Source organism: Harpia harpyja, chromosome 6 (assembly GCF_026419915.1).
Source record: "Harpia harpyja isolate bHarHar1 chromosome 6, bHarHar1 primary haplotype, whole genome shotgun sequence".
Classification (NCBI taxonomy): Eukaryota; Metazoa; Chordata; class Aves; order Accipitriformes; family Accipitridae; genus Harpia; species Harpia harpyja.
Genome location: NC_068945.1, coordinates 2075709 through 2219887, shown reverse-complemented (window position 1 = coordinate 2219887; position 144179 = coordinate 2075709). Strand labels below are relative to the sequence as shown.

At 43.6% G+C, this 144179-nt stretch overlaps 1 protein-coding gene across 10 annotated transcripts; it reads right to left on the bottom strand.

Annotated features, from left to right (window-relative positions):
• Positions 1–37075: 37075 nt before the first annotated feature.
• PRR5 (proline rich 5) lies at positions 37076–131815 on the bottom strand. 10 transcript variants are annotated; one of them, XM_052789869.1, is made up of 13 exons: positions 131673–131802; positions 131157–131239; positions 130219–130299; positions 129063–129244; positions 108033–108205; positions 92286–92551; positions 81636–81716; positions 75006–75054; positions 74256–74313; positions 69428–69519; positions 67077–67217; positions 41063–41201; positions 37076–38217 (listed from the first exon to the last, which is right to left on the bottom strand). In XM_052789869.1, exons 6-13 carry the CDS (start codon positions 92414–92416, stop codon positions 37667–37669), a joined length of 1242 nt encoding a protein of 413 aa, XP_052645829.1. In that variant the 5' UTR covers positions 92417–92551; positions 108033–108205; positions 129063–129244; positions 130219–130299; positions 131157–131239; positions 131673–131802; the 3' UTR covers positions 37076–37666. The 10 variants fall into 10 exon arrangements, with proteins under 10 accessions (XP_052645829.1, XP_052645831.1, XP_052645828.1 ...); XM_052789871.1 differs by lacking the exon at positions 129063–129244; XM_052789868.1 differs by lacking the exons at positions 129063–129244; positions 130219–130299.
• Between the last annotated feature and the right edge of the window lie 12364 nt (positions 131816–144179).

Here is a 144179-nt window from a genome sequence, read left to right as displayed (position 1 = left end):
TTTTAACAACTGGGGAACAATCTCAAAATCAAGTTCTTTCCATCGTTTTCATCAGTCCTTGTCCAGAAACTTGTTCATGGGTTTCCTTCTACCTCACCTTCCACCTACCTGAATTACACTTAAGGTGATGACTTAAACTTTGCTTTCTGACGTGAGTTCATTAATCAGAATTTGTTCCCAAGTTACAGACCGAGAAGAACTGGCTTGTTTCAGGTCATGAACTACTTCGATCTGAATTTCTACCAAAGCTCTGCATCAGTTCGCATCAAGAGCTCCCTCTCAACAAGCACAACTTAGCAGTGCGACTGTGAGTGCAGTTTCTGTATAAAAGGACATTATTATTATCAGAACAGAATTGAGAACAGAGTTCTTCTCAAGTCAGTTTCCAATGCAAGTAGAACAGCGAACTGTAGAATCAGCACATATGGCAGTAGATTTTTATTAATTGGTTAACAGCTCCAATAACATAGATGCCTACACATCAAAGTCATGTAAACAGAGCTCAATCACCATATGGAACTAGACCAAGACAATAATGGGCAACAAAGCAAGACAATCCTATTCATGTTCCATATGGCCTCTGTTGACTTCTATCTATTATGTTGAAACTTCTCTGTATGCTATTATGGAGTATCGTGTTTTGCTTTTCAAAATAGATGTGTGAAATTAGGAATCCAAGTGTACTATCAATGGCCCAAAAATACAGAAGGTATGTAAAAAGAACTTAAACTGGATGTTTTTAATATGATTTTTTTTCTAGATCAGTGTCATACTTGCTTGAACCTGACTTAATTTTTTTTCTATTTGATGAAGATGGTTACACTAAATCTTACTCCACTACCAGGAGAGCCCCTTCTACACCAGTGAAACAGGTCCTTTTGTTATAGCACAACTATTGCAATATAGAACCTTAGGAGAGAAACACAAAGGCTGCTCCAGGAAATACAAGCAAAGCTGTCTATTTACACATTCCTTTATCTGCACCATTCCAAGTGTATAGTACAATGTAGCTTATTTTCTTCTCTAGCAAGATAAATGGGCATAGATTCTTATTCCACAGTGAAAGGGATAGAAAGATATAGATACTTTGAGGAACTCACTTGGGAGAAACAAATCACTATTGTGAAAAGCCTGATGCTTTTCCTGCTTTCAGCCTGAACATATATATCATTCGGAGCTAATAATTAACAGCTTGGATTTTTCAGATGGGTGTGCTAAGTACACCTTTTGAAAATCAGACATAGAAGATGGCCCTTGCGGAGTGAATTGCCAATGCAAGGAAAGTGCTTTTCCAAATGACATGGGGGTACAATCAAAGCACAGTGGCTTTCAGGTCTGAGACTTAGTAAGTAGAGGGAAGAGATGAGGAGAAAGCAGAATGAAGAGCCTTCCATCTAGTGGAAGCTTTTTATTTAACAGCTGATTCAGAACTGTCTGCAATTTTAACGGCGAGTTTAGTAACCACCACTTGCAGAGCCCTGCGCTTCTGTATATCACAGCATATAACTACAGATTGGAATCCTCCACTGATACATGGTAGAGCCTCGAACCACTTTCTCACTTTCCCTGGCATGCTCAAAACTCCTATTAAGCAGTCAGTGTTCAAGTCTAAATTATTTCAGAAACGAGGTGTGGGGAGCTTGGTATTGCCTTTATTTTTCTTCCTAAAATAGGAAAGTGATTTGAGCTGCAATACCTGTTTGAACTTGGAGCTTTCCTTCAGAAATCGAGAAAGGCTTAGAGGCTGGCTGTTGAACCACATCTTTGTATGCTACAAGACACGTCTCATGGATGGTTTAAGTGCTACTGCCCACCCTTTCTGTCATTTTGACTGGAGCGTTACTGATTTTTTAGCTGGATCGAAGCGAGTTTGATGTCTGCTGTCCAAAGTATGGGAAAGAGTAAGTGAAAACAGGGCAGCTGCTGTTTGGGATCCACTGACTATCAAGCAAATGGGTTTTCTGTTCTCCTACCGCTGAAAAATGAAGAGAGACAATGAAACTCTGGCAGCGGGAACGGCCTGCAGTGCAGAATGAAGGAGGCATCGCATGTGACTAGCACAGCTAGCACCGTTTCCCCGTAAATAATTACCTGCTTGAACAGTTAACATCAGTGCCCCTCACATAATTAATTTTGACTCAAATCTGGTGCCTCTCCTATGGTCAAGTCAAAAGAAGGTAGTGCTGCTTCTTTCCTTGGTGATCTTGTAAACCTGAAGTGTGTATCGGCAAAGGATCACCTCCACGTGGCAAGGCACAAAAAAGAAACCTGGTCTACACCGTAAAACACACACCACTGGGCTTTTTTCTCTCTCCCATCAATGATAGTCTTCTGAACAAGAGGCAGCAGAGGACTCGCATGCTTCATTTCCCTAAACAGATTTATAAACCGCAGCAGCACCCTAGCAGGTGCTGAGGTTTGAAGTCTCCCATTTGCCTTTTTTTTTTTCTTTTTTTTGCTTGAGCAAAGGCAGCTGGTGAACTATAGGGAAATTGCAAACTTTTAAAGAAAGGGCTTAATCCACCATCTGAAATTCACAGAAGCATTAAGTCATTATTCAAATGAAAAGCTGCTTTTAGCCATTAACATATTTTCGTCAACAACAAAAAAAGCAAGATGCTGACATGAGGGGAGATATGCACATTCTTATTTATATGGTAATTGAATGGTCAGGGAGTTTGCCTGTTATTTTCCTAAGACATGGTATGCGTCAATTAAAACTATGTTGCGCTACTCTTCTAATGGAACCTGGCACCATTAAGAAATCTTTTCTTCTTCCTAAGATGTGATGGGGAAAGAGGCATTGAAAGTCAACCAATTTATGCAACCTACTTTGTAACATGATTGCTGGCTTTTGCCTTTCTACAGACAAAGCAAAATTAATAATTCTTCTCTGTAACAAGTGACAAGAGAATTATTTCTGTCTATCAAACCCATCCTAAATAGGAGTAAGAATATTGCTTCCCCTCCCATAAATTTGCATATTTAGAGTGTTCTGAGTAAAATCTGGCGCGTTATAATTCAATGGCTCATATTCTTTGTCAATCAGGCTTCTTTCAAAAGTGAAAATATTTTTAAAAGCCAGTGTACAACTGCAATTCTCTTTCGTCCAAGCAGCACATTGTAAATCACGGTGCAAAAAACTCCAGCTTTGTTTAGATGGGCAGAGTTCCACTGACGCTGGTGGTGCTGTGGTTGGCCTGAGCTGGGTCCAAGAAGTCCAGCAAGCTCCACTGCAAACGCATCATTAACAGAGCTAATTGTCAGTGCTGAAGAAGCACCCTGAGAAGACATCTCTTACTGTTGTATAAGTATCATTTTAGTACCCTTGTTTCATCATGCAAGCTGGAGCTGCTGCTTAGCGTTCAAGCCAAGGGAGCCATTCGTCACCGTTTTATGCCTACCTGTCTCCCGATTTATGCAAATTCCCCGGGGCCTCACCAAAAAGAAACCAAAAAGACAAATCACTATCCAGTGGTGTGAGATTATTAGCATTTTTTGCTGAACGTGCTTACACATATGGTACTAGTTTTCCTACCTCTGCAGCCTCAGCCCGAAAAGGGAAAAGTTGAGGTGCAGAAAGGTAAATATCTAAGTGCTATCAGGAAATACAGAGGTCAAACCCATCATTTAGAAAGGGGTTTGAAGAGCTTGTTGTAGAGAAAATGTGAACCACTCGTCAGAAATTTCTAAAAGGTGAATGGCCTAAATCTCAAAGTAGCATGTCTAGATAACAAAGTTAATACAAAAGGACAAAGCTCATACTCACAGGCTGTCCAACGCCCCTCTGCTCTGGATGAGTTTCCAGCATCCCATGAAAAGGACACGTCAGAGCACGAGCATGGAAGACAAATTGCGTAAACACTTAGCATGCTAAGCACAAGACTGGTCCCTAAACACAGACTCTGTAATCCTGAAGGGGGGAATAAAATATCTTCCCAAACAAATTTGCGCTAAATCTGTATGATGCCTTTATCCTATCACACATTTTGGCCATGGAACATCTTTCTGCAAATGTAATCTGGAGACGATATTAGATTTGGGAACAATTGGGGTGTTTTGGCAGTTCTCCTTTTCTGGCATGCATGAAAAATAATGCCGTATTTACAAAACCCAATGATGCTGTCGTACAAGTTCTCAAATTTGTATCCCATCTGCAGTACCCTAAAACATAAAAATTTTTATTTAAAAAAGAGTTAGGGGATTCAGAGGACAAGAAGCATTCATAAGCCAGTGGAATAGATGTACTTAAAGCTAAACAACATGAGCTGGCCAAAGCAATGCTAGACAGTCTAACGATCTTGTAACTGTGCAACTGAGATAACGGGGAACTTGAGAGTGTGACTGATAAGCAGCTAGACTTACAGGGATGATATCTATAATCCATCAGTGAAGTAAAAAAGGACCAAGAAAAAGCTATGCTGGATGCTGTGGTTTCGTAGGATGGGGAGGTGCAGTGGAAGAAGTCTCTCTGTGTATTTGCAGGTTGATTTAAAGCGTCCGGAGTGGTTAAAGAACTCTCGTCTTAGTTGAACACGTGATGAATGGAGTTAGGACTTCACATGCAGATGAGGTAAGCAGCCAATTAACGAGTGCATACAGAAGATGGTGGTACTACTACTGCTCTTTGTATTAACAATAGCAAGTACATGCCCCAGGTAAGTTCAAAGGCTTATGGTATTTGACACTTTTTATATACCTAACTGGCAAAAATGCATCCCAGGAAAATGACACGTAACATCTTACCAACACTAAAAATTTGTACTGCTTTAGCTGTATTGATACACTTATTGCAGGACAACTACCTCTAGAATAGATTCTGATACAAATAGGAATAAGGTGTTCTGCCCATGCACTACCATTTTCATCAAAGACCAGGATTTCCACAACAGTATTTAGGGCTGTCAAAAAAAAACCACAAAAGCTTAGACCAGATTCATTATGTTCACAAGTCCACAGAGCCTGATGGGATTCATCCCAGAGTTCTGAAGGAGCTAGCAGATGTTATGGCAGGAACCCTCTCTATCATCTACTACAGGTCTTGGGAATCCGGGGAGGCTGCTTCTGCCTGGAAGCTAGCCGATGTTATTCCAATCTACAAAAAGGGCGTGAGGGAAGACCCAGGGAACTACAGACCTGTTGGTCTAACCTCAGTTCCTGGAAAAAAAATAAGAAGACTATACTGGGTACTATTGAAAGGCATTTAAAGAATAATGCAATCATCAGGCAGAGTCAACATGGGTTCACAAAAGGAAAGTCCTGTTTTAACTAATTTGATATCCTTCTATGATAAGGTCACCCACCTAGCGGGTGAAAGGAAGGTGGTGGATGCAATTTTTCTGGATTTTAGTAAGGCTTTTGACACTGTCCCTCACAGCATCCTTCTGGACAAGTTGTCCAGCTGTGGGATGAGCGGGTTCATGGTGCGCTGGGTGAAGAACGGGCTGAAAGGCAGGGCTCGAAGGGTTGTAGTGAATGGAGCTACTTCTGGCTGGCGAGCGGTGTTCCTCGGGATTCAATTCTGGGGCCAGTCCTGTTCAATATATTTATCAATGATCTGGATGCAGGAGTTGAATGCACTATTAGCAAGTTTGCTGACGATACCAAACTGGGAGGTGCTGTTGATCTCTTGAGGGACAAGAGGCCTTGCAGAGGGATCTGGACAGATTGGAGCATTGGGCTATGATTAATGGGATGAAATTTAACGAGTCAAAATGCCGGATTCTGCACCTAGGATGGAGTAATGCTTGGCACAAGTATAAACTGGGAGAGGAGCGGCTGGAGAGCAGCCCTGCAGAAAGGGATCTGGGGGTGCTGGTTAACAGCAGGCTCAGTATGAGCCGGCAGCGTGCCCTGGCAGCCAAGAGGGCAAATCCCATTCTGATCTCTTCTCCCTGGTATCCAGTGATAGGACGCGTGGGAATGTTTCAAAGCTGTGCCAGGGGAGGTTTAGACTGGACATTAGGAAGCCTTTCTTTACCGAGAGGGTGGTCAAACACTGGAACAGGCTTCCTAGAGAGGTGGTCGATGCCCCAAGCCTGTCAGTGTTTAAGAGGCATTTGGACAACGCCCTTAACGACATGCTTTAGCTTTTGGTCAGCCCTGAAGTGGTCAGGCAGTTGGGACTAGGTGGTTGTTGTAGGTCCCTTCTGACTGAAATATTCTATTCTATTCTATTCTATTCTATTCTATTCTATTCTATTTTCTATTCTATTCCATTCCATTCCCTTCTATTCTATTCTATTCTTGTATTGTCCCTCTACATATTCAAGAACCCGATTGGTAGTTACATGTACCAAAAGGAGAAAGTGCAGATTTAAGCTAGGTGAGTTAAAAAAAAAAAAAAAGAAGAAGAAGAAAGAAATGTTGCACAGATTTGCACTGGGATTTGAACTCTCCCAAATTACAGGACTGTAAAAGTTTGTAACTTTTACATTTTAAAATCATAATTCATTCAAACGCAAATGAACATTATGCATTATTCTTGAAAACATTAATTCCAAGTTGCACACTATTACAGAAATATCCCACTTTCCAATACCAGTTTTTAATAAAAAAAAAAAAAAAAGCAAAGCATTTCATTTCATCCATTTAATCATGATCTAAAGATACTGCTGTGGAAAAAAGAATAAGGAAAACCCAAATGCAGGAGAAAAAATATGAGCACATTTTGCTTACTGAAATAATAATATTTTTGATCAGGAAGAATAGGAAATGCTAGCTGAGGGGATGCAAGCCTGCCTCCCCTTCAGTTCCTGAGGGAAATATGTTTGTTATATACCTCCTCAAACAGGTAGAGGCCATACGCAAAGACAATGTGGGGCTTAGAGCAGAGCTAGATATTAGAGCCGATGTACTGGAAAGAAGCCTGCTGACAGCTAACGCTCATCAATGTCTGCAAGTGGGGCGAGGAGGCGGCAGGAAGACAGTGATAGAGATTGTGGGTGCCCACTGAAGTTTTCTGTGGCTGAAAATCATTTTCTATAACCAAAGAGCTCGTGGGGAGGAAGGGGCTTCTGGGCCAGAAAAATGATTGCAGCTACAAAGCCTGGCAGAGTAGTGTGGGGGTTACACTTTATTCATCGGAAGGTTTGAGAAATCACTGGAAAATAACAGGGAGTCAGAGAAGACAAAATAATGCCGTAAAAGAACTGAATGTTGGAAACAAGGAGTTTATGTTTTTTCATGGCCTTTTGCATTTTTCATGCATATTTTCACTCTAAGCCCTTGCATGCACTCCCAGAAACCTGCCAAGACAGAAGAAAATGAAACCAAGCCCATTTTCCCACCTCACCCCTGTGCGAGAGATTTTTTTTTTTGTCCCTTCTGTTTTACCCCAGGCTTTCCTAATGGCTTATTTTTCTCATTCATCATGTATGCTGTTCTGCCTGCCTCTTGTTTGTTTATACGTCTCATTGCGCTGCACACCTTCCAGGATACAGAGGTTGCCAGAGTGACGATGCATATTTCAAGGGTGACAAAAGAAGTCATTCATTTAAATAACACACCAAAACTTGTGCTGAATATTCCCAAACACATCAGTACTTGGCAGATAATCATTCTCCTTGACACTCTCTGAGTAAGGATGTACCAAGTGAAGATTATTCAGAATAGGCTGTAAATGCAAACTGAGTTGTGTTTGAAAACCAGCAAAGTCAACGCAGCTTGATAACATATAGTTTGGAGCTCCTGTAGTTATAAGACCCCGTGGATCAATTTTTGGAATCCCTGGTCCCATTATAAATTCCACAAACAATATTCCGCTCCTGGATGTTAACATGCTGAGTGTAGCAAGGAATCAGTTTACAGAAGTCCCTGTAGAGAGGGCAATGATATTACAAGCATCTGTTGTATTTTCAGAAGCATTACGCTGCCTTTTCTCTTAGGGGTTATTACTACGAACAACCACTGCACATGAAAAAGCCAAAAGCCATTGGAAATAAAGCAGGAAAAATTAAAAGGAAGGTATATAGTGCTTAGAAATTCTTTGAAAATCTCTGTACTTACGCAGAAACATTCTTCAGAAAGTCCCAAAACTACAAGGGATATTCTACATATTCGATAGAGGGTATTCCTCAACCTCTGGGCTATAGCCTTTTATTTCTTTGTATGCATTGGAGGAAATCAAGCCTCGGGCTTCACTGTGCTAGGATCTTCACAAATGCAGAACAGAAAGGAACCAGGCCCACAAGAACTTAGAATTTAAGAAACAGTCAAAAATCAAGCAGCAAATAGGGGCAGCAATGAGTTAGACTATCTTACTAGAACGTCTTCCAAACAGTGCAGCCCAAGGACTATCTTCTAGCTCATCCTACCAAAAATCTCCAAACCAATACAATTACGACGAAGTAACTTAAAAATACCTTTTGGCCTAAAGGAAGGCTCATCATACTAATATTCCTTATCCTGTATGCGTGCCTGCATTTTAGTGTATGATAGCAGGTTTGGGTTTGTTTTTTTTAAGGTTGATTCTAGCGATAAAGATAGCTGGAGTTTCCAGTGATAGCAGATAACAACAAATAGCCTTAGCGGTAGTTGAATAGTATATCTGATGAAGATCTTTGCACAGAAGAGAAAGGATTTTGCAAATCTGCTTACTGGGATTAGAGGTAGTTTTAGAACCCCTCATACAGTTTCTTTAGAAGCTAAGCTAGATAAATTCCTTGGAACCCAAGAAAAAAGGCCAAAACAAAAAGCAAGACTCCAAACTTGTGCAAATAAACCTTTCATTTTGCACTAAAATCTCTAAGCCTATATATATAATCAAGCATTGCATGGTGAATTTCAATTAGATTTTCATTCAAGATCTGCCTAGTATGTTTTGATATATTTTCCTTGTGATACTTTACATTTGATCCATCTTTGCCAAAAAGAGAGGGGAATTTTTGGGCACAGCGTATACTTAGTAAACTTCTCTGTAAGCCCATCAATCAGTATCTATTGTGTCTCTTGCCAGTTGGGTATTACTGCTAAATAGTATATGCCCATTAAGTCCTCCGCTTGGGGAAGTCATTAAATCTCAAATGATCAAAAATCTCCAGATCTAGAAGTAGCGCTACAGCAGCTACTGCCCAGGAGCTTTATCAATAGAAGAGAACTGATACATTGGCTATCTTGCCATCTCAAATTGCCAAAGAGCCAGCACCATGTATGCTTCCACACAGAGCAGCTGAAACCTTTACAGAAGTAATTGGTAGCTTGCCAGTTGAAAGCTTAGGTCAAAATCAATGGTGCTGCTGGCTTTCTAGGAATTGCTGCTATCCATTGCTGTAAATTATGATCGGTCACCTTGAGAAAAGCACTGAAAGTTGAAGAACAGACCAAAAGCCTATTTAAGTAGGTCATCATCAATTATATTTAGACAAAAGCCCCTGTACTGAGTTAACCCATCTTTCAAGTAATTTAAGAAACTATGAACAGAATGGGGTCTGTAATTATTTAAAGCTGAAGTGCATCCATCCTTCATCTGTTACACAGATTCTAGTGAAATATTGGGTTTGTCCCATTCATTTATGTTAACACTTTGTCTCTCATTAATGCTTTAAATGGACAAGACTCCATGTCTCTGAATTTCCTTTTCCATGTTTAAGATGAAATGTGATTTGCTGAGGACTCCATAGCTTGTGGGAGAGGGCACACAGGGCTAGAAATGAGCATCTGGCAAGAGAGAAGAGTGCTATCATTTTCATACTATCAATTTCATTTAGCTTTGTTATTTTTTGGCAAGACACAGGCATAGTTGAAACGACTTGTCCCAGGATGTAAAACATTAATCTCTGTTCACATAATGCTGTGCCAGGGATATCTGTTTTGCGAAGTAATCTTTAAAAATAGGAAAGTGAGTACCATGAAAGGCAGCATTATTCTGAAACGTATTTAAGAAAAGCCAATTTCTTTGCTGGAACTCATACTGCATCATTACCATGATCAAAAGTTAGAGGAGGCTTTTTGATGACACTGCAAATGCATCTGGCAGATGTGAGAGGTTGTACAAAGATGTTGCATGAAGTGTAGTTACAAATAGAGTGACTCAAACATTGGAGACTATTGATTGCCTTCATGTCAAGTGAAGTAAGCTGAGTTACACCAATTAGTGCTAATAATAACATCTGCAGCTGGCATAAAGTTTTTAATGAACGTAAGGATAGCAATGCCTAGCAAGCACTCAGGGACAGATCCTTGCCTTGCAAAGTCCTCTGCAGATCACATTTATAACCCCGTGGGCTAAACAGACAAGTTGATGGCAAGCAGCAACTCTATGATTATTACTTTTTCCTCTCATCAGTTTTCTGTGGAGGTATATGTGGTATATGGAAATCAAAGCAAAAAAGAAAGGGAACACAGGAGAAATAAGTGTGAAGAGAATAGGAGATAGGGTTTGAGCAACAGCCGGGTAGCATGAAAAGAGAGAAAACTGAGCAAGAGCTGTTAGTTGTTTGTGGGCTCCTGCTTCCCGTATTTCTGTTGACTGCCGGCGCTGCCTGGCTCTTCCCTTTAGCGTTTCACCACCACCACACGGTTGAAGGAGAAACTGTTGCATCCAAATTGCTGCCGAGTGCTGCGAGGGAACCCCCTTTCCCCATTGCTGGATGGAGAGAGGTGGCACCCCTCGTTCTTTTAGAGCGGCTGCGGAAGACAGAAATAGAGGGAGTGCTGCAATGCTGCTGAAGTCTCACCCTCACGTTGGAGTCACAGCCTCCGAAAACGAGTACCCTCGTGTCATCCAGACCGCATTTCATTTTAGCACATGGCAGGTGGCCTCAGTATTGCAAGGTAGAAAGCTTCGCTCAAAATTAAATAGCTTTCCCTGGCAGGGGATGGCTCAGCATCTCTCTGGACTGAGCTCAATTTTGCTTTATACCAAACAAAGCCAGATGAAAGTAGAAGTCAAGCAGATCTTGGCCTCCGGGGTAATCAAATAAAATAGACTACACGCAGCTCATGCTACAATGGGCCAGTAAAAACAAAAGTGTCAATCAGCTGTTAAGGTAATACATGAGGAAGCAATCTCCAAAACTGAATTACGAAGCTAATGCATGCATTTCCAGGAATAGGAATTAAGGGTTTTACTGAGTAGTCTTGAACTTCCAGTTAAGCCCTGGAATTCAACCAGATCTCGATTTTCTAACTACTTTCCCCATAAAACCATATTGCATTAATAAAAAATAAAAACGTGATAACAACATCTGTACTGCAACTTACATCTCAAGATCTAAAATTCATCATCTAGAATTCTAAAATTCTAATAGTTTTTTAATGCCTCAAAAATGCAGTTTGTTTCATGTCATTATTATCTATTTCAGAATCCAAACTTGTGCATTAATTGAAGATTCTTTCTGTCAATTCATATGACATTGTCAATTTATGTCTGGTCTAAGATTATTTCAATACACAAAATTTTCTTTAGCATTTCGAGACAGATTTTTGTCTTCAGTAAATCTGCCTCTGATTGTGCAAGGTCCACTAGGTGAATGCAAAGTTATTACATTGAGCTGCTAACGACCAACAGCGTGCAGAGAGCATCACCGTGGCTGTGAATGTTGCTCAAAGTCCAACATACGAATTTAAAAATACCACACAGTTCTGTCCATATCAGGTGTCAAAGCAGCAAACTGGAAATCCAGACTCTGACATGCACTAAGAGCCTGTACTCTTGGGGTTTTTTTGGGGGTGTGTGTATGAACTGTAATCACAGCTATTTGCTTTGAGAAGAGCAAAAAATAATCTGCTGCTCTCAGCACTGCAGCTCATTGAATTTCCTCTCACGCACGTGCATTCACATACCCCAACCTGACAAAGCAGACTTAACACTGTGTATTTATTAAACAAAGAGATAAGGACAATTGAACTGATCTCCGTGTTTAAATACGCTGTAACGTTTCGATGTCTATAAATCTTGTAAAACAAAGCTGAAAAAATTTAACAGCACTGAATTCAGCTATTTACACTGAGGCTAAAAGAGGCTCAGCTGGTATTTCCTGAAGGCAAGGTCACAGGCACTGTGGCTTCGGAGGAGGAAAAAAAACTTGCAGGAGTGGGAAGGAAGCATTGCTTAGTTGCGAGGCAAGAATATATAGAAAACACTCTCTAGTAGGAAAAAACCCCAAACATTTTCATTAAACTACTACTAACTACTTAAACTACTTACTAATAATTACTTAAAATACTAGTTATTAGGTACGTAACCTGGATCTTTCTGTCTTAATTTTCTTCCCATTTTTGCTGTTGCATTTTTAGCTTTCCTGTCTGTAGTCAGGCCCTGATACTGCAATGAAATCCAGAGCCCACCTTAGGCCCAGGCCTTTCACTCGTAGGTATCTCATTTAAACAAGGTCTACCCAGATGATTTTATGATTTTAAACAGATCAGTCAAACCTGTGCAAAAGGCTGCCTCGGTGCTTATTTTGGTTGCAACCAAGTTTATTTTGGTTCAGCTGATAGGAGTTAGTGACAGCTTTGCACAGTTTGTCCTAGTCTGGCATAAACTAAAATAATAAAGTACAGCCAAAATCAGAATTTTAAGTGTTAGAAAAAAGTGTGCACTTTGAAACAGTAAAATTTTTCTTCTGGTCTACAAGACTTTGATGAAAAGATACTAAGAAAAGAGCTGGGTCTGTGTTACTTGTATAGCTAACCCTTACGTAGGGGACATAGGATAAACAACAGCAAACAGGAAAAAAACCTGAAAAACACAACCTATAGAAAAGCTGTTTAGATGTAGATAAAAAGTCACAAGAAGCCTGCATGAATAACAACAACAGGCTATTCCTTTTGCTATTTTTTCAGTGCTGTAGCATCTTTGAGATGCCCTTAGTGCTTCATAGTGACTAGGGAAATGTGCTGTTCTGGTTTCAGCTGGGGTAGAGTTAATTTTCTTTCTAGTAGCTGGTATAGTGTTATGTCTTGGATTTAGTATGAGAAGAATGTTGATAACACACTGATGTTTTCAGTTGTTGCTACGTGGCGTTTAGACTAAGTCAAGGATTTTTCAGGTTCTCATGCCCAGCCAGCAAGAAGGCTGGAGGGGCACAAGAAGTTGGGAGGGGGCACAGCCAGGACAGCTGACCCAAACTGGCCAAAGGGGTATTCCATACCATGGGACGTCATGCCCAGTATATAAACTGGGGGGAGTTGACCTGGGGGGATCACTGCTTGGGAACTAACTGGGCATCGGTCGGCGAGTGGTGAGCAATTGCATTGTGCACCACTTGTTTTGTATATTCCAATTCTTTTATTATTCTTATTATTGTTATTATTGTTGTGACTATTATTATTATTTTCTTCCTTTCTGTTCTATTAAACTTTCTTTATCTCAGCCCGCGAGTTTTACTTTTTTTTCCTGATTCTCTCCCCCATCCCACTGGGTGGGGGGCAGTGAGTGAGCGGCTGCGTGGTGCTTAGTTGCTGGCTGGGGTTAAACCACGACGTGCACATTCCTCACTTACCACCAGCCAAGTGTTATGTACCCCAGAGGAGGGTAAGGCAAATAGAAGAAGAGCATTTATGACCTTACTGAAATATAGTATTTAGGCCAAAGAAGTTGAACATCTGCACATGCCTTGACATTTTAAAAATTATTCTTTCAACATGTAAAAATGAAATCAGCAACATCCCCTTTGTTACAATACAAACAAGTGCGGCTGCCCTTGGTGCTGCGAAGGCGCTTTCAGATTCCCCAGCAAATCTGTGTAGCTGGTTTCTTTCTTTCTTTCTCTCTTGAGGGTAAAACAAAATAATTATCAAAGTTGTTAAGAGAATCTTTGCTACTTTCCTGTCTTGAGAGATTCCCTGCTTTGCGGTTTACATCCTCTATTCTGCAGTTGTTAGGTGGTGTACACCAATATTGCAGAGTATATATTTATCTTTGTGCTTCCCACAAGCTGAGCACAGATATTTTATCACATCCATTTCAAATTAGAGGGTTTACCCGTTTCCTTTCAGGAGGCAGAGAGATTACCAAGGGCAAAGAATTGTCCAACAAAGTTCTGAACAGCATTGCTACTAAAAGGGGATTTTTTTTTTTGCTTTTTTAAAGATGAAGTGAGAGAAGTATAACTAGAGATGGAAGATGAAAGCATCTTTCCTGCTTTGGTGATGAAAGGGAGATACAGCTTAAGAAGTTTTCTGGAGAGGAAGAAGCATATTAGAAGAGATAAATATTTCTTTACAAAAAAAACACAACCCAAAAATATCGCTGTGCTTCAAGGTAGAGATCAAAACCAGGCCTGCCATTTAGAAAATAACAGGAACGGGTCCATGCAGGCAGGGAGCACTGGAGCCTCCTCCTTTGAGCAGATTCCTGTATGCTCACATTAGTGCTGCATGTTATTAGTGCTACTTATGTGAAATTACTTAATGGAGTAAGGGATAGTTTTCCAAATTTCATCCCTGGCCTGGGCTTCTTGCGTACTTCTTTGCACAAACATCAAAGAGCGGGATTTTTTCCCTCTGTGTAGTGGCCATTTAAGTCTTGCTGGTTTCAAAAGAATCACCACAGGATGAAAGCCAAATTTTTTTGAAACTTCCATCATTATATGCCCTGGTTCATGATTGAGAAAATGCATAAAATATTCTTTTTTCTCATAGCTGATGTACCATCCATTTAGAGTCAAGGCAGGGACTTCATTCCGTAGTTTGCCAGAATTTTTGTGAAAATTCCTCTCAGCTAACTAAACATGTCAATTTACTTTTTACCCTTAACAGAGCAACATAGCCCAATACTAGTGAAAATTATTGTTTGACCCCATTTCTCTTTCTGCTCATGCTTTATCAAAGGCTAACCTTAGCCTATGAATGCCACATTTTCTGTATTGCTAATGATTCATCTGACCATCTGGAGGAGCCTAGCAGCTCTGGGTAGGAAAGCTCTGTTGGCTCATAAATCACTTTATTGTTTCCACACACAATAGTCACTTGCCTCACCTCCAAAAGTCAAGTCAGCTAGAGCATCTGAGAGCTTTGGCTGGGGACTATGTAAGGAATCAGTAGCGTGATATCAACTGGACAATTAAACCAGATTTAATATAATCTGGTTTGGCATCAATCCAGTTCTAGAAGGCTGTAATCTATACCAAGAGAACCACAACCACCAGCTACTGCAACCACCTCAGCAGGGAGACCAAAGGAAAAACAGGTCTCTTGCTCCATGTTAGACTGAGACAGTTAGGGCAATGGAAATGAGGTTGTCACTCTGCTCCTTTTCTCTGCACAAAAAGTTTAGTTCACTTCTTCCTCCCAAAGGACAGAATTCACACCGAGAAAAAAAAAAAACTAACACACAAATCCTCCAAGTGATGAATTGTCAGCAAGTTCTTTGTGGTTGTTATTTGACATATAGTGTAATACTGACAGAAAATAATTCCCCCTTCGCAGTCATTGTCAAAAGTCACTAAGCCATTTTTACGGTCTCTTCTACTGATTCAAAAAAGTCTGTACACAAGAGATGGCCTTACAGAAGGATAATCCCAACACATGGCACTTGGCTGCCAAATATTTAAAGGGCAGGAGGAAGAGCTGTGTAGCACATATCTAAAAGGAGCGAATCTAAAAGGGAATCAAGCTTTGATAATATCTCTCCCTCCCTGCTGTCTGTCTCCAACACTGTCCCTTCTTGACAGTGTTATTTTATCTTTATAGAGTGCTTTTTATTTTGTGGAGATGAATGCCCAGAGACAAGCACCAGTAAGCTCGGGGCACAAGGCACGAGGCATCATCATTTAACAGTCAGAAATACCGTGGCATCGCTCTGTAGCTGGAATTCAATGAGTCAGCACAGAGCCACGGGGCAGCGCGCATCTCAAAGCCGCGTCTCTGCAGCTAGAGCCTGAGAACAAGGGGAAAGTTCTCCAGAGAGCGTGGTATGCGTGGACGCTTGATATTACTCGCCCAAGTATAGTATGAGGCATAACATTCAAATGGGTAACACTTCTTTGCTTAACATGGTAGCTATTGAATGCCATATCCTCTCCATTCTGAAGCATCAGGAGATGCTTCTAGCAGGTAGGCTTCTGGTGAAACCCTAATAATTTTAATACTGCGGGGAGGGGGCGAACCAAACCCCCCAAAGTTAAAAAAGGAGTGAAGGCAATTGCAATTTGTTAGAAAGCTTGGAAGAGGGAAAAAGAGTCCTTGCAAGAGAAGGGAAGAAGAGAATGTTATTGGAGAGGATCTGAGCAGAAACATGCTACATGCAGTAGCCCTCATGCACAGGCATACTCTGTCCTAAAAGATCTCAAATTAGATTGAGAACAAGAGGCTAAAAGGAAGAAGTGATGAAAAGAAGAACCACGGAAGGAAATATAATCAAATGGTCTTGGACGTTAGCTGCTGTGTAACCCTCTTGTTCCAAAGGTGATTTCATTTTTGGTCTTCATGTGACTTTTTTAGGAAATATCTGCTCTCAGTAATTATGGCTCATTTTGGCTTGCTGATTTCTTAGAGATACTTCTGCAATAAAGTGGGTCGTGTAGAAAGATTTGGAGGAGAGATGTGTGGCTTTACAGAGGAGTGCCAAGAAGAAATCATGGTTCTCAAGGACATTCTGCTACTGCTCAAGGACACCACGCACAGGTGACCGCAAAGAGGCTCAAAGTGGAAGCAGCATTTGGGAAGAGGCTGTGGCATCACTTGAAACAGAGTGCAGCATTTTGACACCATGGCAATACTTGCCTCAGTTGTCCCTAAACTTCTTAAGCTGCCAAATCAGTTCCAGCATAATGATCTTAAGGACGGAGAATTTAAAATAAAACATAACTTCATCTTATTGCCAGCAACCCAATGCTCCCTTGTCCATGCTAGCAGATGACACTGCTGCCTAGGAAGTGTCTGGACCAGGGCAGGTGAGTACATACAGGTAGCATGTACTTTCCAATTGCTCTTTTTTGCATGGAGCACAGGATATAGTACAAGCAGGTGAGCAGAAAAAAATGTGAGGGGAGAGCAAATGTCCCCTGCCCTCGTCAATCCATGCCTAGGTATACAAATGTGCCGACAATTTAGTCTGTAATGAGGTAGCTTTGGTAAAAAAACAGCAGCAACAACCCTTTGTCCCACTTCTCAACAGCCACTAGCATTAAACAAATTGCTAAATGCATTCTGCTGCATGTTGAAGAAGGGACCAACTAAAGCAGTGCACAGCTTAGCTCCCTTTCAGCACCGTCTACTTTGGCACTGGTATAACCTGGCATGACTATAACTTGGGCATACTAATTGGGGAATACTGGCTGATTAATCTACAAGGGCACAGAGAAAGCAGTCTGAAGCCTTCGTGTCTTCCGTCCCTTAGATGCGAAGGGCTGCATTCGAATTACTGAAGACACCCCACTCATTCAAAAGGAACTGACTACATCAGACCTTTGTGGACAGCTAGTCACAAAATGGCCCTGAATTTGCCCCTCTCTTGCCAATTAAATTATTTTCCTTGATTTACTTTATTTCCCATGTACAGCAAAAATGAGACTGTGTACAACTACTACTCTTTTGGGTGTTTTAGGTCTTTCCTGGCTTCCTTCACGTTATCTTAGCGGTTTCATTTTTAATGCCATGTAAGAAGTACTTAGTACAAAGTTTCCAGTTAAGGGTGCATTAATTCTAGACAGCAGAATCAGTGCCAAGCTAGAGTAATGCAGACAGCTTGACCAGTTCATTTAAAAAGCAAGTGATCAGAGCACGATAGCTTTGTGAGAGAAAGCACGCATACAGCAAGGGTAAGAAATAGCTTGTACACTTGAGGGCAATCCTACTAAACAAATGCATCAGTAGATTCTCATTTTCAGCTGAGGCACAATCAGTTGCTTTATCTGACTTGTTGGTGCGGAATTGCTGGGAAAGTCTCAGGCTGGGTCTTACACTTTAAGGGACATACATTTTTATTTCTATTCAAGACAGACCTTTAAAGTGCTGTCTGTGACTTTCAGGGAAGTTGGTTAAACAGTACTAGGATCCACGAATCAAGCTGGGTTTCCTTTTCGTAGTTGTTACTGATGAGGAAGAACATGCAGGTAATGTGATCGTGGGATTCAGTCAGTTCACCCCTTGCCTATCCCCATCAGCACTGTTGCTCGTTTTCAGTAACAAGTGCCGACACACGATATGATTTAGGCCCCAAGTGTAGGGTATTGGCATTCTTCTCCCCTTCCTCTCAGTCACCATCCTACCCTGTTAATAGCTGCACTTCCACGTGACAGGGATGTCACCAGAAACAGTCTAAGGTCTTTCAGGGTCATTCTTGAAGGATAAGCTTTCTGTGGGGGAGCAACAAGGGGAAGGAGGGCAATAGGCACCCTCCGAGATTGTGGTGGGCTCCGTGGGATTCCCGTGCAGTTAGGAAGGGGATGCAGGATCCGCCACCTACGCTAGGCTGTGGCTCTGAATTGCTCCTTCTCTTCCACTGAGCACCCAAAACATCTGCAGAGAATAAGCATCTAACTTCCATGCTTTTGAGATACTTGTATGAGCTCCTGCCCCACCATGGGTTTGCTATAAAAAAAAAAAAAATACTAAAGGGGCTTTACTGTGTGTAAGTACAGTGTAACCAATACGAGTAGAAGACTAGATTCATACCTCAAATAAGTAGTTCCTAAGTACCATGGTCTCTATGGCCTTGATTGTTTGCATACAACTAACCACACAACTAAAACATATCTCTTCCTTTCTCTCTCCCCAAATTGTTACACCTTAAAATATGACTTAACTTAAAATGGAGGGGGAGAGGGGGGGAAGAAAGTAGATTTAATCCACTGACTTTCTTGAGTTGGGTTAGGAACATGCCCAGGCCATACAGTTTTATTTGGTGTTACTAATTAGCAAGGTACTGACATCTTTGCTCATTGGCTCTCAGATTCATGGGATGAGGGGGAACTTTTTTCTTTAAAGAAACTTCATTTCAAACCTTCTGTTTAACTGGGAGAATGTTTGCAGCCTGCAGCATTCATTTCTGTACAACTTCTTGCAGCTAGTCCCAGTGGGAGGGTGGAGAACTCAGTGATTTGCTCTGTTACTTCACCCTCTCTAGATCCCTTCGCACATCCCCACACCTCAGTGCCACTTAGCAAGTACTACAAGTGCATTTTAGTGAAAGGATTTCCTATTTTGAATCCAACAGACCCCCAGCATCTGGGGAAAGAAAAGCAGTGGCAAATACCAGAGGTTTTCTGCAGAGAGCTTTTGGCAGTAGCCTTATAGGGGTCCACACACCACCTGTGAAAGAGTAAGCTGGATGCTATCGAAGAAGAATACCTTCTAGTCCAGAGAAAGTTTTTCCTCAGAGAGCGTTTCTAGGCAGGATGAGAGGAGGATGCTTTGGGGAAACGTGGTTGGTGAAACTCTTCCCAGAGTCCACATCTGTCTGCAGCTGGTGTTCCTGCCTTGAACAAAATGCAGACAGATGTACATGCTTCTCCTAGTTTACAGCCAGTTTTGTTTTACAAAGCCTTTCATGTTACTACCCAGATAGGACACACACTGATACTACAACAAAAAAAGGCATTTCCTTCTCTTACTCCAGAACCAGGTAATGAGTCTGAAGAGTTTTGACACAGTACTGCTGAGAACTCGAATGATTTGTTAGTCAGATTCCTAGAGAGGGAAACAGAGCCAAGCCCTTCTTTAAAGCACACGACATTTCAGAAGGCTCTGAAGACAAAAGAAATGAGAAAACAAGTTCCACATCTTGTTCCTCCTCCATATTCAACCATCAGACACTGACCAGTTCCTGTGTCAAAACAGTGGTCACATTTGTAAAGAGAAAATAAAACATTCTGCCGGCTATACCCACACATGTCTCCTCTCTATTAATGCTCAGTGGAAGTAGAGAGATGAGACCAAACCCCTGCAGATTAGAAACCTTAGAGAAATCCCACCTGAGAGTCACTTGCTCTGCTCCAGATGAAAAAAAAAAAAACAAAACAAACCAATACTGCCACTCTGCTCTTTTTCGGTCTCTTTGAAAATCTCAACTTAAAGTCTGATCTTATGTGCATAGCTTTGAGTTCACAGCATGTTCCTACTCCAAGGCTTTCGGGGTGCCTTACTTCCATTTGATATTCTGTCCCTTTTTGCATTTCTGATGTCTGGCTGCACAAAGTCTATCAAAAGGAGTGCAATTTGATGCTCCTGCTATGCTTTCCTTGTAAGGTCATGGATTAAACACTGCTGTCCTTGTTTGTTACAAGCCCTTTTCTCTAGTTCACAAGGTTAAAGAAATTCCATCACATCGCTCATGCTGTTAATTGGTCCGGTGTAGAGCAAGTGCTTGTAATTACAAGTATTTTTCCAAGTGCATTCTAGAAAAACCCTGTTGCAAATTCCCTTGGAAGTACAAAGCAAAGTGGCTTTTGTGGGACCACGTGATTCCATGCAGCCTAATGCCAGACCTTCATACGAGCAGATCACTTGACCACAAAAATACAGTCTGTGTCAAGCATTGATCACATTTCTATCAGGTTTCCCAGCACACATGATGCAGAGCTTATGCTAGGTGTAAAAGGACCAACAACCCCTGCTCCACCTTGCTATCGTCCAGTTGGTTTGTAATTACTTTGAAAACAAATGTGACCAGTGGAATGAGTTTATGTTAGTTCAGCACTTTGCATCCCGTGGCTGTGGCAGTTTTCATCTGGCCCTACAAACCTCACAGCTGGATATGCTGCCCTGTTGAACCACAGAGGGCTGAAAACTGATAAAGCAAGCCCGAAAAACCCTGCTATGATTATTTTAGGAAGTTTTTAGACAGCTGTCTGGTTTTCCCCCATTCCACCTCATTCTCCTCATGCCTGTGCTTTTTTACCAGGGAATATATTCACATCTCAGTTGCTTGAGCCTATTTAATTTAAAACAATCTGTGAACTGACTACAACAAAAGCATACGTTCCTTTATAGCACTGACTACAGACCCAAAAAAGAAGAACAGGAGAGACCAGTATTGCCTTTGCTGGATGCCCTGGAGGGTTCTGAGATCAGCAGAGAGGTAAGGAGGAGAGCAGGATGTGGCAATGCCTTAAGCTGCCATACAGTGGCAACTCTAGGGGCTGGGGATCCCAACAGAAAATTTCCTAGTTTGTGTGTGTACAAACATAGGAAAAATACAATAAGAATTTAAAGAACAAATTCATGCAAAACAAGAAGGGTGGGCAACAAGAAATGGCCATTACCTTGGAAAGGACCTTATAACGTTCTCATATACAATTATTTTTGCTGAGATGGGAGGCTGCCCCATTCCTGTCTCTATAACTTTGTTAGTAACTGAGAAAGTCCCGACTCGGTGCGACTGTGCAGGCACAGTGAACTTCCTCTTCTGGTGGATTCCTCCTGGCCGATTTGCTTGCAGTGCTGGGCTTGAGGCAAGACAGGTACAAGGATGAGAAAACGGCTGTGGAGGGTTATGATGTTTTCATGGGGAGGGACCAAAACACCCCCAAGAGAAAAGCCAGCCTTATTTTATTAACTTTGTCTTCAGAGCACCTCTACCCAAGAACTGCGTGCATTTCCCAAACCACAGTCTGAAGGCACACAAAACAAACCAGGGATTTGGTTCTCTGGAAGAAAAAAACAGAAGTTCGATTAAAACAAAGCCATCTCTTTTGGAAGTGTAGGAAGTGCACCATTGTTTCACTTTCTTTTTAAGCACAGGTGGTGGGAAATTCCAGCCAAATGGACCATCCACCAGCCTCTTTGGCAACCCTTCTCCCAGGGATGGTCCTGCTCAAGGGCTTATCCGTAACAGAGGGTAGGCATATTGTTGCAGAGCTAAAGAACCTGCTTCTGAGAGCAACCTTTGAGGCATGTTTCCCAAAGAGAAATCTATTGACCGGAGACTCCCATTTATGCCTAAGAAGTGCTCAAGAGCCCTTTCTTACAACCACAAGCCTCAAACTGATGACACAGTGGAGAATCAATCAGTTCTTATGTCCTGACTTGTTCCTGCACCCATGCTGGAAGCCCCTGCTGCTTTTTTTGGCTTGGTGTATGCACAGATCTCTTTTCCTGCCAGGACATTGTCCCTGTTACCACCTTTCCATGGCCAGCACTGCCTTTGTGCCCATCCAGTCTGTGACCACGCTGAGCAAAGCTCTCTGGGTAGCCTGGCACAGGAGATGGACGATGCTGGAGCTTTGAAAGGAGCTGGGCAAAAGGTAATCTGGAGCCTGAGTTGGACTGTCTTCTCTGCACCTTGATTAGCCTGCGAAGGAAGCGGCAGGCAGAGGTCAAGGGGAAGCTGTGATTTGCCTATGTGCTTGGCAAGGACTGATTCCCTTTTTTGCAGCTTGGGTGCACCCACACAAGAGAGAGGCTTGCACCCACACCTGACTGAGTGGTCCTTCAAGGAAGTCAGGCGACTTCCAAGGCCACGTTGCAGAGGGCTCCTGAGCTGCACTGAGCCAAGAGCCCCAGCTGGGTGGCAGACATGGAGTGAACTGGACTGCTTTTGCTCTTTCAAGGAAAAGCAACCCCTGAGAAGGTCTTCTGTCAGCTGTGGTCCTTGCCATGGGCCTTGGCCAATAGCCAGAGTTGGGAAGGCATTTTGTTGCAGGGCACAAGGTCCTGCTTCCCATCTTCTTCTCCCTGACGCCCAGCAGGACTCCTCAGCATTGGCCTCGCTCACCTCTTCACCAGGCATCTTTCCAAGTGGTGATATCACTGCATCTCCTTGGGGAGTCCTCAAGGATGACTGGACTCCATCCTTTTCAAAAAGGGCTGTGTTCAGTCTCCCAGAGAAGCAAATACCTGCAGTTCCGTGCCCCAACTCTGATGCCTCTTCTCCAGGAGGACTCAGAGCCACCTCTGTCTCCTCCAAAGAGAGAGGAAACCTTGCCCTGAGATATCTTGGGGCGTTCTCACTTATGGTTGCAAGAGGTCAGTCTGTCCTCCTGGAAGAGGAAGGCCTTCACTGGGAAGAAGTATGATGTCACCTCCTGAACTGAGAGCAATGATGTTGAACACTGTCACTCCAGCCTGGTGAAAGCCATTTGTGAAAGGCTTCATCTTGTGCTCTTCCTAGCTGTCCTTATGTGGCAGAGGACAGAAAAGAGCCTGAAAAGGCTGTCTGCAAAGTGAACGTGCCACTTCAGGCTTGGACCGTCTCACTTGGCACCGAGAGCAGAAACTGTGCATGCAAGTAGGTTCTGTCAGCCAAAGTGCCCAGGCACTGCAAACATGTGGAGCTAGCAGAAGCATCTTCTGGCACTGTCTGATGCAGCTGCCTTGTGCTACCTTGATGTGAGCCTCCAGCACAGCTAGAATAAGGAAGGACTTCCGAAAGGGTAGAGGATCGGGATTTGGTTTTCTAGGAATTAGGCTCTCTCCACTGATGGGAGCTCCTTGCAATTGTCTCACAAGTGTCCTCAGGTTTTCACTTCTCCGGGTCTCATCTGTGTCTCCGAGCTCTCCGCTTCATGCCTGAGCCTGGAGGACTGTGTGTTCACTGGACTATGTAACGATCTGTTCAATCATGAATTTAGATAGAATCTTTTTATAGCCTTGGACAAGCCCTTGAACTTCTGGATCATTTTTGCTGGTTACTTAAGAGGAATAATAGAAATTCCCAAAGGACATGATTAATATTACAGTGTGCCTAGGCTGCAAGAATGCTGTCCCAGGTTACCTCTAGATACTGTAAAATGGCAGCAGAGATCTACACCTGCCCTTGCCTTTACCTACACCTTCCTTCCCCTCATGCCTAAAGATTTAAAAAACTGAGCACAATATTCACCTTCATAGTATATAAAAATGTTGATCCTACAACATCAGCAAGTTAACTGTAGTTTTGCTTTTTAAGCTAGGTGTGCAAAACAAAACAGCCACTATGCACTTTAATATATTACCACACTAATGGCACATAAATAAAAGCACGAAACCTATTATGTCATGCTCTAAGATATAGATTAAATTCAGTCATTCATCAGACAAATACTGTAGACCTTCCTTTGTATCATAGCCAGGAATCGCAGCATAGAGCTTTTATCAACAACAAACTGTTAAACCTTCTTGCAAGCCTAACTGAATCATCCAAAGCATCCCTGAAAATGACTGAACAGTCGTATCAAATAGTCTCAAACAATCACAGATACTTGGCAACTTGTAAAACTAGGTTACTTCCTACCTATGTTGAGGATATATTTTTAAGATACAGATTCTTTTTGAATTCAGCATTTCCTAAGGGCATCTTAAATTACAACTCAACAATGACTGCAAAGCTTAACTTTCATGTTTGCACAATGTATCTGGTTTTCAGTGAAATAAATACACATTCTACCCTTATTTCTTAAAATAACAGTGCTGGAGTGTATTGTACAGATAAACATTCTTGGATTCTCTGTACATAAAAGTATCCCACTGCCTTTCATCACAGCAAAGGTTTTTTTTAATTTAGTCAAGGTCTTGGGGCACAGTGATAAAGCAATGAATACGTCTTGCTAGACATGAGTTAAGCACCTCAGTCTGAACTTGTTTTGAAGTCTGCCTTGCCTTAAGACCAGCTATACATGAGCTAAACAACCAGATGCAATAATAATCACTCCCCTTCTTGTGTGCTCTGGGAATGGGTGTCCCTGAGATGTGTTAGCCCATTGCAGCACCTGAAGCAAAGCAAAGCTCTTCTCATATTTTCAGTGCCACCTCTTCTCCCACTCCCACAGCTGTCCTGATTCTGTGCAAGCAGCCTTATATGCTCCTCATCTCTCAGAAAAGCCACCAAGGCGGCTGATCAGTGCTAAGGTTTTCCTCATCATTAAGGTTTTGCTCAGCATAACGGAGTCTGATCTCATTGTCAGAAAGCTTCACGGAGTTAGTATCACAGATTTCAGACACAAGCAATCAAGTTAATACTCATGAGAGGAGCAGCGTCACCAGAGGAAAAGAGGTAATATTCTGCACTGAGGTGTGGGGCATAAGCAGGGCACAGATGAGATGGGAAGATACAAAAAGCCCAGCCTAGACATCCAGAAGCAGAGAGGGCACAGCTCTGGCACAGGCACACGGGAAGAAAGAGGACTAAGCACTTGGCTGAGATGCTGTGCCAGGCAGAAAGCACAATAAAGACCACTGGTCTCACATACACAGTTAGCAGATACAGAACTATGTGTTTCAAGTAAAGATGCTGTGAAATGGAAAAGTCAACCACCTGATGGCTGAAAGCCAAACCTACCTTTTGCTTTCATCATTTAGAGGAAAAGCGTGCCATTTGAACCCAAGGAAATAGTGGACGCTGCCTCGCAGAGGCAAGGTGTCTGTAAGCTTATTAGGAGCATTTTGCATGCTGAAAACCTCACGCATGGGAAGGAACAAGAGACTGCCTTGCTGGGGACACCCTGGCCCTCAGTTCTTGACCCCATGCCAGCCCCTTCTGTGCCTCTCTGTAACCTGCCCATTTGCTCTGCTTGGGACCCGTGGCAGAATCTGCAGGGTCTTCCCTGGACATCTTGCACGTGCCAGAGAAATGCCTAATTGGTGGCTTTAGGGTGGTGGGCAGGACACGAACCATAGCTGCAAGGCAGCCGATCGAAAGTCACAACAGAGAATCATGGTCCACTGGAGACTTACGACAACCGAATAGCACCAAGGCAAGACAAAGAAGGATCTGACTGGATGATCAGAGACCTCCAATATAAGTACAAGCTGCGGCAGCCCGGGTTTGGGGAAGCTCCCCCAAAGACCCCAGAGGCTACCCACTGGGGGACCTGCACACCGATGGTCGAGGTCCCTGCCTTGCAGAGTGCCTGAGGCAGAGGAGCTACATGTGGTCCAAATCTGTAGGAGGGTCATCCGACCTCTCTACAGAAATGAATCTTGTAGTTGCTGAGCTTCAGCAGCCCTGCAGCAGTGCCAGTGTCTCAGGCTGCTGGCTCCTGGGCTGGGCTACAGGGAGGACATCAGCAACTCCAGGCACACCTGGGGTTAGAGAGGTGACGTGCGGTGTGGAAGCAAGACAGCTATCGCAAGAACTATTTGCTCCAGTTCATTAAAAGGGCCTTCCACATCCCAGCTCTGCGCGTCTCAGCAGATGGCCCTGCTGTGATGGCTGTGTTGGGCAGCCTGGATTCTGCCTTTCTGCGCTGCCGCTCTGCTGTTTCTTCCTCTCACCAGGGTCTTTCAAAAGAGCAATTAGTTCTCCAAGTTGCTCAATCTTCTCACCTTCACCATGAGATGAGAGACCACAGGAGGGGTGTTCTTCCAAACCACCATGCAGCCGCTCTTGCCCAGCTCATCACCAGACTGCTGAGTATGCCACAGGAACCAGGGCCCAAGGAAACCCAAGGGTGCTAAGGTTGTCGTGTTTCTCAGTCCCCGACAGCTTACAAATGAAGACACAAGTTTGATCAGAGACTGATTTTCTTGTAGCAAGCTCAGCATGTTGCTGCTGTTCTCTGAGGGACTTCAGAAAGCGAGAACACAAAAGGCCTTTTATATACAGAGCTGGCTCCTCCGCTCTCGGATGCTGCACCGCTTTCAGATGCATTTATTTGGAGCAATGGTGCAATCCAGTGGCCAGTCTGGATAGTAGCACAGTAATACTGTACAAGCTCTCATCTGCTACAAAACCAGAAAGCACCTGAAGGGAGCTGCGGTACCACTGAGCCTGCAGAGAAGCAGTGATGTCTACCGACGAGCGATCTTAAGAGATGCACAGAAGATCCATGTTTCCTGACAAGAGAGGCTCAGGACCGAGCTGTTGGAATCAGTAAATGGGGCGGCTCTTCTTTGGGGGCAGTAGGGTCCATCCTCACAAAACTGTACAACTCTCACTAACATTTTTCTGAGTATTATTTCCCTGTGGTGCTAAGCGGAGGTGCTGTGCATGCTGGTACCAAGCTGTCCTGGTTTCGGCTGGAATAAAGTTAATTTTCTTCCTAGTAGCTGGTACAGTGCTGTGTTTTGGATTTAGGATGAGAAGAATGTTGATAACACACTGATGTTTTCAGTTAGTATAAACACTGCTTAGCAACAAATCAAGGACTTTTCAGCTTTTCATACTGCCCTGCCAGCGGAGGCTGGGGAAGCACAAGAAACTGGGAGGGGACACAGCCAGGACACCTGACCCAAACTGGCCAAAGGGGTATTCCAGACCACATTACATCATGCCCAGTATATAAACTGGGGGGAGTTGGCCAGGGGGCACCACGGCTCAGGGATTGGCTAGGCATCCATCAGCCGGTGGTGAGCAATTGTATTGTGCATCACTTGTTTTGTATATTCTATTATTATTTTCCCATCCTTTTCTGTCCTATTAAACTGTCGTTATCTCAGTCCATGAGTTCCCCCCCACCCCCCCGAATTGTCTCCCCCGTCCCACCAAGGTGGGGGAGTGACTGGGAGACTGTGTGGTACTTAATTGCTGGCTGGGGTTAAACCACACCACAAGCCCAGCACCACACCACTCTGGAGTGGAAAGCATGTCCCAGAAGAGGACCTGCGCCCCAGACCAGGGAACACACTACTTCCACAACAGCCCTCTAGCAAGGAAGGAGCCCACCGTCTAGAAGGCATTAGCACTGCCATTGTCACTAATAAACTAACATTTTAAATATGTTGATTTTCTGAGGGCCAGCATCTGGAGGCAGGAATGTGGATTTATTTGATCTGTTGATATAGACGAGGCATTTTGGCCGGAGACCACATGGAGAGAGGCGAAGAAGTGGACCTGCAGGTTCCTTTCATCCCAATAGGAAATGGTGTAGGCTTGATATCACTGCTTATCCAAGGAATCACAGAGGTGAGGCCACAGAACTCCTGCAGAAATAGACCGCTATCCAGCAGTCAGGGGGCTTCTACCCCTCCGAGAATTGCCTTTGGACTCCTGCACTGGGAAAATGTCCACTTGTGGCAGTGACTTGAGCAAACCTTGCACTGCGTTGCCCTCCCAAAGAGCCTCTGCTGGAAGGGGAAGCATTTATGCTGAGTGGGCTCCTTACTCTGTGTAGTTTTTACATATGCTTTAGTCTGGAGAAGAGAGAGGAGGAGGTGTTGGCTGAAGGAAGCTGTTCACCACTTTTGACCATATGAGATGAGAAATTGTCTTCTGCAAGCCAGGCTGCAACAGGAGTACCTCCCAGGAGACGCTCAGCTCTGGGTGCATCTCCTTGCCATCTTCACCTCCACCATCAACAGGCTTCTTGGCCATGCAAAAAGGAGCCCAAGAAACAGATCCTGAACCCCAACAAGATTATTGTGGTGTCTGTCTTTGTAGCTTGTAGGGTCAACAAGATTAGTCAGAAAGGCAACAGCAGCTAGATTAATGAGGGAAAAGAGAAATTCCAGTGGAAGGAGCAAACGGCATAGCCATTTTGAGTCAGTCCTATTGACAGTTACGTCTCCCTTCTCAAACATGCAGCCTGGCCACTGGCACACCGCTGAGGGAGCATCTCCTTACAGGAAGCCAGTGGTCAGCTTTTGTCACAGTGTCCCAGTGAGCTAGCTGGCAGGGTTACTGTGCAAAAGAAGAAATAAGAACAGTACAATCATCTGTATTAGAAAAGACAGAGAGATAATTCTTGGCCCAGTGTGTGCCAAGAACAGAAAAGCAGGACTTCAGGTTTGATTTAAAGCATCCTCTGGGAATAAAACAAACAAGTAAAAAAACCCCACCCACCACACACATAAATCCCTGAACTCTACTTAACTAGTAAGAGGAAAAATATATGACAGTTTCAAAAGCAGGGGAAAAAAATAACCATATCTTTGTATGCATGAGACTGTTTAGCAGTGACTTGGTGCTATATTTGAATATTCCTACAACCTGAACCAAGACTGATACATCTGCTGTGAGCTTTTAAAATGAAGCATTTGAACTGCACCATTACCAGCCAAGAACCACTGCCCACACACAACACTTAAGGAACAACTTTTGGAAGATGCAAAAGGTAGAATATCGAATTGGTTCTTCAGTATGAGCAAATCATTAAGCAATTCTTGCTGACAGAAAGTTGCACTCTCTTGAATCTGCACAGTAACCACGTATGTGGTCCTTCCAGACTGCACATGCAAACAGAGGCATCAGTGTGCAGGGGTTTTTTCCCTGCTAAGTGTGGCATCAGTTTTACTCCGTTTCTTCATCATTTGCTAATTCCAGACTGACAGGGCCAGATCCTGAGCTGCACTGGGTGCTTGCAGTCTCTGATGGCAGAAGGCTCCCCGATGCTCCATGGACGAGCTTAGTGGAAGTATCTGGGTGGATTCATATACTGTGGATGCATCTGTAGTACCTTCCAGGGCTTGACCCATGCAAGACCAATTTCAAAATATTAGAGCTGTTTGTCAGTAATCAGCAATTACTTGTTTATAGGAAGCCAAAGAAAAAGAGGAGGCAAGGGGACTAGCGCTGCCACTGATAGGTTTCGCTGTGTCTGGATCTGACAGAGTTAAACTTCAAATGCCACCTTGGGTCTTGGCACCCAAATGCCATTTTGTGCACGAACAGAGTCCTTGGTGTTTGACCCAAGGAGAGGAGAAGTGAATCTGGAGAATAACTAACATCCCAAGCTTGTTTTTCTCAGCAATGTTCATCATATCCCGGAGAGTGCAGCTGATCGCCTTCCCCCTCGCTGTGCACAGCAGCAGCTGGGGAGTTGCAGGAATGTTTGTGCAACAAAGCCCTTTCTTCCTCCTCTCAGTCAACACGCCCTGGAAATCTGGAGTTTTCTTCAGAAAGCTTTTATCCACTTAAGTACTGCTTGGTTTGCTAGTGGTATAATGTACTCGACTGCCACCACTCCTCCCTCCTGGAGTGGATGACACAAAAAGCAGTTAAAAATACTTTTAAAAGCCAATTTTGCCAAAGATTGGGAACATTTGTATGACAACTCAGGATTTAAATTGAACCAGTGAAACTGAAAATGTTTTCTACCCTTACCCCAGCAAATTCCTCCCCTCACAAGCCTTACAAAATTCTCCACTCAGAGCTGTGCACAATTTTTTCTTCAGAATAATTTCTGTTCACCCTCCTCCCCCAGGGAGGCTTGAACAAGGTTTAAGAATAGCGACATTACAAAGCTGCTGGCGCAGATGTGGGGTGAGATCTTAGCTGCATTTGAAGTCAGTTAAGTTTTGCTTTTAAATGGTTTGCATCTTTTGTCTGCTCTAGCACCCCCGTGCCATTCTGCTTCCAATTTTAGGTGCAGCATTTCCATTTCTACTTTTACTACCCTATTTTACCATGTAAAGAGATTGCCTGTGGATACCGCAAGAGGTTACCAACTTCTCCAGCTTCCTGTCGTGTGTTACCGTCCCAGACGATTGCATACCCATGAGGTTTAAGAATGAAGTGGCTCAATTCACAGCAAATGGAGTATTTATGAAAGACAAGACATTGCTGTAGAGAACTGGGGACCACAAGGACCATACCCGTATTTTAACAGAAGCCAGACGGTATGATCCAAACGCTTATAAACTAGCAAGCTTTACATCTGTATCTGGGAAAAACAGTTTGAGTGATTGTGAAGAACAGAACATTATGATCTCAATTTTCCACAGAACTGCTGCAAGTGGGAAGATAATTTTTCCTCTTTGGAAATCAAACCTAATGCCTTCCAGTTTTTTTATTGGAAGAGGTGGATGAAGCGTGACGCAGAGATATTTGCTCCTGGGGGTTACCGAGTATATTCAGGACAGAACATGAGGAATTTCAGAGGGACCTAAACTACTTAGAGTAATGGGCAATAAGAAGCTTGATGCTGGTAAGAACAAAGTAATGTGAACTGAAGGAAAAAAACCATGACGTACTCAAAGCTCACAGAGTACTAAAGAGGTAACATCAGCTAAAGAAACAGAGCCTAGCATCATTGTAAACGTGTCAGTGAAGATTGCTGTTGAGGAGGAAAGCCAAACAGGGTATGCAGATAGATAGGGAATGGATCATAAATATGAATTAATTAGCATGTATAGACCTAAATCAGAGATGCAGCTGCATTGAAAAAATGATGGCAACAAAGTTAAATACACAAAAGTTAGGGTTGCATTGCTAATTTACATTCAATCATTCTCCAATACACTGCCTCCTCTCCCCTTGTGCATGCTTTATCATGAAACCTTCAAGCAATGGACAATCCACTTGACAATTTAAAATGTAAGAAAGACAGATAAGAATATTATGCCCATGTTCTGAAGAGGTATAGAGCTATTAAGTGACTTAAATCTATGCAAAAAGCCCACAGAGGACACGGAATTAAGCCACCCCAGTCTGAGTTCCAGTCAAGCAGTCTGATCCCAAGACTAACCTTCATTGTAAAGACAACAACAGTGCTCTAAGAATTCCCTTCAAATCCATTTCCAAACCCCGAGTTCAGCGGGCTACAATTTATAAAGGGAATGCATTCTGTAATCTATCTAAAACTTGGCCTAAGACTAACTATTTGTTTTTGCAAAGGAAAAAAAAAAAATCATCCTAAAATAATTAGGAAATAAGTATGTTCTGGAGCAGTTAGCAATCTTAAGGTGAAAATGCTGATGCAGACCTTCAGTAATAGAAATACAAACTTAGCCCCTGCTACCTCATTTTACAAAGGCAACTAACTAACAATAAACTTCTGGCAGGTTTATTAGCCCAGCAGTTCCACGGCTGTTCACACACCCAGTTTTCCCTTCCCTCTGCTCTGGCTTTGGCAGAGCATGCTGGCAGTTCATCTCTCAGGTAGGCAATCCTGCTACAGGCAGGCAAACAGCCAACTTGCTAATCCAATTACGCAATACAAGACCTGAGGGGTGCACCATTTGTGAAAGAATAGGCTATTTTCATTATTTAATTACTAGTCAATTTACCTGCCTGAAGATTATTGAAATGCCAGTGTAATTATGACATTGAGATAGTAGGTTGAAGCTAAATCCTTTCTGCAGTTCTCCCCAAAAATGTGGCTTCTGAAGGTGATACAGGAGGAGTAAGCAGCAGCTTTAAGCCAGGTGAGTGCTTTCAGAAAGGCGACGTATTAGCCTAATTCTGAGTCTGATGAAACTGGTGGAGTTTAACCATCAGTCTTGATGGAGCAACGAGGCCAACACAGAGCACCTGGGAGAGCTCGTGTCCACTTGTTTGCAGTAGCCTGGGACCACACAAAATACTTGGACCACTTTCTGGCACATCTCTCAATAGCTTGGGGAGTTCAGTCATTTGGTATAGTCTCCATCCCTCAGAGATCCCTAACCTGTCAATAACATCAGAAAACAGGCAGGAGCCGGAGATCCTTCAGGCTATATGGAGTGACCAGGAGCCACCTTGGATGCCACCAGCAGCTATTCCCTGGCAGCTATTCTCTGGCAACTCCTGGGAAGGGTGGGCTGGCAGCTGACCTGCAGCAGCCCAACAAACATCGGGTGGTTTGTGGTTTTCTGAAGTCTGCTGCCAGTTAAGACAAATAAACTGCCTCAAGAAGCTCTAACCCGAGTTGGGTTTTAGAGGACACAATGGCACAGCTGCTTTCTTGGCACCTTTCACCCACATCATCTCGAGATGCTGGTCTGCTCTTCCAGCCCCAAGCACCGTCTCCTCCCTTTGCAAGGGAAGAGTCTAGAACTTGCAAACCACTGAGCACAGCAATCTGCTGCTGTTGCTACCACACCACGTGAAGAGAAAGGGATGTTAGAAGGCTCTTTGAGGCAAAATATATTTATTTCCCTTTTAGAAGTGTATTTTTTCCCTTGTGGAAAGGTGCAAACAATACTTCAACTGTAAACCAAGCATTTTATTCTCCTGGAGAGCATGGTCGCAAGGATTTACGTATTATTAAAATAGCTGCAGATGTTATTTGCAGCACTGCCAGCCTGATTGGTATCTGGGTTTCTGCTCCCCCCCCTCCAAATTTTGGTACTTTGGGAACGACAGTCACACCTCGGCAGACCAGAGCTCAAGAATAACACTAAGGGCTTTCTGACATCTTTATTTCCAAGATGTTCTTGCAGGATATTACCCTAATAAAGTGACAATCCACACATCTCTAACCAGAACTTTAGAGAGATATCAGATATTTTCATATACTCACATGTCTGTATGGTGGCCCTAGAAGAAGTGAGCCCATAGCTCTTCTGTTACCACAGCTTAGTGGTTCAGATGGTGTCAGCAAGCACATTTTAGTCAAAAGCACTATCAAAACCAGCTTGCCAGGAGCTAACTGAATAATGGAAAGTCATTTTCCCCATTTTTACAAAAAAAGGCCTCAATCTGGGCAGCATTATTTGCAGCCAATTATTCTGCTATTTCCAGTTGTGCTCCAGGGAGCTGTATTACTTCTCCACAGAGCTCAGCAGCTGTTCATTAGCTTAGTCTCCCAGTTCCTTTTGCTTACCTAATGTTCACCCTGCAGTGCCAGGTGACAGGAGCTTTCAGTGCTATCTGTTGCTCTGTATCTCCCTCGTAGGGTTTTGGAACATGTTCCAACCAGGGAAAGAGCAGAGAGCTTTTGAGTTTTGGATTAGGATACAAAATGCCACAGTTTATCATAACAAGGGAAGGGTGGAGAGGAAGAATTGGCATACTGAGAATGCCCCCTTAGGGACAAAACTTGAGTATCACTGCTGCACGGGGATGCTGCCATGTAGCAGCATTTGAAAGCTGAAAGCCATCGCTTCATAAATATATTTTGGCAAGAACCTGCACTATTCTCTTTGATACACATTTTTCCTTTGTAATGACTCCATGATTTGTCTCTAGAAAGACCACATCCCTGACTCGTCTGCATTGGGATTAGAAGGATCCCATATTAGGGTAGTCTCACATCTGTGCAGCATTTAACATCACTGAAGACTGGGCTTTGATTGCCTGTACACGCCTGGCTCAGCATCACTCACACGATCTGTCCTCCCAGGGCCACGTCTGACTCCATGCCCCTCCACACCTTGCACAGATCTTGTGACTACAAGCCAGACCTGCACAAAGGCTCAAAGCACAGAGCTAGAGCACAGCTCCACCTCCCTCTTTCTACAGAGTACACTGTGCCGCCAGTCATGCCACTTCTTGGGGAATAAGTTGATGAGAAACTTCATCTCTGAGGACAATGGATACGGTGGCTTTCAAAGGAATTCGCTAGACCATCACACACAGTTTTTCAGTTTACAGTCATAACTGCCTGCATATTTTAATATAAACTTGAAGGAGAGACAAAATGCCACCCTATCACCATTGCAGTAGGGAACTGAACTCCGACTTCAGATTTTCAGGCTCTTCATAGCAAGCCTGCCGAGTGACTTTATCATGTTTTCTTTAATTAAAAAGTAGCCCTGAAACTGCAGCTTTAACCCTTAGAGTCAGAATGCATTTGCTCCTTCTTTAGTCATTACCCCAGTAGAAGAACTTTAGCATAGCAGACAAAACCCTTTTGTAAATACCACGTTTGCTAGCAGAGAGGCAAGTTTAGTTCAGCAAGCTCTAAAGAACAACAGCAGAGCTCAGCTTGTTCCATTACAGCATCATCAGGTTAACTTACTTTAACTGAAGCCAATTGAGATCCTCTTCATCCTAAATAGGATCAATATAAGCCTTTTACTTCAGCTCAGCAGCACTCACGGATCATCCCAGTACCTAACAACAAGTAATGAATCCCAACAGGGCTGAACCCAACTTCCTTAAATACTCATTCAACCCTATCACAGCTGGTAATCACAGCTTTGGGGGCAGGGTGAGGTGGGACAGGCTTTTGCTTTGCTTTTCTGCCCTTCTCCAATGTGGTCCTGGCGAATGGGCCTTGGTCTGTATCTTCTGAAGTCTACGTGCTGCTCATGAAAGCCTACATTAGATCTTTCTGCTGCTAGAGCTTTGACCCTAAAGAACCCACTTCAAGTATAAAGAGTTAAAAACGTAAAAGCTAGATTGGAAGTGCTGGGCTGCAATGCTACGAGGCTCCAGGATAGCCGGTTCCCTCCGCAGCGCATTTGAGAAGGTGAAGCGTCCAAGAACCGGCTTTTATAACGGACGCCAGGCTGCCTGCCTTGGCCAGAGGAAATCCTGAAGACAAGACTATTTCCTAAATCCTGCTCCTCTCTGAGGTTTTCTGAGGTGGCTGTTAGGAATACTCCTCTTATGCAGTCACTGTCTTGAACCCAATTTTAAATAACCTTCTAAAACAGCTAGAAGAGGATTTTCATTCACTAGCTCCATGCGTGCAAGGTTGGAGAGGTCAGTTCATTGCCAGCATACCAGGGGATTCAGATTCAAGGTCCCCTATCACAGGGGACGGCACAAACCATGCTCAGGCAGGAAGGGTCCTAGCAGTCCCTTTCTCCTCTCAGTTACAACTGTGCTTAAATATTCCCCAGTAATTAAGTAAGCTTATGACTCTTACTTCATTTAGTATTCCCTAAAGGAAGAAGGTGTGCAGAACCCTTGGTCCACTTCATTTTTTTAAATTTTCTTGTAGGGATTTGAATCTATCTTCTCCTCCCCTGCACTGTGTCCTTAGAACAAGGCTGTGGATACTCTTTTTCTCCAACCTAAATAATAATTCAGGAAATAGAACAGTGTTTGCCAGAAGGAACGAGTGCGGGGGCTCAGGGCACCAGCACAGGGGCTTGTTACACTTTAGGACCCTTTCGGAAATCACTGATCCTGTCATATACTGAATGCAAGTTCAGTGAGACCTCCTCTCTCCCCTGTGGTTTGCACAGGGCCAAATGTGGCACCAAATGTGCCTTGAGACTGTGGGCTCCTCATGCCCCCCAGCTAGGAGAGGGTGGGCAAACACCCGTTGGCAGCACCAACCAGTTGGTAGGAACCTGATAAACCTCAGATGTGAGCAAGCTGCCAACATACTCAGCCCCATCAGGAGTGAAGTACTCTTTGCTGTGCTCCGGCGCAGAACGGCAGGATTGCACAGGCATCGCTGTGGCCAGGAAGCAGCCAAATGGGTGCAACTTTTAGTTGCGCATCCAGAGGGCTAGTTAGGTGCCTGCATCCTAAGCTGTTTTGTTTATTGGACCTCAAAGATCCCCCAGGCACCGGAGTTGCTCTCGCTGAGGGTATGTTCTCCCACACCTGCGTTTCTGCCGGTTGGTGTTAAGTCCCTCCGCACCGACTCTTCCCCACATCAGACGGTCCCATCCAGTTGTGTTCCTGGCCGTTAGGTTTGAGGCTGTTGGGACACAGAAGCAATTTTTTATCTCTGTATAAAAGGAACATTAAAGTATGACCTAACGTAAGTGCCTACCTCTAGGGGAGGATGCACAGCTGAACATGCCAAACACCAAGCAGCAAACCAGACACCAAACCCCTGCCTCATTTATGGCGCTCCTTCCTCAGCTGGCTTCTGAGGTTCTCAAATCTCTGTGTTATGGGGAGCCTGCAAATCTATCCAGAAGCTGAAATCTCCATCAGTGAAGCAGGACGGTAGCAAAAGATTGAGCTAACACTTTCCAAAAGATCAAGTAGTGAGGCCAAAGGAAATTAAGTATCAGAAGTGGGGCCTGGAGCCTAGAAACATAATCAAAGCCTGGGGAAGAGTTTGGCGAATGTTGGGGTCAGCAGTAAGCACAGAGTGAAGCCGTAGAGTCCTTGAGCATCTGAGCCAAGCACCGGGTGCTGCCAGACCAAACTGACGACGAATCTCTGCTGAGCACCTCAGGAGTTACCAACTGACTCCTCCAGCGGACAGGCCTAGAATGCAGTGAGCTGAAGCAGCTCTTTCTTCACTGTAAAACCATCTGCTCAAAAATCTATCACACATCAGGACTTCTACTTCACCTCGGTATCATGTGCATCAATCCTCTGTAAAACCACTCACACAGCTCTTACACCACCATGTTACTGCGAGGGAGAATCAAAGAGCTGGGAGTGCTCAGGATGAGACAAGCTGCAAGGTTCACACTCCCCAAGTATCAATACATAATTGACAGTACATGCATTATTGTATTTCCTTAAGAATATAAATATATAATGAGGATTTCCACTGAGAGGCCATATTTTTATTTATTTAGGAAACAAGTTGAATTCTGCTGGAATCTCTCCATACAACGGATGCTCCAGGAGTCAACAGTGCACAGATTTCTTGGAATTGCCACGTTCAGAGCAAATAAACATGGCCTTAAAAGCCAGTTTCAAGACAGCTCTCTCACAGACACAAGGTATTGGCTGTGAAACAGAACATGAGACACAAGGCATCGCATGACATCAGGTAGCACATTTCTGTTTATTTGCCTTTCTTCAAGAACTCTTAACTCACCATTAGGCAAAGGAGTGCATACAAGATGTACAAGAAAAAGATTAAAAGAGACTTCTTTATCACTGTATTCTGTGGCATGAAGGCCCACAGCCTCTGGGTTTTTTTGTTTTTTTAAAAGGATATGTTTTTACTCTGGCTGAGGTGTTACAGTTCAGAGAACAACCTGCTGTCTACAGGAAATCTCTTGAGAAAATTAAAAGTGAACACGGCCATTTGCTAGGCTGTTTTACTGAACAAACACTGCCAGCTGCACCAATAGCATTTTACCAGACACTTGTCAGCTTGTGAACCCCTAAGTTTATAAAGACAATAGGAAATCCAACTGCAGAGTGACAGGGACAAGGAGAAGTGGTTGGAGTTTCTTCCCCCTCACAGCAGATTCCTGCCTGCTGTAAACTTGTGTTTGTGTACTTTAGTACAGCTGTGATGACCTACAACAGAGGTTCTGCCCTAGACATATATAGCTTGCTCATAGTCCGACTCAGTGAGTTAGTAACTTTCATATATATTAAACCCCAAGGTTTGCCTCCCAATGTCCTTCACATGATGCTCTGTCTGTTCACGTCCACATTGTATGCTGATGAATTGGAACAGCCTCGGCCAAAATCGATAAAAATGCCTTCAGAATCAGAGTCAATCGACTCCAGAATCTGATCCACTATGTTCTCAGGGCTGGAAGAAGGAACTGGAATCAAGGAAGGGTCCCTGTCCAGCTCAAAAGACCGATGCGGGTCGTCCATTGAGTGGAAGAGTCCCTTCTGTTGCTCAACTGTGCTCAGTTTGCTAGAGCATTGCACTGACCCGGTGCTGGGCCTCTCCTGGTCTCCTGACAGCGAGCTTTTCGTGGCCGTCATGGAGCTCTTAGAACCGTTGTCCATGATAGTGGTGAGGTTGGAGTACCCCTGGAGCTCCAGGCAGGAGGTCATTTCCGAAACGGAGTGCCTTCGGATGCCTGTTCCATTGGCAGCCATGCCCTCGGTTTCATACTCAGCCACTGGTGTCAGCAGTGGATTGTTGTAGCTTTTCGATCGCACAACAGGGTTCTTGGCGAGGATGTCACCTGATTTTGAGCGCCTGAAGAACCTCTTCTCTGTAAATAGAGAAAGATCCAGAGTAATATCCACAAAGTCTCCTATTTTCATGGTACTAATAATTATGAGTATTCAAAAGAAAAGTCAAGGCCTGAATACTCATGAGCTTTTCCTGAATGACACAAACTTTTATAAAAGAATACATTTTGATAGTTTTGTAGATCCATAGGCTTCAGATTTCCTATATTTCTTTAGTGCATTGAAGACTCCAAACCTATGTTTACAAATAATAGCTGAGATTCCCTTATATTCATACAACTTCAGCAGCTGGAGTAAAACACTAAATATTGTGGGAGACCTGAATAAACAATTGCAAATACTTTCTTTAGACAAGAACAGAAACTGCAATTCTGTTCTTGTTCAGGCTATAAAGGTCATCACTAATTTCTAGTAGTTGAAATTTAACTTTTCCACCCACCCTGGGAAAATCAGGTCTCTTCAAATTTGGGGCACAAGGATTAAGACAGGCAGTCTTACTAATAATTCTGGAAAAACTTAGATTCAAAGCATCAGTCAGAGACCACACAAGGAGAGAGCACCAAGAGTGTTTGGAAACGTTAACCGGAGGGCAGTGCCCACAGCAACCTTTTTGGGGAACAAACCTGCACTCAATCCGGCAGTGATGGTATGAATGCTGCTGTTAACCAAGTGGGCTCTTTCCAAAGAATGAGCAGCAGGTGGCAGCAAGTCAGCACAGAGATGCTCCACCAGTGGTTTAGGGCTGGAGCGCTATCTGGCAGCTAGATCAAAACGATCATTATGCAAACTTTTTGCGGAACTCAGTGCTCAGACTCACTTGTGCTAGAAAAAAAAAGTGATGTGAATAATAGGTCTCACTTTCGAAGCTTTCTTCCCGCTACTTTCACTGCCATCCCCACAAAAGGCGCATGGCTGGAGAAGGGAATCAAGTTACACTCTGCAAGTCAACCACAGCCACTGCATGTAAATTGTCTGCTTTAAATCAGTATGCTGGTATATGTTCCCCTGCAAACCACGCAATTTCCTTTACAAATGCTAGTCTCTTCTAAAATTTTACTGATGTATAATTATGTGCTTACCTGGACGCAAATTCCAATCATATGCTGTACTACTAAAAAACCAGTTTCTGTACTTAGGACTGTATTTTGCAGTTGTGTCTGCCTCAGCAGTGAAATCAACTAAGCCAAGTTCACCTTTGGATTTTTGCTTTGTTAGGAGTTTGACCTGGCAAACAGAAAAGGTTCCCTGGGGCTGCCTTGCCACAGGAACTCTGGCTTTTTGGTCACACCAAGGCTTGGCTGGAAGGGAAGGCTGGGTGTGCTGGCCAGACAGGGAAGAAAAGAGGTCAGTGGCCTCACCAGTCCCAAGGACAATTTGTCACAGCTTTAAATCACGCTACCAAAGTAGTTGGACAGAACTAGATGCATTACTTTAAAAGCAGCAGAGACTTAGGCACTCAACTCCCTTGGATCCAGGTTCATTGACTATAGTAAGACCTGTTCAGGGGTACTGCTACAGATCTACACCCCAGACCGCAGCAAGGGGAAGTGCCCGGTCCACCAAAACCTTCCTATCTTCTGCAGTCATGTAATACAACATTTATTTTTTAACAATCCATTTCACTGGAGTTTTATTATCTTTGGGTGCATTTTTTCTGTCCTGACATACAAAAGCCTGTATTCAGAAAACGTCAATTTGGGGCTCCGTTTAAATGCTTGTGGCCTTTTAATGGCAAGCAATGAATACAAAGTAGTAAACCTGAACCATTTTCCATAAATAACTGGCCTCTATTTATTCACGTAAAACTGATTTGTTTCTTAAACGCCTACTGCAATACAACCATTTTTTCCATTCAGCTTCAAGGGGAAATCAACCACCTTATTGATCATTTCTGACAAGCAAACAGATTAAATTGACTGCATAGAAAACACACTATTGAACTTTTCCCCTCTGTTTTCTGTATTCAAGCAGGCCATCACAGTATTTGCATTAAAATACTCAGGTACTACCACATTTCCTTTTTGATTTACGCTGGTAGTATCCCCCTTGCATTTTCAACAGATTGAATTACTACATGGGATATTCAAAAGACCTTCATCTTGGCCAAATCTTGCCTTCACAGAGGTCACTGAATGCTTCAGAGCTCAAAGAATCATAGAAAATAAGCTGGAAGGCACTCAAGAAGGTCACTCAGCCTCTGCCAACAGGCAGGACCATGTTTACCCACCTTGCTCCCTATGGATGCCTATGTATGTGACATGTATGTAATGCCTCTAGCAGTGAAGATTCAACAGCCTCCAGAGGTGGTTTATGTGACATTAGAGACTTTTCCTTCCATGTAATCTGAATTTCCCCTGCTATGTGTGGTCCACTTTATTTTTCTTGTCTCCACTGGGATGGAGAACAGCTTATTATTTTCCGCTCTGCAGAAAGCTTTCATAGGTTTGAAGTCTTATCCATTAGTCTTCTCTAAGACAAATTCCTACTCTCTTCCTGCTTTAAACAGCCTTGTATGATCTTTGTGCACTAACGAACAGACACTATTCAGCACTTTAGAAATGGCTTCTTCCTCTCACTGTCCATAAAGCACCCTGTGTTAAAGCTCTCATTAAAAGGTAGATTGGAAATGCTAAGCACACTCTAGATTCACAGATCCATTGAGCGCTGTTATGATGATCTGGTTTCACCTTCTGCCACTGCCAAGTTTCACTGTGACTTTGCACACTGCAAAGAGCACGGCCTTAGAAAAGGAGCCTGACCACATTGCATTAGTACTGGCAGTCTCCTCTCGTGTGTGCCTTGTGTGGAGCAAGGTTTTGGTGAAGCCCTCTGTGCTGTGTCAAATTGAGCCTCTGTTATTCTTACCCAAGATACAGGAAGAGTGCGTGAAGGGTCCGTCACTCGAATACAGTCCGTATGTGCCCAAGTAAGGAGAAACGACTTTCTGGATCAGTGATTCCAGTTTCAAATAATCTTCAGTCACACCTTTCGACTCGTGAACCCCCTGAAAGAGAGAAAATACCCAAGATGAGCGCTGTCCTCTCCAACCACAAGCTTTCCTTGCTCACTGGGGCAAGCAGAGAGGCAGCACTAACTTATATAGCAAAGATGCACCGTGATGCAATACTGGTTTGTTACTACCGCTGATTCCTCTTGCTGTAAAGACAAGAGGTGAGTCGAACCAGACAGACTCACCATGCAGGCACTGCACAAATGCTCAGAAAGAGGCAGTAGCTACTCCCAGGACATTTAAATCCAGAAGGGTACATCCTGCTTAGGGAAAAGGCACTCAGGGAAGATGGAAGCTGTGGTCTGTGAAAATGAATTAAAAACGTCCCTGGACTTTTTGTTACTGCAATCTTACACTGACTTCTGAACTAACTACTGCCGAGTGCTGCACCAGCGGCTGGTACCACAGGGTGTCACTGCCATCTAAACAATACCAACAGGGTTAAGAAAAAGGTGAAACTGAGACTCTCAGAAATATTTCTTCCAGGATATTTTCAATAAGAAATATTTGTAGTGAAGAGGTTTGTATCTCTTTCCTCACGCCCTCCCTGGCACATGCCATTATCCAGGCAAAAGTCATGTTATAACTAGCATGGTAAGATTCACCCATAGGCAAAGTCTTTTGCCCCTAGCTGTTAACTCTGCATTTCCACCCACAAATGGGCTTATAAGGCTGCAGAGGTGACAGGAAAACTCTGTGGAGCTGTAGTGTCCCTTCCACTTACAGCTGCAGCATGCGTGCTCCTGCGTTGTCTGAGCAGAGCCCTGCATACTCATGTGTAGCATTCTGAACCCGGAGTAAATTCACATTTTAGTGTGTTGCTATGTGGCCATATGTTTGACGTATCTTGTTGCAGAATTAAGATTCTAAATGTCATGCTCAGCAAGAAGTTTGCTTGAATTTAGCAGAATTCCAGATTTCGTAATATGTCCCTGAATTATTTTAAAAAGAAACATGTTGGGATGAAAGCCTCCAGAGAGCAATATGCAGATCAGATGAGTAAAATTGCAACACTTCCTTCAGCATGTGAAAGGATCCTGATGTTCAGGATGTATTCACTGCTCAGTATGATTCACCAGCCAGTGTCTATGGGTGACTATGAGCCTGCAACGCGTTTGTGAATGGCTTGCTTCACCTCTTGGCTGCTGCCTGGCGTTACTCGATAAAAGTTTATGAATGGAAAATAAATAATGGCCAACAGGGAATGGATAGAATTTGGATTACGGTTCAGCAGGTTTTAAATAATGAATAACATCTTCGGAGATGTGCTATGTCCTGTAAGACTTTGGGAGAGTCACAAATACAAACACGAACACAAGGGCATATGCAGTGAATCTGAAAGCTTGAAAACACCAAAGTAACAGCAGAATAAGCCCATAGCTATTCAACCAACTTATACTAGACAAAAATAACACAGGAATAATTTAGAAGACTTAGTGAAGATGCATGTATTATTTCTAAGTCATTGTTGGACTATATCAGAGAAAACATTTCAAATAACAGGAGGAAGGGTCTCAATTTTTATCATGTTGAGATCTGTTCCAGGGTTCCCCACCCTGCCTTGCCGGGATTTAGCCAAGATCTTTTCAGCCCTCAGAAGGGCAACATGCCTGCTACCTTACTACATATTCACGATCATATCAAGCTCATAACCCACAAGCAAAGGCCAGTGCGTTAGGCCATCCGCTCCAGGCTCCCACACCAATTACCTCCCGAACCAGTCTCCTAAACATGTGTCCTGGTTTCGGCTGGGATACAGTTAATTTTCTTTCTAGTAGCTGGTATAGTGTTATGTCTTAGATTCAGTGAGAGAAGAATGTTGGTAACACATTTATGGTTTTGGTTGTTGCTGAGTAGCGTTTGTACTAAGGCAAGGATTTTTCAGCTACTCATGCCCAGCCAGCAAGAAGGCTGGAGGGGCACAAGAAGTTGGGAGGGGGCACAGCCAGGACAGCTGACCCAAACTGGCCAAACGGGTATTCCATACCATGCGATGTCATGCCCAGTATATAAACCGGGGGGAGTTGACCTGGGGAGATTGCTGCTCAGGAACTAACTGGGCACCCGTCGGCGAGTGGTGAGCAATTGCATTGTGCATCACTTGTTTTGTATATTCCAATCCTTTTATTATGATTGTCATTTCATTATTGTTATTATTATCATTATTAGTTTCTTCTTTTCTGTTCTATTAAACTGTTCTTATCTTAACCCATGAGTTTTACCTTTTTCCTTCTGATTCCCATCCCACTGCGGCGGCGGGGAGTGAGTGAGTGGCTGCGTGGTGCTTAGTTGCTGGCTGGGTTTAAACCACGACAACATGATATATAATACTAGTGGCAAAAGCCAGTGATATTTAGCGTTGCTCGTGCCTAGGCTTTGTGGTAAGGCTTTATTTACTTTTCTGCCCTTTAAGTATTTTTGATACTTGTGAAAGAGGGTAGCTAAATATCAACTGTGGAGAATGAAACCCGGTAATTCACTAGTACCGTGCTGCCCACAAAATAGCTCTTACCACTAGTAGAACTGCGACACTGTACGAGTGATAAAAGTGTCCTTGCCCAGTGGCATCTTAACACCGTCTGACTTCCTATCAGTCTTACACGCCTGAAAAGTTCTTTTGGTTTCCCTCTTGGTTGTGAATTGTCTGCTCTGTTATACACTCCTTCTTCCCTGATGAACACCTCAAAAGCCTGAGCTGTATTCTGCATTGACTGCTGCTCTGGCAGGGATACAAGGAGGCTTCCAGCAGCTCTGTTGAGTTGGGGTAGGCTCCTGGGGTGAACTAAGAGGACGGAGACTTGACCCCCAAGCTCCAGCTGCTGCAACATCCCTCCATCACAGGGTTGGGGAGCAGCTGTGCAAACACACACAGTTTTTGTAAAGGTTTTACCTTCACAGTGTAAAACCACCCAGTATTATCACAGCCCGCCATTAGTCTTATTCCTCAGCTCTGCGATCGTCCACAGGATGCTTTTCAGAACATACTTCAGAAAAAGTCAGAAAACATCTGGTGTCCGCTGGAGCTGTGGTGACTTGTCTTCTGCTCTGTACCTTGGCACGAATGTGCCGTATACACCTGCGACATCCTTCCTGCGTTGGCCATCGTTCCCGGCCTTCCTGCAGGCGCCCGATGGGGCAGGTCCCTTAAACCATTTTCTCGGTGTGGAGCTTCTGTGAGAGCAGGAGCGTAGCAGGCTGCAGACCACATCCTGAACTTGTAAAAGAGTGTTTTTCCTGCATTTCCTTCTGCTGTGTTATTCAATGACAAACATCCTCTGGGCCTCTATTTAACCAAATACAAATACCTCCCAATATCCAGCAAGGACCATCTCAGCTTTCCAAACCTAAACTTTCCATATGACTTGAACGATGCCATCACTTATTTACCAATTACCCCAGCCAGAGTGGCCCAGAGGAGTGTCTGCAGGCTCAGAGCAAGCTGTGGCCACCTCCGCCTGGCCACAGCCCTTGCCCAAGGGCAGGGCAGCACCATGCTGCAGTCACCACGTGCCGCTCATGAAGCCGAATGTCCCCTGACCCAGAGCCAGCTCGTCCTCGCTGCAGCTGTGTCGACATGACACCGCTGGGAAGTGTCCCAGCCGCACAGTCTGGGCTGTAGGCTGTCAAAGGTTTGGTCACAGGGTGTAAAGCAGCCCCTGCTTCTCTTCATGAGCTTTTAAGATCACGGCCCACGAAGAAGGTAGCTACAGGTTCATACATCAGCCCGCAACAGGTCAGCTGAGGTATACCAAAGGTAGTAACAGGGGCAGGGGTGCCCCACAACCCTACTGCGAAAGTGGGGCTTTCCAATCCCGCAGTTCTTCCAATTTCACTTCTTTCGTGAACCCCAGGCGTGGCTGGTGCTGCACTTGGTGCAGCCGCAGGGCAGCCAGAGGGGGGCTTGCTGTGGCACTGGCACCTCCGAGCCAGCCGGGAGCGGGGCGCGGGGAACAGCGAGCTCACAGCAACAGGAGCTGCAGCAGCCGGCACAGCCCATGGCCCTGGGGGGGCTGCGGAGTCCCAGCTCTTACTGCCTCACCGATATTAGTATCCGGCATAGCTGGGTTAGAAAAGGAGTCTGAACGGCGACTGACCTGCCGATTCTTGTTACCAACAGCAGCGTGCAAACCTCACTTCAGAGGGTACTGTAATTCGGCACTGTATGGGGCTGAGGGAGGCAAGGAACTTCAAGGGGAAGGATGGACACCTCCTAAAGCAGATCAGCTTTAGCAGGCCAGGGGAAGCTTCTGTTTTGCTTTAGCTGCAAGCCCCAAGGGTGCATTTAAACTCTTCTCTCCACCAGAGGTTTCTACCCCATCCATTGTACCACATGTGAAATCACTTGTTTGTGTGACACCAAATTCAGTGGGAAGGCACTTCTGGTGGAAGTTTAGGATAGAGCAAAGTATGGTTATAAATGCTTTGTATATCTGTATGTAAATATAGATAGATAGATGTACAGACATCTATACATCTATCTACATATACTTAAAGATATATGAAGTCCTTTTTAGACCCTTTCTCAAATTTGTACGTGATTGTGCTTATAAAGGCAAAACTAGCTTTAGAGTAAAGCCAATTTGGGATTATTATCCGTGTTACAATACTTTCTGAAAAACTGATGGCAGGACTTAAAAGTCACCAATAAAATAATAAAAAAAGTATTTTCCCGTTATTTTGGCAGCTCATGGTTCTTCTTGTATTTACTGCTTGATGCCTTTCTAGTTTGGTATATCACTATATAGCAATAAAACTAGTCACATCCAGCAGGCTGGCTGCTTAGCTTGCAGGAAGCTATATCATAATTTGGAGGAAAAAATGAAAACTTGGAGCATTATCAGTAAAACAGAGGCTCTACCCTTATCTTTAATGCAATATTTGCTCTGCAGACATGCAAAAACTTACTTTAAAAGATAACCGTGACCTTTCATGAACCCAATTTCATTTTAGCAGTAGAGTTTCATGCTTCTCTGCAAGTGTGAGAGGTATCTATTAAATTCCTTTCAAAGGCCTTGCCTGACCTATTTATTTCTCAATTGAGAGCCCAAATAGCTCAATATCAAATAGCTGTGAGTACCTTAGTACTTCTGGAACAGTGTAGCTGCTGGATCAAATCCTCATCTTGGTCACACTGTTTTGAAATGCAACAAGAGTCACCTCATTATCTTTGGAAGGATTATAATGTAATATTATGACAAGAGTCTGCCTTACTCTCAAAGCGTGGATAATGGGGATTTGAGTCCTGAATATGTGAATACCATTGCAAATGGAAAAGGTCTACGCTCAGCATCAAGTACAGAGACATGTATTTCTACATGTAACACAGTATCCAAGTCCCTTACTTCATTAACCTGTAATTAAATCATTTAGAAACAAAGAATTGTATATCATAGTTTAAAAGCATTAAAATGACCTTATGCACTACTGGTTTTGATATGTAAATCTGTAAGCACTCCCAGAAAGGCCATATACCCTAAAGACTACAGGTTATTGAGGTAGCTCCTTTATGAAGTTACTGCCCCATCTGCTGAACTGTGGCACTGGCTGCATGCATGCTCCCCGTTGCTGCACTCGAGTATGTTGCTGGAACAAAACATTCCTTGTGTTTGAGAACAAAACCCCACGAGTCAAAACCATAAGTCATTCCAGTAAGATGGACACACCGAACCGCTCAGGTTTCCATCCCTGTTAATTCCATAAGCTAACCACAAACTCCTACTGAGTTTTTAAAGGGCACAAGGGCTTCTTAGGAAAGCACAGAGGAAAGAATAAATTTGTCTTTTGGCACTGCGAATAAACAGATACATTCAGAAGAACAGCTGGGGGTTTTGTAACCCCATGTAAGGCCATAGCCCCCTTTTTCAAAATATAGGATGCCTCTAAGCCTCAAAGAGGTCCTAAACTGGAGGCCACTCCAGGCAGGCATTTAAGGACTTGAAGAGTCCTCCTCAAACAGAACCTTAAAACCTGCCTGAGGCTAAGGTTTATTACTTTAACCTTTTGCATGCTGTACAACAAAGAGGGATTGCTTTGAAGATTTTTTAATGAACATACATATATTTTAACAAAAAATACTATTAAGCCATGATCAACATTCTATCTAAGCACAGGCTACATGACCTGCAAAGCTACCCAAAACCTAAACTCTATTTTGGTAACATTTGCCACAGCTTTTCTTAGGAAAAAAAAGTATCAAATGTCCTTGCTTTATTTTACCATGGCAATGAAATAACCACAATCACAACTCTTTATTTCTATATCCTATTATATTAATTTTTAACACCCTAGTCTTCTCTTCATAAGCAGTCAACAGTGATAGTGGCACACAGGTGGGTGGACCTGCCATCAATCCAACTCGGTGTAAGACGCAAGCCTGCCTGCAGCCTCTGTCCCTGTGCAACTAGGAGGTCATTGCTGCATACTCCCTGATGCTCCAGCTCTGTCTTTTTATTCATCACCATAAGTGAAATCCTTTAATTTTTGGTAAAAAAAGACACCTAAAAAACCCCAGATAGTATCAGCACTTCCAAACAATGCTCTGAAATGACCATAAACCTGGCTGCACCAAGCCCAGCCCATCAAGGAGGCGTTCAGGCTGTGAGTTGCAAAGGAGCCCAGAAATTAATCATGTGCCTTCCACCACTTTTCACCTGGTCTTGGCTATTTCACTTCCTCAGGCTCTGGTAAGAAACCCAGACATGAAGCAATCCCCAAAGACAGTCACAGCCATGAAAAACTATTTATTTAGGCTGCTGATGGCCCGGTATGTCTCGTTAGACAGCCTGGCTAAATTAGGATGCAGAGTTTTAGGCTTCCCATGGTCCTATGAGCAGATGTAGGACATCTTATGGAAAAGACCTGGCTCATGAAACCCAGTCATGTGGCAGAAAGGGACTTGGTTTTGTGTATCATTTGCTGCTTATGTCCCTCATTTCTCACCACAAAAACTGGATGTGAAGCTGCATGCCTCCTTTTTACCTGTAGTAGGGAGCAAAGAGGTGGCAAAACCTCACTGTTTCAGTGGCAAAAAATGGTGGCAAAGCCCCACTTTTAATAACCTGCCCAGGGAGTCCAATAGTGAAATACAGCCCTAGGAGCAGAGACTGCTCCTGCGCCACTGAGCAGGCTGCATCAGTTTCTGCCCCATCACTCTGTGAACTACAGCCTGCTCACAAGTGCTTGCTAGCACAGCACTAAGTAGAACAAAGATGAAATTTTCTTCTCAAGTACTTCTGGTGGGCAGAGCAGCCACCAGCAGAAGAATGGTATATTTACCACTTCATCCAACTGTCTTGAAATCTTGGGAACTGGTGGCTTACATTGACTGAAAAATGATTTACCCTAAAAATCCTGCAATGCATCGCCCTCTTAATGGCAGGCGAGGCACCAGACCAGAGAACTGAATACATAAATCACAGCAGTTGGAAACAAAAGAGCTACAGCTAAAGCTGTCACATCCTCTGGCTATCAGGCACACCTCAAGGGGATGTCTCATGCATGCCAAGAGGCTAGAAATAAACCTAGCTGCTGGCTGTTCTTTTTGCTACCTGGCTGCTTTTCATTGATACTTGGCTCATGTTATTCCACTTCGGTGTCTTCGCTGGATCTCCACGTGGCCATGACTCTCTCATGCCTGACTCCTTTTGTTTTAACCCTTTGTTTCACCCCCTTGACATCTGCTGTTTCATAATACCCCACATCCATCCCGAGTTCCTCTTTCAGACCCTGGCCAAGCCCCCTGTCATCTGCTGAGCTCCTCTGCTGCGTGAGCCTCCCTGTATTCATCTTTACTGCAGGCTGCTTCAGCTCTGGCCAGACAACTGCAAGTTGCCCCAGGTAACTCCTCACTCATCTGTGTCTGAAAATAATCATAAACCACTATTAAACACCAAACTGCTTATAACTGACCAGCAGTAACTTAATGTTTTGCTGAGTAGTTATAAAAGGTCATAGGTCCTCTACAGTTTCCAGTTCTGACTAATAGCACCCACCACTAGTAACATCTAGAAATGGTGGTATCACTCAGTTGCTTTTCACTTCCCTCTTTAGCACAGAGTATTACAGGATTGCTTACCTAATAAAGTACATATTAAAAGATATCTCCAGTGTCTAAGCGTACCCTAACAATTGGATGTGACGGCGGAAACTACTTCATGCCCACCTGCAACTGTAGATGTGCTGACGTATACACTGGTCATTGATTAAATGATGTAGCACTCAACTTTAGCTTTAATGCTTCAGCTGATCAGCATGTTTACATGAGTAAGTAAGTACCGGTGCAGAAGACCGCCTTCTATTTCAACTGACAGACTGATGGATAGCTTTTAAATGAAAAATAAAATAGAACAGAATAAAATAAAATAGAACAAAACAAAACATAAATAAAAATCTATCTTCCCTCAGGTCAGGGTGGGCAAAGCAAGCAGGTCTTCTGGACCCAAGCCCAGCACCCTGCCAGGAGCAGACATGACACCGAGGGAGGCACAGCATGTCTTGGTGCTTGACATGGGAGCAGCTCTACCACAGGGGACACCAAGCAGGAAGAGCTGCGAACTAGATCCTGGGTTACCAACTTCTGGACTTCAGAAAAGAAAGGAGTAAAAGCCAGACTTCTGGATTATTTAATGAAGTCATTTCAGCAATCATTACTCTTGGTGACTTGATGGCCCAGAAGAGCGAAGTCCTCTGCCCGTGGGACAGCTGTGTGTGGCTCTGCTCATGGCCAGATAACACCCTGAACCTCAGACTGCTGGGGCGTCCTCAGCCTGCTTCTGCTGGGGCGTCCTTGGTGGCTGGCCTCCAGCCTGGTCTACCAACAAAAAGCTGTGACCTACTACCTGCTGAAGCAGTCCTGACCTGGTGCTATGTGAAAGGAAACGTGCTGCTGGAAGCGTTTACAGGGTCAGGCCCAAATGCAAAGTGAGGTCCTGGCCTCATGTACTGCCCTCTCTTAACCACATAGGAAAACAGCTAAGAAATGTAACTATTTTCTGCTTAAAAGCAGCAGATTCCTTGGAGGAAAAAAAACGCATTAAGAACCACATTTCTTTCTTTAACTGGCAACGGGTCAGATCAATGTGACTAAGAGAAACACACATGCAGCAGCAATAATCTGACAAATACTGGATGATAATAGCTGCCCAACTACTCCCAGGGAAAGCTGAGATTAAAAGTCACAAGACATACCACAAGGCAGACACAGAATAGTATCTATAGGGAAAACACACATTACTCAGGCAACACTGCTGGTGGAGAATTGATAAGGGCATGCAGACTGCAGTGCACACCCTGGTGACCACACAAACGGCAAGATCTGCTTCTTAATTTAGTCAAAGAGACAGCAGCAGCCTTGCTTGTGAGAGATTTGGAAACCAATGCCCTTACAGGCCATGACTACTTGTTATCCCACTTCAGTGCATGTAACACCTTTCACTGCATCATACCTAGCCTTCTCAAACTTGAGCAACACAGAGCAACCTGGTCTCAGGGCAGGCATGAAATCACGGTGAGGAGGAACTGGGGACAGCTGGGCCACCGGTCGTTGCCACGTCCACCACTGGTGGCATAGCATGTGCTCTCAGTTATGCTATGGGTCACATTCCGGATTGAGGTCTGCATCCCTCCATCGTCCTTTGAATAGACACATGCACATACTTAGTATCATCCAATAGCTAATCATCTAATTTTTACTGATCTTGCAATGCTCACACACAAACCTATGGCAGCAAAGTTACATTATGGTTTACTTGGTTGAGAAGAGGCTTCAGGAGTAGTCCCCAGGTGTGCAGAATTTTTGTTTTCTCTACAGCACTGTGGCACTTCACTGACCAAGACCACCCAGCCTCATGCTTTGGAGGAGACCACAGCTGGCTCTTGGAGCAGCAGCTATTGCCCAAACAGCCGAAGCTGTCCTCCTGTGCACAGCTGTTCAGAGCCTGCTCTTACTGCACCACAGAGGAGCATCATCATGGGATTCTCCTGCTCGCATTTACTCCACCTTCAGCTGACATGCGCAACATTCTACTGAAGAACTCAAAGATCTCACTTTTATAGCCCCTGCAGGAACTTGCTGGGCTTCAACACAAAATCAGGAAGCCCAAGTAGGTGGAGATATTGGGCTCCCTCAATCCCAACTACCCACCTTGTTCCCTGGGAGTCAGCCCTGCAGAGCAAATCCCCCAGTATTATACAAATGGAATTACATTTGTGGAGTAGCATCTGGCTTCCATTTACACATGGGGTAAATGCAAGCTCCTGAGTAAACTCATGGAGGTATCAGATGTGATAACAGATTCTTCTCAGCCTTTGCAATTTTGACACCACGGGTAACGGTGTGTAGAATCAGCCGGGCAGTGTCAGACCAAAAGTTAACTAAATTCACCATTTTCTTGCTAACAGTGATAGCAGGAGAAGTGCATGGACAAATAAATGAAATAGGGCATGCTCAGTGCAGGCTTTCTTGTTGAATACATTGGTGCTTCTGGCACAGTGATGTAAAAACTTGCTGCATGGGACTTTGCAGTAGCCCTTAAGCATAAACAATCTGTGCTAGAAATTATTTAACCAACAGGATGAAGATGGTCAATAATTGACAGAATAGCTAGTTTCCAGAAATAAAGAACAAGCCTAACTACTGAGTCCTCTGAACAGGGGAAAGGATGGATTTCTTTGGTACTTTTGCTAAGTGCTTTTCTTGTGTAGTTGCAGCTTTCCTAGTTAGGAGGTGAGCAAGTGCAATGCTGAACCCTTCTGCTGTCTGACAGAGAAGGACCAGACTGTTGGCAACAATTATTCAGCTTAACTCTGAATGTTAATTGCAGTTAAGTGGAACTATGCTGACTGACATCAGCTGGCGGTCCAGCCTAAGCCAGCAAGGGTGGAAAACTGGGTGAAAACAGATAGGACATGGAGAGAGTGATGAATTTTTCCACTTATATTGATGAAATCCTGATGTTCACAGAATGGCTAAGGTTGGAAGGGACCTCTGGAGTCATCTGGTCCAACCTTGCTGCTCAAGCAGGGCCACCAAGAGCCAGTTGCCCAGGACCATGTCCAGATGGCTTTTGAATGTCTCCAAGGAGGGAGACTCCACCACCTCTCTGGGCAACTTGTGCCAGTGCTCAGTCACCCTCAGAGTAAAGACAGTGTGTCCTTATGTTCAGAGGAACCCTCCTGTGTTTTAGTTTGTGCCCATTGCTTCTGGTCCTGTCACTGAGCACCACCGAGAAGAGCTTGGCTTCATCTTCTTTGCACTCCCCCTTCAGGTATTAATAACAATTGATAAGATCCCCCTGAGCCTTCTCTTCTCCACGCTGAACAGTCCCAGCTCTCTCAGCCTTTCCTCACAGGAGAGACGCTCCTGTCCTTTTATCATCTTCATGGTCCTTTGTTGGACTCTCTCCAGTATGTCTGTCTCTCTTGTACAGAGAAGCCCAGAACTGGACACAGCACTCCAGGTGTGGCCTCACGAGTGCTGAGTAGAGGGGAAAGATCACCCCCCTCGACCTGCTGACAATACTTTATCTAACGTAGCCCAGGATACCACTAGCCTTCTTTACAGCAAGGGCACATTGCTGGCCCATGTTCTTCTACTAGCTTCAATGGGGCTCGCATTTCTGGAGGACTCTCCATCTGAGAGCTTCAAGTCCCATAAAAATGTTGAGTAAACTCTGGGAGCTCACTTGAGAGGGACTACAAGATCAATTGATCCATTTTGAAGAGACATCTGGATAAAAAGAAATGCCCTGCATCAAACTTAACTGGGAGCAGAAAGGGGTCAAGGACTAGGAGTTTAATCTTCCTGCTCCTGCTTCTAGCCCACTTGCCTGTGTTTGCCAGGATAGAAAATTTCAGGTACTTCCTCCTGGGTTTCCCTGATGATTCATGCCACTTTCATCCCAAGCAGACAACTCAGACATTTTTTAGCCTTTAGGAAACAGACTCAAAACAGGATCAAAACTGCTTCAAGCAGGGACTAAATTTTGCTTTGTCCAAGCCTGTGTTGACTAAGCAGAACCTGATCCATTTAAACTATGTGAGCCCTCTTCCCCATAGGGGTTTCTCTGCAGCAGTCCAGAGGCAGAAAGAGAAAATGTGCCTGGGCTGGGGGAAATGGAGACCTCATCTTTACAGAGTGGAACAGGCTGGAAGAAAGCGGTTTCCCCTCTCGGAGGGCTATCTCAGCCCAGCTAGGAATTCATAATGGACTCACTTTCAGTAAAACTCGAAGTCTATGCTCTGTGTGTTCGCAAACAGGTATATCTCATGGCGGGAGGAAATGTGTAAACTAGGACTTGTGCATCAAACTCTCAATTGCTTTAAGTCAGAATAACCCGTTAGGTTAATAATTTTATACTGGTTTACAATGTCCATTCCTAGGCACTGGTATCCTTTTGCACGTGTTGGACAGATGCAGCTGCACAATTCATGGTTGTATCATTATGAGCCCTCGGTAGTGTTGCCTCACATTATTTTTTCCTCTCTTCATTCTATCCTAAGCCACTGGCAAACTGGTAAAGCCTAGAATATTTTAAGGGTTAAATCATGCCTTGTCTCATCTCATCTCTGCCTCTTGCTTTTCTCATAGCAACAGCGTTCACAGGAGGGAGAGGCAGAGAAGCTTGCCATTGCCATATTGACAAAAGTCAGCACTTCAGATACCTGTGACTGCCTCAGAAATAAAGATCTTGTCATATTCACTTTAATCTCCAGCAAGTGCCAAGTTATGTCAATGTCAGCGTGAGAAGCTGCTCTGTCTCTCTCTTCCTTTCACTGGTGGCACTGAGACACAGACAAAAGATAAGGAAGACAAAACACCCAGACACGGTTTGTGTTCAGCTGGTGAGGGTTTTTCAAATGGCCTAGCTGCAGAAAGATAGCAATAGGATTTTTCTTTCCAGAAAGGATCAAACACAAAGAACAGGCTAGTATTCCCCTGACCCACAGAAATCCAATGTATTATTTTTCTTTAAACTGTTTTTAAACATTTTATATGAGACTGCAAAAGACAAAGCAGAAGATGAAGACTGAAGATAAGCAAAAGATATGAAGTTATTAGAAGTTAGGAAGTTACTTTGTGGCTTTAAATACAGTGCTTAGGATCCTGCAGAAGCTGAACAGCCAGTTTGCTAATAAAGATCCAACAAAAATAATGGTATGCATTTCTGCCTTTCATAGTTTTAGGGCTAGAGGTTGTCTGATTCCCAGCTAAGTGACTCCCCTGGGCACAGATGAGAGCTGCAATCATCTCAGTCAAATAAGCTAATGTGACTTTGAAACAACCCACCAAATGAAATCTATGCAGAGGTGAGCGTCTCTGAAGAGCTGTTTATGGAATAAATTTGGGCTGGAGTTAGTTTATCTGCATTTACAAATGCTTTAGCACTACCACATTACACTCACGGGCAAACACACACGTGCACGGAAGCGCATGTGCAGCCCCATGCAGAGACCACCCTGCGAGTTACCAAATAATTAGATGTGATGTTTAATGTCCAAGAGAATAAAGCTTCTCATTTCTTTTTAGGCTCCCTCCTGAAGTTCTCGCTGATTTATACACATTAAGCTCATCTAACCTTGCTGGGGAATTGACAACTTTTAACTCTGAGCATTCAAGTCTTTTACCTAGTCTTGGCTCTGAGTGTTTTCTCATTTAACATTTATTACAAGAAAATCCATCTTGCATTTATTTTCAGGTGGGTTCTCAAACAGAAAAAAGGATTGCAGAGCCCTCCCTCAGTGCATCCAGGCTCTTTTGAAGAGACATCCAAGAAATGCTTCTGAAGAGCTGCAAACATTAACTTGACTGCTGTTACCTACTTGTAGAGGATTTCTGACACTGCCTTTCACAGCCACACTCCCCTTTTAAATCATTAATGAACATTCATCCCTCAGCATCCTCCATGCTGCTTCATCATTCACAGGTGACTGAATCTACTCCACAAATTTTCTTCTTTTCTGAAATACACTTGAATAGACTGAGCAGACATGTCAGCTGTGCCTTCTGGATTTTTTTTAATTTTTGCTATTTCTGGTAGCAACACCATTTTCATCACCAACAACTCATCCCTGTGAGCCAGAAAGCAGACTACCTCGAGATCACCTATCTATCCTGGCTTAAGAAGGTGCGTGGTTCAGACACCACCCGTGAGCAGCTGTCTGCTCAGGCAACCAGCCACTCAGGACAGCTGCTTGCCCACAGCCTGCTGCTCATGCAGGCAGGGAGCAACCCACTGGGAGAACTGGGAACTGAGCAGCGCACTGCTGAGTGAGTGCTTTGTGGTTATTCTCTTGCACAAGGAGGTCGAGCTTCCATCAATCCCAGAACACAGAAGTTTTGGAGCCCAGGTGCCCAGCAGCCTGGCCCTGAGGGAGCCCTCCTGGCTTGCAGCAAAAGCTTTGCTGAAAGCAACACCTTTCTACAGAACAATTTAATTTCAATAAAAAAATCTTTGCCAATTCAAAATACTTGGAAAGTAACTGACTGGATCTAGAGCAGAAACACTGTCTCAGCAACCCAGTGTGCAGAGGGTAAAAGGAAACAAAGAAATACAAGCATACAAAATCCAAGTTTACAGCCAGAGAGCACTGAGCAGTGTACTCCCCAAATGCAAGCAGTAGACGGATTAGGGACGTAATTGCAGGAGTAGCTCTAAAAGGCTGACCTTCCCTCCTTCGTCCCCATCACCCACCAGGGACATGCACACTGGCAACTCCACGCTCTGGCAAAATTCAGCAGCATTCAGCAATTCTTGCAACAACCTGCAAGATCTATCTTGCAACAGATAGATCTACATGTAATAGAAACCTATGTGGTTGAAACCAACAGACGCCCTGACCTACCTGTTGTCGATATGACCCTATTACTGAAACAAAAGTATTTTCCCACTGTCCCTGCTCCCCTTAATGCTGGCTGGTGCTTTAATTTAATTCACATCGTATCACACAGCCACCTCTATGCAGCAAACCTTCTCCTTGCTTCTGTTTTAAATGTTAACAACACAGCTACATATATAACCATAATCTGGAGATTTTCAGGCAAAACTACTGCCCAATTCCTTCTCTACTATACAGGGGCTTTAGCAGAGCCGCATTAGCTTAATACTGCCTAAACATCTGTCCTAATGTGATTCAGTCTTTTGAGAAACAATGGAAATACCCCACTGCTTCTTCCAAGGTTTTGTTCTCTTCAACTAAACAAGGAAACCACAAGAAAGGCTCATGAGTGATACAGGAGGAATGAGGGATGTATTTTTTTTCTTGGAGCCCAACACGTAACCTACAACAAGAGGACAAGAAGGACCACATTGCCCTTAGTCTCTAGAGGACATCTAGACCACTAAGGCCAACGATGTATTATTTGTCATAAAATTACTTCTAGTATGTTTGCTTCCTTGTTTCCTTCTGCTCCCCATTTGTCTGACCAGATATACCTACCGTCTCTTGCATCAGGCTGCACGATCTTTAGTGCAGAGACCGTATTTTAATTGTGTTTATACAGTGCCCAGTGCACGAAGGCCCATCTACCCATGCTAGCAAGTAAGGAGGCTCGGAGATACATGGTGGCTGGGAATAGAAGCAGCTGACAGCTCTTAGCTGCTCAAGAAGAAATTTAATTGGTTTCATGCAAGACCCACTCCGAGTACAACAGCTGTATTTTGCAAAACACCTTTCTGACTGATTTCAGCCATGCTCAACGACAGCTTTTTCTCTTGCCAGCATCTGCTTGATTGCAGCATGCTTGCTTTTTGCATTTGGATCACAGAGCACTAAAGCACAATCCCCTGCCTACTGACTTCAAACCAGAAGCCTCTGGATCCGTTTTGAAGCTCACATGAGTCAGGAGTGGTTCCCTCCCCTCCCTGCACCCCTGGCTTGCCCCACCACAGCTCCCACCCTTTCTGATGGACGGTCGCTTCTCAGCAAAACCATGCCGCCACGACCAGATGGTTCACTCACAGCAAAGCTGTAACGTACCAGGGATGCTCAGCACAACTGCCCACACGCCTGACTCGTAGGCATGACCTGCCACATCATTGTCACCTTGCGCTGCAGAATTCTTGCCGCAACCACCCAGTAGCTCACTGGGAACGGGAGAGGGCTCCCAAGAAATAACTGTTTAAATCAAATAACATAATCTGAATCCTGCTCTGTCACATGATTAACTGTCTACCTTTTAATTGCTTCTAATAATTGGGTAGTGCCAAGTTAATGAATTTCACAGTACGTGTCCTGTATCACTGTGCCACATAGCTGCTTCTTCTGCAGGCACAGCAGAGCTAAGGGTAAGACTGTGAAATTACTGGTAGAAGACGATTAACCCTGTCCACTCACCATGGGAGAAAGAATGCCTCCGAGAGACTCATTCAATCACTCACCTATCTTTTGCAGATTGCAATGCACAGCCTTTTTATTTTTGAAAGAAATACACCACAAAGCAGTTACCCTCTGCACAAGTCCCCATGCCACTAGCCTGGTACACACTGTCCTTGTGGGCTGCTGGTTCTGGCACTAGCAACCACAGACCAGGAGAGGAAAGGCTTGGGGAGGGTGCTTAGGTGGCACTGCAGATGAGGAATTTCCATACCTTGCACAACTCTTTTCCTTCTCAGTGCACCTTCTGGGGAGAAGGCGGAGGCTAGGACATATTATATAATTTGTTTTAATCACCCTGTCGGCTTAAATGGAAACACATCTTCCCATTATAATAAAATTCTATAGCATAGACACAGAAACAGGCAAACACCAAAACCCCAGGAGAAATCACTCCTGATGGAAAGCGAACAGCTGCCAGAGTTACTTCCAAACAATTCATAGAGGAAACGATTCATTTCGCTCCTCTCTAATTATAGGGGACTCTTCTACAAAGTTGCCATTCACATCCGTGTGAGCAAACCACTCTGTGCCTGCTGCTGGGGGACACCTCCTTTCTAGAGCAAGCAGTGCTGGCCGTGCCCTCGTGTCTCCCCAAGCCAGATGGGCAGCTGGCTGCCTGCCAGAGAGCGCAACCAACTCCAGCTGCCTACAGGGCAAACAGAGCTTCACAGCATCTGCATTTCCACTAGCTGCCACCCAGGTCCCCATAACTCGCTCAGGTCACCGCTGCCTCTGGGAGGACTCAGTATTTCAGGCATTCCTGAGAGATGCTCGTCACGACCATCTAACAGCCCGTGGCGCAGGCAGCTCCCCGCATTGTGTGTCCTGGCACTCTGCAACCGGCTGCTACCAGGTCTTGACCCAGTTTATGGGTGTAATTGAAGACAGGAGGGGGAAACTGAGACCAGAGAAAGAGCTGCCTGCAAGGATGAGCTTCCAGCTGTCCTCCATGCGACTAAAATGCTGCCAGCTACTTCGCTCTCTGCCTTCCTCCCTTCTGCCCTGTGGGAAAACAAGATGGGGTCAGGGGAAGAAAAGAGTCAGAAGGCAATGTATGGGAAGGTAAAAGGTGATGAAGCAGCCAGCAAGATGATGGGAGAAGCTGTGCTACCAGCAAGCACCAGTGTTCAAAATCCAGCAAGGACTGTGGAGCCCCGTGTCTGCCGCAGGAAAGGCTCAAGCAGCAGGAGAACAGGCACGTGGGCTGCCTCTGAAATCTCCTGGTGGGAAGCTTGTCTGCCAGCCCCGTGCTCAGCCAGAAAGCTTTAGGCAGTGAGGAGGCAGGGGCATGGTGGCACCCGCACAGAGTGCTATCCAAGCAGCTCTGCACCCAGCTGCAGCTCAGTACAGATCTAACTGGAAACCGATGTTGACTCATCTCCGAAAACCATGGGGAAGCCCAGGTGTGCAACACTACGAAACAACCCTGCACAGTCTTTCTGTTGGAAATTACTTTTGCTGTTCTTCCCGTGAGCAGGGCCAGGCGAATCCCAGCAGGCCAGAACAGGAGGTGCTGCACCAGCGACCCCGACCAGCATCGGCTGACCTTCTACCTGCGTGGACACAACTCAGTCATGAGAGCAAACAGTCCTCCCCTTTTGTGCTGGCTGCCACCACGGCCATAGCTGGTACGTACCACCCACGGTGCCGGGTCCCGGGTCTGCGGTCAGCCGTAACAGCCGAGAAGTGACTGCCACCTCTTGGGGACCCCCCCTGTAGTGCCCTGGGCAATTCAACAGCCACAATTCCTTCATGGCTTTGTCTACCTGGGGATAGTCAGGAAAATGGGATTATATTCACTAAATTAAGAACAGAAAGCTGTTTAGATAAATTGTGCGTAAGCCTCTGATGTAGAATTGAAGTGTCATTAATTTAACTCCCCAGCCTTCCTACCCCTTTAATTCTCAGAATGAGTGTCCATACAGAGTTTTAATGGGGTTTAATTAATCTTCTTTAAAAGGCAGCTTAGATTAACTTTCTTATGTTCCCCCTGTAGACAACCCATGAATTACAGTATTGAAGCACCCTGCCTCAAAGGATTCTTGCACCGTGGGAATGTTTATTGCTCAGTTTTTCAACAGTCAAAATTTCAGCGCTATCTTTTATGCCAGTGTCCTGGTTTCAGCTGGGATAGAGTTAACTGTCTTCCTAGTAGCTGGTACAGTGCTATGTTTTGAGTTCAGTATGCAAAGACTGTTGATAACACTGATGTTTTCAGTTGTTGCTCAGTAGTGTTTAGACTAAAGTCAAGGATTTTTCAGCTTCTGGTGCCCAGCCAGCGAGAAAGCTGGAGGGGCACAAGAAGTTGGCACAGGACACAGCCAGGGCACCTGACCCAAACTGGCCAACGGGGTATTCCATACCATGGGACGTCCCGTTTAGTATAGGAACTGGGAAGGGGGGCGGGGGAATCGCCGCTCGGGGACTGGCTGGGTGTCGATCGGCGGGTGGTGAGCAATTGCACTGCGCATCATTTGTACATTCCAATCCTTTCATTACTGCTGTTGTCATTTTATTAGTGTTATCATCATCATTATTAGTTTCTTCTTTTCTGTTCTATTAAACCGTTCTTATCTCAACCCACGGGTTTTGCTTCTTTTCCCGATTTTCTCCCCCATCCCACTGGGTGGGGGGGGAGTGAGTGAGCGGCTGCGTGGTGTTTAGTTGCTGGCTGGGGTTAAACCACAACAGCCAGTTTTAGTCTACCGGCCCAAATGGGTCCACAAAAGACATTTGTACAAACTAATGCAATTATTTAAAACCTTCTCCCTTTTACTCGATAAAATTACAGGGTCTACAGGGACATTCTAATTCAAGTTAAGAATGATTTTACTGATTTAACTCTATTTTGTTAAGGATTAAGGATTTGCCTACCAATGAACTTGTACTGGTTTTAATACGCCAGTTTCATTAATGGAGGCAAACTCCAGGAGACAGACATATATTTTAGTAAGGACAACCTGGTTTAGTTGAGGTTAAACACTTATCTAACTGAATTGAGCTGAAACAACTCACACTTAGGCTGCACAAATAAATTATTGTGGGCTAAGGTAGTCTCAGGTGCCATAGGCAGCAGCTATGCCGTAACTCCATGCACGCCCACTCTAACCCCAAGGCAAGTGTTGAGTAATTTGAAGGACAAGTAAGCACTTCTCACCTACCACAGTGCAAGACGGCAAATGGGCAGTAACTGCAGAGTTACCTGATGGACAGTAACAGCATAACTCAGGGCAGTCTAGACAACTGCTGTGGCATTTGACCAACTCCATCTGAAGCCATACGTTTGGTTAACTAACTGGTATCCTTCACAGAAGTGACATTTTACTTAACGCAAGGTACTCTTAAAATGCACTATGAACGTGCACCCAAAGGGAGTTTGCACAATGCAAACTGCCTTCTAAAACAATTGTGTTTAACTGGTATGGACAAGGTTATGGTCATGTTCCCCTGAACATTGACTTTCTGTTAAGAGGAGGGACAAGACGCACATTTGAATTACTACACCACGGTGTTCATGAGACACCTTTATATATAATAAAGCAAAGCAACTATATTTTATGTTGCTTTCCTGTTTATCTGCTGCTTAAGATGACAGAAGTGGCAACATGTACTGTTGTCAAATATGTTCAGAGCTAGTTTTGATGAGTACTCGATTTCCAAATGAAATCTCTTCTTTTCATATGGCAATGGACTTCCATTGGCCTTAATTACAAAGAGGGTCCACGTGAGCACAGATATTCTAAGATTCATGGTACAGAAACGCTGGCTGCACTGGAGTTACTATTGAAAAAGTGCCCTGTCAGTCAGGCTTACAGATTGGTTAAGAGCAACCACGCTCGCTCCCCCTATCTCTGCCCCTAAAGAAAACATACTTGTGGTGAGCCATGAAATAAGTGCCAGCCGGAAACAGAGCTAAAAACATTATAGAGGGAAAATGCCTCTGATGTGGTTTCCTCCTTAACTATAAGCCTACAGCTCGTAAATGGAAAACGGATAGCCACCGACTGTCACGGACTCATGTCCTTACCACTTACACCAAGGTCCCCAACTATGGCAGGGGAATTGCTCGACTGACATGCAAGCAACCGAAGGCAGTACTTTGGTTAGTACAAATAGTGTATTTAGCACTCCCACCTGGCACCATCAGCCGACCAAAGTGTCAGCACGACTGTAATGTACATTTAGACCTTTCTGGTTCTCCTGTATTGCACTCAGGCTACTGCTGCTGTCACTTTTTTGAACTCTCTGATCAGTTCCCAGCTTCTTGTCTCATAGTCATTAACACAGCACATCCCAACCTGCTTGAGTCAATACCCCAAGATGTAGAGGAAATAGTTCCAGCGTTTTTGCTGCTTCCATGCAGAAATGATTCCCAGCACCAGAAAACTAGCACAATAATAAAAACCAAATGAGGAAATTCAAAATCAAGTATGACAAATACTCCTCACTAGCAAAAAGGTCAAGATTTTCTTTCAAAAGGTCTTTTTCCTACAACAAATGAATGCTATGCCTTGTTAAAATCATGGCAATACAAATTCATTCCAGGATAACAAACCTCTGTCAATGTCATTACAGCAAACTGCACTTGCTGATAGAGACAACAAATAAGACAGAGTAAGACAGAGGACATTGCTTAGAAGTGAGCGTTGTTTCTACAAAATACTCTAAGGTGTAAATCTTGAGGCCCAGATTCTCAGTTTTGTGTATGTCAACACAAAGCAATGGAGAACTCTTCCCTTTGTGTCAGGCAGTGTCCCAGCTGTAAGATTTCTTACCTGACTCCTTACATGCCTATGGGGCTGATGCAAATGATGGACAAGCCAGCCTTTCACCAGGAAGGAAGAAAACACATTTATGCACAACCCAGGGGAAGCACAAGTTTTTGATATGGTGATTTATATTTAAATAGGGTCTACAATGCATTTATTTATTGGCTTCTACTTTTTGTGTCTTATAAATCAGGAATTCAGAAAAAGGTAAAGAGAAATTAAAAACATTTTGAAACCTCACACCCACACCACTTTGTTCAACCTATGCTTCAGGTCTAAGAGACTTAGTAAGACAACTTCTCAAAAGCAACCAACAAATTTGAAGAACTATGGCCATGAAGAATTGACCCCAGTTGACACACATTGTAGTGTTACAGCTAATCTGTTGTTCCACAAGCAGGACCCTAAAGTCTTCCGATAGCAAAGGGTATTTTGTTTTTAACCACTATGCTGTCTTTGGTTTGCTATGTGGCTGCTGAGCTGGAAAAACAGCACACTCTGCATTTTGCTTTCAGCTCTTGCAGTGTGCTTTTCCACCCCTTTAAAGTGCAAGGAGCTGAACCTACATTTAGGAACTTTCCAGAGATAACAAATAGGTCACACTGGGCAGTTTTATGTATTTATTTTGTCTTCCTTTACAGAGAAAGACAACGGGCAAGGGAATTCAAGTGAAGCTCAGAGAAGCCAAAAAGGAAACCACAGGTTTTATTTTTCTTTTCAGAGCTTATGTTTAGTGAGGCCTCATCTCTCGGCACGAGAGATACTGTGGTGTTCTTCTAAGGTTTTTAAATACCTCAGGTCACCCAGAGAGATTCTGTGAACTCAAATAATCCTGATGTTAACTGAAAGATGCAGACAAACACTTTTTAATGCTTCTCTTCCAACTTTCTCAGACCTCAGGAGACATACCTGGAGATAAGATGTTCCAGTTTCAGTGGCAAAGGTCATCTTTGACAACACGCTTTGGGAAATAAGTCAGATTGTTTATCCTCTGGTGGTAGTTTTGCTCTCTTTGGTTCACAGAGCATAAAGGAGAAAATTCTTTTCTAATCTCTCCTTCTGTTTATCCCTCTCCCTCCAGCTTCCTAATTCCACCCAAAAAGAAAGGTCATCAAGGTGAGACTGACAACTCAGTATAGTTACATGAGCTCCTGTGCATCGCTCTGTGCTCAAAAGCAGTTTTAGTTCTTTTACTTCCCTCAGTCACAACTCTGCTCTTGAAGGCCCTGCAACTTAAACAGGAGCATCCTGGAGGCGCTTCAGCTTATGTTCCTATATGCAGCCACAAAGGATTAACATTTCAGTTTGTGCTTTGTAACTGGGTCAGGCTATGCTGGCAACCAAAAGTTTGAGTGGTATAAGGCCCTTCTTCCAAGCCATGATAAAACTCCCACTGACTTCACCAGCACAGAACTATCACTTCTTCCCCCACTTCTGGGGGACTGCTGCTTTCCTGATAGATTGCTGGTTTGTAATTAGACCAGGTTATAGCACTGGTGAGAAGTGGCTCTACTGGATTGGAGAACCCAAGTCTAATAATTAACTCAAGGACTAATTTCTGATCCTTTAAATGGAGGGTATCCTGCAACAAAGCTTCAGATATACGATCTGTTATTACAATACTGTAAACAGCTTTATCCCAGAAATGGAGGTGGTTCTTTCCTTCAAAAAAGGACTGCATAGAGAAGATACAAGATTTTCCTTCCCCTCATTATTTTTTTTTTTAGTCTTTGATGCCTTAAACACAAAGCAATTTAGGTATGCGGCTCTCCGGGGAAATTGTGAGGTATGTGTCAGGTTGGTGACCCCTTCTGTCCCAGCGTATATCCTCTATCATGTCACTGTATGTCAGAGGACTGGTGTGGGTGCTGTATCACATGCTAGGTTATTAAATGCATGGCTGGTAGGCATACTTCCAGCAAACAGTCTACTGTGGACAGGAAAAAAGATTTGATGCAAAGAAGGAAAAACAATCACCTGAACAATGAAGTAAGGGGTGCAACTTCACTTCAGGCCCTTTTATTCAGGAGCTCTTTGGCAGGGACTGTTTTATTCTCCTTGCCAGAGCATGGCCAGCTGAGCAAGCAAGAAATGTGTGCAACTTGCAATAAGTCAGTAACTTCACAGAGGTCAATGAAATCACTCACATGTTGAAGCCAATGAAGCTAACCCAAGCTCAGGTAAAATGCGTGCTTACTAAGCTTTGCTGAATCAGCACCTACCTCCTGAATAAAGTCCAAGGATTGCTGCAGCTTCCCTTTCCCTCCATAAGGAAAAAGTGTCTTCTCCTGACAAACTGACAGAGCTCTTCCCCTACACCATGACGAACTAAAACATGAGCAATACCAGATGCACCCTGCATTAGTTACCAAATCTCTGCCGCTTTAATCCAGTCTAACAGGACAGACTGGTGCATGTCAGCATAGGCCTTTGTCAACCTGTGACCTTCAGCTGACTTTACAGCTGCTGTCCCGAAGAACATGACCTACTCCTTAATTAGATAACACAGCTGCACAAGGCTGTCAAGGACAGAAACAGGGAACCTTAGCACCAAGCACCACTTGGTCCAGGGCTGACATCACTAGACTCATCATCTAGCCATGAGAGTCTGGCTCCAGTGTCACCGAGTTTGTTATGGAAGAGATATCCATGGTAGACAGAAATAGGGATTAGACAATGTTCACACCAAGACATTGTCTCTCACTTTGGGAAATCCATGCACACAAGTCCACCATGTTCTCTTTGGACAGCTGAATTGTTATCTCTCCTCCAGCCCTATTCACATGTTGATTTGATCTAAGTCAAGGAAATTCTATTATTACGCCATAAATGTATAAAATTTGCTTTTGTTTAATGTGACATTTGAGTTTGGGAAAAAGCCTTTGCTCTGAAATCCAATTATTGACTAACTCTGCTAAGCATGTAAATAGTTCATTCCCAGATTTTCTTCTGACCTTTTCCTGTAATTTCCATTAGATTTTAAACCACAGGTTTGGCAGAGCTATTGCCAAGAAAGGACTTTTCACCATCCCCACCATACAACCATAGGTAATGTATTCAGAAATAAACACCCAGGGGCAAACTCCCTCTCACTTCGTAATTGATTTCCATTGACAGCTCTGCAATGAGAATGGATTTGGCCTTTTACCGAAACAGGCATCCACCTTGTTAACACTTCTGGTTGTTGAAGAAAGCAGATTTACAAAGAAACTGTTTCTTGTAGCACTAATCCTGGCAAATGACTCTACATCACCTCCTATGAACTTTCTAAATCAGGAAGTTATTCAGTTTCCAGCTCACCACTGAATTCATTCAAAGCTGGATCCTGCCCATAGCCAACACAGACTCTCTAAAGAAGAAACCACAAAAAAGCTAGCAGATCTGTTAGCAATGACACTGCTGAAGCCTGGTTTAGAATAGACAGTTTACCTTGCATCTAAGGGATGAGGCCTGATAGACAACCTTCCCGTGATGAAGATTTTTGCGATGGTACTCTGTCATGTGGAGTCTCTGGTGTCTATTAACACAGCTGGGTTCACAGTTCAATTATGTGAATTCTTTGATGTCTCATTATGCAGTTAAGCCATGCTCCAATTTTTCCCTGAGGCTCCTCTCCTCTCTCCAGACACTAACTTCCATGAAACTCCTAGGAATCTTAGTATCTCCAGTATTGCTGTCATTGTGCCACAATCTGCCAGCAGTTTCAAGAAGCATTTGGTAAGATGGAGGATAGGGAGAAGGCAGACAAGGGGCAAGCAAGCAGTCCTATTGCGCAGGTACCTTTTTCTGAGAAAACTAGGTTAAACACACCATTATACACTCCAACAAATGTACAGTGCGATAGCAGTGGTGAAATACCATTTCTTGACCCAGCAGAGAGAATCTTACTCCTTGCTCCATCTTCATCACTGGCCTTTAGATTATCCTGCTCTTTAAAACAATTTCAGACACAGAACTAATTCATACGGTGACAAAGAACAAAGAAACATTTTACGTGTGAGAAACTATATCCTTTTGTTTGCTGTAAATCTATTTGTTTATAAAAAAAAAAATCACCAGCCAGGAAAATCTCAACTTCCTCACCCCCTAAGAATCCACTCCTGGCTCTCTCCCTGCCTCATTCCCCTTCTCCTCGACACAAGCTCATGCTTTTCTTTAATTAAGCAAAAAAAACCTTGAACTTGCCCTTTGGCTGGAATTCCTCTTTTTGTTTCACCTCACTCCTACTAAAAAAAGCCAAAACTAACACTGAAGGCAAATACCAGTATCTGGTCTTAATGGTTTTGTATCAACAGCTTTGATAGAATTTGGTTCCAGTGACCAAATATGACCATGATTCAACCATAAATTGCATACTCACTTTATTGCCTACTCCAGATGCGAAGCTTCACATCCAGAACTGCTAATGCAGCAACATGCAGAATTTAATGGAAGTCACGTTATTACCACACACACTGGTCTGCTTGCAAAACTTCGTATTGCAAGGCCTACAGTTTTAAAATGAGTCTTTACTCTCAGACCCTCTGGATCTTAAGGCATGAAATCTGAACCTCTAAAGCCTCTACTTTTAGATATTAGGACCACATTTAATTGCACAGACACTCTGGCATTCTAGGTAAGAAGTTTTCAATGAATGAGCAAAATCAGAGACTGCTTAAGAAGACTTCAGCAATATAGTACAGAAAGACAGATAAAGAAAACAGCCTGAGAAAAGTAATCAATTTACCTGGAGTATTAATAGCATCTGAATAATAGAAGGTGGAACTCTGGCTCTGGAACGTGATAATGCATCTTCCAATTTAATGTTGAGGGTAATTATATTCCTAAAGTGCAGAAGAGCCAGCTGCCGAACTGAGGGCTCCTTCCCCTTAGAAACAGAAACAAAGCAAGATGGATTATGAGCAGTGTGAAAATGAGTTTCAAAATCCTCTGTCAAAATTCCTTCCTTCACTTCTCAGGGATTACAAGAATGGTAAACCTGAATGAAAAGCAAAGGAAACAACAAAGGACACAGAGCAGCCTATAAGTCTGCACAGTGAATTTGATTTGGCAGTAACAAGCGCTGCAGACTCTGAGTGAGTCTGACTGTGTTTGAAGATGATGAAGGGGTGGGATGGGGGGAATCATACCTGAGCGCAGGATACATATGTATATTTTGTACTTTAATGGTAATGAAACGTATCATATTTAAAAAAAAAAAAAGCAGGGTTGAAAAAGGGTTGAATTTTCATTATTTCACAAGACTTTGAGTACTGGCTGGGTACTGTCTTTGAATTATGGTGGGAATCCTGACTCAGCCCACCTGTGGATCCTCCTTTTCTCCACAGTTTGGGAGACTTCACTATAAGGCAGGAGCAGAATTGCAGTTTCATATTGTATTTTCAAAAGACATCTTTTTGCAGTTCAAGAATACCTTCTTATTGAAGAAAATCTCATCTTTAGAATACAATGCTAGCTCTGCCTGCAGAGATTAACACCGCTTGCCTTATGAGGAGTTGCAAAGCTGTTCCTGTTTCTGGCATCAGGGTTTTTTCCCTGGGTATGTATGGCTGTACATATATATTCTTGCCTGCAGTTATGAGTGCTGCCAGCCAAATACTAACATTTCTGGAAGATCTGTTATTCAGCTGATATTGATTTATCTTAGTTGGGAATAAAGAAGCCTGACCTGACCTGACCCAACCCAACCATTCCTTTTCACTTTGTTAATTATTTATACTGAAGTAAAAAAGGCCCCCAAACTGCTTCAATTGCTAATGAACAGAATTTACAAGAGCACATAAGCACCAGCTGGGCTTTTGGAAGTAACCTCAGAACAAGAGACACCTAGATCTATTTGAAATTACATGGAGCTTGGGGCTCTTACCCCCCCTCTAGGTTCCTTTGAAAATTCAAGCAATTATTTGCATCTGAAAGGTGAGGAGAGTTGTGTTGCTAAATTATTTTCAAAGGCCTCAGGAACACAACAATGAAAAGGTGGATTTGGTGCAATTTTCAAAAACTTCTGAGTGAGTTCTAATTTAGTCAAGTGCTTTGTAAAATGAGGTTGAGAGCCTACCTATATCTCTATGTGCCCAAATGCCTTGGATTTAAATTATGTGGCACTTGAAAAATCTCCCATTGTGTTCTAATAGGTTTTTGGTACCATCTTATTTCTATTGTTTTAAAGTTTCTACTGGTAAGACAGAAGTCAATGGGTGAAATAGCCCTGTATGTTTTTAGAGGTCTTCTCTTTCAGAATCAAAGTCTGTGTAAAGTTGCAGCTTTTCCACTGAATTCAGATTTCATGCCTGTAATTATCTGCAGATGTAAATAGTAATATTGTTAACATTTGGACAATCATTTTAGGCGTGAAGTCCACTCGGAAAAATGGGAGACGGTTTCAAAGTTTCCCCAAATATGTTCAGGCACCAAGCTCCCACTAAAATTTATAGGCATCTAGAAGCAAGTCCAGAAGGTCACTTATACCTATCTGGTACAGATTTCCTTGGGACTTAAGTGATAAACAACACTCTGTGGCCATCACGAAATTAGAAGATTGAGCCTTCATCCAAATCAGATCAAGTACCTGTTGTGGATTTAAAATTACTGGAGTCAAATTCTATGTTCATGTAAACTGGTCTAACTTCACTATTGTTGTCCACTTATAGCAGCATAGAATTTGATCTCAGAAATACAATTCCTTTTCAAAAGTGGAGATACTTCTGAGACAAATTCACATTGCAGAGAAGGAAATGCAAATATTTAAGTCAACACAGCTCCACTTATTTCGCTGTGTGCATATTTCAGTTTATCATTCATAACCTTTTTTGACTTTTAGTGTGAGTTGGCAGAAGGAGTAACCATCCTCACTGCACTCCGCTTTTGTTTTCAAAGTCCCCCTTCATCTTTTTCACCCAAGCACTTCAAACTCATTTCTGTAAGTAACTTATTTGCATGACATGACTATACAGAACAGCTGCACTGGGAGGTTGGCCCAAGGAAAGAGAGTTAAGGATTGCATCAATCTGTTGATGAACCAGTAAAGTTGCTTTTTCAAGTTTTTCAAGATTCTATAGTAACAGAGTAATTTTTCACCTGCACAGGATAGAAAATAGCCTGAAGCATGGGCAGGACATCACTGAAGAAAAAATCCCAGGTTTCAGCTAAGGTATCCAGTAGTTTCTGCCCTGCAAAAACACACAAAAAAGCAGTGAACCGTTTAGGTTGTAATCAGCTAACTCCAAAGACTAAAACATGCAGGAAACAATGTGAATCTGCTATTATACACAAAGATGAATCATGTACCAGCTACTATTAGCAGTATGGAATTAGTATTCCTTTCAGTGTATCAGATCATTCAGTATTTGTGTCTTTTCAGGTGACACATCTAATGTTCTTAGTAAACTCAGAGACTTTGTGGTTAAAGCTTACTCAGAAAAAAACCCGTGAAGAACAGAGTAATGGCCCCGGTTACCTCCTCCTCTTCTTGCAGTAATACCTACTGGACAAGACTGTGGAGGAGAGCAGCAGGAGGAGGACACAGCAGGTTAAACGTGGAAGCATTCCTGCAGAGAAATCTCCCCCACCATGCTCCTCTCTGCCTTCCAAGCTGCAAGGCAGCAGAGCAACCCGCGCTCTGTGGAGATGCTCCACAAAGTGTCCCCTCAAATCGATCCCCCTGAGCTTCCCTCTATCTCCACTTACATAGAAAATCTCACCCAAGATCTATGGAAAAAGACAATGGTGTTGCAGCTCTGTTTTTTACTGTAATTTTCAAAGGATGCAGTCAAATCCTGCTATGATGCGAGTTACCCATGGTCCTCACAGCAAGGCCACCTCCTTGTCCATTCCCTAGCTCCAGCCACCGGGAAGCTCCCCAGTGGAGACTGGAGAAGCTCTGGCCAGGTTGTACAACCAAGCTGGACACCGAGTTCCTCACAGAACATTTTGTAAAACAGAGGCAAATGCAGGAGCCGAGATCTACTGCAGAGGAAGTCTGGCTTGATCACTAGATGCTGGCCTCAAATCCCTGTTCCCCAAGACAGCCTGTGTGACCTTGGGCAAGCTCTTCAGCATCCCTGTGCCCCTAACCCAACTATGAAAGGAGAGCAATGGCACTGTACCTCCACCAGCAAGTACTATGGAGATAAATACATCAATGATTATGAGGCATTCAGACAAGACAATATGACTTATCAGGAAGCAAATTCAATAGCAATCAATCAATATTACAATTGGTTTCAGAATCAGATACTATTCTTAATTTTTGTATTACAGCATTACTTAGGGCCTCAGCCAGGGAACATTTTCCCTAGAATTACACACATATCACAAAGAAACTGCATGAAAGCAGCTACACTCAAAGTTAGCCAAGTGCCAATCTTTATTATGGAATACTTTATCTCCCTGCATTTTTAAGCACATGACAAATAGCACCAGCTCTGGCCCATCTGCAACTCCTGAATTATTCCTGGGTTGATGTCTTTAAGTGCTTTCTGTGACAAATGTGGATCACCATGCTATACTGCAGCTGTTGGTTTGTGAACCACACCAAGGTCTTCGTTTCTGCACCACCAGGCAGGAGTTCTCTCTGTCCTACACACTCGTGCACAAGACTGAAAAGGGTGTTCTCGGTTTCAATTTTTTTAAAAATTTGTCTTGCATTAGTTCTAGTGAACAGAGCAGGGAATCAGGTTCAAAATTTCCTAGCAGCTGTAGCAGTAATAATAATAAATACTGTTGCATTATAACCTCCTTGTACTAGTGTCTAAAACACTAAAGTGTTTCAAAGATATAAATCTGATCATGAAGGAGAAGCCCAACCACTCTATGCCTTGAGGGCAGAGTTTTAAAAAGAGTTAAATACATTAGCTGCCCACAAGTTGAGGTTAAGTGGAAACTAAGCCCTTACAAATTTGGCTCCAGATGTGGGTGCTGAACATTGGTCCTTTTCAATCTTGCTGCTAGAATTGCATGAAGTCAAATTACCCTGTTGAGATTAATACGTCTTTACTGTCACACACTCCTTTCACCTTGTGGGCAGCTTGTTTTGTGAAGTGATGGATTTCTGTACAGCAGCTCAGAAAGGCTGCAGAGTTAACTGCCTTTTGCCAGGCAGGCCTTTTACTGAGGGCTGTGGAAGAATTACTACGGTTTGTTGATCATGAGCATCTTTCACACAGAAGAACGCGACTTCCGTGTCCTTTCAAGAACATATTTGTTTTACTGTAAGGCAAAGATCCCTGCATTTACCACAAGCATTTGCTGGATTCCAGGAAGCGGGGTTACTCTAAATACTCATTTTAATGAAGCACAATATAGTCAATTTTGTATGACATAAAAATGCATGTAGTACTTTTCACAGTGCTTCTAAAAGCTAGTTGAAACTCCTGAAATAAATGTAAGAATAAAAATTATCATTTCAAAACAAAAGCTAAAATTTTCAAAACCTCCTGCAGGACAAAAATGCTCCAAAGTGTGCCCTGAAGTGATCTTTTTCCTATTTTGAAAACTTCAACACCAACTGGATAGGGAAACCCAAACCATGGGATGTATAGGACAAACTGAGATTTGAGGGCAGGACGGCTGCTGCTGCAGACCCAGGAAGGGAGCCCTGCTCAGAATGGGAGTTCCCAAGACTACCATGCTCCCGGCTTTGCCTTGGATGTTTTGGGAGCCAGGGAGTCACTGACTATGGGATGGACTCTGGGGTGCTGCTACCTCTGCTGCCAAAAGACCCAAATTCCAGCCTTGGAAACTCACATCCTTCAGCAGCTCCCCAGGCAAGCTAACAGAAAGCTATCTGTCACAAAGACCCCTGGCTCTGAATGAGCCTCCTAAATTACAGCTACCCTCCCGTAACTAGCCAGTCTTAGTGAGCTGACACTTCCAAGGACGCACTTGAAAAAACATGATCGATTTAATCCTCACCTTACCAGCATTTCTGACCATATTTTAAGGGGTAACCTCAAAGTGATACACCAAATTCAAAACCAAAATAAACTTAACAGCTTGCTGAAATATTTTTATTTGCCAAACATGCTCCTACATTTGAAAGCCATTTAGTGGTCTCACATATCAATTTCTCATCTCAGCTTTGATCTCAAACATCAGAGAGAGTATTTTTTTTATTTTCAAGCTAGTAAAACCAGAAAAAAAGGGGTTGGACTTTGGTAGGTCTCTGCATCCAATTTGCTGATTTGATACTTAGAAACCAACTTCCTTTGTGATTTACAAAGCAGCTATGAAGGCCTCGAGATCCTTACAGCTCCCCTTGTGCTCTCCAAGCTGTTATTTTATATAACTGAGGAATTCTCTGTTCAGCTTAGAAGAGTTTGGGTACTTTTGGGGGGTATTTTTTTAATGTGAAATTGGTTCTCTTTTTGCGGTGTTCGGAGCTATTGTCTTTTCACCAGAAAAGCTGGGTCCCATAGAACCATCTTAATCTATCAACTGTACTGTCAGTAATGAAAGGTTACATTTAGGATTTATAGATAGCTGAAAGTAATGGAAATGGTTATCTCCAGGCTACTGCTTAAACAGTATATTTAGACTAAATGGTATTATGACTGCAACTTTGGAAAAGGAAAGACGCATTTCTTTAAAATTGCCTCGACTCCCCAAAGATCTTCAGACTGTTTAAATGGGTAATCATTCTTGAAGATACTCCGAAACCGTTTCACCCTCTGATGGTGTATGCCTACATCTAGGACAAAACAGCATCTTTAACAGAACATCTAAATGCCACACAATAGCATAGGACACGAAATGAAGGTGTCTGTAAAATGACACATCAGGTGGAGGTTATCCTTGATGTTTATTTCCGTAAGGTGACACCTCCAGAAGGTGCAGACAGACAAATGGAGGCTTGACTGTAAAAAAGAAGAGACAGTGTCTGACCTCGTTTATGTAAGCATGAATCCACAATAACTCTTAAAACAACCTACAGCATTATTTTGGACTTAGCCAGACACTTCAACTAACTGGGATCTTAGTGCTTATTTTTTTGTTTATTAAGATATCTCAGTCTATTTTTCCACTTTTCCTTAACATTGAGCAGGTTATAATTGAAGGAGAAGGAAGTGTCCACGCTGGAGGTAACCTTTCCCTTACTCCCTTGATGCTGCTCTAGGCAATCACCTCTCCTTGATGAAAGCCAATGGGACCCTGTCGTGGTTTAACCCCAGCCAGCAACTAAGCACCACGCAGCTGCTCGCTCACTTCCCCCGCCTCCCACCCAGTGGGATGGGGGAGAGAATCGGGGAAAAAAAAGTAAAACTCATGGGTTGAGATAAAGCAAGTTTAACAGAACAGAAAGGAAGAAAATAATAATAGTGAAAATAATAATAGTAACAACAATAATAAAAATAATAAAATAATTGGAATATACAAAACAAGCGATGCACAATGCAATTGCTCACCACTCGCCAACCGATGCCCAGTTAGTTCCCACACAGTGATCCCCCCAGGTCAACTCCCCCCAGTTTATATACTGGCCATGACGTCACATGGTATGGAATACCCCTTTGGCCAGTTTGGGTCAGCTGTCCTGGCTGTGCCCCCTCCCAACTTCTTGTGCCCCTCCAGCCTTCTTGCTGGTTGGGCATGAGAAGCTGAAAAATCCTTCCCTTAGTATAAACACTACTTAGCAACAACTGAAAACATCAGCATGTTACCAACATTCTTCCCATATGAAATCCAAAACATAACACTATACCAGCTACTAGAAAGAAAATTAACTCTATCCCAGCCGAAACCAGGTCAGAACACCAAGGCAAGACACAACAACAGGCTGCAAGAATGAATTGATACAGCTAATCCATAGTCCTGGGAAGATGGGGGGGAAAGCATCACACTGCCCCCAGAATACATTTGCTAAAACTCTTGTGACAGATGTAGGTAGTCATGCTAAAATCCAAGTTACCTTCATAAAACCGGATCTTGTCCCTTAGGATCACCATGCCTTTTGTGAGCAGCTGATTCTGTAAATAAAATATAGACTACCTTTACTTATTACTGTACTTCCCTACAGGCATCATATTTCACATTTTGTTCATTCTTAACTTTTGACAATGAAGGGGCTCTTTTATTTTAATGATCAATCATCAAAGGACTCCTCCTGTGTCCATCTTGCTTAAATCACTTGGGACACTTGTCAAATGATGATATAATCCCCTACTTCTTTCAGGATACAGCACATATTCTGTGCAGCAGAAAGTGCTTCTCAAACTTAAAATGGCTCACCCACAAAGCAGGTATTCTGTCTTAGAGAAGCCGAAAGAATACTGCTTCAATAGTGTGTAATTACTGCTAAATTTCTTTCCCATTAACTATACTACAATGAACTTAACTGGTTTACTCAGGAACTTAAATTTTAAGTTAAAAGAAACTGTCTGAAGTCTACTGAAAGACAGCAATGTCATACAGAAACTCAGTGACTACACAGATCTATTCCACGGCTTGGACTTTCACTATCTAACTGTGTATATATATATATATATATATATATAAAATCCAAATCCCATTAGAACATAAATGACAGAACACACAGAAGTCAGTGGACGTATCTGAATGGTTTCAAGGGTCTCTAGATCAGCATTTAGAGCGGGTGAAATGATTTTGCTCAGTAGCATATAACAAAATCTGATTTAAATGAAAGAAAGCACATGCCTACCTGTAGATATTCAGTGAAAAAGGATCCCAGTTCTGTTTTCAATAATTGCCTGTATTCAAAAGAATAAGAAAAGGATCTGTGTAATCAGCAAATCGTATTAGCTGTACACTGCATGGAAAAGGGGAAGTCACTAAGAGCAAAATATTTTCATATGAGCACAGAGCCTGTCAATAATGCCTAACTACAAGTAGAGCAAATGGGGCCAACAATACCAAGACTCCCAACCAGCATTTCTATGTGTTGAAAAGTAACTGCTGTGCTTTTAGATAGTTCAGTTGCACAAATACATATGAAAGGAAATTAAGATTTGATGAAAAGAGGATGTTTTCCATCCTACATATAATCCTTTTAAAAACACTTGACTTGTTCTCCTGCTGTGCCAGGGCTTCAGTGGCGCCTGGCACTGCAGACATGGGAGGACTCCTGGTGCTCTCTGCCCATCTGTGGGTCTGAGCCAAAAACCGAGCACATGTTCAGAGCCAAATCATCCCTCTCCTGCATAATGTCAAAAAAGAGCTGTGACAAAATATTTAGAGAGAAACCTGAAGCAGGATGGTATTCTGTGGGTTTTGTTGCAGGTGTGAAACTTGGCCAGTTTTCACTGAAAGGGTCACGATCTTCCACTCAGGAGACTCATGACAGCTGAAGTTTCCTACAGTTTCAGTGAAAAAGCAGGTAGGAATTTAACAGTTTAGCTCTGCCTTTCATGATTCCTCTACACTAAAACCTACAAAGCAATCTCACAGAGCAAACCAAACTGACATGCAAAAAAATTCCCACAGACGATCCTCAAATTCAGAAACTGAATTCAGCCCAATCTGCAAGCCTGATGTTTGTACCCAGGTAAAACTCACTACATTGCCAAAATGCTGTATGTCCTTCAAATCTCACACATTGGACACTAGATATATTTCTCTGCAGTCAGGTCACTATTTAGGTGCATAAATGAGAGCCTGGACCTTATAGAAACGTAACCCCAGCTGGGTTTTCTGAACACATGCAAATCTGGCCTGGAGCTCTTTTGAAAACCTGTCTCTGTGTGACCACCTCGGGTCCCATGAAGAAATGAAGTCAAATTCAACTTAAAATCTAAACACTGACTTCAATTAGGGTAGTTATGTAAATTATATATTCAGTAGCATGTTATCATCTATCCCTTTGGGTTATGTCTTTAACTAACAAATAACTAATTAATCAAATTTTTTAACTAGTAAACAAATACATGTCTGGTTTTAGAAGTCCACCATATCCCTATGCTCCATGAAAAAGTCTGCAGGAGTTGGATCTGATGTTTTTAACAGCACATGCTTCAGCACAGCCTCTTGGTATCTTCTGAAAGTTCAGGGAAAGGAGGAGCAGGTCAATCTTTAGGAGGCCGAAATACAGTATCTTATTTATTTATCCTTAAGCACATGTCCACACTGACCTCATAGCACCCTGTGGAAACACCCTAGGCATAAATGAAATCGAAAATAAACAAAAGGAAGGGGATTTTCAGATGCTCCTAAGCATCAAAATCCTTCTCAGCTAAAAACCTGATTAATTAAGATAAACTATCTCTGGACAAAAATTTCCAAAGCCAGCTCAGGCTTCAGCCATAGGTCTCTCATTGCCATGAATGGTCATTGTATGGCTAGCCCCCTTGGCACGCTGTTGCAACATATGGGAGAGGACAACCCTTGCAGTATCCTGAGACTCCATCCTGAATGGTACCCACTGACAAGCCCTTGGCAGGGGTTAAAACCCACCTCCCCCAAAGATCGTTAAAGTCTTAAAGCCTTAAGAGAAGACAATGAGTACAAGGATGCTATAGCCAAATCCTGCCATGCTCACTCAAAGTGGGAATTTACTGTCCAAGTGTTGTGATTCTTTTCTGGAATGCAGTGCAAGCAATGGCACTAAAGGTTTTTCTTACTTTGAACACAGATAAATAAACCATTTTTAGGTTAAAATAACAAGAAAGTAGCAGTTTTGAATTCTCCTATGATAGAAGCAATTTATTCCCAGATATCTCTTTGTGCCACTGTTTCAAAAAGTACTGATACTTTATGCTGACAGGTTTTGCTTAATTTTCTACCCTTTCCTCAAGCTAGAAGCTCTTTGAAGTCTAGTCTTGGATTCCTCTTAGTCTTGAACAGGTGATTTGCAAATACTTTCTCTTTTCATATTTCAGGTTCTAGTGATAATTCCTGTCATTTAGAGCAGGAAATACAAAGTTATGTTCTACTTATCCAATAACTAGCCCCCTGATAAAACAAAATCCCACCACATTTCCATTTTTTCTGCTGTGAATGAAGTAAACAACCAGCTTGTAGTTAATTATACGCACTGGACTGCATCACACCAATCAGCACTATGGCTACATTACCATCTCTGTTTACAGGGTACAACTGACAGCACAGTTAATGTGTCTTACTTTTTAAATCCCTAATAATACAGATACTTGATGCTACTTAATTAATTTCTAGTGAAATAAATAGTGAGGCCCTCAGGCCACATCAGAACACTGGTGTTTTATGTTCTCTGTATCCATATTCATGTAAAAGAGATCCACAACAAAACTGGATCCAAGACATTGCTTGCAATTTTTTTTTCATCCTTGCTTAATTTCCTTTAACAAAAATCAGTTAGGTTGTCACTTGTCACATCCTGGGTAATTCAGATTACTGAATAACCTTATCTAGATATATGGACATCATGGTGGAATCCCGGTAAAAATCTGATTAAGTCTAAAAGAGATCCCTGATCAGATAGCAGACCTTGTTTCAAGCACATCTGATGTTGAAGCCAGTGTTTTTGCACTCTTATGAAGCTTGTATATCATTGGTATCAGGTCTTCATTCCCTGTTTAATGACTTCAGAAATTAAGATAATAATATAAATTCACATAAAAAATGCTAAAGTAGCTCCTGACTTTTTTGTATCTTCCTGCTGTTGCTTCTTTGGTTCATTTTGAAAATAACTCTTGCAATATTATTCAGAATGGAAAGTCTAACACTGTATAATTCTGTTAAATAAATGAAGCAAATGGGAACAAGTGATTTTACTGGGTTTGAACTCTTGCTACAAAGGAGGAAATGCCACTAACATGTGCTTTGTTTGCATTAAGCCAACATCCTGAAACTCAGAAAAGAGACAGCTCTAAATATGTATTAGCTTTAATACAGGACATCCTGCTTCCACTATGTTTCCCTTTCCTTCTTTTTCTTCCTTGATTTACAAGTCGTGTAAATAAACACTTTGAAATGACATATGGTGCATGAAATGAAAAAGAAAAAACACTGTATGATTACTAATATCACACACACGTACCAACAGAAATACTAAACAGTAAGTGTAGGCATATAAATTTTTATTACCTGACTTTTGAATCAATCCCCTATTAAATCACCTAGTGAGGGCTCAGAAGTAGTAATGTACAGGCCATATACTGGTGATACTCGCAGTTACTGGAGTATCTTCTCACCACTTTACTGTACTGCATTAGCTTTAGCAGAGTTAGTCAGGAGCTACAGTAATATGAAAGAGACTGAAGTCACACACTGATTTTATTGGTAGTAGGGCTTCTGAGCGCTACGTAACTCTGTATTTAAGGCCACTTTCTAATGGCAGAGGAATGCAAGAATGGTGTCAAAAGCCATCGGTGTAAATGAGTAGCAGCTTTTATGAGCCAAACCTAGAAAAAAAGTAAGTGTTACTGTACAGATTTGTACCCACTGATGTTTTCTTAAATTATCAGTGCATACATAATCAGAGTTCAAAGCCTCAAGATGTGTGTTCAGAAAAGGAAGTTATACATATTTGTTTGCACATATGTGACATACAGTAGTTGAATATACGTGACATTTCTAAGTTAAAATGATGGTGTGCAAATATTGCGGGCATAACCTAACTGTTCAAATATTTACACTTGGTCTGTGAGTCAGCTTGGATATTCAAGGTTTAACTGTGAAAAGTATCCTAGAATCTGCTCTAATTAAAGTGGTAAAATAAAATAACTTCTTTTACTGTCCTGTAACTGTTGAAAAAGTTACTGATACTAGCCATTTACCTGAATGCTTCCACACTCAAATCCTGTCCAGTGGAAATAACGGCTATTTGTTTCCTTTTATTTATGTACTTGTGGGGAAAACGGATCTAAAACAATCCTGATGTTTAGGAATCAGATATTTTTGCATTCAATAATAACATTAACCCAAAGAAAGTTATTTTGAATTAAATAACGATAGTAATAAGTCAGGTATTTTTGGTATGTGTCAAATCAGTAATTTCTTAGTTAGGTTTTGAGCTGAATTTAAGTGAGGCAAAAGGGCTTTGGTTGCAAATAGTCAGGAGGCCCTAAAACGTTATTGACTGTGGTCAGCAGTAAAATGAAGCACACAGCAGGAGTGCAGTAGCTTCTGGAAAGAGGCCGTGGCTGGGCCTGTGAACACACATGTTTAAAAAAAATACCACTACCATGCTCTCCTCTAGAGACAGATCTTTTGGCTGTTGTGTCCTCTTCACCCACTTGCAGTTTTCTCATCTTAGCTTTTTTCTATGAATGAAGCAAGCAGGACACACACGAGAAGCTTCGCAAAAACAAATTCAGAGTTGTCAACTAGAGGATGGACAGCTTTTGGCAATAAATTAGAAGACTGTTCAGGCCAAGTAGGAGGCAAGAGGGAACAACCTCAAAACAGCAGTAGACAAGAACCAGTCTTGAAAGCCACGCTGCATCTTGCCAAATGCTCGCTCATCCCAGGAGAGTTATGCTGCTGATGCCTCGTTTACAACAGCAGCTTTCTAGCTCCGTCTAGATTTCACAATATTTTGTCCATCAGCTCAGGTATGAGTCACCAGGCGTTCCCCCCAAAGTGAGCGATCAGTCAAGATAACAACAAAGCAGCATTATCCTTACCCTAACAAAACCAGAAATGGGCCTATCATGCAGCAGCAAAGCCCATCATAAAATGCAAAAAAAAAAAAAATCAGTCTATTTGTAGTCAGCTTGCCTGTTCAGCTGCCTGGGATGTTGCAATAAATTCAACACAACTATATTAGCAAACATCATCATGGTGCAGGGTTTATACCCAGGTAAATGAAAGCAAAATCTGGGCACAATTCACCAAATAATATCTATCTATCTTCTATTTGTTGGTTCATACAAGATTGTATTTGTCTCTGCCACATCAGCAGATAATTCTTCCTCTTCTGTCCCTCACCAGCAGACAAGCACCCTGAGGCAAATGCACTGGTCCAGGAAATCTTAGCCCAGAACTACCATTTTCTGTCATTCAGATAAAGCTGAAGAATCCTAACTGCACTTACAGTAATAACAATCAACCATTATTCCAATAACTAACTGAAAATGATTGATGGATCATGCTAACTGACAGCCATCCTAGAAAAGCTATTCTTTGTATGTCATTTTGTCCCCAGAGAAGTAAGAAATAACTGGAGACTAAGTTTCTTTTAATTTCAAAAAGACAGAGAGAGAGGGAAAAAGAGAGCTCGCACGCCAAAACTCATTCACCTGGACTTCTCTGAAGATATGCCCACAATTAAAGGAACCAGACTGGGCCAGCTATCCCAGACTGGGAACCAGACAGGGACAGACAGTCCCAGAATATCTCGATATTCTGTGGATTTCGTCAGACTCCAGTGCCCAGACAGAGTGGGAATAAGCAGTAAGGGAAAGGGAATCACTGAGGCTCTTATCTGAAGGCAGCCAGGGAATGTAATAAGCTGTCTGTCTTTTCTAAGTGCAGCTTCTTTTCCACTATTTATTCTTCAAAGCCTTGGGACAAATTTCTAAAAGGAAATCTGCTACTTTGCCCTTGTCAGTGAGAGAGGGTTTAGTAAGTAATACTAAGTGCTAGAAAAAGTAGTAAAAACTGAAGTGCCATAAATCCAGATATCAGCTTATCTCTTGGTAAACATTTCTTTGCAAGTATAACTTAAATAACTCGAATGGTGGGGTTTTCACCTTATATATATATATATATATATTTATATTTTTTTTAGGAAAAAAAGTTCCCATTATGCATCTCACTGGTCTATATTTAGTCTGTTGCGAACAGCATCACCACAGTATGAGAAAGAAATAGGAACCTCAGTTCACTGTGCTGACAAGACAGCTTTATAACATCTACAGCATATTCAGCCTTTGCAGAAGAAGCAGCTAGATGTAAGGGACCACCAGGCAGGACATCTTTCCTTGCCATGTTGCACTGAGTGCTTGAAGGCTTTACATCCTCCATGTATGCAAGTGAAGCACCTCAGAGCTACGCCTGGAACCTATGAATGGGCAGCATCATTGCAGTGGAATAGGGCTGCATTACTAGAGGGGTCCAGGTTTTCCCTTCCTTAGTTTCAATCCAGTACATCAAGACAGACTCTGGAATAATCCATCCTCCTCATGGCTAAGCTCCTCCTCAACAAAAGGAGGAACCCAGCTCTCGCTACACAGCGAGGTGTCGACACACATCAGCAACAGCTATTCACTAAGGCCCAATTGACTAGATTGGTTGAAACTACAACTGGGGAAAAAAAACGTAATACTGCTGTAGAAGTTTTCAAATGCAAGTGCTAGCAAACAGTACTGTGAATGCTGGCTAATAACACCTTGCGTAGAGTCGAGTCTCTTACCTGACTCCTTCATTGAGGTTGTAAAGTTCATGGTCTGGGAGACCCTTACGCTGGAACACCGCTATTACTCCATTGTGGATACTGAAAGAGGACATTAGGAGTCATTAGCACCTGATCACATTTTAGAAGGGTATCACTTCCACAATAAGCCTAACATCTCTGCCTAGACACTGCAAGACCTTTTTAAAAGTCATAGATGACTTCTGGTACCCCATCCCAGATGCCTTAAAGGGAATTATTGCCTAGAAAATAGATGACATCTTTGAAAATCAGTTCTTTTTGATTTGTTCCAACTCGGTAACTTCAACAGTTGCACATCTGAAATCAGTAATTTCAGAAAACTTAGGGTTATATATTTTAGGTACTTTAAGTATATTAAGTATAACTTTTAATATATTAAGTATATTTGAAGTATTTTAAAGTATATTTTTGTCTCTATGGCTCAGCACAGAGACAATTAACAGCCTCACTACGAGATCAGTGATGATATTCCTGGCATTGTTGGCACATATTTGTCTGAGCTTTATCAATGAATCAGCATTTATCCAGGCTGGACACTATACCTGAAGTTTACCCCCAAATATAGCATCCCTTTACTAGAATGTAATCTCAAGAATGGTTAGTTCTTTAAAAATAAATAAATAAAAGAAACAATGTAACCAATTTCTCATTAATTTTCAAAAATTAAACAATAGAAAAGGGGCAATTGGTTACTAAGACTGTTTCCTATTACCACTTACTCATTTCTCAAAGATTTACGCTCTTGCTTCAGCTAAAGAAAAACTGAAACTTGCTGCACTGAAATAACAACAGGTCTAGAGTTTCTAAGGTGGACAGCGAGAGAGGCAGCAATGTGCTTGGCACAGGCCAACCATCTGTCCTACAAAAATGTTTCCTTTTCATTTTCAATGCCATTTGTAACTGTTCTACAAGCAGATGTTGCTTAGAGGTGGTGACTTTCTGCTGCAATGAGATGCAACCAAAGACAGGATTGAGACCACAAAATTCTCTAGCTCAACAGAAAGTCACATACCCAATGCTGTCTGTCCCTGGGGTGTATGGCCACCAGCCCCATAAATTCTAGGATGCTGAATGGCAAAAATGTACCAGGTACTGCAGGTATCTGGCAATCCACGTGCTTAGCAGGGGTGCTTATTGGTCCCATGAACTTAAAAAGACTGCACCTCAAAGGGTTACTGAAATGAGTATGGGCTTCAAAACAAAGCTCTGAAATGCTCCTGAAATACACCTGACACAATTAGCATGATGACACATCAGCCTAAATCACTGAGCTTAAGTCTGAGGACAAAGGTAAAGAAATGCCAGTGAAAGGTGAGACCAAACCTGTTCCAGCGTTAGTAGAAGGGAGCAGAAGTCTCCTTCCCCTTCCCCAACGCAGTGCCACCTTTTATAGCCTCACAGCTTTGACTCCAAAAGGAAAGATGACTCACATGGCCCCCCTCCATCTGTCAGGTCATCCCCACTCCTCCACTCTTGGGACTGCTTGGCAATTTCTACCACATTTAACTATGGAGTAGAAGTCCCCAAAACATAAAAGCCTTTTAGCTTTCGGCTGGGGTAGAAGGAGCATCTTTTAGTGACCAAAAACGTACTGTAGGGTGAGCTCAGCCTTTATTCCACATACACAAGAGATGCTTTAGTTTCCTGACGCTAGCACACAAGAAAGCAGCCTTTATCTGCTGCACTGCTCTACTGCTGCTACTCAATTTCCGATATGACTGCTTTTACTGAAATGACCATCCCCACCGCTGGCAGTGACTGCAAGTTATTTCATTTCTGTCTGACTCAGTTACCCCACGTGTAAAATAAAGATGATGACACTGACCACTAAAGGGTATTTTAAGATGTATTTATGAAAATCATAACAAAAGCAATGAGCGTGATTATCAGTAGCAGTATTAAATGTCATCATTGTCACTGGATTTTTCTTCTTCCCTCACAATCCTACTAATCGCAAAGGGAAAATACAGAATTTGGCACAGGGCTCTTCCTATTTGAGGTTGCACCCGAGAAGGGGAGATGACACCTTAAGGCATATTACAAAAAACACAGGGCAGAAGTCTTCCCGCTCTGCACCATCTCCCTGGGTGTCTCTCATTCTGCATGCCACCTCTCAGCCTATACTCAGCAGGAGCAAGGAACAGCAACAACCAGCCTTGGGGAGACTCCAGAGGTGTATTTAGGAGCCACTGAACTGACTCTCACCCCTAGAACATCTACTGAAAAGACCTTCCAAGAATGAGAAGCTACAGCATGCACATGCCTCCTGGGGATTTGGTTTTACCAGTGACTCTGCAATATCATTTTTCAGAGCTTTACAGCTGACCTCCCCCTGCTCACACTGCACTGGAGTCTGGTGCACGGGAGCAGCAACCACCTTTGGAGCTCTGGAAAGCAAAACCAGGACCAGATTTGCCCATCCTGAAGGTACCAGGATTTGGGGTTGCCATGTCTAGTGAAGAAGATCTAAAGGTGATACCTGTTTCTAAGGTCTCCAGAGGGAGGAAGCCTGATTCCTGCTGGCAGACAAGCTGGGTCAGCTCTGGCCTGGTGCCAGCTCCAGGGCCAGACCTAGCCACATGCAGCTGCTCCCGCTGCAAGGGGATGTGACTGCAGGCGCTATGCCAGGTGGCAGTGGAGTGTGCCTGGGGACCTCAAGCACCCACGTTAAACGTTCCCAGGTCCACGGTAGGGCAAACCCTTTCTGTGCTTGCTGGGAGCAGAGGAATGGGCTGGAAGGTAAACCCAACACTATTCACTGAGAGATTCGAAATGCAGGCACACAACAACGCTGAACAGCAAAGAGATGCACTGTTAGAAAAGCTCAGCCATGTTCATCTGTGGAAAAAGGAAATTAAAAGTGCAGGTAAAGGATATGACCCACTGTAGAGAAATGCACAAGCAGATAAAAATAGGAACCGTTATCCTCTTCTCTTTTGCTCCTCTGATGACGTTTCCAAGGCATTAAGCACTACCCCCACCACGGTGGTCCCTCCTTCCCCCCTACACCCACATGCACAGACATACACTCATGATCTAACCCAACTTATTTTGGCTGGCTCAGACAGACACACTCAATTTACGATTATTTGAAAATTGGCAGCTAAATGTCTCTGGTATACAGTGAAGCGACTTGGGTATTTTAATATTATGAGTAATATGTGAAGTACGATTAATGTAGTGAATAAAACAAGCAGTCTTTACACGCTCTTCTGATTCGGAAATGAACTTTGCAATGTTCCCTGCCAGCCTTCTGCAGAGAAGAATGACTAAATATCTCTCCTAAAAGTCAACATGCTCTCTCTCCTTCTCTCTGGCACTCCTTTCTAAATGAGGGGGGGGGTTTCTCTTTCCAGCTTAACAGGTCCATTATTATTCCTCAAAGAAGAGAGAGAGCAAGCTTTTTTTAAGAAGAACTAAGGGGACAGGTTGTGAGCATTTAAGTTATTGCCTGTGTAGTAGAACTGCACGTACATAGAACATCCTAGCAGTGGTCTTTTAATCTGCTTGGGATCTCCCATGTAGTGAGGGACAACTGCCTTGTCTGGAAGACAAGTCTTGGCCCTGCTACATTGACCACCTGCCTTTCCTTCCCATCGCAGACAGCAGTGCTTGCATGCAGGGTGCAGGCATACAGTCCCAGGCTGCAGGTGACGTGGGAATACCACCATAATCTGGTCCTCCATACTTGCTCAAGAGGCAACAAAGAGGAATCAGAATAACCGGGATGCTACCAGTGGCATAAGTTGGTGTCAGGATAATAAAAAGCTAGCTTAAATCTTCTTAGCTTCCTTAAGCTAATGAAAAAAACAAACCCAACCCTTGCTTAAATCAAAGTAATGCTATGGTTTCTATAATGAGTGATTATTTAAAAGGGTTTAGTCAGAATGGTACAACTTTTTGGTGTAAAGAAAATCTGAGCTGCTGCTTACACACAGAAGTCCTGCAAGATGCTTGAGGTGGGTGGATCACCTTTACTTGTGCCTGTGACCAGGCTCCACTAAGGTTTAAGTCAATAATGTATGTAATTAAACTTATATTTTAATAGTTAATCTGAACTGAAAATGCCTTGTAAACTCCCTTCTGTAACTCTTTTACAACATGAAAGTTAATAATGGGTGCACTCATGCACAGATATTACTCTGAACACCTTGCCTATAGTTGCTGTACATGTAAATGTGTGCACAAGAACACAGCACCGCAGAGACAAAAAAGACCCCAAAAGAGCCCCCCAAAAAGGTCAGTTCCTGAATTGCCCATACTCAGTACTGAGTAAGGTTCCAGTTTCCAATCAAGACCAGACCTCACACTGTATGTCCAGGGTTATAAACGCTTCTGGTTTGCTATATTGTACCAACAGACTTATTTTCCACAGAAGTGCAGAACCTCCTACTCCTGCAGCACTGCACTTTCTCCTACTTAAGAAAATAAGCAATTTCCAGTGTTCCCCCGCCAGTATCTTCTGCTGGAACAAGGGGGACCTGGAAGCCCTGTGCACCTGAGCAGTGCACCTTTGAAACAAGCTACAGCCACCCTCACACTGTGAGAAAAGGCAAATCTCTGAGTTATGGGATTATGGCATTTCTTGAAAGTGCAACACCAATTCATTACCCATCTCCTCAACTGGTATGAATTGAGGTAAACTGCTGTGGCAGTATTACTTAACCTGAGTCTGAGCACTAAGATATATTGTGCAGGCACCTTTCCATAAAAACATATGCCATGGGTCACTCTTTGCCTGAAGACTATAGCTAGAAGAAAATATTTTGAGAGACCAGCAGCAGGGCAGAAAGAAGCCTGGGAGGAGGCTTCCCATGGGTCAGTGGGTGGGCAGGGAAGAGAGAAGCATGGTTAGAGCAGGCTGGCTGTGGGAGGGGAAATCAGGATGGGAAAACTACAGAGACCAGGTGTTTGGGGGGGGGTTGCCTTTAGAATGAAGACAAAACATCAGATGGCTCCAGCAATGCATTGTACTTATCTATCCCACTGTGGCCACCGATTACCAAAAGAAAACTACCTACAGCCAAGGCGGCACTCAGAGCAACAAAAATCAACCCAGAAGCCTAAGTAACTTCACCTCTTTGGAGAGACTACTCATTCTAGATTTGCCCGATCCTCCAGAGGAGGTGGCAGCTCCAGGACTATTCAGCTGCCCGGAACGTGGGGAATGGCAGCTCCAGCACACACAGTGCAGACCTTCCCCACCATTTACTTCAGCACGAAAGGATCTGGAAGGTGTAAATGGCCAGAGCACAAAGATGGATGCTCGCTGACGGCGCTCCCAACCAGCCTAACAGCATGAGTGCCAAGATGGGGAGGGTGGGGTTTATTATTCTGATTTTTGCGTAATAGAAAGCCACTGCCTAAGTACCTCAATACCACCAAAACACACATTTCCCTTGAGCTGCTAGTTGTCCACCCAGGCACCACTGCCTTCAGTGGGTGGGAGGCTGGCTCCCTCCAGCACTGAAGTACCACGCACCCCTGTTCTTTCATTGACGTTTTTAAGAAGCCAAGAAAGAAAAACTATTGTGATTGAAACACTGTTTTCTGCCAGGTCAGGATCAGTTTTTCCACAGAGGTGAAGAACAGCTGCAAAGTTGGGCTCGCAAGTCTCTGTCTGAATCCTGACCTTCTGTTTGCTTTGACCATGGCCACGGCCCGCCCAGCTCTGCGTTTCCTGGCAAAGCATGTGGAGCGGCCCACGTTTTCATTCATGCACAGCACGCAGATAGTTTTGGTTCTCTAAAGCAGTCACTATCTTTGTATGCAAACAGCATGGGTGAAAATATCATGGCGTTTTTTATTTAGTGTTTGCAAATTCTCCCCTTTCCAGAGCTCCAGGTGAAGTCCATGAGCAAAAACAATGCTGTGTGAATAATCACATCCTGCGAGTATTGGATAGTTAAAGGCAACATTTTCATTTTCAAAAGGGACTAAGTGACTTACGGCACATTTCCTCTGGACAGTTATGGGAACACCTAATTAACCTGATATACTTGCATCAGAACCTCCTTGAAGACACCCTCACTCCAGAATAAAACCTCATTTTTTTGAATTAGCTTAATCCAGTCAGGAAGAGCCCATTTTCAGCACAGCTTCAGTCCAGCTGCAACTCCACAGGCTTTCCATGAGGCCTTGACCCTTTCAAAATAAGCTTGCGGCTGCTAGTTCACTTATGTTTCTGAAATTTCTATCCAAGGTAAAGCAATCTGCAAAGAGGGATAGGCTGCAATTACACACTGGGTCATACAAGTGAAAATAAGCTGGTCTGCAAAACTCTGTCTTCAAAGAGTTTGAGAGGCATTAGTTCACTAACTTTACCTACTATAAACATTACTCGTACATACGAAGAAGTTGAGACAGACAGGTGAAGGGACTTCCCTGAGGTGTTACTAAGAGTTAGTATCTCTACGGAGTACAGGACTAAGGAGATTCTGGCTTCCAAATATACCTGCATTCAAGCAAGTATAAATATGTCTGGAGGGCTATGGGGAGCAGCAATTCTCCACCACCACCACTTTCTATTACTGTAGTCAAGGCTGGCACGTGCTCCATGGTGCAGTGGTGCCTTGACCAGCTGGGAAGTCCCCTTTACCTCCCCATCCCTCCTCCCCACCCCACAGCTCAGCTCTCTGCCCCCCATGCATGCACATGGCCAAATGCTCCAAAGAGGGCTCCAAATAAAGGGTCAGTAAAAAGAAGGTGATTCTCAGACATGCAGAAATATTTCTAAATATTTCTAAATAAACACTGAATATTGGAAGAAAGAAAATTTCTGAGTAGAAGTCGTAGATAAATATGCTGTTCTGGAATGCTTTCTCCACTAGCAAAACCTCCCTGTGATCTGAAAAAATACTCATTTTTAATTAGAAGATGAAAAATGGTTCCCATGACTGTAAAAATTACTTTACAGCAAGTTATTGTGCTTATTACAACCCTGTAAAAATTAGCCCAAACCATAAAACTCTTTCTGATTCCATATGTCTCCTTGGATTTACTGCTGATCTCAATAAGGTCACAGGCACCTCATCTGTGTTTTCTTCGCCTTTTCTTTGCTATCTCCTACTCCTTCATGTTTCTATGAATTTTCCCCATTTTCTTATACCAAAGAGGATCTAAGTGCCTTTGACTAGAGGCTTTCCCACAGCACAACTCAGACAGTATCGGCTCCTGATTAGGCAGTCTGTGCTAGCTCAGTCAGAATGAAAACCTCGCGATGGATTTTATTTGCCCTGAGAGGGCCCCCCCCAGCTTGCAATCTCAAGATTAAAAACCCTAGGTTTCTCAGTCCAATTGGGTTAGTCAGCATTCAGCCCTCATTTTTTGCCTGAAGCAGAAAAGTGGGGGAGAAAAGGAATTGAAGACAATGCTAGTGAAAAAATCTAAGCTATTTTAATCCAATGCAAATTCTGTGAGCTGTAACGAAACTGTATTGTTCCACTATGTTGCTGTTGGTTGCTAGTTAACGTGCACTGCCGGTGTGTTGCTGTACAGATCTTTTGGGGTTCATGGGAAAGCAAGCTCAGAAAAAGCCGTGATATAAAGTCTAATTTGCATAATAGCAGACAGCAGCTCAGCACCGATTTCCCTTTCATCTAACAGTGTCGAGAAGTTTTACAGAATTTTAGTTTGGAGGTGAAGGAAAGTTATCAGGGAGGAAGAGACCTTCCTCGCTAGCACCGAGTGCTACGTGGCCCCTGCACACTGAACCCTGCTATTAGGCTCCTGCAGTTTGCCCTCCCCTGGTGTCAGAAAGCAGCAGGCATCCTCTGGTATAAACAGTCTGAGGCCTGAGACCCGCCTGAACAGAGCGGAGGTGGTGGAGGGGACGTCGCTGGGCAGCCAGACTGCAGCCACAGACAAGCCAATTGCAGAAGGGAAGCCGCACGGCCTCCTCAGAAAAAGCCCGCAGTGACAGAGCTGCTACCTTGCAGAAGACCCCACCGGCAGAACTGCAGCTCAGCAGCGTGTCAGCACGGTCCCCGGCAGGGCCAAGGCAGCATCCTCGCTCCACCTCAAAGGGCTGACTTTCAACAAAGTGCTATCAGTAGTCTCACGTGGGGCAAGGCCTGCCACGGGGTTGTGCTTTACCTTTCGCCGCATTGGTTTTGATGAACTTGGTTCAAAGCCTCTTTCAAAAGCAGATACGCACATGCCACACCCAGGCACAGCTGCTAACATTAGGCAAGAAACCAGCAGACATTTAAATATAGAACAGCCAGGCTTGGTGAGAGGCAAGAGCTCTGCTGGTGCATCTTGACTTCTTGATCAGCAAGCTCTTACGCTCAATATCGCACAGAATGAAACAGCACAGGCAATCCTTTCATTTGGGAGAACAAATATTCCCATAAACTTAAGTATGGTATGCTAGTCCTCTGTTGGGATGTTTTAATTTTGCAGGGGAAAAATAAAATACCTTCCACAGCCCAAGATTTTCAAAACCCACCCAAGATTTCTGGTGAGTCAAAGTTTAGGTGCCAAGTTTGCCACATCAACGTTACAGTCTCTCCAAGAGAGCTGAACACTGACTCCCTCAAGACCAGACCCTGTTACACATGCCAAGATGGGCATGCAATGGTGATAGGCAGAAGCTACAGCGGATAACTTTTTAATACAACTAATCCAATATCATTTAAGCCCTGGCTTTCCTGAGGATAAACTCCAGAGTGGATACAAGTCTTTTTGCACCTGAAAGAAGAATTACCCTCACTCTCTCTTCCACTCAGGAGAAAGCCTTGCACTATTAAATAAGAAATAAAGGGCCTTCCCTTTGCCCATGCAGTGCAACTGGCCCATAATCTGCAGTACTTGCCATAGCTTTAGGCAGCTGTTAGCGCAGACACGCAACGCCCACTTGACTTGCCACCGCAGGTAGCACCAGCCTGCCACCGCACAACAGCAGCCCTGCCAGCACTCCCAAGGCATTTCAGAGGCACGTGCCACCAAATGGCAGGGACGGCCCGGCGATCCCTGCACAGGGAAAAGGCAACCCACAGCAGGAAAGCATGGTTAGGCCCGAGTTCACGCTAAGCAGCGACAGGATGACTTGTGGACACCTATTCCAGGAAGAGGCAATGGGACAGTTGTCTAATCATTTGGATGAAATGTGCAGATGTCTAGCTTGCTGATCAGCAACCACTTCTGGCCAGAGCTATACCTGTCCTGTCCGAATTAAAAATAACAAACTCTTGCTCCGACTCACTTAGGAAAATCCTCTGGTTTGAAGATCAGCGGCCCCTAAGCCTGGAGCTCTCCCCCTCCCAGCAAACCCAGTGCCTGATCTGCTCTCCATTTGCATCCGCCTCCACAGCGCCCTCTCCGCAAGCAAGACCTGGAAACGCTAATCCCTGCCAACAAAAGCTGTCAGCACACCATCACAAAAAGGCTTTGGGGAACGTATTCTCTCACCTTGGTTCACACCAAGGAGTATCTTACTCCCTGCTGCTTCCCATGGGGCTACTGGCCAAATGAAGTCCCAACTGGCGCAAGCCAAGGTGGCCCAAACTAGCCTTTAATTACCACACCATCCAGACCTCGGGTGCAACTCTGGGTCATATGAATAGCACAATATTTGAACAGAAACTCTGACTTTTTCGTGACTGGTACGGTTTCAGTGCTTGTTGTGCTCATGGCATTCAAAAACTAATTCACGATGCAGACGTGAAACCACAAATCAAGTGGTGAGAGGGACAGAAGATGTGGCATTTTGTAATGCCTTTTTTTTTTTTCCCCTCAAAACTGAAATACCTTTAACAAATGTGTCTACAGTTCACTGGTATTTTTCTTCCTACAGCTGTACAGCCATATAATTATAAAACATTACGAATGACACTTTCCAAGCTGTGACCTAGGAGATGACATTTCATTTTCAAAAAGGACGTAAGAATATAATTCCTAACAACTTAGACCCAACTTTAAGAGTGTCACCAAAATGGTCATTAAGATGCTTTCTGAATATCTGTGCTAAGTGACACATTCAGAACAAAATGTTTGCATGAGTTTTTTTGTCAAACAGTAAGAAAATTCAAATGTATAAAGACAATAAAGGAAACAATCAGAGCTTATTTTTTCCCTGTCCAAAGTGCATGTGCTTGCATGCGCACATACACATACGCACAGACATACTTGTATTAATGTGAGTAAATTGAGTAGACTTTGTCATATCTGTATCAACAACCAGCAATATATATAGTTATGCGGGTAAAAATAATGTATTTTAATAGTTGCGTATATGTAATTTTTTTTTTAACTAAAATAAACCAAATTAACCTCGAATGAGAATATCTAGATAGACACAAAGACAAATTTGTAGCTGGACCCTGGGAAATAAGTCCTTGTCCGTCACAAGGAAGAGCAGGCTGAGCCATCTGCAGGAAGGCTCTTTGTTGTCAGCCTTCAGAGAAAGGTTAACAGTAACGGGAAAAAAGCTGCTCCCGTCTTCTACTTGAATGCAAACTCCAGTACATGTAACACGCTAACGCAGAAGCCCGACGTACTGTAACCTTGCTGAGCTGGGAGCAAGGCAGCCTAGCCTGCAAGCCGATGGAGCGGCTACCCGCACGTTAATCACGGCCGTGGGAGCATGGAGAGGCTGCAGGGGAGTCGGCACATCGTGCGAGACCTTACCTGTTCCAGGTAGCGTTGGAGCAGGCCCGTCGCTGCTGGGTCCCCCGCTCATCCAAGGCTGCCTGCTCTCTCTTGCCCAGATCACTGAGGCTGGGCGAACTCATGAACTTCAACCTGCGAAGAGTCCTCATGGTCAAATGTGTGTTTGCGCGTGGCAGCTACAGATACACCATCCTGTTTACACACACACACACGCAGCTGGAGCAGCGGCAGCAGCAGCAGCAGCAATGCGAGCAGTTCCCTCTGTTTGCTGTTCAAAAAAGAAACTTAAAAAAAAAAGAAGAGAGAACCAGTCTCTACGGAGCACACCTCTGCCAGCAAGAAAACAAACCTTTAATCAGATCAACTCTGACGTCATCAACTGTGGTTAATAATTTCTCCAGTCCTTTCAAAAAATCAAAGTCGAACTTCTGGCTGCTGCTGCAGCACTTTGAAGGGGCCCCTTGCAACCGCAGCTGCCCCGAGTACGAGGGCTTGCCCTCCCCCTGTCCCCGGGCACCACGACCCAGGAATCTCCGACCCAGGAATCTCGTTCAGCGCCGCCGCGGCAGTGGCGTGCTCCACCTGTCGTGGGAACTGCTCCGCTCCTCCAGCGGCTTGGGGGGGTCTGCTAGCATTTCTCAACCTCTCCCTCCTTCTCTCTGCACTCATAAATGGAAATGAAACTGGAGGGCAACGGACAGGAAAAAAAAACCACCCAAGCAACCAATACTGACGCGCTGAGACTTTATTGGAAAGTTTCATAACTGCCTGTGCCCTGCCACGTTACGACACTGCACACACGCGCTCTTGCTCCCTCACTCATACATATACATACGCACACTCCCGCACTCCCTCTCTGCCGTACACACACAGCGCAGCCTCACGGCTCGCTGCTTCGGCTGAAAGTGTCACATAAGCCACCAGACAGAAAGTATTCGCAAGCAACACAACTGCAGAATGAAAAATGCTGGTTTGGGTTTTAGCATTTGGAGGAGTTTTTGGTGGTGCATAGAAGAGCGAGATGCTTTGTCTTTCTCTGCCTTTTTTTTTTTTTTTAAATCGAGATAACAGCTGCACAACTCACGGCATACTTAGTTTCTACAAAAGCCCCAGGTGTCTTATCTTCAAAGGAAAAATCTTCTTTCTCTCTCTGACTGCAGCACTGGAGCTGAAGGATATGCTGCTACAAGACTCCAGCCCATGCTTAGCTCACTGTCACTCACTTGCGGTTCTGTTTTAAATTCAGGAGTGCCTGGCTTGTCTGCTGGGAAGTAACGTAACAAAACAGCCATTAGCTTTCTCAGAAAAGAAACTGTTTGCAATAGACTGAGCCAGAGCCCAAGAACTGCTCTTCTGTTGCTACAGCATTGGTCTGCAAATAGTGGTAAAAGCCACAAAGGCTCCTTGCAGAGTAGCCTTCCACTCACTGGAAGGGGGCTACCATATAGAAGAATTTACCCTTTCTTTTTTTCCCCACTTCCTACTTACTCTTTTCATCTGTGATAACCTATTGTCTAGATTCAGGCTATAATTGGATTTGTTTGTGTCCAAATAATACGGCAAAGTTTACATTACAGGAGAACTAAATTTCTCACAGCGAGATCTGCCCTATGTGCATCATTTACTGACATATTTTAGTAAAAATTGATTCTTCTCACTACTCACCCAAACTCAGCTAAGCTTATTGCATGTAACTATTTTCTTCCAAAATTTGTATTTGGTATTACCTCCATGGGAACCAGTTCCAGAACTACCTAGGAAAATAAATCCATTTCTACCTTGTGCTCGTTTTAGCAGTAGCAGTTTTACCCAGCTGCTTGGATTAGCGTTACATTGATTGTCCTTCCCACACCAAAACGCTCAAGTATACAAATGAGCATCACAGTAGAAGGCACATAACGTTTCACTTTGGAAGGGACCTGCAGCTCCACATCTAACCTATGTACAAAGACATTGCTATCCCCAGTCTCTTCCAAATGTTTAAATCCTTCAAACAAACGAACAACAATCCGCTATGTACACAGCAGCAAAAGGAAAACAAACACAACAATATATGGCTGTATTCTAAGGAATGAGATGGCTTCTACAGCATACAAATCAGTGACCAAAAATAGATACAGCAGAACACTTCTTTGTTCAAATCGGATGAAAGGCACTCCATTTTTGTGGATAATACAGCCTAGGAGAGCAGGGGAGCACAACTCAGTCTGAGCTTCTGCTGAGGGCTCAGGTAAACGTGCGTCTGCCCTGCTAAGTGAAACAACTAGTTAGATAAACCTGTGGCAATATAATCCCATCTAATTTCATTTTCCACCTAACTCAGTTGCTTTTCTGTTTCTCACTTGCTGTGAATTTGACAGGCCTTGCAAAATGTTATTATACTGGATTAAACCCTTGGAATTTTTAACTCTTTGATCCCTCAGCAGCACCGAAGACTTTATAAACTGTACCCTGATGATGCCAGTACGTCAGCAGCTACATAATAACGTTTCATCTGCTTTTTTTCCTAAAATCCTCAACTAGTTAACTGACTGAACCCAGGGAGCTGCTGTGTCAACCTTGGATATGCCAGACAACACTGCAAAAAGCAGTACTTTGCTTCCTCGTAAAATGCCGAATACCAAGAAAAGAAAAAAAAAAAAAAAGGACCTCTTTCCGGCTGTATGTTGAAATATTACACCTATAGAAGTCAGACTATTTTTATGCCACCCCATCAATCTCACTAACCAGAACTAGATTCAGAGTTGACACATGCACAAAACACATGGGAGAGGAAGCATTCCAGTTTCCTGAAAAATTTCGGATTGAGGTAACAGAGGACAGGCTTTCTCTACACTTCTTCCTCCTTCCTATGATTCCACCTGATCAAATGTTGATTTATGACAAAATAAATCATTTTCAACAAGGATTACCTCCACCCATAATTACAGAGTGATACTTCACATTTACATTGTGCTGCGCGTCCACGGACATCCTTGACTTCATGGCATTCATTAATTCAGCCTGAGCAGCTCTTGGGTATGAAGATAAAGGATACAATCCGCACTTCAGCATTAAGAATGAAGGAGAAAGGTGATGTGACTTGCCCAGGCTACCCCGTGACCAGGTGGCAGAGATGTCAAGAGATCCCAGGACCTCTACCTCCTTTCCAGCACAGTCCCAATGGAATGCTGCAAGGACTGGGTAGCCAGGGACTCCTTGGGCCCAGGCGACCGGAGGGTGATGCAGAAGACAAAGCTCCTTGCCAGGACTTGCGGTGCAGCCGTTCCTCTGTAGCCACTGGTGAAGAGAGTTGTCGCAATATAGCACTGCTTCAAGATTGAGAGGCTAAGCAGCAGAGATTGCTCGCTATTGGTCATGGAGAGGGATAAGAGCACTGACCAGACTAATTGGGAGGGAGGGGAGGACGGGGGATTGGTGGGGGCCCTCCCATAGGCTCAATAACAAGCACAAGCTTCTTAAATAGAACAACTGCACTCAGCACATTTACAGAGCTGAGACTGTAAAGTACTGTTACGTTAATTCATTCAATCGCAGCATGCCGTAGACGGTGCTAATACTACTATTTCACTCACATGAAACCTGCAGCTCAAAGGTTAAGTGATTTAATCAAAGCCACACAACCACCTCAGTGTGGAAGGCACATCCAGTCCTAGCTCCTGCTCCCTCCCTTCCCCTCCAACATCTCTCCTCATAAAAACAGGCCTGTCTCTACTAGAAACCGTTCTTTCATCTGTGGGGCCCACATCCTGCGGGTGACTGCATGGTAAGTCCCGGAGCCGCCACGGTGCTGGAGACGTAGGGGAATTCTGCTCACCTGGACTTAGTTGCTATCTTGAGGCCTAAAACAACGTACAGGTACATGAATATAGGCTGACAGCCCAAGAGGATTTATGCTGTTATTACAAGACAACTTTAGCATACAGATCCAGGACCTTGTAGCAAACATGGCTTTTAAAATAATCACCAAGGGTAACTCTGTAGTTACCTCCTGGTATGCCTGCAATGCCTGCAACATTCTCGCTGGGAGCTGTGGTTTAAAGACCGTATTGCTGCCCCTAGCAAATGTTAAAAAAAATCCAGGCAGATCTCCCCATGCATACACTTGGTTTCAAAAGAAGGAGATTTGCTAAAAACCAAACCAAAACAAAACAAAACCAACCCCCAAAAACCCCTACATTTTATTTATGTAATGCTATGTTAATTTTTACAGTACAATCATATTGTCTTCTTAAAAGTTTCTTTTTGACAGTGATAAGAGGGGAAAGGAAGGAAAAAGTAATGTTCATGCATGGGAACATTAAGAAATTCACTATATACGAAACTCATAATAAAGCTGCCAATGCTGTGGCTGCTATGGGTCAATGTGTCTTCAGCTACACCGTTCTGCTACTGCAATGACAGGTTAACACTGCAGCGATATTGGTGCCAGTGGGAGGATATAATCAGCAAGAGAATTTGCTATCTCAGCTTTATTCACCAGAGCTTTGCCATGTAAAAAACAACTCAATAAATATAAATTTTAATTGGGGGGGGGGGGGGGGGAAGCCTGCTACTTCCCTTTATCTCCCCTCCTCTTTTGGAGAAGAGAGCAGAAAACCCTATGGAAATGCTGAATGGTGTATGCTCTGCAACCGAAGAACAAAGAGGTAAAGTGTATCTATGGCAGAAAGGAGTTAAAAACCTCCTTAGACGAATGCACTTTAGTTTTTCATAAACCACACCACAGAACTTAGGGCATGCCTCAACATATGCCAAAGCTCAGGAATTAGTCTTCTGAAAAACCACACTTCTTAAAGGCACAACACGTTCTGCTGCGCCAGCAGAGGAGGGGCAAGGCGGAAAGGGAGAAGAAGATGCGACTATCAGGGAAAAAATAAAAAGAGCAGAGGGGGGAAATGACGTTGCAAACCTTATGACTCATCAATTCCTTTGCTACAATATCTACATAAAGCTCCTTTATCATCAGAAAACAAAGAATAAAGAGAATAAAGAAAGTATGAAACCAAACAGGCACTATTTACGCCCTTCCCCCTCCATCCCATTGACTCTCTGCAACCTCTGGAGATAAAGGCACCCTCAAGGACAGTTTCTGCCTGTCATTTATGGAGGTTGGTCACAGGACAGCCTTGGTTTTGCTAGTCCTTTGCATTATTTCTGCCCTCACAACAGCCAAGCACAAATTTATAGGAGGGGACCTGGGCTTACTGAGCCATCTCCCCAACCTCTGAAACACCTCCTGTGTACTCCTGTACTTCTGCATCTTGGGACCAATCGTGCCCACATGACCACAGTTGCCACCCTTTAGACCGAGCTGGGCTTTCTGATCCTTCAACTGCATGTAGGACTCACACATGGGGTTTATCTTTTATGTTGTGAAAAAGAAGAAATGCTCAAGACAGTATCTCCTTCCTAAGCAAGCAGAAGGTTATACCCAAGAAGGGTCCTTTGACTACCGTTAGAACAGGATGCTCTGCTCCCCTCACCATTTCTGCAGCAACACCTGCAAGCGCAGTCCATCCCACAAAGCTTCAGACCTGACCCACAGGCAGCCACGGCTGCTGCAGTTCCACTGCCTGCTTTGGAGATACACTGGCTTGCACCAAGCACGGACACCCATAATCACTGCAACCTGTGGAGGATCAGGGCCAATCTCCTGGACCTTCCCTTCCCAGTGTTGTTCAGTGTGAGGCAGGGCAGTATGAATGTGCCTAGGAGACTTTTTCAGCAAAGAGAGAGACCTGCATCTGAGCAAAGGACCACCTGGACTGCAGCAACCATCCATGTCTAGCTTCTTTTCAGTTTTCTGCTGGACAACATTTCTTATCTGTTCACTGACTGAGCTTCTCAGTGTCCCCACTTTGCTCCCTTCCTGCTTCTCCGTCACCCTTTGCTCTTGTGCTCCCTCTTCCTTTTTTGTCTTTCTTGGTTAGCTAATTCTTCCTCTGACGAAGTTTTTACATATAATGAAAAGGGAAAGGAAAACTGAGACCAAAACACTGGTACTAACACAGTGTTTGCAAACAACCCTTCGGCTGGCTCTAAGGGAATCAAGTCCTTGTCTTGCCTGTTTGGACTGTGAGCTGTTCTTTAGCTCTTCTTTACACTTTTCATTCAGTGTTTGTATACTAGCTAGCAAAACAGGGCTCTGAGCTCAGAATAAGTCCCCAGTCACCAGCCTAATCTTACACAGGTCATGAATCTAGTAATACCTGTGAGAAAGCCTTTGCTCAAAGCATCCATGAAATCCCATCCCTTTTGCCAGCAGAAGTTTTTGGTTTACAGAGCATAACAATATAAGCAGTTCTTAAAGTACAGTAGATATAGCTAAATTTTTTTTTCCTTGTCCTTCAGGAGATAGGAATTAGGAGAGAATTAGGATAGGAATAGGCCTGTTACACCCCCATCCAAAATATCAAGCTTTCCATCAAAGGGCAATTCCCCTAGCTCATAGTATCGTTCCTCATTATCTCTTTACAGGTTCTGGGAATTAAAGATAGCACAGTGATCCGAATGAGCATGACGACGATGTTGGAGGAGGTGAGGATCAATGCTCTGGATTACAGGACCTGCGGCATTACCACCTTTTCTATTCATATCACCTCCAGGGAAGGAGATGGGTTTCCGAGCACCAGACGTGCCCGTTCCATGTTTCACTGTTGCCCACTCACCAAATTCACAACCCGTTGCAACCAGTACATACTCCAAGGCAAGCCCACAACTTTGCTGTTAAATGGAAGTCAAACCTCTAACTGTGATTTAGAAAGTAAGGACTCAAGAGTTCTGATGAATAAGCAAATCAAACATTTAAAATACTTTGTGCTCTTATTACAAGATCATGAGATAGATAGTGAAAAATTAATCTTAGAAAGTAACTGAGCTCATAACACATATGACTTTTTCCTTCCTGAGCTCTGTGTGAATTCTTTCCTAAATTGCCTATCTTGCATAATTTTAATTGGATCCCAGAACACCATGACCTTGATGCAGCAGCTACAGTATCTCAGTGCTGTCTTCTATAGTTATCTATGGTACAGTGCCTTCCAAATCTGTGAACCCTGCAAGATCAGAACTGTGTGCTGCGCAGCGCTATTTTTCTTATATCCAAACACTTCTGATTCAAGGTCTTCCAGGAAGGCTCTGATTGCCTTGGAAGGTCACCAAGATAAAGAACCCACTTTGGTAACTAGCTGAGTTTCTAATAAACTGCACTGGTGGCCAGCTGTTAGTTACAAGCGATATCCTGGCTTTACTCTCAAAGCCAGGATATCACTTGTGTGATACTCTCTCTCTATGAGAACGTGAGCATGTCTGGAAAGATGAACCATGCCTTGAGATTACTGCCACCTCCTGTGCATAAGTCAGGGAGGTCACTTCAGTACTGAGCAATGCAAGAAACAGGTATGCAAATTTGGGGGATCTTTGACTCTGGTAGTACTACGCTGCTGTTACTCAAACAGTACTATAGCTCTCTGGAACAAATCTTGTAGTCCCGTAAAAGTCAAAAAAGCCTAGCCTTCAATACAAATGGATTCTTTCAGAAAATTTATCATTCTCCCTTGGCATCACAAGGGTATTTTTCTGAATGGAAAAATCGCCAGACAGATTTTAAAGGTAATCCAAAATTGCAACATCTAGCTATGTAGTTGGACTCTGTAGCCTTCAGCACGGTCGAGCTTTCATTAGGAACTTAAAAATGGGGACCTTTTGCCATCTTCTCGTACGCACATGCTGAGACAGTCCCTGCACGCTGAGATACAGGGCAGTGGAAATAGCAAGGGTAAAAAAGGCCTTCATCACACAAATTATTTTACACTTGTACCTTTAAATCTTCATTTCACCAGGTCAGCAGGTCCAGCACTATGGCCTCCCAGTATGAATCATGTCAGTGTTTTTCTCAGGATTCTCTGGGAAATAACTTATCTCAAAGGGCAGAGTGCTGGAATTTTTTAGACTCCATGACAAGGTTTGGAAAAACTCCTTTCACTCTCACTCCAGCTCATTAGCCAGTCTCAATCTTCAATCAGACATCAACATTACATCACCGTTTGAGTTATCGCCTTGAAGGAATGCCTTGTTATCAAACAGGTAAGGCAGATTCCATTACATTTGCTTCCAGAAAACTTTTCTTTCCCCACAAGGTAGCAACAACTAGATAACTAGTCCAGGTACTCCTCCCTCCCTGAAGTCAGCATAAACACCAGCCTCCTCAAGGTACTGAGGGATGCAGTGGAAGAACAGTGGTGCCATTCAGAAGGTTTGTGAATCTTCAGCAGCAATGTGGTATCTTTCCTCTCTCTCTTTTTCCTGATGAGTCCTGCTGCTCCAGCTTGCTTGTTCACCAGGCTTCCTTTAGTCATTTCAAATGATCTGCTCTCCAAACTCAGGCTATATATTTTATTGCAAAATAGTTCAAGTTCTCTAAACATATGGAAAACTAAAATTCTTTTTTTTTTTTTTTTCCTTTCAGAAAACTGCTGGGACCAAAAAGGTTTTAGGCTTCATGGCATCTGGACCTGTGACCCATCCAGGGTCTTTCAAGCTTGCCGCTCCAGGGCCAGCAGTTTGAAAGCCCACACAGACTGAGCTCCCCCACTCTGAAGCAGAAAGGTTGAAGGACTTATCTCGAGCAAGGCTCCCAGATGCTCTGCTGGACTGCTGTCATCCTGGTACTGAAAACCCTGGGCCATGTTTCTAGGATGCACAGCTCCTTCATAGAGAAAGCCACAGGCCAGGTAGTCAGTCCCAGGCTTGCAGCCAGCACTTGCTTGAATTGCTTCCTGCAGAGCATACTTCATTTTGGGAACGTCACTGGAAAAAATAAATAAATTGAAAACCTCTCACAAGTGGGGAAGCCTGGACTGTGGTCAGCTCTGTGCTCAAATCCCTGCCTCAAGTCCTTTCAATATACTTTGGTGTTTATAAATAGGTTGGTACCAAAATTCACCAACTTGACATTTTCACAGTAAGACATGGTGATCCCTGAGGGGAAGATCACAGGACGACGAACAAATCTCGGCCTCACAGAGAAACTACAGCCATTGCTCACCCTGACTCTTAAAAACTGACAAACCCGTTTGTGTCAGCCTGTTTGTTTTTTTAAATTTCAAGCCCGTGTGAGCCACATGCCAGGTTTCAGCCTGATGAAACCCGAAGGGGTGAAGACCTGAGGTGATGAGGACGCCTGGGAGGGTGGCCAGGCAGAGCTAGGCCTGCGTGCCCCCTCAGCCGCGCAGGGGCTGCTGCGGCAGCACTCAGCAACCCCGCCCACCGGGCGCGTGGGGAGGAAACCCTGAAAACAGCCATCTAAAACAGAAAAAAACCCCAATAAAAACACGCACCGTAACTTCTGTGAAGGCATGCACCCAGGCACGTTGCTTTTAACCAGATTTTAACTTTTTGACAGAGCCCCTCACGACTTGTTACGGCCTCTTTCGGGCAGGATGCACGTTCCCGCCGCCTGGCCTGAGGAGACGCTGCCCAGGCGGCCATTTTATTACCGGCTCCATGTCCCCCCACCGGCCCTGCCCCGCTCCTCGCCCCGACACCGGCAGCAGGGCAGGGAGTGTCGGCCGCCACCGCGACCCAGCCGCGCCGGCCTCAGAGGAGGTGACACAAAATGGCAACCAGGGCAGCCCGCCGAGACCCCGCCGCCTGAGGGCGAGGCCAGCGGCCCCGTGACTGAAACAGCTTAACTGCCGCAACACACTTCTGTCATGTATGGGTTTTTTTTAATAAAAGATGTCCGTCTTCTGCTTTTCCAGATGACATGAAAGCAGCAGCGACAGCAGGGACAACGCGACAGGCAGGGCCCGTCCCTGGTTCCCCGTTCCCTCAGGCAGCTTGCAGGACCAGTGGCGCGTCACCCCCTGTTTAGAGGGGCACAAAAATCTGAGGTCAGTACCCCTCCCGGTGGGAGACGCTTCCCGCGGGACACTCTCATATCCCTGGCAAGCAAAGAGGACCTCCTTGCCTCACACTTTTGCTCTGTTCTCCACAGCCCCTCATCGAATAGGGGGCAAAAAACAGCGGTATGTTTCTAAGTGCTGGTTTTCTCAATTCCCACTCTTCTGAGCCACAGCCACCACAAGCGGTGGTGGTGAGGTGGGTCGGAGCGGCAAGGTGTACTGGCAGCTTCAAAGCAGCCGGGGGGCAGCTGGGCATTTCCAGGCAGCCGCAGGGGCTTCCCCACCGCGCTCCCAGTGCGTACCTGAAAAATGGCCATAGCACTGCGAGCCTTCCCGTTTTGCCATTCACCTGCTTTTCACCAGGACATGCATCCATAAAGCTTTAGTCCCTGCTGTGGTATTTTGGTGCTTGCAAATTGTAGGGCACTGGTCAAAAGATGGAGAGACACAACCTTTTTTTTTTTTTCTTTTCTTTTTTTTTTTTCCCCCCTAAGACTCAGAAAGGTCAGATTTGAAATTAATTTTGTCCTATGTAATGTTTTGGCTTGGTTTGTATTTATTCCAAGTGAGTTCACCCATTTCTACTGCAGAAATAAAAGGTCATGAAACCAGTGAATTCTCTCACTCCTAGAAGGGGTGAATCCCTTCTAGGAAGTGAATCACCAGTGAAGTGCACCAAAAGAAAAGAAAATGCAAAAATATATTCTGTGGGACTGTAATCACAGCTGGGCGCAATTATAAAATGCAGAAGGGCACTTTGGATGCCATTTGCTTGCATCAATTTTTAAGCTGTTTAATTTGATTGATGAACATGGGAAAAAAGTAAAACAAAAAACTTCCACATTTTTGCTACCAAAAAGAAAAAAAAAAAAAAAAAAGGCTGTATTCCTTTCTGCAGTATTTGGCTATGCGGCAGTAGGAACCAGCACAAAGATTTGGCCAGACTGGGAGAAGGGAGGAGGACAGGGAAGGGAAAGTTGAATCACTTTATACATAAAATAAATCTAAAACAATCCTGGCCCCCAGCTAATGCTTCGCATGTTAAAAAGGAGATATGTGCGTGTATATATGTGCGTGTCATTATGTTAGTTTTATTAGTCATCTGTTTTAAGAGATTGGCTCCAATGAAGTTTTGGGTCCAGATTTGAACGCTCTGAGGAAGGAGAGTATCCAGAATTGAACTTTTGACTCAGACTGGCATAAAGATAAATGGCTTTTTGAATCCAGGTTTTTGGTTCATTGACTCCATTTGGGTTTCTTCGGTTTCTTAGTACAAGAATTTAGCATGTCGTATGAAACGTAAATGCATCCAGACTTATTCTGCTGGAATAAAATAGAAAGTTTCAGTGTTTGTTTACTGTAGTGTATTGCTTCCTACCTAATGCTTTCAACAGAAAATCTTCTTGGCTCAAATGTTTTGAAGCTTTTTTTTTTTTAAAGGCAAAAGGCTTTCCAACTCTATTGTTGGTACCCTGTAGTGTTAAAAAAGAAGTATAGGAGCCTTACATTTTAAAGGCTGAATCCTTAATACTGTATAACTGTCTTTCCCTATGAGAGGGACTAAACTTTTGTAGCCAAAACCAAAAGGCATCCAAAGTTATTAGATACTTTGTTAAGTCCTAGTTAAGAGGTTTAATGGAAATATGACCAGGACCCACTTGCATTTCACACTTCTCTTACACTTTTATCAAGAAATGCTATCTAGTCAATGTTAGGTGCTGAAACAGTTAGAAGTCCCATTTTGGTTCAAATGCAGAACACAAGTTCTGCAGAAATAAAAAAAATAATCCATTTTCAAGCCCACATCATGATTTTTTGTGCCAGGCATATGACTTTCTAAGGCCTTATTTTGGCAATACTCATTATTTAACTTTTGGAAGATTATTCAGACCTCAGTGAGGTGACCTGTCCTCCTTTGCTTAGATCTGTGAAAGTTGTTTGGGTTGCATTCGAGTAGAGTTGGGGAAAAAAGAGGAATGAAAGATACTATTTTCACCTTCCTTTACTTATAGCAAAGTTAAATGTAATAAATGTAACACTTCCGCTGTTATTTCACATACAGTTAGATAGGTAGATCTATAGATAGAATATTTATGCTTTTATCTACACTTTACTACTGTCTGTATTTTAATGAGATGGTAAATAAGTAACAGGAAGAAAATTGGGAGTAACATTTGGAATAATTCCTTCCTTTTGATTAAATTATTCATAAGAGCTGTGAAGAGACAAGATACTCATGACCGCAGTGACAGCAGCGTAGTGACCTGGCAGGTCAGAACTGGAAGGTGGAATTAAGACTCTCCTGTGATAAAGTTCAGTCACTCTAGCTTGGCCTTCCATTTTTTTAAGCTCATTCAGCACTAGCTACTAGGAAATGAGGCAAGGGACATCAGGAGAGGGATATGTACGTCTCACAAGTAGAGATGTACAGGAAAATCCAGACCTCACTCTGTAGTTGCTGGAGAAAACGGGGCACATCCAGGGTGCACTTCATCATATCCTGTACGGGATACTTAAACCTGGTCAGGAAAGTCATGCTGGGGACGTGCCTGTTCTCTCCACCAACTATAAAGAGAACATAATGTGAGCAGTTCAGGTATGGATATGGTATTCCAAGCTATAAATACCTAAAATTAGACGAGATGAATGTCATCCCCAGTCTCTTACTGCCTGATTGATCATGATACAAGTGTAAATAATCTGGCATCCAACTAATGAATGTTTCATTTCCTCAAGTACATGCTCTGACCCTAGATGAAGAGACCTTTGGGAGCTATCTTTGGTTTTCAAGCTCAGTTGGTATTTCAAGTAGGGAGATATTAAATTAGGAGTATTTCTAGGAGAGTCTGCTGCTGACCAAAGGCATTGTGGGCTTGAGAGAAAAGGACAAACTTTGCAGCCTTCCTGGGACAGCCTCAACAGAAAGGCAAGTGGGATTTGCTGGTTAAGAGCATCTTCTGGCTAGGGAATCTGCTGAAATTTTAGGGAAGAGTTGAGCTGAGAGTAACACCCACTCCAGCAGTGGACAAGGAGAATTAAACAATAAATAAAAATACTGTCAGGTTCCCGTCTGAATTGGAAGAGGAGAAAAAAGGGAGCAAAGAAAAGAGTTACAACTTTGCCAGGAACTTCTCATAATACTAATTATGAACAGATTGAGTGCTTATCAGCTGTGACATAGTAAACATTGCTAATCTCCTTTATTATCTCAACACTCTCCTACTGACTTCTGTCTCCTTGCGAGCACAGCAAATATATTACTTTGCTGTTTCTGATTAGGCCCCTGCCATGCCAAGGCTTCTGCATGTGCTGGATTTGAAACCTGTGACATTTCCATGGAATAGTATGGCAAACATCCAGAAAGTAAAACCTATGTACAACCGTTTACAAAGGCCATGGCCTGCAGATGCAAACTAATGGGGGCCTGAAACCTTCAATACATGTTTTCTATGGTCCCTGTTACAGTAGGACCAGACTCCTAAGACCTTTAAATTATATCATACCACAATGAAGAGCAAATAATAAATGTAACTGTGAAAATATGTACACCATTGGAATATAAAATTTGAATACAATAAAACCATAAGCATCACTTAGTCTATTATATTGCCAGTAAGTTATGTCTTTTGCTATGAAAAAAACCCAAGTGGTCATAAAATGCTGGGTTTGCAGCAGGCAGGCAGTGTTTTTTCATAAGGCATTGGTATTTCTAGTCACCACCACCCTGACAGAGTGTTTGCTAAGTTGCTCAAGGCATAATGTCTAATAATGCCTCCTCCTGTGGTGGGAACTCTGATCTGACTGTCCATCATAGTAAGGTTACAGGTTACATGGTAAGCTATAAACAGTTTACAGTGGGATAGTTTGCAAATGCTCTGCCAGAAACAGAAGGCATGCACATGTGTCTCCGTTTACTCTGAGGGGTAGTTACATAGAATACCAAGAATAAAAAGTTTAACAACGAACAAAAAGATAGAGTGTTCACACTGAACTTCTCAAAATATTTCAGTGAAGCATTAGAGCAGCTTTTAGTTCTGCTGGCAATGGCTGAATCCTCCTAGCAGCTGTATTTGGAGGTGCTGCTGACAGAACTCATGTTTGGTAACAGATTAATTGGTAGACTGCTGACTTGGTTAACAGCAGACATGGGTCCTTGTTTTAGAGAAGGTTGTAAAGTTCAGGAGCAGATATTTTCTGGGTATGCTTGAATAATGTGGGCAGAGGTAGCAGGGATTTCCTGACTGAGTTATACCCAGATTCTTCCCTCAACTTTCCAGAGGAACCGCTTATAAGGAGAAAAGCTATACCCATACTCTTCATGACCTGGGACTATCAAGTTCCCATTGTGCAATACCCCCTCCTCTGCTACTGATACCACTAATTCACTTCTCAGGGAATCCAGAAAGGCAGTAGCTAACAATACCTTGGAAATCCTTACAGCAAAAAGTGCAGCACAAATGAAAATTACTTCTCTCACTTTTAAACATCTGCGCCCAGTTTACAGTCCAAGCTAAATTCTGCTGTAGGTCACAGCCTTGCACTGGATTATGGTGCAAGGCCCCGGTGGGAGCTGCAGATTATAGGGGACCATTTACCCCTGCAGCCTGAGATGAGACCAAGTAACCACTGTAGCAAAATCCAGCTACCACGGCAATGGAGCAGCACAGAACAGGCATTCCCATCATTTACCGCTTGATACAAACTGGGAAGAAAGCATGCATTACCGCCAAGTAAATCAAACCAGAAGTTTTCAAGAGTGAATCCTTTAGAAAAAGCCTCTTTGCTTAAAAAACAGAGGAAAAAAATGTTGAAGCCATGGCAGAGGTTAGATTCTGCAGTTTAGTGATAAAGCAAATAAATCTTTAAGAGAAAATAAGTGCTGTAATGTGTTCAGAAAGAAAATTCTTTTGGAGGAGAAAACTGGCAATTGTTTTCTGAGAAAATTTCTAAGTTGCTTTGAAAAAATAAGAGCTACTACATGCGATGATAATGTTAAAAGAAAAACAGAGCAACATCAAAGACAGATTAAGCACATTTACTTTCTTTTCACATAAATGCACACACACCCCCATACACACTCTCCCTTCATGACTAGCATTTACTGCAAGTGATTTCAAGAAATCTGTAAAAATTTCCTCCTTCCTAAAAACCTTGTATCTCAAACACGGGAATATTAAGGAACTCTAGAGGGTTGTGCCAAGCACCTCTGCAGAAATAGCTGCAGCTGTGTAAGATATTACTACCACTCAGCTGTTCGGTGCCTTTTCTTGCCACACCTACGTATACATCAATCATATATAGGTCATTTGAGAATTCCTCATATGCTTCAGCGCACAGTCAGCCGGGGCAGCTTAATCTGTTTCTGCAACGGTTGTCTGACTATGATCTTGGTGAACAGTATCTGAACCCTCTCATTCAGCTCGAGGTCACCGTGATGGGTAACACCCAAGCTTTTGCATCACCCATTCTGGCTCTCTACTTCAGGGCTTTTTTCCCAAGGACATGAAGTTATTTAGAGGCTCCTCTCAGAGTGCAGAAATTCAAGTAATTTTCTATATTGCTTGCTCACAACCCTGATTCAGCTGTAAATAGATTCTCAGCTGAAAGTTCATGCATACCATTTTTTAAGCTGCACTAAAGCTTGAGGGATGTAGACTGACATGAGCTGATGTTAAAAATCCCAAAGTACTGCATTGTTATTCAGATATTTTTCTATAGCAGAAAATACAGTGGGTTCTGTGGGAAATTTTGGAAGACAGATGTTAACCCTAGTTAGTCCAACAAAACAAACTCTCCAGGTGTCTGAAATTGGAAACATTTTCCAGTTGAAAATAGCGTTGCAGAAACACGTGCTTACCTGCTAAAGGGAGAAGAGAACAGGAGTGAATAGCAAATAGGGAAGACTCTGCAGCAGGTTTCCGATAGTCACATGAAAATTCTTGGCAGCAGGTTTCCGATAGTCACATGAAAATTCTTGACAGGCGATACAATTTGGTTGAAAAAGTCAATTGCCTTGCAATAAAGGCAGCTCTGCAACAAAAGATGAACAAAAAGTAGTATTGCAAGTATTGCTATTCTAGCAGTCGTTTCTCGAGAGTGCACTAGTAAGCCTACACACAACAGACACAGAAGTACAAGTAGTACAATAATCGGTGCTGTTCCACCTCATCACTGACAATTAAATGCTTCTTCTTGCACTTTTCCCTTTTCTGTTTTATTTTCTTCAGGGGGAGCAACTCACTGACACCAGCGCTAAGAGCTATGCTTATCACTAAAAAGAGAGTTTCCGTGAGCACACACAGTGTAAGTAGTTCTGTGTTCCAGCACTAAAGAGGTGACAGAAAAAGGTCTGAAATAGGCTGCGCAATCTGCAGTGACCACCTTTGGAGAGCAGCTGTCTTATGAGGCCTAGAAAAGTCTTAAATGCATCATTTAGAAATACTGGAAATTCTTTCTTTAGGGCTTCAAATGATAGTCATAATATCACTGCCTGTCCTGAGCTGGTCTTGAAGTGCCTGTCTGAGATGACTATTAACAAAATAAACCACTCCAGAGCAGGTATCTTGGTACAGCACAGAATTTATAATTATGTGACTTACAATACAAACATCTTCATAATATAAAGATATTCTTTTTTTTAAATCACTGGTCAATAAATATAAAACTCTATTATGAAAAAAAAAAACATACAGAGACACACAGCAGTATCCACATACATCTGCATCCACATTCTGAGTGCAATTCTTCATGCCTTGCACTTTGCATAGTCATTAGCACCAGCTCTAACACACTGCTAAATCTGATTAGGAATATATAGATGTCCTTTTTGGCTCAGTTTATCCTGCATACAAACCACTCTTGCTTTTGTTTTGTGGCATTTCATACCCACTTTGCCAGGATGTAAATAACTGCATGTGTTTACAAATACATACTTTAAGGTTAATCTTTCCTGCATTTAAGAGAACTAAGAAACCCCCTTATATTCCCACCTTTTTTCCGCTCTATAGGTGTGAGCTTCATTCTGCTACCACTTATTTTAGTCAAAATCAGAGGTGTTAGTTTAAATAACAGTATTGTGCGAAGTCAGTGCATTTTGACTGCAATGCGTTAAGGAGCACACACACAAGCAGCTCAGCAGACAGCCTGCAGAATGGGAGAAATTATCTGCAGCTTGTAGGCTACAGCCATGAACTGGTATTTTAAATACCTAGGGACAAGGTAGGGAAAGCAACCTTTTCAGCGACACGTGTGCATCTGGGAGATGACACATGAACAAATTTGAAGTGCGGGATGTATAGCAAAAACACAAGATATGAGCATAGTACACTGGATACAAACATGCTATACCAACAAAAACTCCCGTGGACACAGCTATATGTTGCACTAGCATACGAAAAACCACTCTAAGCAAAGCAAGCTGTCACACTAGAGCTTTCTTGATATAGCTGGGTTTATATCAAGAGCGTCTGCCAAAACTGCTAGAGTGGTCAGGACATTGAGGTCTTCCAAAAGCTATGACTGATTGATCTCAGCTGGAAGTGCATACTGTCCAAGTACATATCTAAAATAATAGGCCTTGCCATGAATTTTGGCTTTTTCCCCCCCTCCCTGCTTAACAGGCATGTTGAAGAAGATTCTTAATCTTCTAGTTTAAAGTATATGAGAAATCCCACTGATTTTAGACAGATATTATGGACAGACAGAAAGGGTAATAATAGCTATTTGGTTCTCAAAATAGTAGATGCTTATGGGTACAAAAACAGTGTTTTGCTTGGAGATCCTGCTTTGACATTTCTATGCTAGCAGATAAAAAAAAATCCTCCATTTTGCCTATAACCTGTGATAATTTGATAAGCTGGGGTAGTAAACCAACATCACAGTGCTATCCTTGAGGATTTGAGGGGGTTATTTCAGAATAAAACTCCACTGTCTTTTTTATTTAAATCAACCCAACTTTGACGATCAAAGCTCAGCTATTCCGTCAATGCATGCATGAAGTATAAATAATTTCTTTTTTAAACTTGTGAATGACATTTATCTTGCTTTCATCTAATGGCCGGTATATCTTAAACTATTTATAGGTTCAGGGGAAAGGGAAGAAGAGAATGCCTGAAAAAAACCCAACCCATGATGCTGTTGTACAGAAGTTCCAGGAGACTGTAATTAAGCATATTGCTCACACCAGCTGAGCAATCAGTATGTTATTTTGGCAGGTAAAGCAAATCAAGAATTCATATAGCATTTTGTTATCAAGTATTGATACCATGCCTTAAACCAGGCATCTCCCACAGGCAGAATTTCAGAACTACTTACCCATCCCTCCACCGTGCTATAGGGAAAGCAGCAATACAAGTCTCTGAGGAGAATCACTGTGAAAGACCCAAAATACTTTTGGAGACATAACCGTCACGTTGTAGTTTTAGAGACCTCCTGACCAGCATGGAAAGAAACACGACTCCAGAGGTTTTTGGACTCCAAAGCTGCCACAAACCTAGACTCAGCTCAAACTGCTCTGAGCTGCAGGGCAGTGTGAGTTCCAGGTATATTCTGAGGCAGAGGTGTAGCATGGCTGGTGATGCTGCTCGAAAAAACAGCTATTTTGGAATTTGTTCAAATCTAAAATGCTACTTCTGGCAGAGAGGTTAGTTGTCCAAATGCTAGAGAATATTCAAAAATATAAGGTAAAACACAGGATCATGCATCACAGGTGCATTATAAATAATACATTAATATAACTGCCCTCCTTTTCTAAGTGACCGTACTTTAACTTATTTGTGACTGTGGGTGAAATTCATTTCTCATACAGCATGAACTTGCTCAGTGAAGGGAATGTCAGTTCCTCCTCAGGACTGACAACGAGAGCTGCTGTAAATCAGCATTTCAGTGGAGCTGACAGTTGCCCCACTTACACCTACTGCTCAGCCAGCTATGGCCTGAGAAATCAGTCACACAGACTCTAATTTCGGGTATTACTGCATGTGTCTTTCAATTCAGCTGTAAAGTGGCCGGCAAGTAAGCTCTATCATTTCAGTGACTGCAGTCTACAAAGGTGCAAGCCAAGAATCAACACACTGGCTGGAAATGGTGATTGCAATTAAACTGCAATCCGCCTGGCAGGCTGACGTGATCAAGGTCAGTCATGTACAAACCCACAGCAGCACCATTACGGACCTTTTTCTATTACAAGATTTTGATTTGGGGCTGCAATGACCAGGAAGAATATCAATGGTTGGAAATTGCAAAGGCTTGGTCACTACTTTCAGAGTTTTGAAAGCTCAGCTCAATCAACCAGAAGTGTGGAAAAGAGTGCATAGGAAGAATGAAGTCAATATAAGAAGTACCATCTGTACTCTTGGCTTTATTCCTTGAGTTACATATGCATACATTTTCTTTGGGCTAGCTAAGCCTTATTTCAGTCTGTGAAGCAAGTGGCCTTTTGTGCTCTTGGCCTTCCCCTCCCCAGCCATTTAACAAGCCAGTCTGCAACTGTCCCACCAAGCAAAACCATGGGGTTCAGCCTATGCTATAACTGGCTTCCGAAGCACCTTAGTGAAAGATTTGCAGCTATAAAGTATTTTTTCTTTTTTTTGCCAGAGATAAAAAGATGGTAGTATGTCTTCTGGGCTTTATTTCCCTGATCTTTCTCGTTTAAAAAAATATTTCACTTCAATGGAATTAAAGCTCATACTATAAATTCAAATTATAACTAAAGGATGAATTCTGGCTACAGAAATGGATAGGAAAGCCCCTGTTGACTTTCCCTGGGGCAACATTGTACCTCAGACAAATAATAAGACTGTTTTTAATGCTGACTTCTCATAGCTGAATTTTTTTTTGCTGACAGTCTGTTTCTGTTGCATGTATTGCTGAGTTTCTTTTCTGCTGCAATAGTGACACTTAATCTGCTTTTATATCTCTGAGGACATAAACTTAAGAAGATAGAACCCTAAAGGCGATAATTTCTGCTGAAAATCCTTGATGTTATTCTTAAAAGAAGTCAGATGAAAAAGTTGTAGAAAGCTCTGCATTAAAAAGTGTCAAATTTAACTCCATGGAGACAAAGAAATAGCTAGTACATACCAAAAACAAAAATGAAACTTCAAGGGGCCAATTACAGGATTAACCTAGTCTAAAAGAACCAAAAGATCTCCCATCTCAGATTATGACTTTCTCCACACTCAAAACTCCAATAATTCATATTTAAAACCTCCCTCATTCTTCATTTCCCATAGACCAAATCTTAAATGAAAGAACTAATTGATTGCACGAACAAGTGGTACACAGACTACTGCAAGCGTGCTTCCACAGATGTTGGTGGCGATGCTCCATTTTGCAGAGAGCACCTTGTGAACTGGACTTCACAGCACCCCAAGTTTAATTCGTATTCAGCTGAGTGAAAACATTTCACAAGCAAAGCTTGCAAATGTAACTGCATCACTGCCAGTGTTTTTACACAGACAAGCAGGCTGTGAATTTAATCATGCAGGTAGAACAATAACACATTTTTCAAGGGCTGACTACCACTTAACAAAACAGACAAAAAATCCCAACGGCAGTGCTCCTCAAATTCATAACTGTCTTTATAGACTGAGATTTTTAAATCTTTCTGCACCACCCTGGCTCTGCTTTAATGAAAATTAAAGAAAAATATTCAACAATTTCAGCAGGAAAAGACTGGAAAATCCTATTCATAACATCCATCATTTTAAGCTAAATTCATATTTGATATATTAGTGCCTTGGTTTTACAGGCTGCCCATTTACAAGCCTCACATGAAAGTCAACATCCCACAGCGATCTCAATAAAACATTAAAGCTTCAGGTAACTCAGGGAGAAGAGTTCTTGGATGGGTGAATGCAGCATAACCAAACACGAAAAGTTCCCTTTGAACTTTCCACAGGCTCTTTCAGGATGAAACGGAAAAGTCTCTCCTTCGCTTCCGTTAAAGCGCTCAAACTCATGAATTTTTGAAGAATCATTTGAAGGGTTTTACTGGGAAAGGATGCAATGAGTGTAAACGAGGGCATTTTGGAAGAATTTCACTTGAGCCTTTGCTCACTCAGTCACTTCAGGCAATCTCACGGGCAGGGACTGTCAACTGCTTTACCTCTGTATTTGAACACCAAGCAAATCCAGGGAGGATTTTTTTGCACAGCAACCTGGCACTATCTCTGCGGCAAAATTTCTCAAAAAAAGAAGAAAAAAAAAGAGGCATTCCCCTTCAGCTGCCTTTGCTTTTGACTAAAATACTAAAATGCCAACATTTCTTACTGGCCTCCTTCCTCATTCCCAAGAACTGCGGCAGGTGGAAAACCAAAAAGGGAACATTTCAATTTGTCTTCCTATTTATAAGCAATCCCTGCACCACGGGGAGGTCCTGCCCACAGCCATCCTCACCCCGGCCCCTCTCCAAGCCCAGAGCTCAGCCTCTGTCTGCAGAGGTGCCAGACCACATTTAAAGTAGCTGCTTCTGAAGCCTACGTGAAAAACATCCGCCATGAACAGTAGCTTCCTATTAAGAACAACAGCAACCCTCTATGGAGAGATTAAGAGACTGATGGATCCTGCGCAACTGAGACTCATAACCAGCTTAGAGAAACAAATCACACCCTTCTCAGCCGATCCATCGCTCCTGGCACAGCCAGCAATAAGCAAGCTTTGGAAGAAGCAACAGGAGAGGGAGAGACAGACATCTGACAGCAAAGCGGAGCCAGAAGTGACTTCCAACACAGCAAGAATTTCAAGTCTGTATGGCAAAAAGAAATGACAAGGTCACAACCCACAAACCCCCTTGACAATTTCATCTGTCTCTTTCCACAAATCTGTAGACTTTGCTAGACATGCTCTAAGGCCCGTCAACATTAACATGGACTTCTCCGCTCAAACCACCAAGCTTCTGGCTCAGCATGTTTCAGGCATACACCAGAGCAAAAGCCACTCACATTTCTCTATTTTTAGAGCAGAGCTGGGGTTACTTATGGCCACAGCAGGGATAACCAAGCCTAACGATGCCAGCATTGGCACCAGATTAGAGACATATGCAGGACCTGTAGCGGAGTTTTACAAGAGATGCTCACAAAGCCCTGGCTGCAAAAGAAAATTTTGTTTGGGTGGCATGGATTGGGCAAAAGGAATGTGAAACACCGTAATTCTCCATTTCCAGGATCACTATGACTGCAAGGGGGGAGGGGGGAGGGGGGGAGGAAAAAAAAAAAAGAGAGTGCAATCCTTACATGGGTAGTACTCTATTGTCATTACAGTCATGCATCCTGAAAGCAGAAGTAATTGCCACTTGCATTTAATAATGTGAGGGAAAAGGGGAAAAAAAAGAAAAGAAGAACAGTAAGAAGGCAGTACATCCTAAGCTCATTACAGATGGTTTCTAAGTCTGCAAAGAGAAATTTAAGAAATGATGACACTACTACCCCTTCTGCCCCTTCCCCTGCCCTACCAAAGCAAAGTTGGCAGAGGGAATGCGTTATACTCTGTTTCTGCACAAAATCCAGTGGTGTCAGCTCTGCTGCCGAGGAAGGTGAGGTTCCGGTGAAGGTGCCAGATGCAATACTGAGATATTTTCTGCTCTACCAGCCTTGCAGATTTTGAAGAAAGGTAGCAAATAGCTTCAGGCAGCAACTTCTTGTATTTCCTCTGACATTTCTACTACACTCTCAGATTCAGCTTCTGACTACACACGAGCCAGCAGCTGCTTAGTCAAAAGCTTCCTGAGGAAACCCAGTAACATGAGAATACAGCTCCACAGCCTGCATCCGCCGCCATTCTCAAAGCAGGTACTGCTGCCTGAACACCTTGAGAATAAAACGAGAAAAGGACATAAAAGAAGTTTTTGACACCTCTCTAATGAGGATGCTATGCCTGGAGAGCAGAGGATAAGCTGCTGTTGGGAGGAGACAGACCAGGTCTCTCATCTCTCAGTTGCCAAAGTTTGGGGAGATGAGAATGCTGGGCTTGGACTTACACAGAACTCGGCAAGTTCGTGGCTCCATTGATCCTCCATCACTGAAACCAGGCAGAAGCTAGATAAACTGTGAAGCAATGTCAGGACTCGGTGTGCTGGAGGCAGTATGTAGGGAAGGGTTTTGTGGGAAATAAACTGACTTCAAAAAAAGAAGAGGTAAATAGAAGTAGCAGCAATTACACAACTATCACAAAAAGCACCTGCATTCAACTCAGCTATCTCTTTGTGCTCCTGCCATCAATAATTTAAAGTCCTACAGTGCAAACACTACAGATGTAAAAACTGTCATCCCATTATCTCTCTCTGAACAGTTATCAGAGACACCTTAAGCCTCTAAACAATATTCAATTTTTCAGTAATGACTCAAGTGCAGAGCTATTCTTGGAGATTTAACACCTGCCTGAATGGTCCTTCAGGCTCAGGAAGGGACACTTGCCAGTGACTAATCTCTGGAAAATCTCTATGATCATTAGTAATACCAGGAGATGAAAACCAAAAATAGCAGTGTGCTGGATTTTTTTGTATTGGGTACACAAAATATTTTTCTATTGATGTCAACAGATACTAGATCAGGTCTCAGGCTGTTATAAGACCACCCTGAAGAGCCTGCGGCTCCAGGAGAGGAGAGGTGGACTCCACGCACCTTGCACTGGGGCAACCCCTCAGACACCTATTGAGTGCCTGAGATTTCAAGGAAGGTATCTAAAGCCATTCACAAAAGCACACTTCACCCTTGGTATTTCTGTTGAGTTTCAAGTACTTGTTACCTTGAAATCCACGTTTGCCCATTTTCCACATTTCCACAGCAATTGATGCAAAATACATATTCTTCTCAAATACAAGGAGGGCATCTTCCACATGCCCCTGGAGCTGGGACTGTCAGAAACTGTGCAGTGCCAGGTAGCAGATGGAGGCCCTGAGCTAACGAAGCATTTAAGCACATCCTTAACTAATTTTAAGCACAAAAGTAGTTCCACTGTAGCTCTAATTGGCCATTCCCCTTTGCTTCTAGGTAACCTTTTAATGTTCCAAAACTGATGGTGCTGCATTCAGAGGCATGGGATTTGATCCAGAAAAAACACACGTACTGAAATTACATTTGGCTCCCAAATTCTGGGAAAATCTGGGGTGGAGAGAAGGGAGAAATGAGAGAAGAAGGAAGAGGATATTGAAGGTTTTCGAGCCATTAAAGGCTCTGCCTCTGGGTATAGTTTATTCTGACCAGGCTATTTACTAGTATTAATCTTCAGTGGTTTGTGTTCACGATGCAAGTCTTTTGGCTGTCTGCGCTGGGTGGAGAGACGGCAACCTGTCAATGGCAGAGCAGCTGCGCGAGTCCAAGTGGACAGATGGCGAGGATGCAGCTCGACTCTTTCCTCCCTCTATTTCCCTCCTATCCTTTTCTTTCCTCCCCCCACCCGATTCTTTTGTCGGGGGGAGGGAGAGCTACTCGGACTTCAACGTGCTTGAAGAGCAAATTAAATTCGCCTTCTAATTACTTCCTGAGTCTCTGTACTAGCAATCTGTCCTCACCCCAGACAGATGGCAACTGCTGCTGCACAGCTGGTCTGGCACCGGCAAAGCTGGCGGATGAACGGCAGGCAGGTGTGATGCTGGTTTGGCTCATCAGCTGCAAAGAAATCAAGGAAGAAAACCCAGCCTATTGGCTGAGAAGAGTGTGATTTGGAAGCTGTTCCAGCAGGATGGCTGGCAGTTTAATCACAGAAAAGTCTAATATATACTTGTCCATTAAGACTTAGATCATGCCAGTTGACACTGGGCATTTATTGGAGGACTGAAGGAGGCTGTAGCATCCTCACTGGCACTGGCTCTAGTTACTCCTCACTCCAAGGAGTTCTTACTAGACATTTTTTATTAACTTAGAATGTGTATACATATGTAAGTGTATGTGTATATATATATGCATTTTAAGTGTCTATTTCCATGTACTTTTGTAAAGTCTAATACAATGGTTCTGCTAATAAGCTACTTAAGTACAATCATGATCAAGTAACTGCAACAGCAGCAATATCACTAAGAGTCTCCCTTCAGTCATTCTACAACCGGAATATGATGTCAATTCATCAACTGTCATGGCACTGCTTTGTCCCAACCTGCCACTGTTGTGAGCATACAAACATGCCTCAAGACCATCTTGAGGGCTAAACTGGTATCAGCTGAACTGAATCGAAACACCCTTACTACAAAAAGAAGGGGGGGGGGGGGGAGGAACGCTGATTCATCAGTAAAAAAAAAAAAAAACAACAACAAAGCCTAAAACTTCTTCCCCATTCTCCTCCACTTGGTAAAAGCAATGAGCTACCCTGGACTACCCAACTGGTTCCCAACCTGGCTAAAGTTCTACACAACTTTGAACTTTTAAAAATAAGATCCTTTTCATTCTGGGTGGTGGTGTCTTCCCCATTTTAATTTGTCAGGTTGTCCTGAGAGACTTTCATTGTCATGTCTTCATTCCTACCGCAATTTCCATGACTGTTGACATATTCACACATGAATGGATGGATGAGTTTGTTTCCAGCAAAGGAAGAGTTACCACCTGCTGAGAGACCACAGGCAGCCTGCTACCTGCACAGTACACTGTGAGCTTTGGGAGCATGTACCAAGACACGTGGACAAAAAAACCACTCATAAATGAAAGCCCCAAGTGTTAGCCTCTCACCAGGCAGAGGAGAGGAAAAGTACTGCTAGAAAAAGAATACTGGGCAATTTAAAGGTGAACATTTTGCAAACTAACTTATTATCCAGGCTCACTGGAACACTCCAGTTCTGCCAGAACACGATTGCTGCACTAGTGTTAAATGGATTTATTTAAACCAGCCTAAGCCTCTGCTTACTGTCACACTGTGCAAACAGATCCCTTTGCAGATGCAAGTGGGAGGGTTAAAGCAGTGCCCAGGTCCAGGGATCCCTCCTGCCCAGGGCAGAGAAGGAGCAGCCACACCAGCACTAACACAGCCATCCTCGCTCAAGCAGCTCCCATCCGCAGTTTAACCTGAGCTTTCCGATTTTGCCTGAAGTGGGTTAGGGAGTGCTCAGTCTATTCTGCTAAGTAGACACACGCAAGACTCGCTGCTGGCAGAGGGGCAGGGGCAGTATCAAACAGCTGCGGCAAAGGGTGCCTCTCCATATTTTAACGAGCAACAGCAGTTTGTGAAGTGGATGGCAGTGCAGCATCTTTGCCTTGCCTTATCTAAGTCATCCAGCAAAAGCCTCAGTGCAACTTTCTGCTGGCGCAAGAACGCAAACCTACAGACTTTTTTAACGCTATTTCCAGAACCCTTTTGTAAGCAGGTAACAACCCTATGCAAGTAGGAGTCGTCATTTAAAACCCGAACAAAACTGCTACTTCAAGAAAAGACTGGAGTTGGAGAATTTTCAAGCTTCCATGAAAGCAAAGGAAACACTGCAGGTCTAGGATCACAAGTAGTTGAAGGGCAACACGATTTGGATTTCAGATCCAGCAGCACAACCACCCAGAAGATTTTGCTACATGTGAAACCAAACGTTGGGAAATCTTATTAAAACTCTGCACAACAATAGCAAAAGTTAGGTGATAACCAAAGAGAAGGAAGAATCTGGATATTAAGGCACACTGTAGGGCTTATCAAAACTGTGCTGGTGGACAATACTGGCTAGTAAGTGCTTTGACGATGAATTTACCTGGAATCTTTTTTTGTCACTGTTCTGCACTACGCAGAGACACAATCATCTGTATAGCATTTATAACGAAGGGGGAGAGAGAGAGGCTTTTGCCAGGGCCACAGTATTTACACTGGAGCATCAGTTATTCCACGTACGCAACAAAAGAAAGAAAAAATACACTAAGAAAAACTGAATCGGAAGGATCCCGAAGACCGATGACCAGCTTTGGTAGTGCTCACCTTCACTGAGTAAGAAACAGGCACATACAATGGGGAGGAACCACAGGCTGACGCATGTGGCCGGGTGGGTGACTCTGAACCTATCCTCAGCTGGCGTCTCTAACCTTTACCAAAAGTTATCGCTCAATCGCTGCCGAATTAGCGGTGAGAGCGCCGCTCCTGCACTCGTTCACAGCAGGTCGGAGAACAATGCTGGAAAGCTGCCAAGGGTTCAGACACAAAGAGAACGAAGAGGGGGAAACCCCCAAAAACACAAACCCCAAACCTGAAAGCTGCTCAAGAGACTGCACAAGCCTAAGCATAGTTTCTCAAGACTCTTTATTCAGGGAAAACTCTCTCTGAGCTCCAAGGACAATCGCACCTCAATAAAAATTAACTACAAGTTGGACAATTTTTTCCGCCAAGTTTTATCGAGCAGGCTCCTAAGCATCTACAAAACAGCATAAAAGTAGTTGTATTTAAGGATTTTGAATTATTATTTGTTGGGGTTTTTTGCATTATTCTCAAACTACGGAGCCTCAACCATAGACTTACAGACCAAAATCTGACTGAGGTAGGTGCTGTGGGAAGGCAGCACAAAAAAGATAATTAAGCATAAGCAAAACCAGAAGCATATGTTCTCTCAGGATATGTTCTAGGCACAATCATTCATGGGTAACTAAAGAGTAGCAAAAGCATTTCCACATAATCTCATAGCAGCATGCTAGACGACTCAAAAAATTCCTCCCTATTTCCCTTCATTTTCAAACAATGAGGGAGAAAAAGGCTTTTACAAGATACCACAAAAGGCTGGCAGACTCCATTTGTTTCACACAGAGTTGGTATCCGACTCTGAATACTGAAGACCTCACTGAGACTACTACAACACAGCAGTCCGCCAGGAAAGACGGTCTGGGTCACTGCTACTCCATTCCCCACGCAGAGTCAACACAGCTTTTTTTACTCCTCAGCACTGTATTTAAAGGTAATTAAAAAATTACTTCCCTGCCTCAAAATTAATTCTGAAGCCTCAGAAGCAGCTGAAAGTCTACTATTAATATTATATGACTGCTATAAAAAAACCTCATATTTTTTTTCCTTCCGTTTGTTTACCTTATAGATACACCAGGAATGTCTCCGTTTTGCTGAAATATTTGTGGGATGATGTTTGGTAGCTCTCATCCGCTAATTAAAGGGCAGGAGAAGAAAGATACTCTAAAAGGTTAGTTTCCGATATGATAGTGATGCTCAAGGAAGTGAAAAAAAATACATGAACAAAAATAGCTCTCTAAAAGTGAAAAACAAAAATCAAAGACAAGGGAAAACACTCCCTCCCCCACAGCCCCCCAAGTGCATTTTCTTCAGTGATGGAGCAGTCTGCAGGTAGGCCTTCAAAAGCTGAAATAATCTGCTGCCTTTCTAAGGCGGTGGGATTTGACCAGAAGGCTACAGGTTTTGCTAAAGAAAAAAAATGCAAGAGTCCCTCTTGCCTTGCCTGACTTACTACAGTCATGGAGACTCACAGGCTCGGCTGGATCCGACTTTCTATAAAAAAATCAAACAGAAATAAAGAAGGGCATAAGTGCATTTGGCTTCCTTTCACAGTAATTTTCAAGTCTTGAAAACTTGGGTCCATCCCCCTTACATACATTCATTCCTCGTTTTTACCAAATTTGACTTCCACCTTGGGAAAGAACTGAGAAAAAGGAGAGAGCCAGAGGCTGGAAGAGAACACTGAATTGCCTGGAAAATGAGAGATTAACACAGATGCCTTTGTGTTCACGGAAAACATACAATGAAACACGACAGCGGAGAGCACTGCCAGGGAGCCATGAGAGCACAGCAAATAAGATGCTGCAGCAGTCAGCCAGCAAACACACCGGAGACAGGGATTTTCGATTCAGTAAAAAGCTCTGCTTGTTTCTATTTGATGTAAGTATCCTCTGTGGAGCCAGAGGACTCTCCAGGCTTAGTATCCCCTGTAAGAGTAAGGCTCTTCACCCAAGAAGGCATCAGCCAGACTGCCTTTTTAAAATAAACAGCTGGAATATCGCCCTAAGCGCCAAATACAAAGGGGGTTTGGTGGCTGAACCAGAATTAACTGAAATGAGGACCAGATTTCTGGTCTCTGGCAAGGGTGGTGGGTTGACTCGGTGAGTTTTCAAACTGCTTTAGCTTCAGGGTGACTTCACGAGGCCCAGGTGTCCCTGGGAGGGAGGAGAGAGAACTGGAAGGTCATTTCCCTGCTGTCCTCGTTCCCTGCTGCCACTGTCCCCCGTTGCACAACCTTGCTGGGACAAGGCACGAGGTCACAGCTGTGTCAAGCTGCGCTGTGCCAAACATCCACCTTCCACTCAGGTACCACGAAGCTGCACCGTGTTTCACCTAGGTGTACTGAGGTACAGCAGGGCTGGCGAATCTGCATCGTCCCCTGAAGTTATTCCATGCATAGAGGCTGCAGTAAATATTTCCCTTATATTTCTTCAAGCTTGCAGTATTTGCTCTTCCACTTAGAAACTAAAAGCCCCCAACACAACCTAGTATCCTAATTCACATGGTCTTATCATTTAGGCTGTTGCACAGTTCCATTTGGTAAAATCAGCAACAGATAAACATAACCCCAGAGAGTAATAGGTTTACTGTAGTAATTTATAGTCTTAAATAGAAAAAAACAAAATTGGAGGGGGTGGGGAAGAGGGAGGGATGAGAAATAGGACAGCACACAAGACTTGGCTGTCAGTGCTGCAGGCATCAGCTACAGCACGAGACAGCAGTGTTTGCATGGAAAAGCTCCAAGGAAGAGGGCACACAGTGCTGCTTATAGACAGGATTCATACCTAAAAACTCAATGCAAAATTAATTGATATCTTTAGCTACTCTAAATGCATGGGCATTACTTGACTTCTCCGCAATTGTTCCCATAAAACCTGCACTTAGATTTCTTACCCAAGCGCCCTCCCAGAATTCATCCCACTCTGTAACACGACAGTGTAAGCCCCGGCTCATCACACCCTGCCTGGTAGCTACAAAGCAAGCCGTGAGCTCCAAGATTTGTTTGCAACAGTACCGGAGTCACCATTCCCAGACACCTGCTACCACCCAAGCACCTCAATCCATTTGACCTCCTCTCAGTAAGCAAAAACCATGGTAAATTAAGAACTAAACTGAGTGTTGGTCTGAGAGGGACCTGCACCACTAGCATACTAAAGGTTTTGTACTTTGTTTCCAAGGTAGGAAGATAGGGGCTTTGCTGTAGAGTCAGCAAAACAACAAGGTGTTCTTGAAACATAAGCAAAGTGAGTCTCTCTTAAATGACTTCAAACATCCCCCATGACTTTGGACACCCTGACCAAGGGCACTATCTTTCAGCTTTATTCCAGCACACCATGCTGTGCTCCTCAGAGGTCAGAACCGTCTTCAAATTCCACTAAATCCACTGTTATTTCCTGTTCTTTATCAGCTTAATAAATCTGCTCCATTACTGTCTCATTTGCAGAGGCAGGCAGAAGACTATGCAACACAGCAGATGCAGGAGTCTAAAAAAAAAAGGGGGGGGGGGCGGGGGGGGGAACCTAAGCAAATGGCTTTTATTTGCTTACATCTGGGATGTCTGAATGCATCCACGGAGCTGCTGGGGCCAGCCAAAGCAGCAGCAATGGTTTCCTAAGCTTCCCATGCCCCTCCAGGAGGAGTTCTCCTAATCACTGCGGCCATCCCAAATCACAGCATGCCTCTAGTCTTAATATGGGATCATGCAGTGGTAGAGAGTTGGGTTGGGTCATACCCAAAGATCAAACCACAGGGGATCCTGCCCCAAGTTACATAAATACTGCTCAGTAGGACTCATGGATAAAAAGCCATTCTGAGCTCTACAGGGCTCTACCAGATATATCTCACCAGGCTTTGGAAAGCTCAGGTTGAAAGACTAGGAATCCCAATAGATATGTCAGCTGTTTCATTGGTCTTCACAACTAGGTAGCATTCCCCACATTCCCTGTAAGAGCATGAAGCAAGGAGCACTCAGTGGGCCGCCCTCGCAGCGTAAAGCCGCATCCATCCTTCCTAGCACCCGCTGGTGATGGGATCACCGCACACAAGCGGTCCGGGGTCTGCCTGGACATGCCTTCTCCTGGATCAAAAGAACGGCAAGCCCCATACACTTTTTCCACCAGCTGTGTCAGTACGAGAAAGGCATCATCTAGGCACCCGATGTATCTTTTCAAGAGTCATATTCCATTTAATACCCCAAACAAGGTTACACGGGGCACTAGGGAGGACACGTTGCAAAACCTGCAGAGTGGTGGCTGCTGTTTTAAGAGCAGCGGGTCAGCCTTCATGCTTGGTCTGTTAAACATCGTGTGTCTGCATGTGTATCTATATATGTCTGTGTACGTATAAGCTCCTGTATGGAAAACCAAAGGAAAAACAAGGAATGCTTAGAAAAGAGCTTAGTTTAGTTAACTGCCCTCTGACATCCCCAAGCTCTGCCTCCGAACCTCTGCTGCCGACAAAATCACACTCCAGGCTGTAGTCTTCAAACGGTACAGAGTGCTCCACATCCAGTAGTCTGCGCTCAGCAATGCAGTGATTTGTAATTTCAGTGTGCTTTTATCATTCTTCTTTCCATCACAGATTCTAGGGCCAGCATGGAACCTTTCTAGTTTGACCATTTGTGGGGAAAGCAGAACATCCTTCTTTACAGGATTACGTGATAATAGAATATCTTCATTTTTAGTAGTCATTTTCTTCTCCTGTTGTTTAACACTGAACACAGCAGCTCTTGAAAGAAGGCGAGAAAAAAAGACAGACAAAAGGAGGGGCACATTTCGCCTAAGCATTCATCAGCCCATTTGCTTGAATGAGAGGAAGAGCGAGCTTTACATTTTTGCCTAAGCACAGAGATGATAGGTAGGCTTTAAAAACTTAAATTTTTACAGCTTCCAACAAGCACAAGGCTTGTTTTCGCAGCAGTGGTGCTCAGTTTTAAATTGTTTTCCCTAAGCTGAAGATTTGCTTTCTAGGGTATCTAAACGCTGCTAAAGTGACAACTGAGAGTCTGGAGAGGTCTGAGTACAGATCAGTTACGAAGAATCTCCCTCATTTAGACATAAAAAGAAAGTGTCCATGTGCAGGGCAGGGACTGCACTTTGCTTTGTGTTTGTACTCTGCCTAGCACAGGGTGGTCTTAGTTCTTCAACCCAAGGGTTTAAAGGCAGGAAAAAAAAAAAAAAATCAGATCACCAATAAACAATAGATACTAAGGCAGATAAGTGAGAGACTGGAACTATTTTTTAAATAAGCCTGACAAAGGCTACCAGAATTAGCATTTACAGGACTTTCCATATGCTACAAAATAATTATGAGGGCCGGGATTAAAATGTGAATGATCAAGAAACCTTCATGGGAATTCAAGAAAGACCTCGATGTGCTCAGGGGGAGATAATAGCTCTGCAATTCAGTTGCATCTCTCATTAAACATTGTTAAAAACTCCATGAAAGGGAAATTAAGTTAACTGAATATAAATCAGCTAATAAATATTCTTTTGGACACCCCTTTCGCAGCAAAAGAGTAAAAAGGGATGATGCCAGTAGTGTATTATCAATGTTAAAAACTTGAGCCTAAAAACAACAAAAGAAAGAGGAATTTACTATACATGAGTATGCTAAGCATAAACCTTGCATCTTATTCCTGACTGGGACCATTCTCGAATTAGATCTTCTGGTACACTTCGAGAAATCCTCGATGACTGTAACAGGGTACACACAGTGCTGTAGATGGGGAAAAATTTATCTTCTAACCTGCATTAATATTTTCTGTCCTGTCTGTATAACCGCAGACAATTCTGGTAGTCATACAAACACATACTTAAGCCTGAGTATCTCCAGGAAATTGTTTAATAATGATAAATGAACAAAAGTCATGCAGAATAAAATGGAAAATCGACCCGTGCTGGATTATACATTACAGAATTAATTTGGGAATCATGCTGTAATGCCAAATTTGATCCATGCAAACAAATCTCACAAGTTTGGGCCAACATCTGGCTTCTTATCTGAACTTTCCAAGCTGCTTCTCGGTTACAAAACTGGCTTGTGTATTTCATGAGGACAAGCTCTCTCAAATTTTCCAATACTTTCTATCTTCAGGGATGCCAGAATTACCACAAGAATGTCTTTTTCCTGGCACTTTGAATTGGACTGATTCAGACCTCACTGACAGAATACACTATAGGATAATTTATACCAGGAGCGATGCTTTATTTAGGAGTAGAGGTTTTGTTATGCCAAGCCAACCCAATCATCTGTTAAGTCCGATAACTTGCTGACAACGGCCTTTGCCCCTCCAGAGCAAAAATTAAAATAAATTAAAAAAAACACCCAAACCAAACAAAGACCCCACCACAAAACACAGCAAAACAAACAAGCAAAACCATGCCCACAAAGTCACGGTAACCACCAGCGGAGCAGCCAGGAGTGAATCAAGACGCTCTGTATGTAATCCTTAGTGCCCGTACTTTGAAAAGGAATCGATACTATAAAGCCAAGTCATACCTATGAACTAATGCAGATAACAGCGGGTGTTCCTCTTACAGGGACAGCTGGATGTGAAATTAATTTATTCATTGGAATCAATGAAAATCACCAAATTCAACCAGTTCACTGGTATTTCTCTGGATCAGGATATAAGTAGCTAATCAAAGGAAAAGAAGTGGCCCTCCATTCTTCCTGGAGAGAACCTTAACACAGTATTTTACAGAAAGAAAAATGAATATAGTGGTGAAAAGAAAACCAGCAGTACTGGCTTACAGAGGGGCTGGACGAGCACATCCAAGCTGGGTTAATGCACTTTCTGGACGAATGCTTAACTTCTCTCAGCTTTCTGATTTCCTTTGCAATCAAGACAACAAAATTTCAGTTTCTTTTCTTCCGACGTTCCACTTCAAATGGACAATGCAGGAAGTAAAAACCTGGTACCAAGTCAATAGATGAGGAATTTGGGGACTCAAGTCACACATAATTAAAGGAGAGTCATCCTTAAGCCAGCGTTGTAAATGTTTGTCAATGTTTTTCCTGCCTGCCCTCCAATAAACCATTCATGCTGAAGACAGTCAAACAGTCTCTGATTTTTAAAGCAGCCACTATGAATCAGAATAAAAATATTCCTTCCTATCTATCAACAACATGCCGCCTTGAAGCACTTCTAACTCCACCTGTCCTGCAGTAAGAGCATGTCTAATTTATACAAACTCCGGTTTATTCTGGGATACAACCAGAAATTCAGTGGAGGAAAGATTATATGTTAAGACATCAAACCACCCGGGAGAGGTACTATACCATACTATCTACATCATACTATCAGTGGTCTCTTTAATCAGACTTTTCATGAACTGACCCACCTCGTATCTGAAGCGAGGAGCAGAACAATATGACTAGTATACAGTAACACTATAAAACTAATTAAGTTCAAAATTGCAACCTCTTTATATTCTTGGAACCACATTCTAAAAAATACCTTAATCCCAAAGAAACTGATTAAATCCAAACATAAGCAAACATGAGATCTTGGACTGAAGAACTGCCGGAGCTGATCCAAAGCAGCAGTCTCTCCCCCAACTGCGGTGCGTTTTGGATCACGGCCCTCAGCCCTTCTAATCTGTTTGTGCATCGCCTACAACTTCAGCAGAGCTGCGTGCCCCTTTGAAGTTGCTCTTCGCATTTCGGCAAGTACGCAATGTTGTGTCTATTACAGGACTCTGCAAAGGAAGAGGTAACTACTGTCCAAGAATATAAATTTTTCTTCTGCCGATAATGGCTGGAACTTAAAGCAGGAAAACACCCCAAGCCTGCTGCTTTCTAGCTTTTCCTCAAGAGGAAAATTCAACATGGGTCCAAGGACACAAACTAACAGAATCAGTGTAAACCAAGCAGTATTTCTAGCCCAGCCTGCTGTGCTCACCACAGGAAAGTGTCTTCCCTCCTCCCAGCCTCCCTTGCCGCGTGATCAGAAAGGCATCCGAGATGCTACAGCGTTTGCTTTTACAGAATAACTGCATACATGTCAGCTGTCAGCAAGATAAGTGTTCGTATATTTCCTGGATCACAGGCTAAAGACGGAGTAAGATCTATTAATCCAGGCAGTCCATCTCCCTCCCTACAGGCATCTCATCCAAGTCAGCAGAGAACGACTCTGACCCTTCCAGCAGACCGTATGGGGAGCTGAGAAGCTGACTCCCAGCAGAGGAGTTGGCGTGCTCACTCAAGAGCCTTGTTTCCAAAACCTCCACCCTAATCCCCAGGCACAGTTCAGCCAGGGGAGATGCGACCCTGAGCTGCCAGCCTCGCAGAACATTTTCCAGGGCCCTCCAGGAGCTTTACAAAACCCCAACCGACAACGCTACCAGCATTTTTCATGGAAGATTTAAGTAGCTTCATTCCACCAAGAACCTTTTCTTGATGTTCAAGTTACCTTCTCTTTTGCAGCCCATTAAGTCTAGTTGCACCCTCTTGCAATGGCTAAGCGATTATCTCTCGAGTACCCACACCTGAAATTGTTGCCATCTTTGCTTCTTCGATAATGTATCTATATTAAGCATTTTTAATCATTCCTCAGAAATCAGTCCCTTTGCCCTCCTAATCAGCTCTTTCTCTTCCCTCTCAAGCCTTCAAAGGGCAGGTGTCCTATATTTAAGCCAGGGAGCCAGATGCATCCACACGGCACGCATAAAGCCTGTTATTCTTCCATTCGTAACCGGGGTATCACGGACAACTGAGCTGCCTTGTATTACTGCGTCACTGCAGCAGCCGTGCCTGACCACAGGCCCTTGATTTGCTTCAGCCCCGTGACTTTGCGTGTGCTCTTTCACACCCAAAACACAGGCTAAACTTAGCATTCATTTTCTTTTCCTGTTTCCATCCCTCAGTCTCCTCAGATTGTTCTGCACCGTTGGTCTGTCTGCAGAAGGACAGTTCATTGCCAGTAACTGCAGACACCCAAGTTTTACACGTGAAAAGATAAAATGCACTGAGCTTTTCTGATGCCTTTCATGTTCTTTCCTCGGTTGTCATCATCCTGGCTTCTACATCACACTGCCACTAGGCATAAATACATTTTCTTCTTATACAAGAGATGCATCACCAAGTTTCCCCAAAAGAGCAGCTGCTTTGTCTGCTCGCACAAGCGGCATAAAGGGTACCTCCCTGGTGATACCCAATATCTTTCAGATCACAACTGCGCCCCGAACCACTCGTCAGCCTCCCAAGCAGATTGAATTTCAGCCTGAGCAACACAAAGGAGTATATTGTGGCTAGCTGATGGGCAGGAAGGGATTTGGGGTTTACAGTTCCTGTAAGTCTCCCAGCAGTCACAGGGTGATGTGACAGAAAGTAAACATCTTTCAAGTGAAAATAGCTCGGAATAAAACCTGTCTCTTTTTTTTTTAATTTTTCCTGCACCTGTCTGTTTCAGATCCATGATTGTTACAAGAAACAATCCTCAACTAAATTGTCCGAGCAAGGGAACGCCCGGCATCGTTATGTGGTGTTTTCCAAGTTAGCTGGCAGGTTTCATTTAGCATTCTGCACCGGTCCTACAGTTTGGCTCGCCTGGAAATTTTAAATGCAAATGTATTTGTGGGGTGGCACGAGAGAACAATATCAGAATTTTACCACACCACAGCTCCTCGTTTGGGTCCATTCGACTCCCTTTTCCTCCCTCCCACACACATGGATTTTGCAGCTACTAAAAAAAAAAAAAAAAAAGGCTTAAACAAGAAAATCTTTACCTATTATTTTTTCCTATTGAAAGACTTCCCCTGGCCCTTCTGCTTAAACAGACCTAAACTACAGTTTAAATAATGCTTTAAAATCGCCTACGACTCCAACTTGAGACGTAGAGCAGGCAAGCAATTTATTTAATAGCAGGGAATAACAGCACTTAATTCAAATCATACCCATACAATATTTTCCATCTTCCAAGGGTTAGATATGCACTAGCTAATTAATCACTGCTTTCTCCACACCCCAAACTCACCAGTGTTATCCTAAGAAACCAAGGGGAAAGCAAACGCCACTGCGAGGACATGCTTCTGGACAAGCATTTGTCATTTTCTTCTCTTCTTTGTGCTCAGTGTCAAGGAGTCCCAGGCCACAGATGTAGGCAGATAATTACCAGCTCTCGTAACTCAACAGTTCCTTGAGAGGCTCTGGCCAGGGCTATCGGAGAGGCAAATTTTTCACTGACCTTAATATGAAGGCATTTATCTAGCAGTGATGTTGAAACACTTCAAACACTGTTAAACGATCAGAACCAGGCCTAACCGTTTTCTTTCTGGTGCAAAGATGCTCTTGGCCATGCGTGGGACCAACCACTTGTGTAAATCCAGGCGCAACCTGAACACGGCTCAGCAGTTTGCACTGAGCTACATGAGATCAGAATACATTCTAGAAATTATAGTCCCGCTATTGTGCGGCAAAACCACTCTGATTTTCCCTTTAAAGAACAGCTTTCTGGTTTGCATTTCTGGTTTATTATCAAATACACATGCAAGAGTGCTACTTCAAAAGAAAATAAAGAAGTAGGCCAGAAGGTCAGCGGATATGGATGGTCAGAGCCTCCAGCTCTGGACCAATCTACCTTGTTGCAGTTAATAACAATAGAGTTAAATATTGTAATGGATGAAACGGGAAATACTATTTTTAGCCATTACCTATTATTTTAGTTCAAAGATTAAGTCCCCCTTGCAGTTCTACTACTGTTCTTGCATTTTATCACGTGTATTTATACAGCTGTTCATTAATCCTGCTGGCTTTTATGTTAAAAAAAAAATAATTAAAGTAATTTTACTGGCTTGCTTTATTGTGGCTACATTTTACAACCATAATTCTGTCAAAATTAAAAGGAAATGCCTCCAGAATGAAAATGGGGGGAGGTATGACTGTAACCCAAGGATCAGATTTTTTGAAGTGCTCAGGGCTTGATTTTCTTAAGTGTTGAAGACTCAGAACTTGGCTTACACAGATACATTTCCCTCAAGGTTGCCCCAAAGAACTCTGGATACAAAAGTTTGAGAACTGAAAAGAAAGACTCGCAAATATAGCAATTTACTCTGGAGCCTAAACACAAGCCTAGGAGCGTTCAAAATCTGGCTCTGACTTGGGTGATGAGTACTTTTGGAAATTCCTCTTACACTGTCTGCTTTGCAGTGTCTTTTTTACTGCGTATCCACTGGGAACGTGTCTTAATTCCATACTCCTTCCAGAGTCTTCCCCTAATTAGATTAATAATGAGAAAAAGAAAGATGAGGCATTAAGTCATTCAATCAATGGTGTATACTATAAATATGAAATCCCTGTCAATACACGTTTCATAGTAAGTCACATATTAATAGCCTACCACAGAGAAACTAGAGTTACATGCAGTATTCATCTGACTCCCAGAACCAAGTTTTCGATACACTACGCTTTGGCTACAGGGGAAACTTATGAACAAAGAACAGTTCTGCGAGGCAGCACCACACCTCTACATCCAACTATACGCTAGATGCCAAGCGTGTCCATTATTCTATAGCCAGCCTATATCGAACTATTTCTTTTACTCAAATTGTAAGCAAGCTGCCTAATCATCACCTAATAACCTTCTTTTTCCTAAAAGCTAAGAGGTGCACGAGACAGATGAAAAAAAAGCATTTATTTTAAATGAAGCATCAAAATTTAGTTTTAGACCTATCTTTCCATTATTAATCAACATGCTGGTAAACGCAAAAACTGATTGTTTCCTGTACTTTAAAATGAAACGCTTGAAAGTATGCTGGCTGGAAACGATGAACATTGTAAACACTAAATCATTTCCTCGATCCTGTTTCCAAGGCTGTCTCTCTTGTTGCTTTTACACTATCAAAACACTGGCATACATCCAACTTAAGGTATTCTCGAAGAAAACGAAGACACCAGACCCTTCCCAACGATTGCTTACGAGCCGCCAAAATTAACAGCGACTGCGCGCACGCAAAAATTGAAACGGACAAGCCCATCTTCTGCAAAAGCTATTAGAGATGATGCACTTCAGGGCGGCAACATGCAAGATCATTCTGCAAAAAATTATCTTACTCATGCACACAGATCTTACTTGCGTGAATAAGGCTTACAGCAGTCAACCCACAGGAATCACATTTAGAGTCAACTCCAGTTACCTGAGATAGCTATTTCAGACTGTAAAGAAAAAAAGGAGACGAGCGTCTGCACAAACACTAATTGAATATTCCCGTAGTGTGCAAAAACCGCAAGCCCCGGGTCTAGAATTAACAGAAATTCACCCGGACGGCTACGAGGGGTATTTTATCGCACTTCACGGCATAAACAAAGCCGGGAGCCCCCCCCCGAGAGCGCGGAGACCGCGCGGCTGCCGGCTCACCCACCTCCCCGGCACCCCCCGACCGCCCCCCGGCCCTTGGGGGGGGGACCCAGAGGGATCCCCGCGGCCGCCCCTGTCCGCCGGGGGGAGGACGCGGGGACACGGGGACAGACCCAGTTCCCCGTGGCCAGCCCCACGCCGGGCACAGAAACCGGCGGCCGCTTCGCCCCCCCCACCCCAGACCGCGCCGCCGGGGGTGCGCGGCCCCCTCCACCGCCGCCCCCCACTCACCGTGCGCCGGAGGGGAAGGAGCCGGAGGCCCGGCCCGAGCCCGGGAGGGGTGCGCTGGGCTGGGTTGGGTTGGGTTGGGGGGTGCTGGTGTCCGGCAGCCCCACCGCCCGGAGGGACGGGACCGGCGCTGCCGCCCGGGGCAGCGGCGCGATGCACAATGCGCGGCCGCGGGAGCCGCGCCGGCGGGGCGGGGCGGGGCGGGGCCGGGCGGGGCGGGGCCGCCGCCTCAGCCTCAGCCTCGCCTGGCCGCCGGGAGGGAGCGGAGGGAAAAGCGGCACCTCAGAGCCCCCCCCAAATCCACCCAGCCCCGGTCGCCGGCAGCCCCTTCCCTCCCCGCCCGCTGGTGTTCGGTGGGCCGGGGCGGCGGGGACCGCCGGCGGCGGGTAACGGCGGATCCCGTGCCGGTGCCGGTTGGCAGGTGAGCGGCGGCCGGTTCGGGACGGCCGAGCGCCTTCGTGCAGCCCTCCCGAGGTGTTCTGCGGAACGACCGCCCTGCACGAAGGCCGGCCGAGGAGCCCCCTCCCCGCTCCGGCGGGCTGCCGGCTTGCGGCTGCCGAGGGGGGAGAAGGGGGAGTAATACAGGAGCTGGACCCCCCCCCCCCCCGGGAAGCATCCCGCCGTGTGCCACGGGCCCGCTGGCCGGCTGGAGTTTGCTTTAGGGTTTGCGTATCGATCAAAACTTGTGGTTTCGCCTGGTCTGTAGTTGGTAGTTTTGATCTGAGTTATGGGATTTTAAGTGCACCCTGCAGGGATTTAAACCAAAGGAAGTTTTATACAAATCGATTCCACCACGAGTTTCAGCCACATCAAATCGTAGCTCGTGTGGGGTATCTGCCAGGCACGCTGCTTCGGTTTCCTACCTGCTTCAGCTGTCCCGCCCGAGGGATCGACAGTGCCAAGAAGGGGACTCAAACGATGGCTGTGTTCGGGCGTTAATGCCCAACGACATCACGTCACGGTACTGCAGGCTTCAAAATACGTGGTCTTCTCGTCTGGGAAGGGGCTGCTCACGCTTCACTTTCTTCCCATTTCAGTGGAAGCTGGGCATCAGTGACTTACTGCGCTGCTTTGATCCAGGTTGTGTTCAGACTGTAATGACTTTGGATGGTAACACCAGGCGAAGGAATCTAATAGAGGAGAAGTAAGGATCGTACAAAGGAGTCCTCCTTTACAGCGTTCAGGGCAAATTGGTACACTTCAAAAGCGATTAATAAAGTACACCCTTGCCTGTTTTCTGACTGCAAAGGCAACGGCAGCAGTGTGTGAGTTGTCATGGGGTATTTATACCTGCAGAATTCATGGTGTCTTTTGCGATTAAACGGTGAAACTGTCAAGTTCACAACTAAGCAGTCCGAGAGTCATGTAACCTATAAAACTATACTCCTGCACAGAAAAAAGCCGTGATTTCTCATCAGCTTAACTGACCCAGAAACCTGGGGAAGACAACTTTGCCCTTCTAAACCTGCGGTGGAGGAATGTCAGGAATGTCCCTGACTGCCCTTGTCCCTAAATGCAAAGAAGAGTTAAACTAAGGATCAGGGAACAGTTTCTTCTCCAGATCTGGCATTTTTTCAAACAGTAGGTCTCTATGACAAACTAAAGCCCTTGGAAGAAACATTTTCATTACTGTCTGTTTTCTTTTAAGTTGTCTCCATCTTAGAAAATCTAAACTGAATTATTAAAACACAATTAATTAATATGCAAAGGAACCTGAACTGGGTCTTTGATCCATAAGTGTTACAGAATCACTATTAAACGATGCTTTTTTGGTAGGAACTGGTATCTGAATTTGTCATCAGAAGCTTCAGATACATTCATTTGTTTATTTAACAAAGCAAATACGTACAGGTTGCATTATCTCTGGAAGTTTTCCAAAAGCTTTGCTTTAAAAACTGCATACTCCCTAGCAAGCATAAAAATGAAAGAATTGGTACTTACAATTGATTTTAATGATGACTACCAGGATCATAGCTACAGCCGAATGAGCAACCTCTCTGCACCCCTCTGCAGCCCAGCTGACTTCTAGCAAAACTAGCATGGGCACAAACCCCCTTCCGTTAGGAACCTCTTACGGGATCAGAGCCTCATTTTGCAGTAGTAATTTGTGATTACTCTGGGTAGGTGAAATACCACCCTGACCGATATGGTATTTTGGTGTGAGAAATATTTAGTGCTGCTTGGTTTTCACAGCAGGAGAAAATACCAAAGGATTCAAATTAATCTCAGTGCCAGGTGGAGTAACATCAGTCAGAATACGCTCAGATCCTTTGCTAACAGCCAAACACATCCAGTTGCTTCAGAAAAAAACCACATCACTAGCAACATCTTCCTGCTAAGGTCTAATCTGTATACTTACACTTTTTACCAGTCTAAGTACAAGAGATGATGGGCAGAGTTTAGTACAGCATAGCTACACTGGTAACAGTTCTAACATGGAAACAGCAACAGTTCAGAGAAGGTGTCTACTGATTTTATTGCTCCCCATCAGTTCAATACTGTTGTAAGTGCACCAAGAAGCAGACTAGGAGCGTTATAACTGCAGTTAGTCCAGGTGCCCAGGGCAGCAAAACAGTGTGGTGCAGACTTATCTGTACATAGGAGACAATTGTTAATTTTTTCCCTGTCTTAAAGGACACAGCCAGAGAGAAAGCAAGCCCTCTTCAGTACCCGTGTAAAACTAGAAATGATCAACCAAAGCATGCCCAGGAAGGCAGCAGAAGCCAAATCAACAGGCAGCTCAGCCCCGTTCTGTGTTTCAGTTCCTTCCTTCCCAGAGCCAGTTTTAGGTTCCTGTCTGAAAACGTACTTCCAGCAAAACAGGAGGTGCGTGGAGCCAGCCGGCTGGGGGGGTGACGCACGACGATCCCCTCACTGCTCTTCATCTCCTCGCAAAGATGGCTTTCCTAGCAGGCCACACGCGAGAGCTGGCAGGGCACGCTTACACTGCAAAAGCCCAAATTGCTGCCTTGCATGTGCAAGTACACTCTTGATCAGCCGTCGAGGGAGGCAGAAGTTTGTACGGCTGGAGTAGGTTTCTCTACCTGAGGGAGCTTGTCTAGCAGAGGGTCTGTGCTAAGCAGCAAGGTAATTATGCCTCGCAGGAGGGGACAGGTCTTGGGGGCTATCCTACTGACAGGACCTCATCTAACTTCCATCCTGCTTTGTTTTCCTGCACTAGGTGACCAAAGGGAGCAGCAGCATCACACGCAAATAGACTGGGATGTGGTTGGAGCCAGCAGCAGCTTTGTGAGCTCAGTTTCCCTCCCGTGGGTCATGTCACCGAGGAGACTTGATTAGATGGCAAATATCAACCGGAATATTTGCAAGGAGCAGGGCCACCCCCGCCAGCAACGTTAAGCACAAGGGCAGCCTGAGCAGCAGCAGCGAAGGCTGAGATGAGCAGCAAGAACAGCCTGCATAAGCCACGCTGAGCCGGGCTGCCAAGCTCCGAGACAGCTCTGCCAGAAACGTGGTCATCCACGCGTTGTTGGAGAATCTGGTGCTCATATTCTCAGGCTGCCAAAGAGACGGGAGATTGGTAAAGTTAATTTTAAGCCAGCATTTCCTGGTGCCTAGATATGCTGAGGTGGCACGTTTTTTCGATGTCTCAGCTACGGCAGCAGAAAGAATATGTAGGGCTTTTGAAAATGTAGGGCATTAGCTGTTAGCACTTTTTTTTTGGTGCCCTCAGCAGTTCACAATTATCAAAACAAGGGCAAACCTCTTACCTCCTGAAGTAAAAGCTGCACAACAAAGTTGTGGATGGAAGGAAATTCACACTAGAACAAGCACAGGAAACCACAGAGCTGCAGAAAGGATGAGTTAATGGAAAAAGGTTGATGTCCTGATACTGGGTAAAGGCTGTGGAAAATTACCAGCTCACACTGTCAAAGAGTATGACTGCCAGAGAGTGTCCTCAGTTAAGCCGTAGCATGCCCACTCCAGGCAACTTCATTCCACAGATATTACTGGAGGCAGAAATTTCCCTCCATCTGCAAGAACAATACCTTGCCAACCAGTCATTTTTCTAAACAATGAAGTAAGAGCACAGAGAAAGCTCAGTTTTCACCAGCTGGTTAAAATTAATACGAGGCCGGATTTACTTTATTGCACACAGTGATGGGTTTTGTGTGCGCACTTGTTTTACATGTCCCTGCTGTTGCTTCTCCTCAAGTTACACAAGGGATTGTTGTCCAAGGGGCTGAGGATGGGAAGCTTACGGGAAGTGAAGATGAACCATAATCACAAGATTTTAAATAGGGCTTGTAGTACAAAGGTACAGTTGCAGAGAGTGGAAAAAAGAAACCTACCTAGGCAACCAAGGCACAAGTAGATGATTAGTTAAAACCTGTCTCGGCTACGGGACAGCTGGGATAAAGATTTCTGATTCTTAATGGAGCCATAGGACTTTGGCTTCCTTCATAGCTTAAGTGGCTCAGAAGTGGGATGCTTGTCTTAGCCTTCTTCCCACACCCCTTCTCTAGCCACAAAGTAATTACCACCTATTTAACTTAGCATGGGAAGCCTTCTCTTTACTCTTTCTTGGCTAGTGAAATTGTTCACTGTAGATGCCTTTTTCATCTGAAAAGGAAATATCTTCTCTGATTAAGGATGCCCTCAGGCAACTGTATCTAACCTTTTTTTGTTTAAATGAGCTTGTTAGTTTTTGCTATCAGCCTTAGATAAAGCAAGTATTTAGGAATGGAGTGGAATCTGATTTACAACATAAGGGATAATAATTTGTTTTTCTGTAGTGTCTTTTATCCAAGAATACCAAATGCTTCACTAACATTAATTAATTAGCTCTCTCAAAGCATCCAGTCGAGACAGCGATAGCAATTTTGCAAAACAGCTGCAATAGGTAAAACACCAAAATACACGTAAGCATACTTGCACCAAAATAAATGTAAAAGTAGGTATGAGTTGCTGAAGGGCACGTAGCAAATCAGTGATGTACCACATCAGTGATGTACCACTGATATGCGTCTTAGACATCCTATATCCCATCTCATATTGCTTCTCAGTGGTCCAGGAACTTTCCAACCTCAAGATATCTTCAAGTGTTCCAGCAAATTAAACATAAATACAGCAGTAGATGGCTTCCACCAAGGATTCAGCATAAACAAACAGGTTTGAACATTAGAACCGTTTTTCATTTTGGAGTTGTTTTGGCCAACGTTGAAGGATATATAAAATAAACCAGAGGTTTCAACTTGACAGTCAGCTGAGAAGGAAAAGGAACTGCAGTTCAGCTGACATTTAAAAAACCAGCATCTCTGATGATGCAATTCAGTGCAATGTCAGCCCTGAGCACAATTACTTGTAGCAGTACTGCAGTACTCTGCAGAGATGCTGGCTGGGATCTCTGCTCTTTTTGCACTTAGCATCGCTTAAACACGCACTCAGGTGAAGTCTGGCAGGAGCCCACAGTCCCAAACCCACCATCCCAGATATGAGATGGCTATGAACCACAGAGGGGAGAAAGAGAGAGACTATCCTTCCTCTTGTTTTTATCTTATCTTGTAAACTAACCAGGGTTAGGTAATTTCCAAATGAAGCTTTCATTAGAAAAAGAGTCTCAAATCGAGACTGAAACTTTTGGTCCAAATCAGTGAGGCTGCCCTGAGAATACATGACACACCCAAGGACTTAAAACACTGGTCCAGGATGCCAGGGACCCAAGTTCCTACTTTGATTCAACTGTTGAATTTGCAGGCAGGTCTCCCACAGCTGCTGTAGGAGCAAAACTACAACTGGGACTTTTGGCTGCTTGAAGTCAGATCTGCATCTGTCTTGTCTTTGGAACTATTCCGTTTGGTGTGAATCGTTCGCTATAAACTGGGCAAAGGGACAGGCTCTTGCCCAGTGACCTTCCTGTTGGACATCAGGGAACTGCGCAGCGATGACATGAATCGTGGGAATACCTCCATCCCTAGCAGATGAGATCTGCCAGCAAGAGGAATCTATTGAAGCTATCGCTGCCCTCTCGCCCTACTCCCACCCCTGTTGGCAAGGGCTCGCTCTCCCTTTCCGTGTAACAGGGCTGCAGTCACCGCTGTCCCCTCCCTCCGTCCCTCAAACCTCCCTTGTGCTCCATGTAGGTCTAGACCGCCCCTGCCTCCCACCAGTCAGCTGGGACTTTCCCAGCCATGGGGAGTATCTATCTGATGACTTCCTCAAAGCAGAACCAATCTAATGAAAAAAACAAACAAACAAAAAAACTTTGAATCTCAAAAAGTGTTGCAGGAAGTAAAAACTGTTTCTGCGCTACTCTGCTACAGGTACGGCAGGGAATGATGCAGGTGGTTTCTTGCTGTCATGCTCTTACCCTTCTGAATCAGTAACTCACTCTGGTCCAGGGAACTAGGTTATAGGACTTCTCTAGTCATCCTTTCTAAGATTTTTAGGTGATTAATAAATTGGGACCACTGTTTATTTCACCACTGGATCCAATTCAACTATTCCTTCCATGACCGTGACACCATGTAGCCTGTTAGCTTTGCTTCTAAGCAGTTGCCATACTCCATGCCAGGACCGGCTGCATTTCCCCAATTGCAAGAGCGATTCGTACACCTCATAATACCATTAAAAGTTTGTTAACTGCTAAGGGTCTTTGTCAAAGAAGAGATGGTACATAATTATCATGATAAAGTTTCCCAGAACAATGAGACACCCAGAAGCAAGCGTGAAATGACACAGACTGCAAGGAAAAAGGTTTGGCTAAAGAACCAACATGTATCATTTACAGTGATTTCAAGTTCTTACAAAAATATTTTCATTTTAACATTTTTCACTTTATATTTTCTGATTTTTTTTTAAACAACTTGTTTATTACACTGCTGAGGGTCTTCCTTAAGAAAGTCTGTTTTCTTTAAGTACTGTTTTTAATACCCTGAAGATCAAACTCGGTAGTCCTATGTAACAGATTTTAAATATTAATAGCAACACACTAGTAATGCTGTAGGGAATAATATCTTCTTTAAAATACATACCAAAATTACTTTAATAAATAACATTACAAATCTGATGCTGGACTAAAAGTAATAAAATTATAATTCATACATATTTGCTCCCTTATACCCACTGTTGTAACAGCTCTTTCAAAAACATTACCATAAAGGCATCTGGAATTTCTGTAAGACTCCAACAGCATTTCCTATTTGTCTTTGCACAGCCACTGCTGTTTCCAAGTAAAAAAAATGTTTAATCTTTCTTAATGTATCCAGATACATTGCTTGCACAACAACTGGCTGCCCAGGACTGTTTACATCCACTCCATCTCATTTATACTTTGGCCAACACTTGTTTGCAGCAGCACCCATAGCTGAAGTTTCTCCAACAGCAATTACAAATTAACTCAAATGTTGCATATTTGTGGCTTAAGAATTTTCTTGAGTTTAAGCTGCTGGACTCTACTGGCTACATAAGGCAGCAAGGCATCATTACAGAGACCTTTACACAGCTCACTTCAGGGGACAAGAACAATAAAGGCAGACTGAGAGAATCCCAGCTGTTCATGAGCATTATCTCTTTTGGGGAATGGCTGAAGACTTTGGGAGTTGTATAAAACAGAATGTCAGTAGGTAGTTTGCTACTCAGTCAAGATCCAAAGTCTGCAAGTTTTATATTTTCAAAAGATCAAGTGGCATCTCCATGTGGATAGGTACATACATAGGTACGTAGCATTCCTGCTTAAAAGACAGCTTTTCTATCACGAGCAACTCAGCTCCCTGGTCAAAACATCACCACGTTTCCAAAGAACAGCTCTGTGGAAGAGAAATATCCTTGATCGTGGAGCAGTGTACAGTCATTAAGGAGTTTTTCTTGCTGCTACCTTGGAAAAAGACAGTTCAAGGAAATTTAAGAGAAAAACAACAATACAGAAAGATAAACAACCTATGCAAATAACTGGAAGAAAGGCTTGTGTGCCACCAGAATGGTAATCACTGCCTATGTAATTCAATTGCTTTGGAGAAGGCCTTTGCTCTGATACAGCCATTATCAGGCAGCCAAAACTTACATGGGTACAAGTGTAATAATCCTTTCTGCTTTCATCTAAACTGGGGTTTTCAATCTCCTTTTAGCTGTACAATTGTAAAGCCTTCCAAGTGACTCTACAGCCTCCTACATGCCAAATGTAAGCCCACTTGCCAGCATGATGGCTTTTTTGTTTGTACCTTTGTGTGGACACCTTAAAGTCAGAGACACTTAGGAGCCCATGAAAAGAACAAGTGAAAGGCACCGATTTAAAAGGCTGCCCCTCAGGAGCAGCTGGAAGCCTGCTGCATGGAGTATGCAGAAAAACAGGGTAGAAATGCATACTAAGAGCAACAGTCATAGATGAAGAAGGTGGGTGGAAGCAGCAGTAGGGCATTTGCTGGCTCTTAACTGCTCCAACAGCGGAAATCCTCTGTCTACTCCTCAGGAGTATGTTGTCCCTGCCACTGAAGGAGCATTACCTGCCATTCACACAAAAGCAAGGTGTGTTTAAAGAATGGTTAGAGCTTTTTTGCCCTGCAATAGAGATGTTATCTATGCCGCATGCTGCAGTTTCTGCTCTAATAAATACCTTTGTTTAATGAATAATATGTAGGGGAAGATTCCATGATGTAAAAGACTGGTTAGACCAGCTACAAACCCACTGAAGAGTTTCAGAGTGATGTTTTATAACATTTTTCAAGTTCAGCTGCACACTGATGATGCTTTTTTTTTTTTCCCTGTGGGAGGTACCTATTTTCCTTTTACTGTGCTTCTTTCTCACATGGACAGTACGGACTTAATATACACCAGCATGTTTGTGAATACTGGGCAGAAAAGAGCTTCCTTCTCTCCAAGAAATTTTCCTCTGCCTTTGCCAAAGCTTAAGGCTGGTGATAAGTCTAAACCCACTGAGGGGGGTGGAGTGTCTGGAGCACCAGAGGCAAATCTTGTAGCTCTGCTGACTCCGAAAGAAGCAGGGGAGGATGTGCCTCTGCCTTGGTCAGGGCAGGTTCAGTCCATACAGAGCTGTGGAGAAGGGAAGGGAGGACAGAGCTACTGAACCAACTTTTGAAGGGTTTTGACATGCACTCCTGCCTCACAGGGTTTGATTTGCTGGCTAGTGTCTGAGAGGGGCAATATGGCTAATGCATCCACCCGGCCTGCCTGGGGCAGCACAACAGCAGTACACCTGATCTGCCAAAGTCAGAGAAAAGAAACGCTCCTCTTTCCTCTTCAGAGGATCTTCCAGCAGCCTCAACCCGGAACGAGACCATCAATGTGCATCGTACAGTCACACAGCGCAAGACAGTTCCTGCCCCAAGGGGTGCCAGCTGACCAGAGACGGGCAGAAAAAACCCACACGAGGAAGTGTTATTCTTTCCATTGCACACTTCATCTGACTACCAGTCCAGGCCCCTGCCAGTGCCCTCTACTCCCCAGGACAGAGGAAAGCACAGCCTACCCCAAAACGTGGCAAAACTTGGAGATACATTTTGGGGAGGCAGTTTCTCCGTGTTAGAGATGTACAATACCCCGATGAAGGAGAGAATTGAAGTGTCCACTGCTCTGCAAAGATGAAGTCCTTCCACCCAGGCAGAGGCAGCCCAGCCATGCCCCTCAGCAGATCTGCAGAGATCAGGCACAGAGGATGGAAAAGCACCTTACCTTCATGGTGATCTGATGATTCAGTCTCAGGATTTTCTGTTAAGTCTGGTAACATGAGAACAAAGTGTCATTTACTACTATGATGATTCAATTCAAATGAGGTCAGATAGCTAACTCATTTTATGAAAACCACCAGATTGTGTGATGGGATCCCAGCCTAGCCCAAGCTTTGGTACAAATCTGTCAAGACCTTTTCTTTCACAGGGAGCTCCTCAAAGGCTTCAAATTTAGAGAAAGCCAGTCTTTATTAGACAAAAAATCTGACTTGTTGACTTTTTAGATCAGAAGATGCCAAGTGACTAAGAAAGACAGTAGGTAAGACCGAGGAGTAGTTTAAAAAGCTTATAAACAAATCTCCCCCTGCCCATTGTATCTTAGAAAGGCAGGCCGTTGCTCTCAAACTGTATTTGGAGCTTTTTGGTGGGCTGCAACTACCTACAGAGTCCCCTCAGCTCTCTAAGAGGTTTTCTCTTATATCAGCACAGAGCTCAAAGCGTGCTCACTGCTTCTCTCACCGGTCTCTCGCTTCCTCACTGTGCTGCAAATTGCTGCCTTGCTAAAGCCTTACTGCTGCTTCCTCTGATCCGCCCCATAATCTGGATGCATCTCTCTCCCTTGGGCAGATTCAATTGCTCCCTAAGGGAAAGAGCATCCCTTCTCCTTCCAGAGGCTTCTTCACCCAGCTTCACCCTTCTTACAGGGAGATAATCTATGAAGTGAGAACGAGCAAAATAGATACTGTCTGTCATAGATAGCCATCCCTGTTAGTCAGCAGATGGCAATTAGTATTTGTTACTTGCTGAACTGTGCTAGGCGATCTGGTGACACAACTTGACTTTCCAGCCTTTTCTTGCGGTAGTGAAGCAGGTGCCCAGGCACAAGGTCCTGCTCACAGGACCGGCACTGAGAAACTCGCTTTCTAGCCTCATTAGTACACATGGGCTGGCTGGAGGCGTGCATGCAGTGAGGGATCAGCCATCAAGTCTGCAGGGCAGGAACAACTGATACGCTGCAGATGAAGATAAAAAGAGAAGACGTCATCAGATCCTCCCACAAGCTAGACTTAGTAAATCTGAAGAGGAACTTTCAGTGCAAAACTTGGAAAGAGGACATTTCTAAAGAAAGCCATTTGCTCTGACAGTATTTTGGGGGTGGTGGGTGTGAGATTCACAGTGTTGAGACACTGAATTTGTCAAAGGATTGGGAAGATGCTTTAGCCAAGAAGCCCCAACAAATATCTGTTGGGAACAGACTCCTTGTCAGATCTGATTGAAGCCATCAAAGGAGTCAACTTTAAAATGGTATCGCTATATCTGCTGCCAGTAAGTGTTCTGGGAGAATGATATAAAACGAAAATGCATGTATTTAAAAGTAAAGGAACACAAGACTTACTCTATTAGATCTTACTTTCTGTCATGCTGGGCATCAGAGAGGGCTGCAGAATCAAACACCAACACAATACTCATTTTTTTTTCAGGAGGTTGCATAATTGTATGGTCAATCATAGTGTATGTTATGCATGCCAAAATAATTGTAAACAAAAGCCTGATGACTGAAGGAGTAAAGAACAGGCTCTTCCTTGTTCTGCCAACAGTTCAAGATTTTAGTGCTTGAGCCCATTTTTTCCAAAAAACACTTTTTTTTTTTTTTAACCTCTGCTGTACTTGTGCATGAGGAAATAATGTCCACCCAGGCAGCCACATCTTTCCCAACTCTTAACTACACTGTAAAGATCTCTGGAGCACCACCATGATACCTGCAAAGTGGGTATAAGCTGTTCCACATACACATGCACCATGTTGTCTCATGTTGAAACTGAGACTGACGAGTCTCAGTTCAAATTCCTGAGTGGTCAGGAATTCTCCAGTCTGCTGTCCCCAGAAAAGCACCCCTGCCCATCAGTAAACCCTGTTCATAAACAGTTCTTGTTACCCAAGGGAAGATGTCCTTGCTCAGCCCCAGCAGTGAGACTTCTGCAAGGTGCCCTTAAAAGAGCAACAAGACACAAAAACCTGTTATCATGCATGCATGGACTGGCCCCCCAACACTTGGGTGTCTTTCTAAGCTAACCAAGGAGGCTCCTTCTGCAGCCCATGGGGAGAGAGCATTACACCCATGCTGTAAGTCAGGCAAGGTCAGCAAAATCTGGAGATAACCACCTGAAGCAGCCAGGCTAAATGTGCCCAGTCCCCTAGGACAGTGTTCACTGACAAATGGCCATTGCAAGATAAAGGCTGTGGGTTTTTGCAAGGAATATTCTTCACACCATAGCAGCACTCCCACATGCAATCAGTTCTCAAAATTTATTTCTCCTGCACTAGCACGTTATTAATGCAGGCAATAAACTCCCAGTCCTGCCAAAGTACCATGACCTTCCTCCTGCCTCTGTGCCCATTTCATCCATTTTGCCTCCTGTGGCCGTGCAGCTTTCCAATGGGAGCACTTATGGTAGAATGTTTAAGAATGCATGTAACTGTCTGCAGGCCCAGAGCAAAAAACCCTATGACTAAATGAAAACCATCCATGCCAGGAAACAGGCACACCTGAAACTCAGGGAGGCTGAAACCAGGGGTTTTGCGAGCTCCACCCATCTTGCTCCTCTAGCATTTTCACCCAACAACACTAAAAGAGTTGAGAAAGCTTCAGGAAAAAAAAACCTCAGCAGCACACAACCTCACTGCAGAAAATTATTCCTCACTCAGCAAAAAAGAAGAGGAAAGCGAGTAAAACAATGCAAACAATTTATATCATTCCACTTAAACAGCTTTTCAAAGGGCGGTGTGTGGGCATGCCACAATTATTCATTTTTAAGCTCTCACTACTGTTATGAATTGGATTCTGCGAACCTGCTGGCCCCGACAT

What these genes read in the sequence shown, in the direction of transcription:
- PRR5 (XM_052789870.1), bottom strand. Translation starts at nt 92,416, where the DNA reads ATGAGGACTCTTCGCAGGTTGAAGTTCATGAGTTCGCCCAGCCTCAGT. An exon ending in TTTTCACTGAATATCTACAG is followed by an intron (nt 74,314 to 75,005) that starts GTAGGCATGTGC and finishes TTTTATTTACAG; the next exon opens with AATCAGCTGCTCACAAAAGG. An exon ending in GCACTCTTCCTGTATCTTGG is followed by an intron (nt 38,218 to 41,062) that starts GTAAGAATAACA and finishes CTCTATTTACAG; the next exon opens with AGAAGAGGTTCTTCAGGCGC.